The sequence below is a fragment of the Barbus barbus genome, assembly GCF_936440315.1.
Source record: "Barbus barbus genome assembly, chromosome: 19".
Lineage (NCBI taxonomy): Eukaryota > Metazoa > Chordata > Actinopteri > Cypriniformes > Cyprinidae > Barbus > Barbus barbus.
This window is the reverse complement of record NC_136747.1, coordinates 4,380,971-4,525,149: the sequence shown is the minus strand read 5'-3', so window position 1 is coordinate 4,525,149 and position 144,179 is coordinate 4,380,971. Positions and strand designations below refer to the sequence as shown.

The following is a 144,179-nucleotide window of genomic DNA, read 5'->3' as shown; positions in this document are numbered from 1 at the left end:
ACGGACAAGATAGGATATTATATGACCAGGAAGTTGAGAACGAAAGTAAGAAGCACTGTGAAGATAAGACATTGGCATAAAAAAGAGGTAGAAATTTACGAAGAAAATAGTTTCATTGAGGAACCAGATGGAAATGAAACTGCTAAATATTTTATAGGGTCAACCTATAGGACTAGTATGAAGGAGGAGATCGGCGGTTGTTGGATATTTCGATCTAGAGAAAATTTTAACCCGTGGAAAGTCGGTCAGTGCAAGGATAGAGGTGTAGTAAAAAGGAGTAAAAGAAGTAAAGAGGAAATGAAAACAGCATCAGCGGAAAAGATAAAAAAGAATATAGAGGACTGGATTAAGACTAGTAAAATATTAAATCCGGAAGGTGAGTTTATTTTACTAGCTACAGCGAAAGATAGAGTAGTCGGTTCTAGAAGAACGGGATATGCAGAAATGGAGGCTAGATCAGAAACATGGATCGATTTGAAATTAAATAACTCACATCCGTGGATATGGAAGAGAAAAATGGCATTGCCTAGAGTCAAATTTAATTTTAAAATAGGCTATTGGGAGATAGACGATGTAAAGTGGGAAACAGATGTGTATCTGATTAAAATGGAATTAAATAAGGCACTCAGAACAGAAAGAGATATCATAGTGTATTATGAGAGAAGTGTAAGGTCTATGGATAAATGTGTACGAGAAGAGCTTAGCGCTAGGAGGCATGGTAAGAAATATTTTTATACAAGAATAGATCATATTGATGCCTCTTTTGCTAATTTTTTCGACAAAAATAAAGAATTGTTGGATTGTGGTGATTTCCTTAACGGAACTGATCCTTTTACAGGAAATCGTACATCAGAAGTATTGAGCATTAAAAGAAAATTGAAAATGAGAAAGGTAAATGTGTATAGGAGGAAAGATGAAACAGGGGTTCTGAGGCAGAACATAGTTTTCTTAGAGAGGGCCGTGTATGGAATTGCAGGGCAAGAATGCGGTGAAGTTTTGAGAGCGTGTGCTAGAGGACACGACGCTATAACAGTTAATCAAATGGCAGCCGTTTTGTGTTATATGGAACACGGGATCATGCCATTGCCGTGGACTTTTAAACGGACTAAGACCACTAATAAGTATGAGGCAAATTATGGTGCTGGAGGAGTGGTTAGGATAATAGATAAAAATCTAAGTTGGAAAATAATGCATGGGCCAGCCCAGATTGCCGTAAATAGCATGATTCGGTACAGGGTACCAAAAGGAGGAAAAAATGTACCATTAACGAGACTAGATGCTATTGCGATTGATGATTTATCTCACACGATTGAGAGGAAAGATTGGAAGGAGAAATGGTGTAATGGAAAAGATGACAATTATTATCTAGGTTTAGGCTGGATGAAAAGAAGTCTTTGTAATACAAGCATAGAAATTATGGGAGAAAAGGTCAAAGGTGGGCCTAGATGGTATGAATCACCTGGAGAATTTGTGAGGGAAGGAATTCAAGGAGTAAAGAAAGCTGCAAGTGCAGTTTTTAATTTCGTATCTAAAGATATGTGGACAGGATTAATAGGATTTTTGGTTAATACAGGTTGGTATGTGTTATATGGAGGGTTAGCTGTATTAGGACTAATCTTATTATTCATTGTCGTGAAATGTTCATGTATGGCTTTAGGCACGCGAGTGTGCGCAAAAGCAGTCGATAAAACTGATGAGTTAGCAGTGTTGGAAAAACTGATTGACATTCAAGATAAGAAACAAAAACGTTTTAGAAAACGGCAGAAAAGTGTTTCAGAGCATCCGTTATTATAAAAGAGACGGTTAAGATGGAAAAACACCTGTAGAGACAAGCTAGCAGGGAGGAAATAGGAGGAGTTAGACATAAAGATGATATAGAGTAGGAGTAGCAGATGCGCGAACCACTCGCAAACGGACGAAACCGTAGTTTTGATCTTCAAAGAGCGACATCTTTGGACATAACCAAAAAATTATTTTGATTTTGAAAAAAAAAAAAAACAATTGTTTAGGGTTAGACCACCAGAGATCTATCATTCAAATTCATAAAAAATCAAGAAATGGCATCCAACCAAATTGACAATCAAATTGGCAATGGAACTATGGAAGAGAACGGAGCAGTTCTTCAAGCGGTTCCAGATACCTTAATTCAGGTTGGTGAATGTGTGATTTATATAATGTGGATGCTAATACAAGGCGTGACCTTAAATCTCTGTTGGCACCTAATTTTGGGTTTATTACAAATAATTAGAATTTTATTAATGAAGAGAATTAGTAAAATAATTTTGGTTTGTAATGTGATTGTAGCTTCTGATGGATGGAGCAAAATGATTGGTGTTCAAGGAATGATAACGATGATTGTAACAGGCATATACAAATTATGTATTGATATTAGTATCAAGATGTTGGAAAGAGATGATTTTGTAATATGGTGCGAAATGACCATAATTGTAATTGATGCTATATTCCTAATGGGGATATTAATTGTTAGATATGGGAAAGAAGCAAGTTTATGGATAATTATTGGATCCATAACCTTGAGTGCTTTCCTGATAGGAGGTTATTTACAAAATGTTGAAATTGTTGTTAGGAATATTGATTATGCTAAATAGATGGGATAAGATGCATAAGAAACTTCAGCAATGTATAGGATGCTGCAAACGAGTGGCAAATGCAAGTTCAGCACATCCCTTTCTTACCTAACTTTCAGGAGCTGGTGGGGAACGTAGCCCTAAATCAGATGATTTGGGAGGCGACCAGACGAACTGAAAGGAAAAGGGGAAAGTCTAGCGTGACGCAGAGATGTGGTGGATGTAGGAGCTCAGTTCGAAGAATATGTTTTGAATTGATTAACTATCAACGATATTGTACTAAATGCATGAAAAAAGAAAATGTGAATATAATTGATGGATTGGGAAGAGAAGTTCCAATTTGGAGTCAAGTGCACGCAATGGCCATTAATGGTGAAGTGAACTGGAGGTGGCAGTTGTACTTGCACAAATTTGTGGTAGTAGAATTAACAAAGGATGATAAAGGTATCTTACATATACCAATATGGGCCAAATTATGTGTAATGGGGAGACAATTTGGACGACTTAGAGAGGAGTCAGGGCGTACATGCATAGTGTTTCAACTATTTGAATATTTAGGGCAAGTTGAAAAAGAAACAAAGAGTGACAAGACGGATGAAAAAGAAACAATGTTGATAAGTACGGGGACGTATGGTTTATCATTCATCGATGGCTCAAATTTCTTTTACAGAGCCCTATAGTGCTGATCCGAGGGGAAGACGGCCAGTGGGCTAGAAGGACTCTCGGATGGTTCCAGTATACGGTTCTAAACCGCCCGCGAACCATAGAGAGGGTCTGCTTCTCCTGGGCTGCATTGAGGAGTTTTGTGAGGAAAGAAAGAGACATAGATGAATGTTTATTACATCGAAACCCCAGAAAATCATATCCATTTGCCCATAAAGAAGTTAAAAAATTTCAAGAGGTGTCATTTTATAAACAAAATGATGATGTTTTTATTGTTTATGTTGAGAAAAAGTTTATGAGTAAAAGAATTGGTATAGCTGTTATGAAATGTAGGGAAACCAGGATACCTATAGATGGACATTTTACCAGATAATGTGATCATGAAATGCCAAGAGAGGGTGTAGTACAATGTGGCTTATTAAATATGACATTTCCTGATCAACCCTCTGCTGGAACCAACAAGAAGCACCTGGACAACATAAAAATTGATTTGAATGATCTTTTAGTACAGGGAGCTCGGCGACGCCAGGATAAGGAGGCCAAGAAACAGGAACGGAAGGAGCGTCGCAAGGGGGCCAAGAAGGGAGATACAAGGCCAGAAGATTCTCTTCAAGATGAAGGAAATTCTCAAGTTGATGAGGAAACAAGAAGTGTTGAATAAAAGAATAATGAAATTAATGAGCGGAATGATTAAACTATGTGATTTCTCAGATGAATTGCAAGTGTTAACAAATGAGTTAGAGGTGATGGAGCTTCAGACTCCAGCTATAGGACTATAAAGGTCAGGTGTTATGTTAAAAGTATGTGCTATATAGTGTGAGAGCACAGGTATCACTTGTTTGAGGTTTTTAATGTTTCGTGCTAAGAAATGTTTGCTTTGCAAAAACAAGGTTGCAGATCAGGAGATGCATCTTGCATGTGCTTGCAGGATGGACCTTCTATCCATAACCAAAGCGTAAGTGTTAGTTACACCGTAGGAGGTGTGAAACAGTGGTTTAGTCATATATGTGTAAGGTATGTAAGGTGTTATGATCTTATTCTATGTATTAAAATAGCAATAGGCACGCTTCGCAGTTAAAGGGATTAACCCTTTCTTTTGAACTTTTGCCCCCGTCTGCGGAGTGCTCTGTACTAGAAGTTGTACATCTGTTCTGAGCACGAGTGGAGAAAAGAAGGGGGGCTGAAGGGAAAATGACAGAAGGTTATTGTTATGAGACTGAAGGTGACGAATGAGGAGCTATAAAAGGTTGATGCATTCTTCATACGTCGCCGTCATTCCGTGGTGAAGACTTCTCGTTGTTATTTTGTATTTTGCTCATGAGTTACTGTTTTTAATAAAACGAAACCAAGGTGTTGGTGATTCGTTAAATTTTTATATACAGACTCTGAGTATTTTTTATTACATCATAACCAGTTATCAGAACTTGAATAAAAATCCTATCATCGAGCTACAACAGGCCCGGACCTGACTGAGCCGGTTCGGAAACCGGGTTGTAAAGGTTGCTGATCATCGTTGAACATCTCTCAGGATACCAGGTAAATATGGAGACGTCTATTATGATACCTTTGGGAACTGAGATAATGATGCGATATCAGATGTGCAGTCTTTAAATCGGTATAGAAATACAACAGAACCAATATCTGAAATTTCAGAGAAATTATCATCATCTCCCATTTCAGAATCAGTACAAATTTCAACATTATTAAATACTTCAGAATCGTCAGTTTGAACCATTTCAACATTATTTTTTTCTTTGGTGACATCATCAGTCATCACACTACTTCCCCCCCCCATCTTAGATGCATCATTTTGTCCAATAGAAATCTTGTTTTCCTCAACAACATCTTTCTGTTCATTACTGTCAATAAAATCAGCATTAACAACGTTCCTTTCCTCTGTAAGCTGAGCTGGTACGCTCTCATCATTTGCTTCATCAGTATTAATCTGGACATCCTCATTTTGTTCCTGAACATCCTCAGCAGCAGCAGCACTATGCTTAGCTACCTCTTCCTGCCTGTCCTGGACCTGGGCCTTATGTGGGCACGCCATCCGCTTATGCCCGATATCCCCACACTCGAAGCACTTCATACTACCGGTATTAGCATACACCACATACGTTTTTCCCTCGTGGCCAACTCTAAATGACACATCCAGCTCTGGCTGATTCAAAAACATAAACACTTGCCTCCTGAAAGACATGACGTGCTTCAAAACTTCGTTTCTGCATCTCAGTGGAATAGTTCTAATCCCACTTGCAAACTTTCCATATCTCGCTAACGCTCTTTCAATTTCATCATTCTGAATGAAAGGGGGAACGTTAGACACCGTTATACGGGTCGTTGGCGTTACCAGCGGTGAAATAGTAAGAAAATCTCCACCTACCACAATTCCTTCGCTTATCAACCGATTTGCTAGTTCTTCCTCTTTTACAAACACCACTACCGCCTTGTTCATCCTCGACGCCGAAGAAATGTTTTCATATCCGATTAGTTCCCCAACCACCAGTAACACATCCTCCACACAGGCACACACCTGACGCCGTGACGGAGCGACACAGGTGGCACCACTACCTCCGCGGCCGCGGGGTAAGATGCCATCTCGGTGCCGCCACAAAAGTTTCCAACTAAACAAAGTCTTTGCTTCCTTGGTCAAAAAGTATTCCTCTTCTAATACCTTTTTATTTATGTGCAATAGAAAATAGAAATACGAAAAAAAACTCCCGCACTCCCCGTGAAACCCTCACGCCCACCCCAAACGCTCCCAGCGTGCACCGGAAGAGAGTGAGTGAGAGAGAGAGCAAGCGAGCACACACACATACACATGGGAAACATAACCACACCCAAAGGGTGGGAAAACACACCAACAATGCATTTTAAAACAGCATACATCCTAGGGATATACAGTCAGGTCCATAAATATTGGGACATCGACACAATTCAGACTTTTTTGGCTCTATACACCACCACAATGGATTTCAAATGAAACTAACAATATGTGCTTTAACTGCAGACTGTCAGCTTTAATTTGAGGGTATTTACATCCAAATCAGGTGAACGGTGTAGGAATTACAACAGTTTGCATATTTGCCTCCCACTTGTTAAGGGACCAAAAGTAATGGGACAATTGGATTCTCAGCTGCTCCATGGCCAGGTGTGTGTTATTCCCGCATTATCCCAATTACAATGAGCAGATAAAAGGTCCAGAGTTCATTTAAAGTGTGCTATTTGCATTTGGAATCTGTTGCTGTCAACTGTCAAGATGAGATACAAAGAGCTGTCACTATTAGTGAAGCAAGCCATCATTAGGCTGAAAAAACAAAACAAACCCATCAGAGAGATATACAGTTGTGGTCAGAATTATTGGAACCCTTGGTAAATATGATCAAAGAAGACTGTGAAAATTAACCTGCTTTGTTAATCCTTTTGATCTTTTATTTAAAAAAATTCACAAAAAGCTAACCTTTCATTGGATAATAAGAATTTAAAATGGGGGGAAATATCATTATGAAATAAATGTTTTTCTCAAACACACGTTGGACACAATTATTGGCACCCCTAGAAATTCTTAAGAGTAAAATATCTCTGAAGTATACTCCCATTCATATTCACAATTTTGAGCACTCTAGGGTGATTATGAACATGAAATTATCCAGCCATGGCTTCCTGTTTCACAGAAATATAAGGAGGGAAAACAAAGCCCAAATTCCCTTAATCATCCATCACAATGAGAAAAAACAAAGAATATATTTCTGATGTGCAGCAAAAGATAATTGAGCTTCACAAATTAGTGAAGTGGCTTTAAGAAAAGAGCTAGAGCAGTGAAAATCCCCATTTCCACCATCAGGGCAATAATTAAGAATTTCCAATCAACAGAAAATGTAATGAAACTGCCTGGAAGAGGACGTGTGTCTATATCGTCCTAATGCACGGTGAGAAGGAGAGTTTGAGTGGCTAAAGACTCTTCAAGGATCACAGCTGGAGAATTGCTGCTATATTTCTGCTGGAGGTCCTGGTCATCTTGTTCAGACACATGGCATCATGGATTCTATCAAATACCAACAGATAAAAAATCAATAAGTTAAAAAATCAATAAGTGACTGATTCTATTAGAAATCTTATAATGGGCCATGTTTGGATCTTCCAACCGTACAATAATCCAAACACAAACCTCAAAAACAACACAAAAATGGGTCACTGAGCACAAAACCAAGCTTCTGCTGGTCATTCCAGTCCTCTGACCTGAACCCTGTAGAAAATGAGTGAGGTGAACTGAAGAGAAGAAGCACCGTCATGGAGCTGTGAATCTAAAGGATCTGGAGTGATTCTGGATGAAGGAATGGTCTCTGATCTCTTGTCAGGTGTTCTCTAACCTCATCAGGCATTATAGGAGAAGATTTAGAGCTGTTAACCCTTGTATTATGTTCGATTTTCGGGTACGATTTTGATGGAGCGGGTCAAATTGACCCTAATTGAATTCAATGCAATTCCCTAAATATCACATTATGAAAAACAAGGAGGAATCCGGTATGAACAGAACTATTTTAATATGAGCATTTGCCAGACATTGCAAACAATTAATAACAAAAAGTATGATTTTCAAAAATGTGTTTAACCACAATTTTTTAAACATGTTTGTTTTAACAAATGTTGAAAATAAACTACTGTAACTTTTAACATTTTAAATTTTTTATTCAACATTTTCTTTTTTTCCACATTTATGTTCAAAACATCCTAAATAAACAATTTAATATTGCTGTGAAATTAAATTATTTATTTTTTTCCATAAACTGGCTTCCCTATACGGGCTCTTTCGTTCTTTAGGATCACGGAACAATATAATAAAGTCACTCTTGACAGGATGTGCACAAAGCAAGCATGTGCTTTCTGGAGATGAACTTCTTGCATTTTACACACATGGTGCTGGTTTTGGTGTCATGTTCTGCCCAGCTCAGCATGTTCCGACCAGCTCTGCCCAGCGTCTTCCTTGCCAATGTACGGTCTCTGATGAACAAGATGGACGAACTAAAAATCTGGACCCTCACACAGAAATGGCTTATGGACTGTAATGTTATGTTCTTCACTGAAACATGGCTCTGCAACGATGTCCCAAACAGCGTGGTGCATATGGACGGACGCTCTCTCTTCAGGGCTGACAGAGTAGCAGCAACCTCTGGTAAAAACAAGGGCGGTGGAGTATGCATTTATGTAAATAAATCATGGTGTAAAGACTCTGTCATTGTTGATACCTACTGCTCTGCTGAGCTGGAGTTCCTGATTATCAAGTGCAGGCCATTCTATCTACCACGTGAGTTCACTTGCATTGTTGCTGCTGCAGTTTATGTACCTCCGGACGCTAATGCTAACGTGGCTATGAAAGAACTTTGTGCTGCTATTAGCAAACTACAAACCCTGCACCCGGATGGAGCCTTTATTGTTGCTGGGGACTTCAATCACTGCACTTTTAGATCTGTTCTACCTAAATTTCATCAAAATGTCTCCTGCACTACAAGGGGACATAAAACATTGGACCACGTTTACACTAATGTGAGTGATGCCTACAAAGTCACACCCCTCCCCCACCTGGGTCAGTCTGATCACCTCTCTTTGTTCCTGCTCCCCAAGTATACCCCAGTCATCAAACGTGTGAAACCTACAATAAGGACTGTTAAAATCTGGCTGGAAGGTGCTGACTCCACTCTTCAACATCAATTCCAGCACACAGACTGGAATGAGTTTGCTGTCCAGGCCACCACAAACTCTCAGATTAACATTGACATTTATACCAACTCTGTCATGGAGCACATCAACAGCTGTGTGAGCAGAGTGACCACACACAAAAAAATAAAAATTTTCCCCAATCAGAAGCCCTGGATGAACAGAGAGGTCCGCCTCCTGCTCAAAGCAAGAGATGCAGCCTTCAGGTCTGGAGACCAGGAGGCTTACAGCTCAGCCAGAGCCAACCTGAGGAAGGGTATTTGCCAGGCCAAACTCACACACAAACAGAAGATTGAAGATCACTTCAATTCTTCAGACCCCCGGCGTATGTGGCAAGGCATACAATCTATCACGGATTACAAACCACCTAACTCTGTGCCCCCCTCCAGCTCTGCCTCCCTCCCAGACGAGCTCAACCACTTTTATGCTCGTTTTGATCAAAATAATAAGGAGATCTCACTCAAAGCTGAGCATCAACCCAGTGAACTGCCTCTCACTCTCTCCACATCAGATGTCTACTCCACTCTGCGTAAGGTGAATGCACGGAAGGCAGCTGGCCCTGACGGAATACCTGGTCGTGTGCTTAAAGCCTGTGCGGAGCAGCTAGCTGAGGTCTTCACGGACATTTTCAATCTGTCCCTGGCCCAAACATCTGTCCCCACTATCTTCAAAACCTCCACCATCGTACCAGTACCGAAACACTCCACTGCCTCGGTCCCTAACGACTTCCGTCCTGTTGCACTCACCCCCATCATTGCCAAGTGTTTTGAGAAACTGGTTGCATCCCACTTAAAATCCTGTCTACCTGCTACACTAGACCCATTCCAATTTGCCTATCGCCACAATAGGTCAACAGAGGACGCCATCTCAACAGCACTTCACTCTGCCCTCACCCACCTGGACAGTCAAAACACACATGTGAGAATGCTGTTCATAGACTTCAGTTCTGCATTTAATACAGTAATCCCCTCCAAGCTGATCTCCAAGCTCAGCCAGCTTGGAATCAGCACACCCATCTGCAATTGGATTCTAGATTTTCTGACTAACAGACCTCAGTCCGTTAAGTTAGATAACCTCTCCTCCTCCATCATCACCCTGAACACCGGCGTGCCACAGGGCTGCGTACTGAGCCCTCTCCTGTACTCCCTCTTCACCCATGACTGTGTTCCTGTTTATGGCTCCAACACCATAATCAAATTTGCAGATGACACCACGGTGGTAGGTCTGATCAAGGATGACGATGAATCAGCCTACAGGGATGAGGTGCAGCACCTGGCTCTGTGGTGTGCCACCAACAATCTACAGCTAAACACCCAGAAGACAAAGGAGATCATTGTGGACTTCAGGCGGACTAGGAGTCATGCACACACACCCATCTACATCAACGGAGCTGTAGTGGAGCGTGTGTCGAGTTTCAAGTTCCTTGGCATCCACATCTCTGATGACCTCACCTGGTCCCATAACACCTCCACTCTGGTCAAAAAGGCACAGCAGCGCCTTTACTTCTTAAGGAGCCTTAAGAAAGTTCACCTGAATCCCAGGATCCTTGTGGAATTCTACCGTTGTACCATTGAGAGCATACTCACGAACTGCATCTCAGTATGGTACAGCAATTGCTCCGCATCTGACCGCAAAGCACTCCAGCGGGTGGTGAAAACTGCTCAACGGATCACCGGCACCCAGTTAACTTCCATTGAGAACATTTATCATAAGCGCTGTCTGGGCAGGGCAAGAAACATCATCAAGGATGCCTCTCACCCTAACCATGGACTTTTCACCCTCCTTCCATCCGGCAGGCGTTACAGGTGCCTACGCTCTCGCACTAGTAGGCTCAGGAAGAGCTTCTTCCCCGAGGCTGTGACACTTCTGAACGCCACACCACTAATCTAACCTGCATCTGCTTATTACTGCACTGGTCACAGTACTTTACTTTACACACATGCATTTGCACTATTCATATTTTGCACAGACTGCACATTGTCAAAGTCATTACAATATAAACTGTCTAAAGTTGTTACTGTACAAAGCACAGTAAACTATTTCTATAATATTGCACTACTGTTATTTTGCATAGAATACATTGTTCTATCAATACTTGCACACACTCATCCAGCTGTATTTATTTATTTATTACCACTGTTCTCATGTCTCTGCTGTTCATAATATGTATATATAATCCCACATTGCTGTTCATAATGTACATACAATCCCTACATTGCATTCCTATTTATATTCTGTATATACTCTGCTCAATACTGTATATAGCAATTCCACTGTACATTCTGTAAATCATATCTTCATTTACTCTGCACTTATATGTATATAAAACACTATATTCTTGCACTTCTGGTTAGATGCTAACTGCATTTCATTAGCTCTGTACTTGTACTCTGCATAAATGACAATAAAGTTGAATCTAATCTAATCTAATCTAATGTTTGGTGGGGCACACCTCGCATCTTTAGTCAGCTTTCGCTTGAGTAGCTCTTCACCAAGTTTGTAGGATGTAAAGAAGTTGTCACAGGTTATGCAGTGACCTTGCAGCCAACTCATTTGAAGAACAACCCGCATCCCCTGGTTTCTCTCAGGTGTTTCACCTAGTGGCTTGCCTGTGTAAATTTGCATGTTGTATGCATAGATTTGGCATCGCAGGCTGCCCAAATTTTAATGCCATATTTTGCAGGCTTTTTGAGCATGTACTGGCGAAAAGGACAGTGTCCTCTGAATGGAACAAGGCGTTCATCCACTGTGACGTGTGGTCCAGGATTGTACATTAGAGGCAGGATATCAATCCATTTATCCCATACATCTCTAACTGCAGCTAATTTCAGACTCTATAATCTCTGAAATTACTTCTTTGACTGTTAATCTTTTTGAGATAATTTTTCCTGCTGTCTCTGTCAAAAGTCTGCTGCAACACTGAGCAAAAGTGTGGGAATACTTTCACAGGGGAGTGAGAAACAGACATAACAAAACATACATCAAAAGAAATGTTTTTATTTTGTGTCTGTGCAGCTGCCTTTGAACAAATGCAAGTGTGTCATTCTAACCTATATAAAAGACTGGATTATAAAACTAATTAAAATAGTTTTTCATGTAACTTGAGAGAAAGTAGAAACGGGACCTTAGTTTTACAAAGTTTTTTCAGATACATAATAGCTCATTTTTACCATTTGTGTCAGAAAATCTTTTTTCATTACTGAAAATAGTGAGGAAAAGTTCGGGGTGGTATAAAAACTCCACCATAACAACACATATCCAAGAAATATATTTAATTTGGGTCTGTAGTTCCTTTGGAACAAAAAAAAAAAAAAAGTGGGTCAAATTGACCCGCGAACATCAAAATCGTTAGAAAATGATTTGTGTACACTTCAAAACACATCAGTGTATCCTCACTTTGTATGCATGTTCATGGCCCTAAATGAGAAAAAGTCACAACATTTCTTGAAGAAAAAGATAAGTTAGGTAGCATTTCATATCTGTTGAAAATAGAAATGATAGTTCACTTTTACCATCTTTGTCTGAGAAAGTCCTTTTCAGTACTGAATATAGTGAGGAAAAGCTAATTTTTCCCTTTCCAGGGTAGGAAAAACACCAACATAACAATATATACCCAATAAATATATTTAATTTGGGTCTGTACAGTTGCCTTGGAACAAAAAAAAAAAGTGGGTCAAATTGACCCGCGAACATTAAAATCGTTAGAAAATTATTTGTGTAAACTTCAAAACACATCAGTGTATCCTCACTTTGCATGCATGTTCATGGCCCTAAATGAGAAGAAGTCACAAAATATCAAGAATAACATCACAGGTTAACTGGTATTTCCGACAGCTCAAAAATCTAAATGGGTCAAATTGACCCGGAACATAATACAAGGGTTAAACTGACAAATGGAGGTTTCAAAAAGTATTGAATAAAAAGGTGCCAATAATTGTGTCCAACGTGTGTTTGAGAAAAACATTTATTTCATAATAATATTTCCCCCTATTTTAAATTCTTATTATCCAATGAAAGGTTAGCTTTTTGTGATTTTTTTAAATAAAAGATCAAAAGCATTAACAAAGCAGGTTAATTTTCACAGTCTTCTTTGATCATATTTACCAAGGGTTCCAATAATTCTGACCACAACTGTATGGCTGCCAGTGGAACTGGTTCTCTTGTATTTATTGATGATGTGACTGCTGACAAAAGCAGCAGGGTGAATTCTGAAGTGTTTCGGGCAATATTATCTGCTCATATTCAGCCAAATGCTTCAGAACTCACTGGACGGCGCTTCACAGTGCAGATGGACAATGACCCAAAGCATACCGCAAAAGCAACTAAAGAGTTTTTGAAGGGAAAGAAGTGGACTGTTATGCAATGGCCAAGTCAATCACCTGACCTGAATCCGATTGAGCATGCATTTCACTTGCTGAAGACAAAACTGAAGGGGAAATGCCCCAAGAACAAGCAGGAACTGAAGACGGTTGCAGTAGAGGCCTGGCAGAGCATCACCAGGGATGAAACCCAGCGTCTGGTGATGTCTATGCGTTCCAGACTTCAGGCTGTAATTGACTGCAAAGGATTTGCAACCAAGTATTAAAAAGTGAAAGTTTGATTTATGATTATTATTCTGTCCCATTACTTTTGGTCCCTTAACAAGTGGGAGGCAAATATGCAAACTGTTGTAATTCCTACACCGTTCACCTGATTTGGATGTAAATACCCTCAAATTAAAGCTGACAGTCTGCAGTTAAAGCACATCTTGTTTGTTTCATTTGAAATCCTTTGTCATGGTGTATAGAGCCAAAAATGTTAGAATTGTGTCGATGTCCCAATATTTATGGGCTGGCTGTAACAACAGGAATTGCAAAATAGCCTAATATGATTAAGGATTAAGGCCCGTTCAGACCAAGAGCGATAACTTTAAAGATAACTATGTTAATCTGTTTATTCTAAGCACACTCGTCTTCTTTTTAGAACTATATCTGTATCGTTATCTTTATCGTTTTGTCAATTTTGTCATTTATCCACCCACATGTTGTTCCAAACCTGTATCAGTGTTGTTGTTTTTTTGTTTCTTACAAAAGATGATATGTTGAAGAATGTTGCTAACCCAACGCTGACGGAAACCATTGACTTCCATTGTACAGGGAAAAAATACTATGATAATACAATTTTACAGCCTCTTCTCCTGGCATTTGCTTTATAAATTCAGAATGAACTGTTGCATGTAATTAAGTCACTTTGTCATTCATTTGATCATATTCTATCTCCTCCTAGAACTTTAACTCTACAGACTCCAAACTCAGCCCAGATCTTCAGACTGATCTCGCCGGGTGTGCTATATCTTTTCTAACTGATCGGACTTATGGTTTTCATAAAACTGAAGATTAAAAATCATAAAAATCCCATAGACTTACATTGACGGAATGTTCAGATGAGCCAAGACTATTCAAACTCCAACTGTCAAAATTCAAATCTAAACTCCCAGAATCCTTTGAGGCTCAGTCAGACTTCCCTTCTATGTACTATTTCTAACCCATTCAAACTCATTCAGACTCCTCTAATATTTCTAATCTATCTATCTATCTATCTATCTATCTATCTATCTATCTATCTATCTATCTATCTATCTATCTATCTATCTATCTATCTATCTATCTATCTATCTATCTATCTATCATCTGACTATTTCTATCTATCTGTCTGTCTGTCTGTCTGTCTGTCTGTCTATCTGTCTATCAAACTTTAAGCTTTTCAAACTATGTTAATCTTCAAACTATTTCAGACTGAAAAGCGTCAAACTAAAAACTTTTCAAACTTAAACTTTTTAAACTTCTTTAACTTTTTTAAACTTTTCAAACTCTTTTAAACTTTCTGGTCCGGCTTTCTCAAGCCAACTTAAAGTTTGTCTCGACAAACTTTTTTATCAAATTGTATTTTAAGCTCTATCTCCCAGTTTCACAAGGCTAGTCTCAGACTAAAATGCATGTTTGAGCTGTCTTAACTGAAAATAAATCAAATTATATCTCTGGGAAAATGTATGTTAAATGACTACAACAGCACAAAACCGTGCAGCACCAAAAGTGGCAATAATGGTAATCAGTAAATTCACTTATATTTATGTATGATATATACACCGTTTACTATTTGGTGAAACCCTCATAGTTCCTGAAGCCCAAGTGCCACCTACCGGCCTATTGTGTGAAGTGTAGGCTGGAGAAATGGTGACATGAAAGGACTTTATTGTACGGAGTGTCTATTTATACTAAGAGCAAATAGCCCGCCTTGTTGGCAAAGGCTATTTACATATTTATTAAAACTATAATTTACACTCAGTATGTTATTATCGCGTACTGTTTTATAATGTACTACAATACTGAGGTGCAGATAATTGCCACTATTTGCAATAAGTAGCCTAGTATAAACAGCAGAAAATCTTGCTATTTTATCATGGTGTAAATACAATCCATTGCTATTTGCATTTAGTGTAAATAGCCGCTGCCTTTATTATATTACCATTTTTGATAATTATGCAGCATTATGAAAGTGTCTGATGCTCATCAAGCCTGCATTTATTTGATCGAAAATATAGAAAAAACTGTAGCCTAATATTGTGAAATATTATTACAATTTAAAATAATGTTTTTATATTTTAGTATACATTTATACTATTTTAATAAAATATCATTTATTTCTGTGATTCAAAGCTGAATTTTCAGCATCATTACTCCATTCTTCAATGCATGGTCCTTCAGAAATCATTCTAATATGCTGATTTATTACCAAAGTTGGAAACAGTTGTGCTGCTTATTTTTTTAATTTTTTTTATTTATTGGAACCTGTGATACTTTTTTGGGGATCATTGATAAATAAAAAGTTTAAAAGAAGAGCTTTTATTTAAAATAGAGATGTTTTCTAACAATATCAATATTTACTATCACTGTTTCTATCAATTTAACAAATCCTTGCAGAATAAAAACTAATTTCTTAAAAAAATAAAATAAAATACTAACCTCAAGCTTTTGAACGAACGGTAGTGTATATTGTTACAAAAGTTATATTTTAAATAAATGCTGTTCTTATTTAATCAAAGACTCCTGAAAAAAGTCACAGGTTTTCAACATGTTTAATAATTCAACATTGCATAAAATGCAAAGTAAATAAAGTAAATTAATAAAGCATATTTGTGGCAGGGTGGAAGGAGCACAGGACAACGAGAGTTCACAATTAAAGCCCCGGAGGGTGGTTTATTTACAAACAGTGCGGGTGAAGAAGTGAAGATCGGTGCAATCGTGCTCGGCGTGCGTTCAGGTGCTTCTTCGAGGTGTGGTAGACCGGCGTGGGGCTCATAGGCTGGCTGGGTCGCCTACACACTTGTCTCTGCAATAAAAGAGGGATAAAGCAGTTGTTAGCACGCTGTCTTCGGGAGACGAAGCTCTCCTGCCTCACTGGCTCACACGGCTTATCTGGCCGTGGCCTAATGGGGAACAGGTGCGGCCACTTCGGCCGTAATGAGCGGGCGCAGGTGTTCCTCTTGTGTTTCCAGGGCAATGCTGATGATTGCTCGGGACGCTCGTCACACTCCCCCTCCCTAAGCGTTGTACTGGTCCTGGAGGAAAGAAAGGGTAACAACAAGGGGGGAGACTGGGGGTGGGCGGGGCGTGACCCCTGACAGACCTGCGAAAGCTGACCACATTTGTGACAGGCCATCCGCGTTGGCGTTTAGGGCCTCGGCCCGATGGCGCATTTCAAAGCAGAAGTCCTGGAGTGCGAGGAACCACCGCGTCACGCTGGCGTTAGTATCTTTTGCTCTAGCCATCCACTGTAGGGGCGCGTGGTCGGTGTACAGGGTAAACTTACGGTCGAGCAGGTAGTATCGCAGCTCCAGGACGGCCCACTTTATGGCCAGGGCCTCCTTCTCGACTGCCGCGTAATTCCGTTCGGCCGGGGTCAGCTTCCTGCTAATAAACAAGACGGGGTGTTCCTCACCTTCCTGCACCTGGGACAGGACGGCTCCCAACCCCGTCTCGGAGGCGTCCGTCTGCAGCAGGAAGGGGCAGCTGAAGTCAGGGGCCCGTAAGACCGGTTTCTCGGTGAGCGCTCTCTGGATTTGCCGGAACGCCTTCTCCTCCTCCGGGCCCCAACGGACGGTGTCTGGCTGTCCCTTTCTGGTCAGGTCTTTCAGAGGGGCGGCTAGAGAGGAGAAGTTAGGGATGAAGCAACGGTAGTACCCCGCCAACCTTAAGAATGCTCGTATCTGAGTTTTGGTGCGGGGTCTCGGTGCGTTACGGCCGGCCTCCACCTTCTTGTCCTGTGGTCTTATGAGGCCCCGTCCCACTTGATACCCCAGGTACTTGGTTTCATAGTGTAACCCAGTAGAACAACATTCTACGGGTATTACGTTTATTTCTAGCAATTTGTTTTGTTTTTGCTCTAATCCAGAACTAAAATGTGAGTGAATTATAAGTCATTATATGGATGTAAGATAATTGTGTATATGCCCCTTTAAGAGCGCGCTCTTATGTCAGGTTTGATTGCTATACACATGGGGAAAATGTGGTTTTAACGAACAAGTTAGGTTGATCTTTATTTTCATTGGTTTGTATGTGGTAAGTCCCGCCCTCCTGGGAAAGAAATGAGATTTGAGTGGTGAATAAAGAGAGACGAGAGACGTGCAGCTGAGGAGAGAGCTGATCCAAACTACAGGTCCTTCTCAAAAAATTAGCATATTGTGATAAAGTTCATTATTTTCTGTAATGTACTGATAAACATTAGACTTTCATATATTTTAGATTCATTACAACACAACTGAAGTAGTTCAAGCCTTTTATTGTTTTAATATTGATGATTTTGGCATACAGCTCATGAAAACCCAAAATTCCTATCTCAAAAAATTAGCATATCATGAAAAGGTTCTCTAAACGAGCTATTAACCTAATCATCTGAATCAACTAATTAACTCTAAACACCTGCAAAAGATTCCTGAGGCTTTTAAAAACTCCCAGCCTGGTTCATTACTCAAAACCGCAATCATGGGTAAGACTGCCGACCTGACTGCTGTCCAGAAGTCCATCATTGACACTCTCAAGCAAGAGGGTAAGACACAGAAAGAAATTTCTGAACGAATAGGCTGTTCCCAGAGTGCTGTATCAAGGCACCTCAGTGGGAAGTCTGTGGGAAGGAAAAAGTGTGGCAGAAAACACAGCACAACGAGAAGAGGTGACCGGACCCTGAGGAAGATTGTGGAGAAGGACCGATTCCAGACCTTGGGGAACCTGCGGAAGCATTGGACTGAGTCTGGAGTAGAAACATCCAGAGCCACCGTGTACAGGCATGTGCAGGAAATGGGCTACAGGTGCCGCATTCCCCAGGTCAAGCCACTTTTGAACCAGAAACAGCGGCAGAAGCGCCTGACCTGGGCTACAGAGAAGCAGCACTGGATTGTTGCTCAGTGGTCCAAAGTACTTTTTTCGGATGAAAGCAAATTTTGCATGTCATTCGGAAATCAAGGTGCCAGAGTCTGGAGGAAGACTGGGGAGAGGTAAATGCCAAAATGCCTGAAGTCCAGTGTCAAGTACCCACAGTCAGTGATGGTCTGGGGTGCCATGTCAGTTGCTGGTGTTGGTCCACTGTGTTTTATCAAGGGCAGGGTCAATGCAGCTAGCTATCTGGAGATTTTGGAGCACTTCATGCTTCCATCTGCTGAAAAGCTTTATGGAGATGAAGATTTCATTTTTCAGCACGACCTGGCACCTGCTCACAGTGCCAAAACCACTGGTAAATGGTTTACTGACCATGGTATTACTGTGCTCAATTGGCCTGCCAACTCTCCTGACCTGAACCCCATAGAGAATCTGTGGGATATTGTGAAGAGAAAGTTGAGAGACGCAAGACCCAACACTCTGGATGAGCTTAAGGCCGCTATCGAAGCATCCTGGGCCTCCATAACACCTCAGCAGTGCCACAGGCTGATTGCCTCCATGCCACGCCGCATTGAAGCAGTCATTTCTGCAAAAGGATTCCCGACCAAGTATTGAGTGCATAAATGAACATAATGGCCATTCTTTTATTGGTCGGATGAAATATGCTAATTTTTTGAGATAGGAATTTTGGGTTTTCATGAGCTGTATGCCAAAATCATCAATATTAAAACAATAAAAGGCTTGAACTACTTCAGTTGTGTTGTAATGAATCTAAAATATATGAAAGTCTAATGTTTATCAGTACATTACAGAAAATAATGAACTATCACAATATGCTATTTTTTTCAGAAGGACCTGTATTGAGCGGGCAGATTGCAGAAAATACAGTAAATTAATCGATAGATCATCGTATTAATACTTTTGAAGTGTACATAAGTGGTTCAGTTCATTCTGTTATTAATATTTGAATTCGGAGTGTACGTTTTTTTTTTTCGTTACTGCGGTTAACGTCATTAGCCCGTAAATAGCGCTGAGACAGACTGTATGTAAAACTATCATCAAATATAACTTTCATAAAAGGACAACCGGACTGAAATCTTCGGGAATTCATCCTGTAATTGACCCAAGGGAGACCAGATAGCGCCCCAGATCTCCGTGAGGTCTGGGGTTCCTCTGGCTGCATTGGAGTGTGACCTACATCGGCCGCCAGGGACAGCGCAGGACGAGGATCTGCAGGAGGAGGCCTTCAACGGTGCTTCGCGATCATTTCATATTTCCTAAAGTAATTCAGGTACCCTTGTTTGCCTTTTTGTTTGCGCTCAGGAGAGTGAAGAGGCCAGTTTCAGTTTCCACGGCCACTACGCACTCAAGCCACGATTCAGGCCTGCTCCGGGGTGGGTTGTGTGGGTGTGCGTGTGTTATCTGTGTGTGTGTGTGGGCCCACAGTGTTTAATATCAGTTCATATAGTGTTATTCAGCGCGCTTAAGAAATGTGAGTGTTCAGAGTAGTATTTGAAACAAAGTGAATTATTCTGTACATGTAGTTTCAAGGGGGTTAATTTGCTCAATTAACTCGAAGTGTATTTGACACAGAGGTCAATTCAGTATATCTGTCACGTGATATTCCCCTTTTTGGGGTTATATTATACAAAACTTGAGATTAACTTGATTGAGTAACATTTTGCAAATTTGAATTCAAGCTATTTCTTACTCTATAATTCTACTCTTAATTAAATTCTGTATATTTTTCTACTTCAAGTGTTTTCTTTATTCTACAGAGTTTATTCTTAACCAGTGAACTTGTGTGAGCATAGATTTATTCTGAGTAGCTTTCCAAAAGAAAAGTATTTATTTCAGTGACATCAGAGGGGCCTTTTAATACAACATCTCTTAGGCACTAGTTTATTGAACCTGGTGCTGCCCCCTTACTGAACCGTTAAAAAAGGCGGTAGGAGGCGCTACAATAGTATGCTAGGTGGCACTTAGCTGGGTTGGCGGTGAGCCTAGCCCGTCAGAGCTCCACCAACACCCTCTGCAGACGGTCTAGGTGGTCCTCCCAACGCTCCGAGTGGATTACTACATCGTCCAGGTAGGCGGCGGCGTAGTGCTGGTGAGGCCTAAGGAGGATGTCCATAAGACGCTGGAAGGTGGCAGGTGCCCCGTGAAGCCTGAAGGGTAGGGTCCGATACTGCCAGTGGCCACTTGGGGCCACTTTCTTTGGCAGTATCGGTGAGGGGTACTTGCCAATATCCCAGGGTGCATATATATCGTGCTCTCCCCAAACGTTCCAATAGCTCGTCCACTCCGCCATCCGGTTTGGGTACGAGGAAAATGGGGCTCGACCACGGGCTGTGAGACGGCTCTATCACCCCTAACCTCAGCATATGCTGGACCTAATCCTCAATAGCCTGCCGACGAGCCTCAGGGATGCGGTAGGGCCGTTGTTTCACCACCACTTCAGGGGATGTTCTGATATCGTGCTGTAGGACGTGGGTGCGGCCTGCCACCGGGGAGAACACATCGGAGAATTGACCGACCAGGTGCTGGAGTTCCGCCTTCTGCACAGCCGAGAGTTATGGGTTGATATCGACCAGGACGGGTTCCACTGTAGTGAGGGCGACAGTCTGCTCCCTGGTCCCCACCCACTTCTTTAGCAGGTTAACATGATAAATTTGTTCAGGGCTGCATCTTCCCGGCTGGCGGACCCGATAGGTGATGGGGCCTACTCGTTCGACCATGGTATAGGGCCCTTGCCAAGTGGCCAGGAATTTGCAAGCGGAGGTGGGGACCAATAGCATTACCCGGTCACCCGGCTGGAACTCTCGGGGCTGCGCTGGCCTGTTGTAATGGCGTTGTTGCGCTTGTTGAGCCTTGGCCATATGTTCCCGCACTAATGGGGTGACTCGGCCGCATCTCGTTGACATGCTCTATAAGGGACCTGTGCGGGGTGGGCTGCTGGTTTTCCCACGCCTCTTTGGCCACGTCTAACATGCCCATTTTGACGTCCAAAAAGCAGCTCAAAGGGGTGAAGCCGGTGGACGCCTGTGGCACCTCCCGTATACCGAACAGTACGTAGGAAAGCATCTGGTCCCAGTCTCTCCTGTCTTCGTCCGCCACTCGCCGTAACATCTACTTTAATGTTTGATTAAATCGCTCCACCAAGCCATCTGTCTGGGGGTGGTATAAGGAGGTGCGCAGCTGCTTCATCCGGAGTAGGCGGCAGAGGTCGGCCATTATGTGGGACATGAAGGGGGTTCCCTGGTCGGTCAAGATCTCAGCTGGGATCCCCACCCGGCTAAACAGGAAGAACAGTTTGTGCGCGATGTTCTTGGCTGTGGCTTTTCTCAGGGGCACGGCTTCGGGATAGCGGGTGGCGTAGTCGACGATGACCAATATGTGTTCATGCCCCCGGGCCAACTTTGGCAACGGCCCTACCAGATCCATCCCGATGCGCTCGAAGGGCACCTCTATGATGGGAAGGGGAATGAGTGGAGAGGGGGGGGGGCGGCGATTTCGGGGACGTTATCTGACAGGTCGGGCAGGCTTGGCAGAACTGCCTAACTTCGGCCTCCAGACCGGGCCAATGGAAGCGGTCCCTGATCCTTTGCGTCGTGTTCTGCACCCCTAGGTGTCCCACCGCTGGATGGGCGTGGGCCAGCTGTATCACTGCCTGCGTCTTTGAGCGGGGCACCACGAGTAAGCGTTTTTCTCGTGGTGCCTCGAGTAATCCTCGGCCAGCTTGTTTACCTCAACCAGCTCCAGCGTGTTGGACGGATTCCGCATCGCGACGGCCTGACGAAATGCGCGGGGAAGAGCGCGTAGGAGGCGATCGACGACTACTCGTTCCATTACCTGGGCGGCTGTTGGGGCTCCCTCCAGAAGCCAGTGTTGAGTGAGGCGCGTGAGATCTGTTGCTTGCGCCCGTGCCGATTTTTGCGGCTGGTACACCCAATCGTGGAACTGCTGTGCCGCGCAAATAGGGGAGAGAATTTCCCGCTTCACCTCATTATAATTCGATGCGATGTCGGCCGGCAGGCTAAAGTACGCCCTTTGTGCTTCGCCGGTTAACAGTGGTGCCAACGCGCTCGCCCAATCCTCTGGGTCCCAACCCTCCGTGACGGCGGTGGTTTCAAATAGTTGTAGAAAAGCCTCTACATCGTCGTGCACGGACATCTTTTGCAGTAACTGGGCTGCCTGCCGCCGGGGATCAGGTAATGGAACATTCTGGTGGGCAGCCGTCCGGATTTCGGCGATCTCCAGGTCAGTCTGGCTCTGTCGAGTGGCCAAATGTTCCACGAGCTGGTGTTGCCGCAGACTGACCTCCGTGAGTTGCCGAAGGAGCTCTTCCATATCCTAGGGGGCGAGGAGGGTAGGAGGTTTCGCCTGGTCCACACACTAGGAAAAAAAAAAAGGCTTGTGAGAAATATTGGAGGTCGGTGGTCGAGGAGCACAGGACAACGAGAGTTCACAATCAAAGCCCTGGAGGGTGGTTTATTTACAAACAGTGCGGGTAAAGAAGTGAAGATCGGTGCAATCGTGCTCGGCGTGCATTCAGGTGCTTCTTCGAGGTGTGGTAGCTCTTAGGCTGGCTGGGTCGCCTACACACTCGTCTCTGCAATAAAGATGGATAAAGCAGTTGTTAGCACGCTGTCTTCGGGAGACGAAGCTCTCCTGCCTCACTGGCTCACACGGCTTATCTGGCCGTGGCCTAATGGGAACAGGTGCGGCCACTTCGGCCGTAATGAGCGGGCGCAGGTGTTCCTCTTGTGTTTCCAGGGCAACGCTGATGATTGCTCGGGACGCTCGTCACAATTAAAATTTGATTTGATCAAATAAATGCAGGCTTGGTGACTATAAGTGACTTCTTGCAAAAATGTTAAATAGTAATGTATCCAATCTTTTGACCTATAATTTTGTTCCCCTCATATTGCCCCTTTTTTACATTTGAGCCCCTGCCCCTGGGGAACTCTCTGCACGGGGCCCTGACAAGCACCCATGAAGATGGAGAAAACACCGAAACTAAGCCAAAACACGGAAGCCAATCTTTCCTCCTCATTCCAGTTTCTTATTAAACTCTAAAAAGTGAGCAATGATTGGTTGAGAGACGCATCGCGGGACTAACGGACCAATCAGACGGCGCTACAGAATAATCGCTGAAGTAACAAGCCAATCAGATGACAGCCTGGTAACTGCGCCGATGGGTTTGGGTTTGGAGAGACAGCTTTATAACTTTGCATGCGTCTTGACTGATATCAAAGTCCCTAGTCTTTGCTTATATCCACAGCTCAGTTTACGGTATTGCGTTGCATTCCTATTTATGTTCTTGATAAAGCGATTTATGAGTCAGTAAGAGTCTCTGGCCTTTGATCCGCTCTAGATGGCTTCATTCATTCATTCGTATGACATTTACACAAATTTATATCTGATATCACGGTGCAATACTAAATGAAATATTCAGATGTATACAGTAGGCCTACTTGTCAAAATGAAGGTATTTGATTTTTAAATGTTTTAATCAATAATACTCAACAAGGCTGTATTTATGAGCTCAAAACAAAACAGTAATATTGTGAAATATTATTAGAATTTAAAACAACTGTTTTCTATTTAAATATATTGTAAAATGCAATTTATTCCTGTGATCAAAGCTGAATTTTCAGCATCATTACTCCAGACATGTGACAGTTCAGGTTTGCTTTACGGGAATAAATTGCATTTAATAATATATATTCACAAATAAAAAATAGTTATTTCAAATTGCCATAAAATTTCAAAATATTACTGTTTTTACATACTGCACATTTATATTGAATAATTCAGCAGAATAACTGAACAATGACAGGCAAATCAAACAGCATCCCAGGGACATATTTACAAGGTAAGCATATCCTCTGAATTATTTATTTATTTATTTATTTATTTAAGAGATCACTTAAACTATAGTTATGAACAATGAAATGTAGGCGAATTGATGAAAAAAACCCACTGAATTACAATAACTCATAAATTAAATAATAAAAACACCATTAGCAACAAGCAAATGGCCTTCTGCCCAAATTCTGAGGCGGCATCTTTCCCCAACGGTTTCACTTCAACTTATATAACAAAATATACAACAAAATATAAAGTCATAAATACTGATGTTCAGAATAAATGTCAACCCAGATTCACATCAGTCAGTCATATGTAATTTCCACATGTATTCTCATTCCACCTTTACACTACAGTTAACAGATGCATCTGATTATTATGAATCTAATAATATCTAATAAAATCATGCAAACATGTAATATGGATGTAAAATAAACTGCATATGTCAGTATACTGGACATTGAATGTTTACTCAAAATTGTTACATTAAAATCTACAAAGTTTACACAATAAGTTGTTTTCTCAAATATTATAACAGTAAGACAAAAATATTCAGGTAAAACATGGAATAATATAATCTTACTTTTCAGACAGTTTCAGAGATGAGGAAACTATATCAGTTTCACTGATGATTGACCACAAACATAAAACCCAGGATAGAGCGTCTGAGTGAATGTGGTCTGGACTGAGTGGATGAGGTTCATTGTGTCAGAGACGCTGTAGAAGGACAGAGTTCCTGCACTGAGATCCACATACACTCCTATTCTCCTGCAGCTGGAGCCAACAGGGAGTTCAGTCTCTTTATTATTGTGACGGAATGAGAAACTGGAGGGAAAGCAGTACAAACTCCAGGACTGATCATTATATCCAAACAAACACTCATAACCAGGTCCCTTCCTGCTGATGCTCTTATATGACACTGATATAGACACACCACTCCCACTCCACTCAATCTCCCAGTAACAGCGTCCACTCACACTCTCTCTACACAACACCTGATAACTATTAAATCTGTCTGGATGATCAGGATACGGCTGAGGTGTGTCAGTGTAAGTCACCACTCTGTTCTCTTCAGACAGACGGAGGAGTTTATATGCAGTGTTTGGATCCAGAGTGAACTGATGGGAATCTGATGAAGATAAACACAAAAAACTAACTGTAATCAGTGGTTGTTAAAGTTAAACTGTTAAAAAACTCTTTGCTCAGACTGAAAAAGTGATTTTTTTTGGAAAATAGATTAATTTTATTTGGTTATGCTTTTCTTTTCTTGTACATGAACACAAATGCTCACACATTCACATGCAGGTCTACAATTCACACACAAGCACAGAAAGCTGCAGATATCTGGACAGAACAGACAAACAAGTCAAGCTGCATTTTCAGAAAAGTACTGGATTTGTTGTATTGTTGCTATGATGATCAGTCAGTATTAAAGTATGAATGAACTATTGGGCAGCACGGGGCACAAAGTAACACAGGGTCAGCCTCAGAAGTCACTCCCACGGAAACTTTTCTGGAAACACTTCAGGAATGTCGAAGGCTGTATCCGAAATCGCCCCCTATACCCTCATTCACTATTCCCTACATTAGTCCACTCATATAGTTCACTTGAAGGAGTGAATGAAAACGAGTGAGTGAATTCGGAAGGACTGCCGTTTTTGCAAATTATGTATATTACATTATTATGCATATTATGTATAAACCCTAATAATCAATTTACAACTAATTTTTTTATTACAGCCGAAGTCGTCATATGACTGGTTGAATTAAACCGGATTTCCGGGAGACGCGAGTGTCACGTTTATTTTCGGTCCGGTGGCGCCAAACTCATTCACGAAAGAAGAAAGCTGGCTACGCGAGACTAGGAATTCAAAACTGAAAAGTCTTTTGAAGATATCGCTGAACATTTATTTTAGTAACATGATTTTCTGGCTTAAGAAAATTTCTCATCTCAGTTTTTATTAATTTAAAATGAGACAAATCAGCTATTATTTTAATCTCAAATCTGTTATTTATCAGTTTAGATGCTTGGATAACTAGCAGAAGACACTAACCGGTTTTAAACTCCAGCTGTTCAGATACAATCTGTCCTGCCGTGCTATTCTGTGACATTAGCGATGTAAGATTACTTTAATACATTCTAATGAGAAACAGGTCAATAAAGACTGACAATCAATGTTTAATGTTCAGAAATTATTATTTCAGGACATGTAAAGCACTTTGGCTCGTTTATATGGGCCGTCCCAGGCATGGCTGCAATATGTTCAGTCAAACTCAAAACTCAGATTACTTTTCATTCTTAAAAACACCATTATTTTATTTAAAATAAATAATGATTTTATTTTATTGACTAAATATTTTAGTTGGTCTTGTATATTTTTTTCATAAGATCAGAACACTTTAAGCTGTCAAACGTGCCCCTCAGATGTTACAATGTACCCCACCTACGGGGCATGTTGTCACATTTCACTTACAATTTTTGAAGGTAAAAATAAAGAAAAACGTCTACACTGTAATTATGAAACAAAGCGTCATATTTGTACTAGACAAGTGTGAGATTACTGTGAATAATTAAATATACTCTGAACCCCATGTGAATTTACACAGTTTGAGAAAGTTAAAAAGTGTTACTCTGTGCCCCGCTCTCCTCTATTGGACATCAATTTATTATCACGTTATTTATTTGTATGTTGGTTTGTACTGATTTTAAGAAAGTAACTTAAAATTAAATGAGTGTTAATCAGTATTGCAGTACTTTATGAAACAGTAAGCAATAATAACGTACTGAGTGTAAATTATAAATTATAATCACATCAAAAATGTCCCGTGATTTACCACCAATGCCACGTGAGCTGTTGTCAGGAGATCATGTTTTGTAATGTTGTCCAGCTCAACCAAACGTTGGCTGGCGGAGTTACTGTAAATAGCCTCCAAGAAGGCAGAGTAAGCTGTAAGTAAGTTGATTAGAACCTTAGGGAAGTAATTAGTAAACTGCAATATTCTGTAATAAATTTGCCTAAACTGCACATGATTAATAAAAACACTGATAATGTTTTCTGTCACTTTAAACTAAACTTACTAGATGAAGTATCTCAGTGTGTGTTATTGTGTTTGTTAGTGACTTACATTGTAGGAAGTCCTCTCTGGTCCTGGGAACAATGTTACTGTGAGTGACTGAGAAAATAACAGATATAAACACAGAGAGAAAACGATGCCTGTATCCATTCCTCAGACATTTCTAACATTTTCATGATAATATTAGATGCTGTTTGTCTCATTACAGACAGCAGATGAATCTCTAATATTTTACCAGATATCTTTTTCATCTCCTCTTTGCAGAAATCCTCCAGTTTGTGTCTCAGCTGACGGACAGATTCTCTCACAGCATCAAAAGAAGAGAGGAAACTGACAGAGATGTTTTCTGTAGATTCAGGAGGAGCTGAGAGAGACTGAAGACTCTACAGGAATAACAATCAATAAACCAGAAAAACATCTGATTATTAAAACAAAGAAATTATAAAATAATAGTGAGTGCAAAGAAATAGTAAATAGAGTGAGAGACATTTCTGGTAAAAGTTCACAAGTCTCTTGTTCCAGCTTCCAAACATGACTGCCTAGAAAAACACCTGCTTTCTTTCAATTAATTCCTCAATAATGTAATGTTTAGCTGCCCACTTAAAACACTGCATTAAATAATATGTGAATAAATATTTACTGTGTCATGATGCATCATTGAGAGAAGTTTAACCCTCTGGTCATCCTCACATTATTTTTTATTTTTTATTATTATTTTATTGAAATGAATGTATTATATTTTAGTTAGATTTTTTAGTTTGTTTTGTTTTTAATATTTTGTATTTTCAGGTTTGGTTAAAGTTTATAAATTATATTTATGCAGTAATTATAATTAATTTATTACCTCTTAACCACTGTTTGAGCAAAGACCTGAAAATTACATTTCTATCTGAAACTAAAGACACTTGGCTTTTAATTTTAACTTTTTAATTTTTTTATTTTTTGGTGTGTGTTCATGTAGCAAGAGCCAAAACCTTTACCAAGCTTCGTCCCATTCCAATAAAGTACAATAATAATAATAAACAAACAAAATATAAACATTATTGGACAAAATGATCTAAGAGTACCAGAGGGTTAAACATGCTTAAGACTATGATTTTAATGCTTAATTGGGCAAATAAAAGAGTCATATAATGCGTATTGGTCTCTATTATTAGCATGTTTCATCAGGTCACCTCACTGCTGCAGAGTACCTGACTGAAACCAGTTTTACAGTAAAAACAACATCACGAGACAATATTCCTGACTACATTCCCAGCAGCAGAATGATTCTTATTCAATCAGTCAATCAGTGTGCTTCAGATAATAAATGTCAGTTAATTAAAGTAAATCTAGTCGCTGTAACAGCAGATCTTGCTAAAGTCTACTCAGTTTTTTTTCTAGATCTCTGTTACCTGCAGGAAATGGATGTGATGGTCTGTGTGTGAAAGCTGCTCCAGCTCAGTGTTTCTCTTCTTCAGATCATCAATCTCCTGCTCCAGTCGCTCCATTTGTCCTTCAGCTCGACTCACTGCAGTCTTTTCCTGATCTCTGATCCGCTGTGTCACCTCAGAGCGGCTTCTCTCAATGGAGCGGATGAGCTCAGTAAAGATCCTCTCACTGTCCTCCACTGCTGTCTGTGCAGAGCGCTGTTAGACACACATCACAATCAGCTCTTACTGCTTCCTCACAGCCTGAGAGCCACAGCGGCTTCAGTGGGACTGAAAGAGGAGAGTCAAACTGAGTCTCAAACTTCTCTTCTTCTCCAAACTCACCTTATGAGACTCCACAGCCGCTCTCAGCTGCTCAAGATCTTTCTGTCTCTGCTGGATTCTCTGCTGGATTTCACTCTGTGTCTCCTTCAAGTGTTTCTGGAGGAGAAATTAAAAGCAAACCCAAGACTAATTACATAAAACTATCACAAATTCATCATGTAAAAAGGTGCCTGTTTTCTTCATTACAGCGTTTCTCAAGAGTTGTAAAATCATTATATGAATTTAGGTTAGACATGAAGTCCTTTCACATGAAGGGGACATATATGATTATTCCTGAGCAGAGAACTTGAGCAATGTTACAAAAATGATCAAAGTTCAACTCCTGCTCAAATGCACAGAGCTGTCGTGTAGTAACACCCAATGGGAGAGTAGATCACATGATGCACCCATGATACAGCTGGATACTGCAGTGAGGAGAAACACTTGAAGTGTCAGCATTCATTTCAGTTCATACCTCTTTCTCTTTTCTCTCTGCTGCAGTTGATACAGTCTCATGGTTTTTATGTTCATCTGTCATACAAAGTACACAAACACATTGCTGGTCAGTACGACAGAAAACCTCCAGAAGCTTATCATGTTGATGGCAGATCATCTGCTGCAGTCGTCCGGTGGCATCAGTCACTTTGTGTCTCTTTCCTGAGCGAAACTCCTCATGACGCTCAAAATGAGTTTGACAGTAAGACTCCAGACACACCAGACAGGACTTGACAGCTTTGTGTTTTCTTCCAGTACAGATGTCACACTCCACGTCTCCAGGTCCAGCAGGAACAGCAGCTGCTAGTTTGGTCTTCTTCAGTTTCTCCACCACTTCAGCCAGCATGGTGTTTTTTCCTAAAGCAGGTCTTGGACTGAAGGTCTGTCTGCACTGAGGGCAGCTGTAGACTCTCTTCTGATCCTCTTGATCCCAGCAGTCTGTAATGCAGCTCATACAGTAACTGTGTCCACAGGGAATGGCCACTGGATCCTTCAGGAGATCCAGACACACTGGACACAAGAACTGCTCCACTGAAAAAACACCGGCTTCAGCCATTTCACCGTCTACAGCAAAACAGACACACAAACAACAGCTCAACAGCAGATCAGTTTCAGTTTCTTTTAACTGAGTTTCCTGGTTCTGTGTTTGAGAGACGTGTGCAAAACAAGTTTGTCTGTAAGTCTGTAAACTCTCATACTGAAATGTCCACTAGATGTCAGTCTCACACTGAAACTCAGAGTTAGTGAGAACACAAAGTTAGATAAACACCTTTACAAAATAAAAATACTAATACTGCATCCAGATTACTCAGGATTATTAGAAAGCTAAAGGCAGGAGAGTTTGATCAGGTTTGGAGCTAAACTCTGCGTGACAGTGGCTCTCTAAGACCAGAGCTGCTCTGACATTCAGAAAAGCCTCATGTTAAATAATTAGTAACACTTTAAAACACTGGTCCATTGTTAAAGAATAACTACACAGGAACAAATGAGTAACACACTAACGAACAGGAAACTCATGATGAATGAATTAGTGAGTAGTTCACAAGGTGGCTCTGACTGTTGTGATATTAGCAGTGCTGGGGAGTAACGAAATACATGTAAAGTCGTTACGTATTTAAAATATAAAATACCAGTAACTGTATTCCGTTATAGTTACATTTTAAATTTGTGGTAATCAAATTACAGAATGTGTGTGTGTGTTATTTACGAGCATGTTTAGCGCCATTATCGTGTTAGATTTAATATTAGAGAAGATGTATTACGCACTTCTAGCTTTCCACTTAACTTCAGAGATTCCTTTACATCTACACACAATACTGTTGACAAACTTTGGAATAAACACTAGCACTAATGTGTAATGTTTCAGTAAAGAGAGAGTTTTGTGACAAACTGAGTTTTATTCTATTTTCAGGAGGAACAGAAAAAGCATCAACACAGATTCTCTTCTGATTCCTGATCTACACACTCTCCTGGCAAGACTGTATCAATAATGTCAATTTTAAAAGATCAATATTTTTGTCACTCATTTCAGAAAGTGAAACCCATATATTATCTAGATTCATTACACATAGTGAAATATTTCTTGAAATGTTGATGATTATGGCTCACAGATAATGAAGCGCCAGCCCCTGCAGGATAAACACAGTAACACACCAGCACTGGATACAGTGTGAAATAATGACAAACAGCCCATGGTGAAGAGTTTCCCGTTTATTTTAGTATAGCTAACCTTTCACAATGTCATGCCATAATACACATTCATAATGACTTATACAGCATTTTCAATTTTAAGTACCTACACAGTATTACTTGCAAAATATCCGTTTTAGTTGTATTAAATGTGTGTTTGCCAATAATATAATTTCAAGCAAGTACTGAAACAAAATGTAAGAAGTGAGAGAAGTGTTTAGATTATAATGGGTAGTTAAAGGTTGGTTAGTTAGTAGCGCGCGGCTGCAGCATCATCTGAACAAACTGATCAAAACACATCAACATCAGCAGATCATATTCATTATGATTTCTGATTTCATCCCTCTTTTAAAGGTGCATTAATAACCCATCACGGTTTCCTTGCATAAAACAATTAATTTACAAATAATCAAATACATTAGAAAATATCTTTAATATTTTACCATGTTATTAATAATATAAAAATATTATAGGTTTTATTAAGCGATTGCCTTCTCAATCTTCTAATTTCAAGCAATTACTAAAAACATAGTAAGATGTGTATAAAGGTTAGTTAGTACAGTAAGACAGAAGTATTACCTGATCTCACCAACGCCTTGAAGAAACCGAGACGAGCACGAATAATCCCCCTGTGGAGGCTTTACACTGCTGTAACATATTCAACACAAACAAACAAACAGAGAGACAGATGACAAAGTTTCTTCTTTTGTTTATTAGCAAACCAGCTTTTAGGTGCATTATTATTTTGTATATATTATGTCTTTGTTGCACGTTGAAATGACGTCTCCTGAGGAGCCAGAATGAAAGTTTATATGACGTCTTCTGAGCGTCCAATATTGATGTCAGGACGCCTCTAGAAGGTTCAAATTTAGTTCAGATGTGCTCATTGTGGACTTATTTTCAACGTCTTATAAGATCAACTGCAGTCTCATTAGACATCATTTATACTGTTTCTGGACAAAATAAACGGCTGCCTTCAATTGCAAATGAACTCAGACACAGTGTTTGTATGAAAATGGCTCATTATGGCTTCTGTGATGAACATATGATCAGAAAATACTGCCAGACTGCCTTTAGTGAATCGTTTCAAAGAGTGTTTTCTAAATTATTTTTCATTTTTAAAAGAAAAAAAAATCACAAAGTTTCAAACTATATTGAGAAATGTCCAAAATTTTGGCAACACTAATGCAAAACAATTGTGAACCAGATATAAATAAATGTCCTGTCTTGCTCACTTTCCTGCGAACAGCCGCACATTAATCGTGGGACTAATGAAATTCAATAATAACAGCAATCACATTTAACACATTTAAAAACCTGACAGATTAATCACAAGATGTAGGCAAAACCTTTGTGTTTTTATCTCATATTTGACATATTTTACTGTGAGACACAGACATCTTTGAAGGTGATGGTGAATAGTGCTGAAGGTGAAACCTGTGCAAATAAAACATATGGAAAATAGAGAATACATAGAAAATATAGCAATTTCCATCACATTCTCCCCCTTCTCTGATCACATCAGTTGAGTTGTATTCATAACATGCCATCACTCTCATAGAGCAAGAAAGCTTTGAGCTGTGAGACACAGACATCTCTAACACATGTAGCAAGCTCAGCGGAAGTTAAATCTTCTACTCAAAATACATTTTATATCTTTCAGAATCATCATCCATTGAATTTTCATCATATTTAGACTGTAGGACCATGTCTTTGTTGGATACATATCTGGATAATCATCATTATCTTTCACTGTAACCCATTTATGTCATTTGATCAGTAGTTTCAGTGTTGTTTCATAACTACTGGCCAAATTCAAAAACAAAACTAAAGAAGGGATGAGTGCAGATATAATAATCAGATAGTATCAAGCTGCAGAGAGAAACATCTGACTCAGGACAGAAAATAGTGTAATACTGTATATAGGGATTTTTACATTTTGCTTGAATCTATATTTTCCTTCTTTAGAAATGGACCAAACTCTACATTTCATTCTTCTTCTCATTGGTTAGTGTGTTTATGGTTTATGGTTTCATTAGGATTGACCCTGTTATGATCAAACCCTCTCTTTCACAGCTCTCTTCTCCGTATCTGAATGTGTTCAGCGTCAGTATCACTTTATAAATGAGATGAAGACCTGGCCTGAAGCTCAGAGATACTGCAGAGAGAATTACACAGATCTGGCTACCGCTGACAACATGAACGACGTGAACGAGCTGAAGAAGAGTGTGAAAGATGGTGGTGTTCAGCATGTCTGGATTGGGCTGCAGAAGACGGGTCGTGATGAATGGCAGTGGTCTTCAGGTGAACCTGCGCTCTATCTGAACTGGGCTTCTGGACAACCCGAAGGCAAAGATGATTGTGCAATGATGTTGAATGGAAAATGGGAGGATTTGCCATGTAGTGATAATCGTCATTTCATCTGCAACAACAGTGAGTGCAGCTATTTAACATTACAACCATTCATTGATAGATTTTCCATTTACTAAATTTGATAATAAGCACTATTTTTAATTTGATATTGTATATAGAAAAGACTGGATATTTATCATACTTTCAATGTTCATAGACAATATTTTCTAGAAAAAAAAATGTCTAGTCCATGTAGGAATGAAAGTGCATTAAAAACTATTAAACACTGTGTGCGACTATAATGGTTTAAAATGACAAATATACAGTCCAGTAAAATGTTTCTGTGGACTAGTTAATTAACATTTAGCTGCAGTGTAACATCTTCCTCTGTTTGACGTTTCTTTCGTCTGGTTCTTTGTGTCTGAATCACGTATTCCTGAGAGGAAATATAATGCACAAATACACAGCACTTCAAAATCATCATGATGTTCACTAATGTTAAATCATTAAAATGATCCTGAAGATATGGTGAATATTCAATATATCAGCAGCTTTAGAAAAAAACAGTTTTGAATGACATGTTTCTGATGTCTCCACCACTGTTCCTGTTCACATTTAATCCATAAAGCAGCATAAGAATAATGAACAAACTGATTCATATATGTGTTTCCATTTGTTTTTCTTACAGTGAACACAGGACTCGTTTTTGTCAATCAGATGAAGAATTGGAGAGATGCTCAGATATACTGCAGACAGACTCACACTGATCTGGTCAGTGTAAGAAACGAGAATGAGAATCAACAGGTTCAGAATATCATTAGTGATAATCATTCATCTGGATCACATGTCTGGATCGGTCTGTTCAGAGACTCATGGCAGTGGTCAGATCAGAGTAACTCCTCATTCACATACTGGAAGTCTGCTGAACCAAATGGTAGAAGTGATAATAATAATAATAATAATAATTCATTACATTTATATAGCACTTTTCTAAGCACTCAAAGCGCTCTACATTGTGAGGGGTGGTGTCTCCTCGTCCACCAGTGTGCAGCATCCACCTGGATGATGCGACGGCAGCCATAGTGCGCCAGAACGCCCACCACACACCAGTTTACTGGTGGAGAGGAGACAGAGTGATGAAGCCAATCAGTGTAAGGGGATGATTAGGAGGCCATGATGGTCAGAGACCAATGGGGAAATTTGGCCAGGATGCCAAGGTCACACCTCTACTCTTTTCGAAAGACATCCTGGGATTTTTAATGACCACAGAGAGTCAGGACCTCGGTTTAACGTCTTATCCGAAAGACGGTGCTTTTTGACAGTATAGTGTCCCCGTCACTATACCAGGGCGTTTGGACCCACACAGACTGCAGGGTGAGCACCCCCTTCTAACACCTCTTCCAACAGCAACCTAGTTTTCCCAGGAGGTCTCCCATTCAGGTACTGACCAGGCTCAACCCTGCTTAGCTTCAGTGGGCAACCGGTCTAGGGCTGCAGGGTGATATGGCTGTGGCGTAGAAGTGATGAGAAGTGTACAGTGACAGAACCAAACTCTCAGGGAGAATGGTTAGACATGACTTGCACCAAGACATATCCTTTTGTGTGTCATGAAGGTGAGCAGATCCTCACAAAACACACACAATTCATCATCACCTCCAGTTATCTTCAAGTTTACGCTACATATCTGACATGATCAATTCCACAGTGTTTGTTCTGCATGTTTTGTTTTGTGGATCATTCTCTCTCTAGTTTCTGCTTGTGCTTGGTTTGGTTTCCAGATAAACTGATTGTGATCAGAGAGAATCTGACGTGGTCTGAAGCTCTGAGATACTGCAGACAGAAACATGTGGATCTGGTCTCGGTTCATTCAGAAGAGATTCAGCATGAGGTGATGAACGTGGTTAAACGGGCGTCTACTGCGGCGATGTGGTTGGGTTTACGTCACTCCTGCACTGTGGGCATCTGGTTCTGGGTGAGTGGAGAGACGGTGTGCTATCAGAACTGGGCTCCAGGGAACGGCACATCAGAGGAAGACTGTGAACACACAGTGAGATCTGGAGCAGTTCAGTCTGCAGGAGATCAGCGCTGGATCAGCCGTCCTGAAACTGATGAACTCAACTTCATCTGCAGCAGATATTAAGCTTGAATGGATGCACTTTCATGTAAGATCGTGTTCACTTTATCTTCATTTCCAAGTATCACTTGATTTGGAAATTATAATATATAATCATTTCAACATCAGTAGGCAGTTGTACCTGATGGTTGTGATGGCTGCTTGCGAAACACTACACTGCAAAGCTTCAAAACTTTTGCAAACCATATGTTTTGAACCAGTTATTAGAAGCACATCTCAAATTGTCAAAGTCCCGTGATTTCAGTAAACAAAGTTTCAATACATTGTATTTGTTTCAAAATGGATACAGTTTCAGTGGCTTTCCGCTTTGAGAATATGAACCAGTGTCTATATGATTTTTACCTGATTTCGGATCAGATTTAAAATTTGTAGACATTTTTAATGACACTGTATAATCACTGCCTAATGGTTAAAAAAGTAGAAATCTTCTGTTCAGCTGTTTGTTTACTTCAAGCTGTGAATTGTGCTAATTGTTCTTCGGAGGGTGTATTCTCCTCCAGATGGATGATTTTTTGTTGATTCATCAGTGATTCCTGTGACTCATTTGTTCAACAGCTTAAGAGCGTTTTTGGCCAGAATTGCTGTTAATGCATCATTACATTTACATTTACATTTATGCATTTAGCAGACGCTTTTATCCAAAGCGACTTACATTGAATTCAAGTTACAGTTTTTACATTTTTATCAGCTCTTGCTTTCCCTGGGAATCAAACCCATGACCTTGGCATTGCTAGCGCCATGCTCTACTATTTGAGCTACAGGAAAGCATCATGTTTTTCTTTTACGAACTCGTTCAACTTGTCATTTACTACGTTACTTACATGCTATTCTTTCTTTGTGTGGTTTACTTCAACATGACTAATTCTGTGAGGGGTCAAAAGGCACCACATATGTAGTTAAACTGTTTTTATCATGACATAATTAATGTAACTGAAGAATGCTGTATGTATATTGTATTTTAAGGACCTCTGCATGTGTTTTTGTGCTACTTCTCTCTCTCTCTTACATTAAGTTTGTTGTAATAATCATGTCTTTATATTAGAAATGACATCACAGGTGACGAATGGATACTTTCAAAGACAATGGTGTGTTGTACTTCTGTGAATGCTGATGATTTATATTGAAATGTCAATATTGTATTCTAACATAATTAGCTAACCATATATTCGAGTTTTTCTCAATCGATTTGACCCATTTCTCCAAACTGAGGTCACTGTTCTCAAAACACTGTGATCTGAACACTTTGTAATTGTCCTAAACAGAGTTTCCATTCATTTCATACAAATCATGCAAATCATTTTCTCAAAACAATGTGAACAAAACTAATGTTTTCTCAATAGTTAATACAACCAAGTTTTCCTAAAAATAAAATGGCATGAATAGACATCAAAAAGGCAAAAACAATGTGATTTCTTTTAGGTTTCAGGATTTTGTTCTTCTAAACTTTGTTTAAGGATGATTCTCAACTATAAAATATATAACCAAATGATTTGATTTTGTTTTATGCAATATGTGTGTAAAAATGTCCATAAACTGGTTTTCCCATTAAACACAGTGTATCTATACTGTATCTAATTTGCATATTAATGGGTTGCTGTTGGGACAGCATGTTGAAAAAAGAATTGTCATAACGGGAGTAATAATTGGCCAGATTTTCATAATAATATCTAATATTTCATAACAAAATAGATATACAATTTATTTTCCTATTCAATTGTTATGTCTCCCAAAATGCATAATAAACATGATTTTAGTCCAGGTGTCCTCTACAGTGGACATGTATGAAATGAAGTCATATCTGAATTTGAAAACCCATAACATTTTCCTGAGATGTCGCTTTATGACCAACAATTTGAAAATTATTCAGTTTTAAATGACAATTACAAAATATAATCATATTTCCATAAGGATGTAAAATTTGTCACTAAATTAAATTTAGCCATCTTTAAAGATCTATGAGAGGCAGTGGTCCTGGTGAAACATCATTTAGTATCTCTATAAAGCCCTGAATGTGCTCTGTACAGGACATCCAGACTTACAACCGTGACATGTGAGGTCTCAGAGAAATACACTGAAATAGAAAGTCCACTACAGAGGCACAAACTCCAGAGCTGGGTCTCAGGAGGATATGTGACTGAGCTCTGGACTTGATCTCTGTGAGTAACATTGCATCTCCACTCTCTGTTGTCTTCTTCATTCAGGAGCAGGGCTTGAAAACGGTTCCTGCGTTCCTCTGTATTAGTACCGGTCCGAAATCGGTTCGAGTAGAAAGAATAAACAGTAAGGTTAATACTGTTATTTTTTTAAATTGTCTTTGCCTGTAATAATAATAAAAATAATAATAATAAAGTACAGTGTTTTCTTTACACAAAAAGAAAGAAAAAAAATACAGAAAGAGATGGTATCTTAACCCGGTGCGCTTCACAGCCAATACAGCATCATCTTTTCTAGATTTTTACATTTTATTAGGCTATTATTCAGAAATGATGAAGGCTAAAATGCTGGTAAATCAAAAATGTTTCCAAACATTATAAACACAGTTATTAGTTTCTCTCCACAACAAATCCTCTAAACTTAAGGATAGCCAAGGCTATAAAAACGTCATTCCAAAAACAAATTAAAGGTGAAACTGATGCCTACCTCTGTCACTCGGCACGAATCCAAATGCTTCCATATTCTCGATGCATAGCCTATTAAAATATTATTTACTGGCTTTTACTTTCATCGACGTAAAACATCATCCTTCACATCCGCTATATATCACGCTGAACGCAACAGATTGGACAACGGAGCTCTGTAACTTTTTACTCGTTTCTTTAACTGTATTTTATTTTGATAATGAACTGGCTGCAATGTCGCAAAAATGCGTGTCTTTGTGCGCGTGAGGTGCCGGCGCGATATGGTTGATTATACAGATACAAGACATCATTCAAAACTGTCAAGCTATTGCAAAACTAATAAAACTGTAAAGGTTTTGCAAAATAAAGAAAACTACTTTCTGTGTCTCCTTTTCCTTTCTGAGAACGTTGGAATGCGTCAAAATGAACCGTATAGGCCTTTTTTTGTTTCTTTTGTCAATCTGTCAATGATTTACGTGAAATATATTTAGTGTATAGAATATTCTTTTTTATGTAATATAGTTTTATTGTGTTTTCTCCGTTCAAAGAAGCGATGTTGAATGCATTTACTGCTGTCGGATCAACTCTAACGCCGGTGTTCTGATGATTTGTGCTACCCTGTCAGATTTTGCTACCTCCCATTAAAACAGATGGTAGCAGAATTCATTGCCATTGCGACTAGAGTTCACAGCTGAGCGCGAGCGGGCATTTCACTCGCTGGATGCGTCAGCATCACATCTGCATAGTCTGTACTACTTGAATTCCTGATTGGTTGACAGCAAATTTCAAATATTAAATAGAACGATAAAATAGCGTTATTAACCGGTTAATGGCCATTTCAAATGTTCGATTCTGTTCGGAACTATAACATTTGATTTCGTTTCTGTTTCCGGTACTGTTCCAGTCAAAATTTAGTTTGTTTCCGGTTTTCGTTTTCGTTCCTTGAACCGGTTCAGAGCCCTGTTCGGGAGTGTTGTAGTCAGAGTGATGATACAGTGATCTGATGAGAATATATCTGATATCTGGAGTCTGATATCTTTTAACACCAGCCTGATTCACCCAGAACAGCTCAATTCCCTCAGAACAGATCCAATCATCACAAGAGACTTCAGCAAGAGAATACAACTGACAGAAGAGAGTCACAGAGCGGCCTGCACTGATCTCAGTCTGTGAGGATGAGGATGATGAAGAGACTGAAACACAAAATAACACACACATCACACACTCTACAATCATCATCAGAGTTTAAATGAAGAACTTGCCCTTTTTACATTGACTACATAATCATAAACGTACCATGAAGAACATGCAGATAAAAACACGAGCATCAGTTCTGTGTTGTTTTTGTTGTCCTTTCAGACCCATCCATTGTTGGCAGATGTAAGACCCACAATCTTCTTTTGTGATGTTCTTGATGTTCAGAGAGCAGTCATACATTCAGTGGCAGCTGATGAAATACTTGTAGGTGGGGCTGTGGCACAGCAAACAATTTCAAAATAACAATTCTTCACAATAAATCAAAGCAATATGATCTATTGCAATGCAGACAAAGTTAACGAACATCTGGTTACCTGTTTATTCATTAAATCATCTCCGATCAGTTATTTTACCAGTTTCAGTTAAATTTTGGATACTTCCATGACTGATACAAATCTGAGGATAACCATGTACAAGAAAATCAATGTGGTGAAAAAAACCTGCATGTTTTTTTTTACTTATTTGTACAGGAATTTTGCTCTTCTCTCCTTCTGATTGACAAACTTCTCAACTACTTTCTTATTGAAGTCAGGAATGTCTTTGACCAGTTTCTTCTCAATAGAAAGCATTGCCAGAGCATTAAGGCGATCCTGGGTCATTGTATTTCTTTCATTGTAAGTAGAAAAGCACCTCTCTGACTCTGCTGTTGTCATAGGCGTGGAGATTATGATCTTGAGAAGACTGACAGTCTCTGTGAAAGTACTTTGAAGATTGTTCTCAATGAGAAACTGGTACAGAGGAACTGCACCACTGCCAACCCTAAACTCAGGCTTCTCATAGATGAGGGACAGTTCTGTTTTGAGCTTGGCCTTGTTCAGCACGGGGTATGCCTCCACGGTTGTTTCAAGTGCTGATTCAGGAAACTTCACACTGTGTTGTGGAAACAAATCTCCATGCAGCAATGTTGCACTAACAAGGTGCTGGGTGAAGGAAAACCGCTCCTTGGAATGAATCAGGATGGGATCACATACCTGTAAAACATTTTTATCAAAGTGATTCTGAGTGAACACAACATGCACATTATATTATTACTAATGTCTACACTCCAGTATTCCTCATTGCACTTTACTTCTCCTGATCTTGAACTTGCTATTGGTTTCCTAAACAAAACAAGGTCTACAGTAGCATTTCAATAAATAAACCACATATTTTCTGCTGCATGTAAGGATATTATGTACTCAATTATTTTCCCATTTGTATGGATGACAGAAACGTCATCATGCTACTTGTGACTGATCAGCACTTTTTTGGTACTGTACATGCCATGGCCCATCTGTTTTATAACTGTGATCTATATGTTTTATATACTGAGGCCAGCTACATAGCTTTCTTAGATTAGTCTTAAAAGTTAGCGATGCAATTCTTTTCTACCAGTACCGAGCCTGCTTTCAGTTCTTACCTTTATCAGTTTAATGTGAGGGGTATACGAGAACAGATTAAGAGGAAAGCTGTTTTTTTGTTTTGTAAATCTTTCAAGGCAGATTTTTATTTTTTATAAGAAACACATGCTTTAGCCTCAGATTTTAGTTTCTGGAAAAATCAGTGGGGAGACAATATATGGATGTCTTATGGAAACAGTAAATCAGCGGGTGTTGCTATATTAAAGAGCTCCTTTCAGGGGAAAAGCCTAAAAAATGTAGTTCATGACTCAGGAAGATGGATCATTTTAGTTGTTGAATTTATGGAGGATATTTTTATTTTAGGTAATATACATATGGCCATAATAACAGCCAAAGAAACACACTTCTTTTTGCTGAATTTGAAGAAAAAAGAAATGCCTTGTTAAATTATTTTATTAATGCTAAACTTATATTTGGGGGCGACTGGAACTGCATAAATGATCCTATTAAAGACTGTCATCCTCAAAGATCCTTAAGAGGCACTTATGGAGAATTTAATCATCTCTGTTTGCACTTAAACTGTTGTGATGTGTGGAGACTAAAAAATCCAGTTCACTTGGAACAACAAAGATTTATCTAAGAGATCCAGGATTGATTTTTGGCTTATTTCCAGTGAATTATTAGATGATGTGGAAGAAACAAAAATAGAACCCTCGGTTTTTTCTGATCATAATATGATCACTTTAGCAATATGCATACGGAACAGATCAATTAAATTTAAACCAAATTATTGGAAATTAAATAATACACTTTTGAGTGATAAATTATACAAAGAAAAAGCCATAAAAATTATAAATGAAAATTTGTCAAAAGCCAAAAAAGATCAGATATATGGCAAACATTGGGACTATAGAACATTTCAGATCCGTAATATGGCAATTAAAAGGGGAAAATAATTATCCAAGGAAAAAATAATGAGGCAAGACAGAGTACTTAAGGAAATTATTCTTATTTATGAAAAGGATGAGCAAACACAAGCTGATATTAATATGTTAATTGAATTACAATCTGAATTGGATAATATCGATCAAACTTTGGCACGGGAGGCCTTCATTCGTTCTAGACGGAAATGTTCTATAAAAAATTATATTCTGAACAAAGTAGCCATATTTCAAATTTTCTTTCTCATATTAAAAATGTTGCACAAGGTATTGACGAAACTCAGATAGAAGTTTGTGATCAAGATATATCCTTAGAAGAATTAAAAAAGAATATTAGTAAGTGAAAAGACAATAAATCCCCGGGGAATGATGGCTTAACAGGTGAATTTTATAAAGTATTCCAAGATCTCTGAAGTTTTGTTATTGGTTTTTAAGGAAGCTATAGAAGCCCGTAAGCTCCCCCCATCTATGTGTCGAGGCCTAATTACATTGTTACCTAAACCTAATAAGGATTGTTTGCTTCTTGACAATTGGAGGCCTATAACATTAATTAATAATGATACAAAATTGTTTCCCCACATTTTTGCTCAAAGAATAAAGTTATGTTTAGATACAATCATAGATGATAGTCAGTCAGGCTTTATGCAAGGACGACATATTAGCAATAATATTAGATTAATCTTAGATTTAATTGATTATAAGGATTATATAAATGATGACAGCTACATTTTATTTATAGATATATATAAAGCCTTTGATACTGTAAAACATAATTTTAGCATAAACAAGCCTCACTATTTAAATAAAACTAATTGATGTCATTTGTATAATCAAGGAGGTCTGAATGTGATTGATTTTGTTACATCTAATACAATTTTCAAGTTGAACTGGATTAAACATTATATTAAACATAAAGATGAGATATGGTATATAATTCCAAATCTTATCTTTGAAAAAGTTGGTGGCATAGAGTTTCTTTTGAGTGTGATTTTGAGGGCAACAAACTCCCCTTTAAGTTCTCATTTTCATAGACAGACTCTTTTATATTGGATTCTTATATACAAACATAACTTTTCTCCTCATAGGCAGATCATTTGGAATAATAAATATATTAAATATAAGAACAAATCAATTTTCTATACTAATTGGGTTAAAAATGATATTTTAATGGTCTCACAGTTGATAAATGATGAAGGATATTTACTTACATATACTGCATTTCTTGAGAAATGTGATATTCCAATACCTCCACGTGAATATTGTTTTGTAATCGATGCAATTCCAGCAGGATTTCTACGGCTTTTAAAGGGCTTCAGTGAATCTAAACCATCAACATTTAAAAAAGAGTCTTATTAAACGCTATTGATATCAAAGATAGATATTAAGATGTAATAATACATTTTTTAGATGTTTGATTCATTGCCCTGCAACATTTCGAAGTAAGTACTTCTGGAATAATCACTTTGAAAATATCAACTGGAAATTGATTTGGACTTATAACAACAAATTCTGTGTCACAAATAACGTTAATGAAGTTTACTTTACAATGATACACATAATTTATCCAACTAACCATTTTCTCAAGAGATATAGAGCTGATCTTTCTGAATGTTGTGTTTTTTGACTGTTTTGCATCTTTTTTTTTAATGTATGTATGTTCAATTTTTCTGGATTGATGTTGAATATGTATTTACTAGGTTGAGTGGATCTACAATTAATATAAGAAAAAGAGATATTTTATTTTGATAAAGATATGGATAAGAGTCACATCTTTATGTTAAATCTTCTAATATTATTAGGTAGGTTTTATATACACAAATGTAAATGGTCAGAAAGGAAGCCCAATATCTCCCACTTCAAAGTTGATCTAAGGATTTATTTAGAAACTCTTCAAGGCCTTTCAAACCGGAAAGAAACCTGAACTATGAACATATTCAAAGAACTAAACTCCTCTTTTTTATTGTGATTATTGATGTATACCCTCCTTATGTTTTGTTTTTGTTTTTTTGTTGTTGTTTTTTCCAGGAAATATGAATACCATGTTTGTAACAGTTTATTATATTCTTGAATGTAAATTGTTCATTATATACAATGACAAAAAATGAGGCATTTAGTATATCTATGGTTGTTCCCTCCATAGACATATATATATATATCTGGTGGCCCCAACATACACTCAAAAAAAAAAAGTTGTTGAATGAACTTAAAAAAATTATGGTAAACTTTTCCACAAAATTTAATTACATTTTTCCAACAAAATCTAATTTGTTTGAAATTATTTGCTGTAATCTCGTTGTATAAACTTAAATTCCTTCAGTGAAAATTCAATGGCCAACTCAATACGATCACATGTAGGTTAAATGAAAGTGATACATTGATGAAGTTTAACTATAATCAGGTAGAGATCCTTATACACAAATAAATTATTGCTGAATTCATTTAATTTTCGGCATTATCCAACTTACTAGGCATAGCAAAACATTGTATTGGTACAGCTGTGGTATGCCCATAGTTGTTTACTAACAATTTAAACAACTTTACTTCAGGTAAGAATTGGCAGGTCCTCAATCCAAGCACATGCTCTACACTTTACCACAATGGTAACCCCCGAAAAACACTAACATACCAGAAACTCTTTTAAATACAAACATAAAAGAGCATTAAACATTAACAAGTCTCACAATGTTATCATCTTAATAAAAATGCCTGAAATAACATTTTATTTCAAGATTTACTCTCCTTATCCAGCCGTGCAAAGCATGATGGGAAGGGGAAATCCACTTCCTAGTTACAAAAGTAAAATAATTTATGTTCCTTCAAATTGAAAATATTGAGTTGAGTCAAAACGCAACTGTTTCAAGTCAGTTTAGCACAATGCAATTGTATAAATGGGAAACCTAACATAATTGTGTTAAATGAAAATATTTTTTTTAAATAAACTGAACAGTGTTGGAAAATAATTTTTTTGAGTGTATTATCACACTCCCACGAGTTAATATGTTGTGGCCAGGACAAAACTAGCCTAAGTGAACCGAACATATCCCCTCCCGGTCGCAGTGAAGCTTCGGTCGACTTTTCGTAGATCATCTACTCTTCCCTGTGGATGACCTCTGACCTACTTTCTGTACGATCTGAATTTCTGGCTTTGAATTTTAAATATTGAATTTAATGCTCCGAATTTCTTCTTCATCTTGAAAACTTGAAGCTGTATTTTTTAAAACTGGATATTTTCATTCAAAGAATTCAGAACAAAAAATCCGCTGTTTGAAAATACGTCTATTAAAAAACTGCTATAAAAAAATCAGTTGTTTAATTTCAAATGTTCATTATTCAAGTTTAAAAAAATTCAAATTCAGAACTATGTTAAATGCCACATTATATTCAGTTTTGTTCAATTATAAGCTCCATACTTGATAAAGCGATTTATGAGTCAGTAAGAGTCTCTGGCCTTTGATCCGCTCTAGATGGCTTCATTCATTCATTCGTATGACATTTACTCAAATTTATATCTGATATCACGGTGCAATACTACATCAAATATTCAGATGTATACAGTAGGCCTACTTGTAAAAACGAAGGTATTTGATTTTTAAATGTTTTAATCAATAATACTCACCAAGGCTTTATTTATGAGCTCAAAACAAAACAGTAATATATGAATATATAAGTCATATAAATGTCAACCCAGATTCACATCAGTCAGTCATATGTAATTTCCACATGTATTCTTATTCCACCTTTACACTACAGTTAACAGATGCATCTGATTATTATGAATCTAATAATATCTGAAACTGATAAAATCATGCAAACATGTAATATGGATGTAAAATAAACTGCATATGTCAGTATACTGGACATTTAATATTTACTCAAAATTGTTACATTAAAATCTACAAAGTTTACACAATAAGTTGTTTTCTCAAATATTATAACAGTAAGACAAAAATATTCAGGTAAAACATGGCATAATAAAATCTTACTTTTCAGACAGTTTGAGAGATGAGGAAACTATATCAGTTTCACTGATGATTGACTCCAAACATAAAACCCAGGATAGAGCGTCTGAGTGAATGTGGTCTGGACTGAGTGGATGAGGTTCATTGTGTCAGAGACGCTGTAGAAGGACAGAGTTCCTGCTCTGAGATCCACATACACTCCTATTCTCCTGCAGCTGGAGCCAACAGGGAGTTTAGTCTCTTTATTATTGTGACAGAATGAGAAACTGGAGGAAGAGCAGGACAATCTCCAGGACTGATCATTATATCCAAACACACACTCATACATAGATCCCTTCCTGCTGATGCTCTTATATGACACTGATATAGACACATTACTCCCACTCCACTCAATCTCCCAGTAACAGCGTCCACTCACACTCTCTCTACACAACACCTGAAGATAATCAAATCTGTCTGGATGATCAGGATACGGCTGAGGTGTGTTAGTGTAAGTCACCACTCTGTTCTCTTCAGACAGACGGAGGTGTTTCTGTGCAGTGTTTGGATCCAGAGTGAACTGATGGGAATCTGATGAAGAAAAACACAAAAAACTAACTGTAATCAGTGGTTGTTAAAGTTAAACTGTAAAAAACTCTTTGCTCAGACTGAAAAAGTGATTTTTTTGAAAATGGATTCATTTTATTTGGTTATGCTTTTCTTTTCTTGTACATGAACACAAATGCTCACACATTCACATGCAGGTCTACAATTCACACACAAGCACAGAAAGCTGCAGATATCTGGACAGAACAGACAAACAAGTCAAGCTGCATTTTCAGAAAAGTACTGGATTTGTTGTATTGTTGCTATGATGATCAGTCAGTATTAAAGTATGAATGAACTATTGGGCAGCACGGGGCACAAAGTAACACAGGGTCAGCCTCAGAAGTCACTCCCACGGAAACTTTTCTGGAAACACTTCAGGAATGTCGAAGACGTCATCTGACTGGTTGAATTAAACCGGATTTCCGGGAGACGCGAGTGTCGCGTTTATTTTCGGTCCGCCGGGAAACAAAGATGGCGTGGCGCCAAACTCGCTCAAGAAAGAAGAAAGCTGTCGTGTTTACAAATGAGACGACGAGCGCTTATCAGGGTCAACTAAACGCTGGATTTTCAAAAGTATGTGAAATATTTAAAGTTCGCGGCATAGAATCGTTTAAATACATCGAGAGTTTCACACACCGGTCTGTTATTGTGGCGACATTTCCACGCCCCGAAACGAAACGAACTGTGATTGGTTGTTTGACATGTCGGTCAAACGGCCTCATGGGCGGGGCTTGCCAATGAAGGTCTGGCGACGAGAGACTAGGGGCGCGTTCAGACTCACACCGGGGCCCGACGTTTTGCTCCGGTTTCCGGGTTGAACGACATGTTTCCTGGAAACGGTTGCTATTGTATTGTGGAGTGACACTTTCATAAACTTTTCTATGCTCCTCTGATTATATAATGGTAAATATTACAATATCATAGCACAACAACAGTGATCAGCAATAATGATAAGCCTAATACTCACAATAAAACTAAGAAGGTCATATAGATCATAACACAGTCTCGGAGGTAAGAAGAGTAAAAGTGTGCCAGTGTAGATGAAGTATCTCAGTGTGTGTTATTGTGTTTGTTAGTGACTTACATTGTAGGAAGTCCTCTCTGGTCCTGGGAACAATGTTACTGTGAGTGACTGAGAAAATAACAGATATAAACACAGAGAGAAAACCATGCCTGTATCCATTCCTCAGACATTTCTAACATTTTCATGATCATATTAGATGCTGTTTGTCTCATTACAGACAGCAGATGAATCTCTAATATTTTACCAGATATCTTTTTCATCTCCTCTTTGCAGAAATCCTCCAGTTTGTGTCTCAGCTGACGGACAGATTCTCTCACAGCATCAAAAGAAGAGAGGAAACTGACAGAGATGTTTTCTGTAGATTCAGGAGGAGCTGAGAGAGACTGAAGACTCTACAGGAACAACAATCAATAAACCAGAAAAACATCTGATTATTAAAAAAAAGAAATTATAAAATAATAGTGAGTGCAAAGAAATAGTAAATAGAGTGAGAGACATTTCTGGTAAAAGTTCACAAGTCTCTTGTTCCAGCTTCCAAACATGACTGCCTAGAAAAACACCTGCTTTCTTTCAATTAATTCCTCAATAATGTAATGTTTAGCTGCCCACTTAAAACACTGCATTAAATAATATGTGAATAAATATTTACTGTGTCATGACGCATCATTGAGAGAAGTTTAACCCTCTGGTCATCCTCACATTATTATTATTTTTTTATTTAATTGAAATGAATGTATTATATTTTAGTTAGATTTTTTAGTTTGTTTTGTTTTTAATATTTTGTATTTTCAGGTTAGGTTAAAGTTTATAAATTATATTTATGCAGTAATTATAATTAATTTATTACCTCTTAACCGCTGTTTGAGCAAAGACCTGAAAATTACATTTCTATCTGAAACTAAAGACACTTGGCAGATTCTTTCAGAAGTAGAAACAAGTAAAATAGAAAAAAAACAAATCTATAGAAGTTTATTGTTATGCACAAAAATATTATTTTAAAATTTGATATGAATTTTTTTTATTTTTTGGTGTGTGTTCATGTAGCAAGAGCCAAAACCTTTACCAAGCTTCGTCCCATTCCAATAAAGTAAAATAATAAGAATAAACAAACAAAATATAAACATTATTGGACAAAATGATCTAAGAGTACCAGAGGGTTAAACATGCTTAAGACTATGATTTTAATGCTTAATTGGGCAAATAAAAGAGTCATATAATGCGTATTGGTCTCTATTATTAGCATGTTTCATCAGGTCACCTCACTGCTGCAGAGTACCTGACTGAAACCAGTTTTACAGTAAAAACAACATCACGACACAATATTCCTGACTACATTCCCAGCAGCAGAATGATTCTTATTCAATCAGTGTGCTTCAGATAATAAATGTCAGTTAATTAAAGACTCACAGATCTTGCTAAAGTCTACTCTGTTTTTTTTCTAGATCTCTGTTACCTGCAGGAAATGGATGTGATGGTCTGTGTGTGAAAGCTGCTCCAGCTCAGTGTTTCTCTTCTTCAGATCATCAATCTCCTGCTCCAGTCGCTCCATTTGTCCTTCAGCTCGACTCACTGCAGTCTTTTCCTGATCTCTGATCCGCTGTGTCACCTCAGAGCGGCTTCTCTCAATGGAGCGGATGAGCTCAGTAAAGATCCTCTCACTGTCCTCCACTGCTGTCTGTGCAGAGCGCTGTTAGACACACATCACAATCAGCTCTTACTTCAGTGGGACTGAAAGAGGAGAGTCAAACTGAGTCTCAAACTTCTCTTCTTCTCCAAACTCACCTTATGAGACTCCACAGCCGCTCTCAGCTGCTCAAGATCTTTCTGTCTCTGCTGGATTCTCTGCTGGATTTCACTCTGTGTCTCCTTCAAGTGTTTCTGGAGGAGAGATTAAAAACAACAAACCTGAGAAAAATTACATAACACTATCACAAAGGTATGATGTAAAATGTTCTTCTTTTACAGCATTTATAGAGAGTTTTGAGATTATTATTTGCATTTAGGTTAGACATGAAGTCTTCACACATGAAGGGTGTATATACGATTATTAATGTCTTCATTATTCTACAACTATAGCTTAATGTTAATCAGAAATGAACTGAAAGCAATTTGCACCAAAAAAGAAATTTGTGTTTAGTTAGAGTAGGGAAATTGAGCAATATGTGAAAGATGAGTAAAGTTCAACTCCTGCTCAAATGCACAGAGCTGTCGTGTAGTAACACCCAATGGGAGAGTAGATCACATGATGCACCCATGATACAGCTGGATACTGCAGTGAGGAGAAACACTTGAAGTGTCAGCATTCATTTCACTTCATACCTCTTTCTCTTTTCTCTCTGCTGCAGTTGATACAGTCTCATGGTTTTGATGTTCATCCATTGCACACAGCATGCAAACACATTGCTGGTCAGTACGACAGAAAACCTCCAGAAGCTTATCATGTTGATGGCAGATCATCTGCTGCAGTCGTCCAGTGGCATCAGTCACTTTGTGTCTCTTTCCTGAGTGAAACTCCTCATGACGCTCAAAATGAGTTTGACAGTAAGACTCCAGACACACCAGACAGGACTTGACAGCTTTGTGTTTTCTTCCAGTACAGATGTCACACTCCACGTCTCCAGGTCCAGCAGGAACAGCAGCTGTTAGTTTGGTCTTCTTCAGTTTCTCCACCACTTCAGCCAGCATGGTGTTTCTAGCTAAAGCAGGTCTTGGACTGAAGGTCTGTCTGCACTGAGGGCAGCTGTAGACTCTCTTCTGATCCTCTTGATCCCAGCAGTCTGTAATGCAGCTCATACAGTAACTGTGTCCACAGGGAATGGCCACTGGATCCTTCAGGAGATCCAGACACACTGGACACAAGAACTGCTCCACTGAAAAAACACCGGCTTCAGCCATTTCACCGTCTACAGCAAAACAGACACACAAACAACAGCTCAACAGCAGATCAGTTTCAGTTTCTTTTAACTGAGTTTCCTGGTTCTGTGTTTGAGAGACGTGTGCAAAACAAGTTTGTCTGTAAGTCTGTAAACTCTCATACTGAAATGTCCACTAGATGTCAGTCTCACACTGAAATGCAGAGTGTTATTTTTATAAGTTACCCTTACAAAAAAGATTTTTATTTAAATATGCTATTAGTATACTTATATTAAAGTAAGAGGGTACACTTTAAGTCTACCTCATATTTGCTATTCAAACATATATTTAAAATGAAAGTTAAGTAATCTTTTGTCATACCAGCAAGTATACAGACAAGCATAAGTATGGGCCTGTTATAATACCCACACTTGTGGTCTTGGCCACTTGAGAGTATCTGCACGTGACAGTAAGTAAGTGTCCCAGGTCTAAAAAATTGTCAAAGCTCATGGCTATTAATGCACACTAAATCCACATTTCAGAACGGTATTTGAGACTTAAGTGCATCTCATCATACATGTTCAGGACTTACATGCACCTAAAACACAAGATGTTGAGAATAACTTTGCAGTGTAAGTTAATTCATTTAGATATCAATTAGATATCATAACTTGTATAAAATATAAAGTGTTGCACATTTTATTGATACTACAGTTGGGCAAAAAAGTATTTAGTCAGCCACCAATTGTGCAAGTTCTCCCACTTAAAAAGATGAGAGAGGCCTGTAATTTTCATCATAGGTACACTTCAACTATGAGAGACAGAATGGAGGGAAAGAATCCAGGAAATCACATTGTAGGATTTTTAAAGAATTTGCAAATTATGGTGGAAAATACTGTAAGTATTTGGTCAATAACAAAAGTTAATCTCAGTACTTTGTTATATACCCTTTGTTGGCAATGACAGAGGTCAAACGTTTTCTGTAAGTCTTCACAAGGTTTTCACACACTGTTGCTGGTAGTTTGGCCCATTCCTTCATGCAGATCTCCTCTAGAGCAGTGATGTTTTGGGGCTGTCGCTGGGCAACACGGACTTTCAACTCCCTCCAAAGATTTTCTATGGGGTTGAGATCTGGAGACTGGCTAGGCCACTCCAGGACCTTGAAATGCTTCTTAAGAAACCACTCATTCGTTGCCCGGGCGGTGTGTTTGGGATCATTGTCATGCTGAAAGACCCAGCCACGTTTCATCTTCAATGCCCTTGGAAGGAGGTTTTCACTCAAAAGGAGGTTTTCACTTTCCCCCCATTCTGTCTCTCATAGTTGAAGTGTACCTATGATGAAAATTACAGGCCTCTCTCATCGTTTTAAGTGGGAGAACTTGCACAATTGGCGGCTGACTAAATACTTTTTTGCCCAACTGTATATGAGTATGTACATTTTATAAAACTTTTTTTTTTTTTTTTTTACATAATTGTAAGCACAATTAAATTGTGTCATACAGCGGACCAATAAAGTGCAAAGTATTAAATGTATAAACGAAAGACATCATGTAAGTAGACAAGTGCAAAGCTGACAGGTGTGGGTATTGGGACAGGCCCAATATTTGACATATACTTAATCTTTTGATTAAGATGTACTTAATAAAAAGTATAATTACGGATTCTAAATATACTTGGTTTAGTTCTGATTACAGCTTTTTAATAGAGTAGAATATTAAAATGTTCATGTTTATAGTAACAAGTCAGCTTTACATAAATTCAAGTATATTGTCCAAGTATACTCTGCAGTAAGCACACTAACATCAATGCACTAGTATAGTATTAAATTGGCCCACTTTTTAGTTGATACAATTATATTTTTAACATTGCAGTAGAAAACATGGAGAATACAACTAGTTTGCATCTTTTTTTCTTTTCTATTTCAGTTATTTTACTAATAAACCTATGCAATACTAACTATCTTTCCAGTACAGTACATCCATGGCCCAAAGTAATGACATCAATTTTGATCAGGTTTCTTTGAATAAATTCTCCTAATGAACCGATCCTCTTTCATCTCTTTTGTGTTAAGACTCTGACAGTAACGCTTCCTTTTGAATAAAGTGTTGTATAAATGCGTGTCCTGTCATTATAAACCTCTCCTTTCACTCTGGAACTGTGAAGTGGAGCAGGGCATTGTCCCACCAGTCCTTGTTTCGGAGTCTCATCCACAGACGACTGGTTTTGGGCGTGAGGAGGGGCATTTTACTGCATGATAAACACATAGTTCAGGCATGAAACTCTTACTAATCGCTAATTGGTTCATTCAACAACATGGCCCCAGCCAATCAGGAGTACTTCCTAATCCACGCAAGCATACACTCCTCTCCAAAAGTATTGGGACAGTGAGGCCAATTCCTTTATTTTTGCTGTAGACTGAAAACATTTGGGTTTGACATCAAAAGATGAATATCAGACAAGAGATTTACACGCTGGCTTTTATTTCCAGGTATTTATATCTGGATCTGACACACAACCTAAAAATACCTAAAAGTATACTTTATATACTAGAAAGTGGGCCAATTTAGTCCCAAGGAGTATTGAAATAGTACACTTACAAGTATACTACTAGTACACTGATATTTCTATACTTACTACATAAAGTTTACTTTAAAAATACTTTACTTAAGTATACATAATAAAATAAACTTGAAGTATACTACTTTTTTGGTAAGGGACTCTATGATCGGCGGAAGTAATCAAACGAATCAAAAGTAATCAGTAATCAAATCCTGAGATTTGACCGGAAATAATAAACCTGTTCTAACAGATCTTCTTCTTCCTCTTGTTTTACAGCAGATAATTCTAACAGATCTGTTTTGCCTGATTAAATTAGCAAAACCTGAAGATTAATGTCCTTTTCTTGTTCCTGTATTTCCTATGTCAGCACTTGGTCCTTCACCATTTGTGACTGTATCTGTTCCTCATTTTTATCGTCTTGTCTGCTCCTCATTTATTTTCTCATTCTGAGGTACTGAGTTACATCGCTTAAACGAATAACGAGCAGCTCTTCATCATCTTCATCAGCACCACTAGCTGTTTAGCAAAACATCTGCCAAACAAGAAACTGTCAAAACAAAAAAGATAAAGAAAAGATAGAAAAACTCACTCGTACCGTACTACAGAGAGAGAGAGAGAGAGAGAGAGAGAGAGATGAACGAGATGCTGAAACACACAGAGCAAAGCTTCAAACTGGCCATGCTAAAACTGTTCAATGATGTTCTGTGTGTCGGGTTCTTCCCTGAGATCTGGAACAAGGGCCTCATCAGCCACATTCACAAGAACGGAGATAAACTAGACCCCAACAACCACCGAGGCATCTGTGTGAACAGTAACCTGGGGAAGGTGTTCTGTAGCATCTTAAACACCAGACTGTTACACTTCCTTAAGAAGCACAATGCCTTGAGTAAATGCCAAACTGGCTTTCTTCCAAAATGTTGCATATCCGATCACATTTTTACATTACAAACACTAATTGACAAATATGTACATCAAAACAAAGGAAACATTTTTGCTTGTTTCGTTGATTTCAAGAAAGCATTCGATTCAATCTGACTATACCTAAAACATACCGACAGTGGAATAGGGGGAAAATTCTATGATTTGATCAAATCAATGTACACAGCCAGCCATTGTGCGGTTAAAATTGGAAACCAAAGAACCAAATTCTTCCCCCAGGGGCGTGGACTGAGACAGGGATGCAGTTTAAGCCCCACCCTCTTCAACATTTACATCAACCAATTGGCCAACATATTAGAACACGCTCCCTTTCAAGGTCTCGCTCTACACGACACAGAGATAACGTGTCTTCTCTACACAGATGACCTGGTCCTCCTGTCACCCACTGAAGAGGGGCTTCAGGACAGCCTGAATCTGCTGGAGTATTACTGTCAGACCTGGGCCCTGACGGTCAACCTCCTAAAAACTAGAGTAATGATGTTCCAGAAACGCTCCAGACCTCAGGGACCAACACACACATTCACACTATCACACAGAACCATTGAAACCACAAAAACATACACTTACCTCGGCCTGAAAATAACTCCAACCGGTATCTTTACTTTGGCTGTGAATGAACTCAAAGAGAAAGCTCAAAGGGCTTTCTATGCCATAAAAAGATCCATTCAAATCCAAATCTGGCTCAAACTTTTCAAATCTATAACTGAACCAATTGTTTTATATGGCAGTGAAGTATGGGGTCCTTCTATAAAATTTGACTTCTTAAATTGGGAAAAACACCCGATCTAAACTCTACATTTAGATTTCTGTAAAAGAATACTCAAAGTCCAAAGAAAAACTCCAAACAACGGATTTAGAGAGAGATGCATCTTTATTGATTATGATCAAGATTATAATAAAAGAGTTTTTGTTTTCGATTTTTTTATTTCGTTAAGTGATAATGTAAATATTTCTATAGATATATTTATCATGTCTGTGAGGCATGTATTCGCTCAGTTTCGGTTCATTTTTGTGAAGCGCTCCTGTTAAAGACGCAGAAAGCACATCATGTTTGTTTTCTTTGTTTTATAAAAGAACTACCTTTTGTTGGTATTGTGAGTGCACACAAATACAAGTAGACCCTTTACAGGCCCGAATGATGTATTATTCTTACCTTTATCAAACAAACAAACAAACAAAAAATGACGGCGTAGGCTATTTTAATTTGTTTCCACTGAAAGCAATGCAAGTGTTTGCTGGTGCCTCCATGTCCTGCAGAGCGCGCTTTAGCTTCCACTCTCCGCACAAACTTATATATAGGCTAGCGCACATTATTATTATAGCAGGTTTAACGTTTAAACATTGTTATATAGTTGAACTGTTTTAGTAGCCTATATCTATAGATTTTATTTTAGGCAAGTCGTGATGATTGATCAAACATAGGCTGATCAGCTCATGCCGCTGGCCGCTTGGTCGTTACTTTAAAAAAAAAATAATTTTGCCATTACACACAAAACTGAACTATTTTAATAGCCGAAACAGTAGTATAAACTGTTTTAGGAGAAGGGGGGAAAAAAGGGCTCGGGTCTGAAATTCTGATAAGCTGTCGGACGTGGGCCGGGCTGGGGCCTGAGCGTCTCGGGCCAGGGCCGGGCCTAAATTTGAGGCCCGTGCAGGGCTTTATTGAGTGTATGCTCTTTATTTTTTTCTGTTTAAAGTAATAAATAGCAATATTGGTCATACAGTTTTTACAAAACATATTAAGAACGATAGCGGAGACACTAAAAAAAATGATGCATACGTGCACAAATACTTACACCCTATGTCAACATCTTGCCAGGCAGCAGGTCCACCGTTGCCAGTTTGCCTGGTCTGTGAATTGACTTATGAAGTAAAAAAAAAAAACATTTCTAAGTTAAAAAATGAATGCTTGAGACATTTATTTTCCATGCCATAGAACTAATTGAAATTCTGAAGACAATGTGCAAGATCATTCAGGTGTTCTGTGAATGCCTACAATATGCCACATAGCGTCATACAATTAAGATGTCTCACCATGTTGAGTGACCAGATGGTTGCCTGGAGATTCAGACTGAGGCCTGGTAGTATTTCCTTTAAAGAATATAGCACAACAGCCACTTAAAACATAGTCCACACATTGTATTTGTTTAAACCAGCACACAGGGGTTTTCTTGTACAAGTAACCGACTAGCAACCTATAATGCATACATGACCTCTCTAACACTTCCCTGAGCCTTAATGCAAATGTGTCACAGAGCCATACTGGCACTGCTAGAACATACTAATTGAAATTCTGAAGACAATGTGCAAGAACATTCAGGTGTTCTGTGAATGCCTACGATATGCTACTAGGGATGTGCGCTACGACTAATTTGACTGTCGTTTAAACGGAAGTTTTGTATCCGACTATTCGACTAGTCTAAAAGCTAGAAACCCCCAAAAAATGGCAAAAAAAACAAAAAAAGTGTGTGTGTCTATATAACAGCCTACACTTGAAATACTTCAATCTTTGAATCACACTGTCAAATCCCTCAATTAATTCTGCTAAAAATAGGTCACGATTATGCCTTATGCTTGCCTCGCGTTATCATCATTTAATATTAGGCGGTCGTTAAGTAAAGCTACTAAAAATGTGTGATTGACGATAGACATTGTCAATCTTTTTGTATATCTTCATATCAGTGAATTCACAGGCCCAGGAGACTACCTATGACAACTGTGAAAGTCCTGCTGCCTGGCGAGATGTTGGCATAGACTCTTTTCGGTGTAAGAGAGATGACACAGTGACAATTTAACATATAGAAAATTCAATGTCTCAACCATTTCTACTTTGTGTGACCAGCATATGTGCATGTATTTCAACTCGCAGCACCAAATCCAAGGCAAGAATTAGATTGGACAGACCATCAAGGGCAAACTTTCAGTGAACGTAAGTGTATTTTAGATATTCTATGCATTTGGCCATTAGATGAACTTAATTGTCCCAGAAGGGAAATGTGTCTTGGGCATACAGTGCTACATACAGCTGCTTATCCTACAAAACACACACCAGTTCAACACCACATACCACATAAAGGACAGCAGGAATAAAATCAAAGTAAGCACAGCAGATATAGGAATCAGCACCTCAATCTCTGAGCAGAGAAACACAGAGTCTGAATAAATTATCAGCAATAAAAACCACCACTTGTTAAAAAAAATTGTACAAAATTTACAACATTATAAGATACATCACAAAGCCTGAAAAAATTATCAGCAGCAAAAACCATTAATTGTGAAAAGTTATTGCACAAGAAATATGATAGCAGCACAAAGAAATACACAATGCTTATACCTTCCCCCAATACGTTGACCACAGTAGACTATAGACAATACTCGTGGTGCACCTAATCAACCATCTTATGTCTAATCAGGCTTTCCAGCACTGCATTGTGTAATTTATTTATTTATTTTTCAAGTCACAATAGTCCGGTGGAGGTCTGAGGAAATGGAGGCAGGTCGCTCTGCTGAAGGATTGCGCTCTTCTGGAGGCAAGCTATTCAACAGATGTTTGTGTGTAGGGGACGTAATTTCAGTGTTCTTTTAAAAATATATAACAATAGAAAGTTCAACTATAAAACTGTATTATGGCTGCATTGTTTTCTATTGGGTAACAAAAGCAGCCATGTAACACTACAGTCTACACCTGTATTTTCTAGTGCCAAGATCCCGTCTCTCCACTAGCTGCCAGCTAGTCCCAGCTACCTGCTCAGGTACATTTGGCCATATCTCTCTGTTGACGTCAGTAAACGCCTGTGTTTGGGATATTCCAGTGCAAATCAATCCAAAGTGCTGTCAGTTGAGGTCACCGAGTGCTGTTGGTTAAATAAAAAGTTTAGTCCAACATGGACTGAATAGCAAAACGGCAGCTAGCGCGGGGGTATAGAAACTGAGTTAGTGTTAGCTGCTGGTTTGCAATTTGGTCTATGTTGTACCATATTGTCTTATTATTTTACCTCAGACAACACTTTGAACATCAAGGCTATGGGTTGATTTACCTCAGAACATCTCTTCAAGGATTTTATGTTACACCCAATGTGGCAGGACCTCTATGATTTGTTAACATGAAGGAATTTTCACTGTATTTCCAACAGAGGTTGAAAGACTACTGCTTGAACAGCTGGGAGAGCTTCATCTGAAGGTAGATCACTTGACGACCCTCATTCAGTCCCAAAGCGTAAATCGAGGTGAAGACCAACAAAGAAGTGACTACGAAGAAAAACTTCCAATTGCCACACTGGAAGACCTGGATAATTTTGATGAGATGCTGCGCCAAGACCCCAGTTTTAAGAAACAAGTGGTATGTCCTTTAATATCAGACTTGGAACACTATGTCATTACCAGGGTTCCCACGGGTCCTTGAAATCCTTAAAAGTTTGTGAATTTAAAAAAATTATTTCAAGGCCCTGGAAAGTTTTTGTAAATAGACAAAAATGTACATAGGTCATTTAAAATGCTTCAATATGAGCATATTTGGAATATGAGACACTAGAATTTTCAAAATGTCTTTGGGGAGTAACCCCGAACCCCCCTTAACCCCACGGTCACACTGACTTTGAGTGTATGTATACAACGTACGTCACGCCTTTTCACTCGGATTTGCTGTAGCCTAAAAATCACCTGTTGTCGCCTGACATTTGCATAAAATAGGCCGCAAGTCTATTTTCGCACCGCCCACTTCCCTTCACTTGCCTCCTGTCGCCCACTGTCATTGAAAATTAATAGTAGTATGTCGCCACGCCTCTGTATTTTGTCGCCCAGTGTGACCACGGGGTGAGTCATCATTCATCAATAAAATAACACTTAAGCAAGATTGGCAATGTATCTTGAGTCATCTGCTTGGACATCAGCAAAAGCTAACTACAGTAACACCAACTGAATTAATGCCTTGTTGATATAATTGACCTGATTTGTGTCTTACAAGATTTTGTAGGGTTCCTTGAATTTGAGGGACAAGGACCTGAAAAGTCCTTGAATTTGACATTGAGTAAAGAGTGGGAAACCCTGCATTGCACAAAGAAGGGACAATGAAATTTGCTCTGCACATCCTTAAAAACAATGTTGGCACACGCACACACCCCCATCACACATAAGCACATATTTCATGTGACAGGACGTGGAACATACACATGAACACACACACATGCACCACTGTTTTCACACTCACAATAAAATACAAAAGCAGCAAGCCCTGTGTGAATAAAGAATAATTTGATTGTTGTATTTCATTACAGATTGCAAAGCTATCCATAACTGGAGGCAGTTCTGTCAAAAAAAACAGTTGAATTGGTGTGGTAGGGGATCTAAAACTGGTATTCAGTCTCGACCAATTCGACAGATTCTACTTGGTATGTGACATGGGTATTTCGTTGAAAGAATGATCTTTTTTGTCATGGTTATGGTTATGGGATTTGGCAGACGCTTTTGTCCAAAGTGACATACAAATATAAAAATAATGCTTAAATGTAACAGGGAACAATTTAAAATGTTGGTCAGACTACATTAAGGAGAATAGCAATAATAAACAACAATGTCATAATACTGTGTACTGCAAAATTCAATTGGACCTCCTTAGTAGAGCCCGTAGCCTAAGTTCAGCCAAAGGTTTTGACCTAGTCTTGTTGCTTATTGTCTCTTGTAGCCGCAGTGCTTCGAAATGACGTAACCGAGGCGGAAGTGGAGGGAGCTATCAAAAATTGGCTGAGGTTGAGCAAGGACCGGATGGAAGGCCGTCGCCGGAATCATAATCAGTAAGAATTCACACAGGTAAACTGGAGCATGCTAGTGTTGATGGCACTTATCTATCATCAGTCCCTTCCTATCTGAAGCCAAATGAAAGCGCACAAACTACGGTGGTGATGATTTTTGTAGGAAAAGTTCAAATCAATTGTATTCGGCAAGAGTTTGCATGTATAGGGAGCGCCATCTGCCAACAGGTCCATTTCTTTCATGTGGGACCGCACAGGAGAAGACGACCGGCAGAAAATACAATTTAAGATTATGGTGGTTTTGTTTTTTATCAAAAAACGTATCGTGTCATTTAATGTAGGCAAAGTAAATAAACATTCAATTCGTTGGTATTTTTTACCAGCTTAAATGTTCATGGAAGTATGGTGACTTAACATGGAACGGCGCACAGCTGATGTCCGGTACTGGGTTTGGCTATAGCTAAAAGGCTAACAGATGACTTGGATGACTAACAGAAACAGGAGAACTTATAGCTATATGGTTTGCCCTGTTATGGGTAGAAAGCAGTGGGTGCAACAGACAAGTAGTTATAGCACGTAACAGATGTAAACACGTAAACGCAATCACGTTGAAAAGGTCACGCTTGATGTAGGCGGAAGTACCGAGTCAGTGTTTACAAATGTGCGGAAGGAGGACCATATACACATATTAAAATGTCTTTGTGTCAGTTTATCGTTTAAAATGCCCATTTCGTGTGCGTATCCTGGGTGTTTTAATATTAAAAAGCCTAAAAGAAAATTTTGGATTTTACGTCAAGCGTGACCTTTTCAACGTGATTGCGTTTACGTGACGTCACGAACGCGCATCACGGAACAGAGCAAGGCGAGCATTTGTGCTTATAAAACTGAAACTTTTTTATTTATTTTTTAAATGACCGATCGTTTCGCTAGATAAGACCCTTATTCATCATCTGGTATCGTTTAAAGCCCTTTGAAGCTGCACTGAAACTGTCATTTGGACCTTGAACCGTTTGGGTCCCATTGGAGTCCATTATATGGAGAAATGTTTTCATCAAAAACCTTAATTTCTTTTCGACTGAAGAAAGAAAGACATGGACATCTTGGATGACATGGGGGTGAGTAAATTATCAGCAAAAGTTTTTTTAAAAGTGAACTAATCCTTTAATTGTTGTTTTTGTCTCTTGCAGGAGAACAACCGGATTTTTGGGGGATTTTTTGGGGAGCTGTTTTTTCTAACAGCATTTTTTCATCATTCACTTTTTTGAAACATTCAATAAAATGAAATGGAAATATACTTCTGGTGTCTTTCTTGTCTCTTTATAGATTATAGATCTAATTCATTTATAGCCTAGCCTATAGTGTAAAATGTGCAATCTCAAGATCCGACCTAAATAAATAAAGGTCGCATAAACCTCCGCGGGTGGAGGTGGGCATAGCTTTGATGAGTCGTTGAAACATTGGCTCATTGTCGTTTTCGATGATTTGCCGACATCCCGGCGATGTCTTGCCAATGAGCAAACGCTCCCTATGCGATGTCTTCTAGACAATAACGGCATTCATCGGCCCGACATCGGGTAGATTAATGTGTGCTGTCATTTCTAGCTTAGTCAGTATTTGATTTGATCAAAATTAGTGTCGAAAGATAGCATTATTTTATAATATTTACAGCTTGCTCTTATTTTCTGTGTTATTGTACCATTCTGGGATACTTAATATGTTTTCTAACAAAATAAAAAATGTTAAAATAAAATGTATAATATAATAAAATGATTATTTGTACCATATGTTAGTACTATGTAGGTCTACTGTACGTATTACTGTATTAATTATTATTATTTCATACTAATATTACTACTATATATACTATTAGTAGTAGTAGTAGTAAGAAAAATAATATTGCACGTTCTTTTTATTGTACTTTACAAATCTCAAGTGCTACCACAGACAATAATAGTAACACAATAACAGTGTAACAATTAGAAATAAGTTCTGTAATAATTACAAATAAGATCTTTGGAATAAAATGCGGCCTTGAGTTTATTTTCATCAAAATATTAAGTAATCTGCGTAGAATTGACAATATGAGCTCTGTTGGGTTGACTAACTAATTTGCGTGTGACTTTTTTTCCCAGATGGTTTATTTGTACAGGCCATCATTCATGGCCTTTGCGAGCTGCAGGGCTTGTCTTGGCAGGAGGCTGAAGAGGTGTTCCTCCAGGGCCCCATTTATTACTCCAGGTATGTTTTAAATTTTTGTTTGTACAAAAACTGTTGGATTTTTGTGTTACACAATATTTCTGACAACAGCATTTATCTTTTCTTTTAGTGAAGTTGAGGAATTTGACAGAAGAATTGCTCGACAAATGAAAAATCTCCCCAACGAGAATGTAAAGCATTTATTTTATTTGATGTTGTGTATTTTTATTTTAACCTGTGCTGATCAGCTGGCCCCCCATCTTCACACAGATCTTCAACAGATCACTGGAGCTGTGTGAAGTCCCCTCATGCTTGAAACGCTCAACCATCATCCCCGTCCCAAAGAAACCCAAAATTACTGGACTTAATGACTACAGACCTCTGGCTCTAACGTCTGTGGTCATGAAATCATTTGAAAGACTGGGTTTGGCTTATCTGAAGGACATCACTGGACCCTACTGGACCCCCTGCAGTTTGCCTACAGAGCAAACTTCATCCTGCAGCATCTGGACAGACCAGGGACTTATGTGAGGATCCTGTTCGTGGACTTCAGCTCTGCTTTTAAAACCATCATCACAGACACCCTTCAGACTAAACTAACTCAGCTCTCCGTCCCCACCTCCGTCTGCCAGTGGATCAACAGCTTCCTGACAGACAGACAGCAGTTAGTAAAGCTTGGCAAATTCACATCCAGCACCCATACGATCAGCACTGGACCTCCTCAGGGCTACGTTCTCTCCCCACTGCTCTTCTCCCTCTACACCAACGACTGCACATCTAAAGATCCCTCTGTCAAGCTCCTGAAGTTTGCAGACGACACCACACTGATTGGCCTCATCCAGGACGGTGACGAGTCTGCTTACAGACAGGAGGTTAATGAGCTGTCTGTCTGGTGCAGTCTCAACAACCTGGAGCTTAACACGCTCAAAACTGTGGAGATGATCGTGGACTTCAGGAGAAACCCCCCTGCTCTCCCCCCACTCACCATCATGAACAGCACTGTGACTGCAGTGGAGTCATTCAGATTTCTGGGCACCACCATCTCCCAGGACCTGAAGTGGGAAAATCACATTGAGTCCATTGTGAAAAGGGCCCAGCAGAGGTTGTACTTTTTTCGCCAGCTGAGGAAGTTCAACCTGCCACAGGAGCTGCTGAAACTGTTCTACTTCTCCATCATTGAATCCATCCTCTGCACTTCAATAACTGTCTGGTTCAGCTCAGCTACCAAATCTGACCTCAGAAGACTACGGAGGGTAGTCCGGACTGCTGAGCGAATCATTGGTACAACCCTCCCCACTCTCCAAGAACTGTACTCATCCAGAGTGAGCAAAAAGGCTGGTAAAATTACTCTGGACCCCTCACATCCAGCACACAACCTCTTTGAACTGTTACCATCTGGTCGACGCTACAGAGCTCTGTGCACCAGAACGACCAGACACAGGAACAGTTTCTTCCCTCAGGCAATCCATCTCATGAACACTTGACAATAAACGTGGAACACACAACTCTATTATTTATTCACCACACTTGCTTACTTTTTTATTTATCTATTTTTTTTCATTTTAAATTTGCACATATCAGACCTGCACACACATAATTGACTATATTATATATTGTGTTTTTGCTGCTTTGTACATTGCCTATTTGGTCATTTGTATATTATTCTTTTATTATCTGTGTCCTGTCCTGTTGCTGTCTTTCTGTTGCACTGTGGAGCATCTGTCACTACAACAAATTCCTTGTATGTGTAAACAAACTTGGCCAATAAAGCTCATTCTGATTCTGATTCTAATGTTATTTAATATGTAATATATGCATTATTAACCCAATTATTTTTTTCACCATTTTTCTCTGCATTGTTTACAGGTCGATGACTTGTAGGACCTCATGAAAAAGAATACAAAAATAAAGTTTGGTGTCAGAAAATGACTCAGAGCACTATAATTTATTGTATGTAAATATAGAATTAATGTTCATCCCATAACTCAATACTAAAGAATGTGATAAATCCTTAATAATTAGGAAAATAATAAATGACTATGAAAATATTTAAGTAACTGAACAATTTCTATTTACTAATACAATTAATAATAAACCAGACTTAATGCATTAAATCATAACCTAGTATGTGTAATATTTTATATAATAATGCATTCAGTCATAGCGTAATATTTTATAGTTGAAAAATAGTGTAAGTTGCAATCTATCAGCAATTGAATTCAGGTTAGGTAATCTTATCTAATCAGGTTAGATAATCATCCAAACAGCAGGTGGCACTGTCTGAAAAAACGATAGGTCTGGGAGTGCAGGTCTGAGCGTGCAGCTGGGCCTCCAGTATAGAAAAGATTTATACCTGATAACAAATAATCTCCAATTCCAAAAGCTTATGTAATCAGGGCGTTTTTTTTCAGCCTCGTTTGTGATGTTTAGCTGTAACTTATTTACTTGGGAAAACGTTAAATGTCATTATGAAATATCCACAAGTAGGCTAACGTTAAATGGAAAAGTTAGCCAGCGTGAACATCATAAGTGACATTAAACTTTCCTTTTATTAATATCCGTCGTCACAATATTTCAAATATTCGAAAGAGATCGATTATTGTTGGATACGTAACTTATAATTCTGTCGTCTATTCAGAATTAATTTACGTTATGCTTCGTGTTAAATCTGTACGGGACGCTATTTACTAATTATTTTAACATGTTTGACGGTCAAATAAATTGAGCAGAACACATCAGCATTGGTTGTAAAGTTATTTAGTGTGATATTAATTGGAAATTGTAAAAGTTTTGGTAGGGGACCATGTAAAAAGTCCAGACATTTTGTTAAAACGAACATTTCGTTCATCTTCTGTCATGAAAACAATTAAAATATTTCACATGCAAACTACATTTAAGTTAATTCCTAATGACGTCCATTTGAAGTAATAAATGATGATTCGTATCATATTTCAGATCATGTTTTACAGAAATATCCTATTATTTTCTATAACTGTGTAATAAAGTGCAAATGCTATCATCATAATAATTAGGCTATTATTAGTAGCAGTGATACACATTAACATTTTAAATAAAATGTTTGTAATAACTGTTATTTCAAATAAAGTAATTGTTTTTAAGAAATACAATGGAATATAAATATGGAATAGATATTTACTGCCAATAGTTTAGCAGCTCCTCAGGATAACAATAAATAGTGTAAACTTTAAAGTTTTCCTGGCTATTCTAGTCCTTTTCTATTGCATTTAGGTTTAAGAGAGCCAGGGTCCCGCTATTGCTCAAGTAGGTCACTAAATAAGTGACACTTTAGTTTATAGAAGCTGTTTCTTTTATTTCTGTTCTTTACTACTGCATACAAATTTCCTGTATATTGTGGTTATATTCTAATAAAGAGACTGAGAAATAATTATATATGGTCATTAAACCACTGTAAAACAAAAAACAACGTCAGTACTTAAAACTTGGTACTGTATTATGTTTGGCCACAGACATCTTTATCAAATTGTAGTACATAAATAAACCTTTTTGGTAACAGAAGTTTGTTCATCATCATACACCAGTCGATTACATGTGTCCATGTGGGCATTCTTTTAGGATGAATGCATCTGTTATACTACATAACTCACATGTGTCATTCTCAGTAGGTATTTGTTAAGAACTCTACTGTACTGTAGCATTATACAGCTACAGTTTTCTTTAAAAGCTTTGCAAGTTAGGTCAGTGTGGTGACAATATTTTAGGAGGCTGTGACTCTCGTCAACATAGACAAAATATTTCTTATCCCCTTAACACAGCATGTAGTACTCTAATTATCGTTTATGTTTCTTTTTTCAGATGCCTACTCTAAAGGACTGCTACATATGCAGGAAAAAAATTGGGAGTAGCAAGCAAACCGTGTCTACACTGCAGTGCCAAGCAGCCATATAAGCAAACGCTTGAGGAAAAAAAGAAACTGCTTTCCCAAGAATGGAAAGAAAAAAACAGCAGTGTGAACAAAGTGTATGATGCAACCAATCTACTGGTATGTTTATCTTTCAGACCTTCATTGTAAAATATTAAGTAAACAGTCCCTGTTTTTTACTTTTATATATGCATTTCTATATTCGTGATTAATGGCATCCAAAATAAAAGTTTTTGTTTACATAATATATGTGTGTATACTGTGTATATTAATTATGTACATATAAGTACACACACATGCATGTATATATTTAAGAAAAATATGTTATGTTTATATATTAAATATGTTAATGTATAATATATGTATAATATAAATGTATATACATGTAAATATTTTCAATATACTTGCATGTGTGTGTATTTATATATACATAATAAATATACACAGTTCACACACACATATATTATGCAAACAAAACTTTTATTTTGGATGCCATTAATCATGATTAATCATTTGACTGCACTAATTTATACATTTCAACAACTCATTCTTCAGCGTGTACATTGACTGAAGCATTACATCGGTGTATTTTCCACTGACTGTGCTCAGGTCTGATAAAGAACTGCTTGTTGTTGTGCTTATCATTAGAAAGTAAAATAAAAATCATATAGAACAGGGGTGTCCAAACTCGGTCCTGGAGGGCCACTGTCCTGCAGAGTTTAGCTCCAACTTACCTCAACCTTAGTATGTGTGTGTGTGTGTGTGTGTGTGTGTGTACATACTGTATACATCAGTGAAAATCAGTATGTTTGGTAGATGTAAATGTAATAACTCCACTGTTTACCTTCAGTTTATACAAAAAAAAAAGTTCAGCGGCTGCACATCGGTTCAAAATATGAGCCAAATGCGTTTCGAGCCTTTAGTTAAGAAAATTAGAAAATTAGATTTAAACTTAATGAAGCTATCGACAAATTCATATTACACCATAAATTTACATAAATCCTAATTAAACATACTAATCATTGACGTCATTGTGATGTCACAAATACTGATGTTCAGAATAAATGTCAACCCAGATTCACATCAGTCAGTCATATATAATTTCCACATGTATTCTTATTCCACCTTTACACTACAGTTAACAGATGCATCTGATTATTATGAATCTAATAATATCTGAAACTGATAAAATCATGCAAACATGTAATATGGATGTAAAATAAACTGCATATGTCAGTATACTGGACATCGAATTTTTACTCAAAATTGTTACATTAAAATCTACAAAGTTTACACAATAAGTTGTTTTCTCAAATATTATAACCGTAAGACAAAAATATTCAGGTAAAACATGGCATAATAAAATCTTACTTTTCAGACAGTTTGAGAGATGAGGAAACTATATCAGTTTCACTGATGATTGACCACAAACAGTAAACCCAGGATAGAGCGTCTGAGTGAATGTGGTCTGGACTGAGTGGATGAGGTTCATTGTGTCAGAGACGCTGTAGAAGGACAGAGTTCCTGCTCTGAGATCCACATACACTCCTATTCTCCTGCAGCTGGAGGGAACAGGGAGTTTAGTCTCTTTATTATTGTGCCAGAATGAGAAACTGGAGGAAGAGCAGAACAAACTCCAGGACTGATCATTACGTCCAAACAAACACTCATACACAGATCCCTTCCTGCTGATGCTCTTATATGACACTGATATAAACACATAACTCCCACTCCACTCAATCTCCCAGTAACAGCGTCCACTCACACTCTCTCTACACAACACCTGATAACTATTAAATCTGTCTGGATGATCAGGATACGGCTGAGGTGTGTCAGTGTCAGTCACCACTCTGTTCTCTTCAGACAGACGGAGGTGTTTATGTGCAGTGTTTGGATCCAGAGTGAACTGATGGGAATCTGATGAAGATAAACACATAAAACTAACTGTAATCAGTGGTTGTTAAAGTTAAACTGTTAAAAAACTCTTTGCTCAGACTGAAAAAGTGATTTTTTTGAAAATGGATTCATTTTATTTGGTTATGCTTTTCTTTTCTTGTACATGAACACAAATGCTCACACATTCACATGCAGGTCTACAATTCACACACAAGCACAGAAAGCTGCAGATATCTGGACAGAACAGACAAACAAGTCAAGCTGCATTTTCAGAAAAGTACTGGATTTGTTGTATTGTTGCTATGATGATCAGTCAGTATTAAAGTATGAATTAACTATTGGGCAGCACGGGGCACAAAGTAACACAGGGTCAGCCTCAGAAGTCACTCCCACGGAAACTTTTCTGGAAACACTTCAGGAATGTCGAAGGTTGTATCCGAAATCGCCCCCTATACCCTCATTCACTATTCCCTACATTAGTCCACTCATATAGTTCACTTGAAGGAGTGAATGAAAACGAGTGAGTGAATTCGGACACTGAGTGCACCGGAAGGACTGCCGTTTTTGCATATTATGTATATTACATTATTATGCACATTATGTATAAACCCTAATAGTCAATTTACAACTAATTGTTTTATTACGCCGTGGACGAGCGCTTCTAAAATCAATGAATGGATGATTCAGCTGCGGGCGCCATCTTCTGGCGAGACGCGGGAATTCATTCGGCGCGCGACTCTCGCAGTGCATTCTGGGGATTCTCTAGCCGTTGAGTGTACATCGTTTGAACACTCGTTTTTGCGGTGCATTGTGGGATTGAATGAGTGCACTCGAGAACATCCACTATGGTTTCGAACACCACTTAAAATGTCTGTCTATATAGGGGGCGATTTCGGATACAGCCGAAGTCGTCATATGACTGGTTGAATTAAACCGGATTTCCGGGAGACGCGAGTGTCACATTTATTTTCGGTCCGGTGGCGCCAAACTCATTCACGAAAGAAGAAAGCTGGCTACGCGAGACTAGGGCTGTATCCGAAATCGCCCCCTATAGTCTTTTGAAGATATCGCTGAACATTTATTTTAGTAACATGATATTTCTGGCTTAAGAAAATTTCTCATCTCAGTTTTTATTAATTTAAAATGAGACAAATCAGCTATTATTTTAATCTCAAATCTGTTATTTATCAGTTTAATGCTTGGATAACTAGCAGAAGACACTAACCGGTTTTAAACTCCAGCTGTTCAGATACAATCTGCCCTGCCGTGCTATTCTGTGACATTAGCGATGTAAGATTACTAATGAGAAACAGGTCAATAAAGACTGACAATCAATGTTTAATGTTCAGAAATTGTTATTTCAAGACATGTAAAGCACTTTGGCTCGTTTATATGGGCCGTCCCAGGCATGGCTGCAATATGTTCAGTCAAACTCAAAAATCAGATTACTTTTCATTCTTAAAAACACCGTTATTTTATTTTAAATAAATAATGATTTTATTTTATTGACAAAATATTTTAGTTGGTGTTGTATATTTTTTTCATAAGATCAGAACATATTAAGCTGTCAAACGTACCCCTCAGATGTTACAATGTACCCCACCTACGGGGCATGTTGTCACATTTCACTGCTGGTTGTATTCTGTATAATTGTGTATGTGACCAATAAAAAAAAATCTTGAATCTTGATTTCACTTCCTATTTTTGATGTTAAAAATAAAGAAAAACGTCTACACTGTAAATATGAAACAAAGCGTCATATTTGTACTAGACAAGTGTGAGATTACTGTGAATAATTAAATATACTCTGAACCCCATGTGAATTTACACAGTTTGAGAAAGTTAAAAAGTGTTACTCTGTGCCCCGCTCTCCTCTATTGGACATCAATTTATTATCACGTTATTTATTTGTATGTTAGTTTGTAGTGATTTTAAGAAAGTAACTTAAAATTAAATGAGTGTTAATCAGTATTGCAGTACTTTATGAAACAGTAAGCAATAATAACGTACTGAGTGTAAATTATAAATTATAATCACATCAAAAATGGCCCGTGATTTACCACCAATGCCACGTGAGCTGTTGTCAGAAGATCATGTTTTGTAATGTTGTCCAGCTCAACCAAACGTTGGCTGGCGGAGTTACTGTAAATAGCCTCCAAGAAGGCAGAGTAAGCTGTAAGTAAGTTGATTAGAACCTTAGGGAAGTAATTAGTAAACTGCAATATTCTGTAATAAATTTGCCTAAACTGCACGATTAATAAAAACACTGATAATGTTTTCTGTCACTTTAAACTAAACGTACTAGATGAAGTATCTCAGTGTGTGTTATTGTGTTTGTTAGTGACTTACATTGTAGGAAGTCCTCTCTGGTCCTGGGAACAATGTTACTGTGAGTGACTGAGAAAATAACAGATATAAACACAGAGAGAAAACCATGCCTGTATCCATTCCTCAGACATTTCTAACATTTTCATGATAATATTAGATGCTGTTTGTCTCATTACAGACAGCAGATGAATCTCTAATATTTTACCAGATATCTTTTTCATCTCCTCTTTGCAGAAATCCTCCAGTTTGTGTCTCAGCTGACGGACAGATTCTCTCACAGCATCAAAAGAAGAGAGGAAACTGACAGAGATGTTTTCTGTAGATTCAGGAGGAGCTGAGAGAGACTGAAGACTCTACAGGAATAACAATCAATAAACCAGAAAAACATCTGATTATTAAAACAAAGAAATTATAAAATAATAGTGAGTGCAAAGAAATAGTAAATAGAGTGAGAGACATTTCTGGTAAAAGTTCACAAGTCTCTTGTTCCAGCTTCCAAACATGACTGCCTAGAAAAACACCTGCTTTCTTTCAATTAATTCCTCAATAATGTAATGTTTAGCTGCCCACTTAAAACACTACATTAAATAATATGTGAATAAATATTTACTGTGTCATGATGCATCGAGAGAAGTTTAACCCTCTGGTCATCCTCACATTTATTTATTTTTTTTAATTTCATTGAAATGAATGTATTATATTTTAGTTAGATTTTTTAGTTTGTTTTGTTTTTAATATTTTGTATTTTCAGGTTAGGTTAAAGTTTATAAATGATATTTATGCAGTAATTATAATTAATTTATTACCTCTTAACCACTGTTTGAGCAAAGACCTGAAAATTACATTTCTATCTGAAACTAAAGACACTTGGCAGATTCTTTCAGAAGTAGAAACAAGTAAAATAGAAAAATCTATAGAAGTTTATTGTTATGAACAATGCACAAAAATATTATTTAAAAATTTGATATGAAATTTTTTATTTTTTTATTTTTTGGTGTGTGTTCATGTAGCAAGAGCCAAAACCTTTACCAAGCTTCGTCCCATTCCAATAAAGTAAAATAATAAGAATAAACAAACAAAATATAAACATTATTGGACAAAATGATCTGAGAGTACCAGAGGGTTAAACATGCTTAAGACTATGATTTTAATGCTTAATTGGGCAAATAAAAGAGTCATATAATGCGTATTGGTCTCTATTATTAGCATGTTTCATCAGGTCACCTCACTGCTGCAGAGTACCTGACTGAAACCAGTTTTACAGTAAAAACAACATCACGAGACAATATTCCTGACTACATTCCCAGCAGCAGAATGATTCTTATTCAATCAGTGTGCTTCAGATAATAAATGTCAGTTAATTAAAGACTCTTGCTAAGAGATCTTGCTAAAGTCTACTCTGCTTTTTTTCTAGATCTCTGTTACCTGCAGGAAATGGATGTGATCGTCTGTGTGTGAAAGCTGCTCCAGCTCAGTGTTTCTCTTCTTCAGATCATCAATCTCCTGCTCCAGTCGCTCCATTTGTCCTTCAGCTCGACTCACTGCAGTCTTTTCCTGATCTCTGATCCGCTGTGTCACCTCAGAGCGGCTTCTCTCAATGGAGCGGATGAGCTCAGTAAAGATCCTCTCACTGTCCTCCACTGCTGTCTGTGCAGAGCGCTGTTAGACACACATCACAATCAGCTCTTACTGCTTCCTCACAGCCTGAGAGCCACAGCGGCTTCAGTGGGACTGAAAGAGGAGAGTCAAACTGAGTCTCAAACTTCTCTTCTTCTCCAAACTCACCTTATGAGACTCCACAGCCGCTCTCAGCTGCTCAAGATCTTTCTGTCTCTGCTGGATTCTCTGCTGGATTTCACTCTGTGTCTCCTTCAAGTGTTTCTGGAGGAGAAATTAAAAACAACAAACCTGAGAAAAATTACATAACACTATCACAAAGGTATGATGTAAAATGTTATTCTTTTACAGCATTTATAGAGAGTTTTGAGATTATTATTTGCATTTAGGTTAGACATGAAGTCTTCACACATGAAGGGTGTATATATGATTATTAATGTCTTCATTATTCTACAACTATAGCTTAATGTTAATCAGAAATGAACTGAAAGCAATTTGCACCAAAAAAGAAATTTGTGTTTAGTTAGAGTAGGGAAATTGAGCAATATGTGAAAGATGAGTAAAGTTCAACTCCTGCTCAAATGCACAGAGCTGTCGTGTAGTAACACCCAATGGGAGAGTAGATCACATGATGCACCCATGATACAGCTGGATACTGCAGTGAGGAGAAACACTTGAAGTGTCAGCATTCATTTCAGTTCATACCTCTTTCTCTTTTCTCTCTGCTGCAGTTGATACAGTCTCATGGTTTTGATGTTCATCCATTGCACACAGCATGCAAACACACTGCTGGTCAGTACGACAGAAAACCTCCAGAATCTTATCATGTTGATGGCAGATCATCTGCTGCAGTCGTCCAGTGGCATCAGTCACTTTGTGTCTCTTTCCTGAGTGAAACTCCTCATGACGCTCAAAATGAGTTTGACAGTAAGACTCCAGACACACCAGACAGGACTTGACAGCTTTGTGTTTTCTTCCAGTACAGATGTCACACTCCACGTCTCCAGATCCAGCAGGAACAGCAGCTGTTAGTTTGGTCTTCTTCAGTTTCTCCACCACTTCAGCCAGCATGGTGTTTTTAGCTAAAGCAGGTCTTGGACTGAAGGTCTGTCTGCACTGAGGGCAGCTGTAGACTCTCTTCTGATCCTCTTGATCCCAGCAGTCTGTAATGCAGCTCATACAGTAACTGTGTCCACAGGGAACGGTCACTGGATCCTTCAGGAGATCCAGACACACTGGACACAAGAACTGCTCCACTGAAAAAACACCAGCTTCAGCCATTTCACCGTCTACAGCAAAACAGACACACAAACAACAGCTCAACAGCAGATCAGTTTCAGTTTCTTTTAACTGAGTTTCCTGGTTCTGTGTTTGAGAGACGTGTGCAAAACAAGTTTGTCTGTAAGTCTGTAAACTCTCATACTGAAATGTCCACTAGATGTCAGTCTCACACTGAAATGCAGAGTGCTATTTTTATAAGTTACCCTTACAAAAAAGAAGTTTATTTAAATATGCTATTAGTATACTTATATTAAAGTAAGAGGGTACACTTTAAGTCTACCTCATATTTGCTATTCAAACATATATTTAAAATGAAAGTTAAGTAATCTTTTGTCATACCAGCAAGTATACAGACAAGCATAAGTATGGGCCTGTTATAATACCCACACTTGTGGTCTTGGCCACTTGAGAGTATCTGCACGTGACAGTAAGTAAGTGTCCCAGGTCTAAACAATTGTCAAAGCTCATGGCTATTAATGCACACTAAATCCACATTTCAGAACGGTATTTGAGACTTAAGTGTATCTCATCATACATGTTCAGGACTTACATGCACCTAAAACACAAGATGTTGAGAATAACTTTGCAGTGTAAGTTAATTCATTTAGATATCAATTAGATATCATAACTTGTATAAAATATAAAGTGTTGCACATTTTATTGATACTACAGTTGGGCAAAAAAGTATTTAGTCAGCCACCAATTGTGCAAGTTCTCCCACTTAAAAAGATGAGAGAGGCCTGTAATTTTCATCATAGGTACACTTCAACTATGAGAGACAGAATGGGGGGAAAGAATCCAGGAAATCACATTGTAGGATTTTTAAAGAATTTGCAAATTATGGTGGAAAATACTGTAAGTATTTGGTCAATAACAAAAGTTCATCTCAATACTTTGTTATATACCCTTTGTTGGCAATGACAGAGGTCAAACGTTTTCTGTAAGTCTTCACAAGGTTTTCACACACTGTTGCTGGTAGTTTGGCCCATTCCTTCATGCAGATCTCCTCTAGAGCAGTGATGTTTTGGGGCTGTCGCTGGGCAACACGGACTTTCAACTCCCTCCAAAGATTTTCTATGGGGTTGAGATCTGGAGACTGGCTAGGCCACTCCAGGACCTTGAAATGCTTCTTACGAAGCCACTCCTTCGCTGCCCGGGCGGTGTGTTTGGGATCATTGTCATGCTGAAAGACCCAGCCACGTTTCATCTTCAATGCCCTTGGAAGGAGGTTTTCACTCAAAAGGAGGTTTTCACTTTCCCCCCATTCTGTCTCTCATAGTTGAAGTGTACCTATGATGAAAATTACAGGCCTCTCTCATCGTTTTAAGTGGGAGAACTTGCACAATTGGCGGCTGACTAAATACTTTTTTGCCCAACTGTATATGAGTATGTACATTTTATAAAACTTTTTTTTTTTTTTTTTTACATAATTGTAAGCACAATTAAATTGTGTCATACAGCGGACCAATAAAGTGCAAAGTATTAAATGTATAAACGAAAGACATCATGTAAGTAGACAAGTGCAAAGCTGACAGGTGTGGGTATTGGGACAGGCCCAATATTTGACCTATACTTAATCTTTTGATTAAGATGTACTTAATAAAAAGTATAATTACGGATTCTAAATATACTTGGTTTAGTTCTGATTACAGCTTTTTAATAGAGTAGAATATTAAAATGTTCATGTTTATAGTAACAAGTCAGCTTTACATAAATTCAAGTATATTGTCCAAGTATACTCTGCAGTAAGCACACTAACATCAATGCACTAGTATAGTATTAAATTGGCCCACTTTTTAGTTGATACAATTATATTTTTAACATTGCAGTAGAAAACATGGAGAATACAACTAGTTTGCATCTTTTTTTCTTTACATTGCAGTTATTTTACTAATAAACCTATGCAATACTAACTATCTTTCCAGTACAGTACATCCATGGCCCAAAGTAATGACATCAATTTTGATCAGGTTTCTTTGAATAAATTCTCCTAATGAACCGAGCCTCTTTCATCTCTTTTGTTTTAAGACTCTGACAGTAACGCTTCCTTTTGAATAAAGTGTTGTATAAATGCGTGTCCTGTCATTATAAACCTCTCCTTTCACTCTGGAACTGTGAAGTGGAGCAGGGCATTGTCCCACCAGTCCTTGTTTCGGAGTCTCATCCACAGACGACTGGTTTTGGGCGTGAGGAGGGGCATTTTACTGCATGATAAACACATAGTTCAGGCATGAAACTCTTACTAATCGCTAATTGGTTCATTCAACAACATGGCCCCAGCCAATCAGGAGTACTTCCTAATCCACGCAAGCATACACTCTTCTCCAAAAGTATTGGGACAGTGAGGCCAATTCCTTTATTTTTGCTGTAGACTGAAAACATTTGGGTTTGACATCAAAAGATGAATATCAGACAAGAGATTTACACGCCGGCTTTTATTTCCAGGTATTTACATCTGGATCTGACACACAACTTAGAAAATATCACCTTTTGTTTGAACCCACCCATTTTTCACTTTTATACCTAAAAGTATACTTTATATACTAGAAAGTGGGCCAATTTAGTCCCAAGGAGTATTGAAATAGTACACTTACAAGTATACTACACTGATATTTCTATACTTACTACATAAAGTTTACTTTAAAAAATACTTTACTTAAGTATACTTAATAAAATAAACTTGAAGTATACTACTTTTTTGGTAAGGGACTCTATGATCGGCGGAAGTAATCAAACATCCTGAGATTTGACCGGAAATAATAAACCTGTTCTAACAGATCTTCTTCTTCCTCTTGTTTTACAGCAGATAATTCTAACAGATCTGTTTTGCCTGATTAAATTAGCAAAACCTGAAGATTAATGTCCTTTTCTTGTTCCTGTATTTCCTATGTCAGCACTTGGTCCTTCACCATTTGTGACTGTATCTGTTCCTCATTTTTATCGTCTTGTCTGCTCCTCATTTATTTTCTCATTCTGAGGTACTGAGTTACATCGCTTCAACGAATAACGAGCAGCTCTTCATCATCTTCATCAGCACCACTAGCTGTTTAGCAAAACATCTGCCAAACAAGAAACTGTCAAAACAAAAAAGATAAAGAAAAGATAGAAAAACTCACTCGTACCGTACTACAGAGAGAGAGAGAGAGAGAGATGAACGAGATGCTGAAACACACAGAGCAAAGCTTCAAACTGGCCATGCTAAAACTGTTCAATGATGTTCTGTGTGTCGGGTTCTTCCCTGAGATCTGGAACAAGGGCCTCATCAGCCCCATTCACAAGAACGGAGATAAACTAGACCCAACAACTACAGAGGCATCTGTGTGAACAGTAACCTGGGGAAGGTGTTCTGTAGCATCTTAAACACCAGACTGTTACACTTCCTTAAGAAGCACAATGCCTTGAGTAAATGCCAAACTGGCTTTCTTCCAAAATTGTCGCACATCCGATCACATTTTTACATTACAAACACTAATTGACAAATATGTACATCAAAACAAAGGAATCATTTTTGCTTGTTTCGTTGATTTCAAGAAAGCATTCGATTCAATCTGACTATACCTAAAACATACCGACAGTGGAATAGGGGGAAAATTCTATGATTTGATCAAATCAATGTACACAGCCAGCCATTGTGCGGTTAAAATTGGAAACCAAAGAACCAAATTCTTCCCCCAGGGGCGTGGACTGAGACAGGGATGCAGTTTAAGCCCCACCCTCTTCAACATTTACATCAACCAATTGGCCAACATATTAGAACACGCTCCCTTTCAAGGGCTCGCTCTACACGACACAGAGATAACGTGTCTTCTCTACGCAGATGACCTGGTCCTCCTGTCACCCACTGAAGAGGGGCTTCAGGACAGCCTGAATCTGCTGGAGGATTACTGTCACACCTGGGCCCTGACGGTCAACCTCCTAAAAACTAGAGTAATGATGTTCCAGAAACGCTCCAGATCTCAGGGACCAACACACACATTCACACTATCACACAGAACCATTGAAACCACAAAAACATACACTTACCTCGGCCTGAAAATAACTCCAACCAGTATCTTTACTTTGGCTGTGAATGAACTCAAAGAGAAAGCTCAAAGGGCTTTCTATGCCATAAAAAGATCCATTCAAATCCAAATCTGGCTCAAACTTTTCAAATCTATAACTGAACCAATTGTTTTATATGGCAGTGAAGTATGGGGTCCTTCTATAAAATTTGACTTCTTAAATTGGGAAAAACACCCGATCTAAACTCTACATTTAGATTTCTGTAAAAGAATACTCAAAGTCCAAAGAAAAACTCCAAACAACGGATTTAGAGAGAGATGCATCTTTATTGATTATGATCAAGATTATAATAAAAGAGTTTTTGTTTTCGATTTTTTTATTTCGTTAAGTGATAATGTAAATATTTCTATAGATATATTTATCATGTCTGTGAGGCATGTATTCGCTCAGTTTCGGTTCATTTTTGTGAAGCGCTCCTGTTAAAGACGCAGAAAGCACATCATGTTTGTTTTCTTTGTTTTATAAAAGAACTACCTTTTGTTGGTATTGTGAGTGCACACAAATACAAGTAGACCCTTTACAGGCCCGAATGATGTATTATTCTTACCTTTATCAAACAAACAAACAAAAAATGACGGTGTAGGCTATTTTAATTTGTTTCCACTGAAAGCAATGCAAGTGTTTGCTGGTGCCTCCATGTCCTGCAGAGCGCGCTTTAGCTTCCACTCTCCGCACAAACTTATATATAGGCTAGCGCACATTATTATTATAGCAGGTTTAACGTTTAAACATTGTTATATAGTTGAACTGTTTTAGTAGCCTATATCTATAGATTTTATTTTAGGCAAGTCGTGATGATTGATCAAACATAGGCTGATCAGCTCATGCCGCTGGCCGCTTGGTCGTTACTTTAAAAAAAAAAAAAAAGAAAAACGTATAGGCTATTAACGAACAAAAATGCTTTCTAAATTAACTTAAAAAAACAAAACGAAATAAAATAATTTTGCCATTACACACAAAACTGAACTATTTTAATAGCCGAAACAGTAGTATAAACTGTTTTAGGAGAAGGGGGAAAAAAGGGCTCGGGTCTGAAATTCTGATAAGCTGTCGGACGTGGGCCGGGCTGGGGCCTGAGCGTCTCGGGCCAGGGCCGGGCCTAAATTTGAGGCCCGTGCAGGGCTTTATTGAGTGTATGCTCTTTATTTTTTTCTGTTTAAAGTAATAAATAGCAATATTGGTCATACAGTTTTTACAAAACATATTAAGAACGATAGCGGAGACACTAAAAAAAATGATGCATACGTGCACAAATACTTACACCCTATGTCAACATCTTGCCAGGCAGCAGGTCCACCGTTGCCAGTTTGCCTGGTCTGTGAATTGACTTATGAAGTAAAAAAAAAAAACATTTCTAAGTTAAAAAATGAATGCTTGAGACATTTATTTTCCATGCCATAGAACTAATTGAAATTCTGAAGACAATGTGCAAGATCATTCAGGTGTTCTGTGAATGCCTACAATATGCCACATAGCGTCATACAATTAAGATGTCTCACCATGTTGAGTGACCAGATGGTTGCCTGGAGATTCAGACTGAGGCCTGGTAGTATTTCCTTTAAAGAATATAGCACAACAGCCACTTAAAACATAGTCCACACATTGTATTTGTTTAAACCAGCACACAGGGGTTTTCTTGTACAAGTAACCGACTAGCAACCTATAATGCATACATGACCTCTCTAACACTTCCCTGAGCCTTAATGCAAATGTGTCACAGAGCCATACTGGCACTGCTAGAACATACTAATTGAAATTCTGAAGACAATGTGCAAGAACATTCAGGTGTTCTGTGAATGCCTACGATATGCTACTAGGGATGTGCGCTACGACTAATTTGACTGTCGTTTAAACGGAAGTTTTGTATCCGACTATTCGACTAGTCTAAAAGCTAGAAACCCCCAAAAAATGGCAAAAAAAACAAAAAAAAAGTGTGTGTGTCTATATAACAGCCTACACTTGAAATACTTCAATCTTTGAATCACACTGTCAAATCCCTCAATTAATTCTGCTAAAAATAGGTCACGATTATGCCTTATGCTTGCCTCGCGTTATCATCATTTAATATTAGGCGGTCGTTAAGTAAAGCTACTAAAAATGTGTGATTGACGATAGACATTGTCAATCTTTTTGTATATCTTCATATCAGTGAATTCACAGGCCCAGGAGACTACCTATGACAACTGTGAAAGTCCTGCTGCCTGGCGAGATGTTGGCATAGACTCTTTTCGGTGTAAGAGAGATGACACAGTGACAATTTAACATATAGAAAATTCAATGTCTCAACCATTTCTACTTTGATGTCCAATCCATCTCATGAACATTTGACACTAAACGTGGAACACACAACTCTATTATTTATTCACCACACTTGCTTACTTTTTTATTTATCTATTTTTTTTTCATTTTAAATTTGCACATATCAGACCTGCACACACATAATTGACTATATTATATATTGTGTTTTTGCTGCTTTGTACATTGCCTATTTGGTCATTTGTATATTATTCTTTTATTATCTGTGTCCTGTCCTGTTGCTGTCTTTCTGTTGCACTGTGGAGCATCTGTCACTACAACAAATTCCTTGTATGTGTAAACAAACTTGGCCAATAAAGCTCATTCTGATTCTGATTCTAATGTTATTTAATATGTAATATATGCATTATTAACCCAATTATTTTTTTCACCATTTTTCTCTGCATTGTTTACAGGTCGATGACTTGTAGGACCTCATGAAAAAGAATACAAAAATAAAGTTTGGTGTCAGAAAATGACTCCGAGCACTATAATTTATTGTATGTAAATATAGAATTAATGTTCATCCCATAACTCAATACTAAAGAATGTGATAAATCCTTAATAATTAGGAAAATAATAAATGACTATGAAAATATTTAAGTAACTGAACAATTTCTATTTACTAATACAATTAATAATAAACCAGACTTAATGCATTAAATCATAACCTAGTATGTGTAATATTTTATATAATAATGCATTCAGTCATAGCGTAATATTTTATAGTTGAAAAATAGTGTAAGTTGCAATCTATCAGCAATTGAATTCAGGTTAGGTAATCTTATCTAATCAGGTTAGATAATCATCCAAACAGCAGGTGGCACTGTCTGAAAAAACGATAGGTCTGGGAGTGCAGGTCTGAGCGTGCAGCTGGGCCTCCAGTATAGAAAAGATTTATACCTGATAACAAATAATCTCCAATTCCAAAAGCTTATGTAATCAGGGCGTTTTTTTTCAGCCTCGTTTGTGATGTTTAGCTGTAACTTATTTACTTGGGAAAACGTTAAATGTCATTATGAAATATCCACAAGTAGGCTAACGTTAAATGGAAAAGTTAGCCAGCGTGAACATCATAAGTGACATTAAACTTTCCTTTTATTAATATCCATCGTCACAATATTTCAGATATTCGAAAGAGATCGATTATTGTTGGATACGTAACTTATTGCCTATAATTCTGTCGTCTATTCAGAATTAATTTACGTTATGCTTCGTGTTAAATCTGTACGGGACGCTAATTTACTAATTATTTTAACATGTTTGACGGTCAAATAAATTGAGCAGAACACATCAGCATTGGTTGTAAAGTTATTTAGTGTGATATTAATTGGAAATTGTAAAAGTTTTGGTAGGGGACCATGTAAAAAGTCCAGACATTTTGTTAAAACGAACATTTCGTTCATCTTCTGTCATGAAAACAATTAAAATATTTCACATGCAAACTACATTTAAGTTAATTCCTAATGACGTCCATTTGAAGTAATAAATGATGATTCGTATCATATTTCAGATCATGTTTTACAGAAATATCCTATTATTTTCTATAACTGTGTAATAAAGTGCAAATGCTATCATCATAATAATTAGGCTATTATTAGTAGCAGTGATACACATTAACATTTTAAATAAAATGTTTGTAATAACTGTTATTTCAAATAAAGTAATTGTTTTTAAGAAATACAATGGAATATAAATATGGAATAGATATTTACTGCCAATAGTTTAGCAGCTCCTCAGGATAACAATAAATAGTGTAAACTTTAAAGTTTTCCTGGCTATTCTAGTCCTTTTCTATTGCATTTAGGTTTAAGAGAGCCAGGGTCCCGCTATTGCTCAAGTAGGTCACTAAATAAGTGACACTTTAGTTTATAGAAGCTGTTTCTTTTATTTCTGTTCTTTACTACTGCATACAAATTTCCTGTATATTGTGGTTATATTCTAATAAAGAGACTGAGAAATAATTATATATGGTCATTAAACCACTGTAAAACAAAAAACAACGTCAGTACTTAAAACTTGGTACTGTATTATGTTTGGCCACAGACATCTTTATCAAATTGTAGTACATAAATAAACCTTTTTGGTAACAGAAGTTTGTTCATCATCATACACCAGTCGATTACATGTGTCCATGTGGGCATTCTTTTAGGATGAATGCATCTGTTATACTACATAACTCACATGTGTCATTCTCAGTAGGTATTTGTTAAGAACTCTACTGTACTGTAGCATTATACAGCTACAGTTTTCTTTAAAAGCTTTGCAAGTTAGGTCAGTGTGGTGACAATATTTTAGGAGGCTGTGACTCTCGTCAACATAGACAAAATATTTCTTATCCCCTTAACACAGCATGTAGTACTCTAATTATCGTTTATGTTTCTTTTTTCAGATGCCTACTCTAAAGGACTGCTACATATGCAGGAAAAAAATTGGGAGTAGCAAGCAAACCGTGTCTACACTGCAGTGCCAAGCAGCCATATAAGCAAACGCTTGAGGAAAAAAAGAAACTGCTTTCCCAAGAATGGAAAGAAAAAAACAGCAGTGTGAACAAAGTGTATGATGCAACCAATCTACTGGTATGTTTATCTTTCAGACCTTCATTGTAAAATATTAAGTAAACAGTCCTTGTTTTTTACTTTTATATATGCATTTCTATATTCGTGATTAATGGCATCCAAAATAAACGTTTTTGTTTACATAATATGTGTGTATACTGTGTATATTAATTATGTACATATAAGTACACACACATGCATGTATATATTTAAGAAAAATATGTTATGTTTATATATTAAATGTTAATGTATAATATATGTATAATATAAATGTATATACATGTAAATATTTTCAATATACTTGCATGTGTGTGTATTTATATATACATAATAAATATACACAGTTCACACACACATATATTATGCAAACAAAACTTTTATTTTGGATGCCATTAATCATGATTAATCATTTGACTGCACTAATTTATACATTTCAACAACTCATTCTTCAGCGTGTACATTGACTGAAGCATTACATCGGTGTATTTTCCACTGACTGTGCTCAGGTCTGATAAAGAACTGCTTGTTGTTGTGCTTATCATTAGAAAGTAAAATAAAAATCATATAGAACAGGGGTGTCCAAACTCGGTCCTGGAGGGCCACTGTCCTGCAGAGTTTAGCTCCAACTTACCTCAACCTTAGTATGCCCGTGTGTGTGTGTGTGTGTGTGTGTGTACATACTGTATACATCAGTGAAAATCAGTATGTTTGGTAGATGTAAATGTAATAACTCCACTGTTTACCTTCAGTTTATACAAAAGAAAAAGTTCAGCGGCTGCACATCGGTTCAAAATATGAGCCAAATGCGTTTCGAGCCTTTAGTTAAGAAAATTAGAAAATTAGATTTAAACTTAATGAAGCTATCGACAAATTCATATTACACCATAAATTTACATAAATCCTAATTAAACATACTAATCATTGACGTCATTGTGATGTCACAAATACTGATGTTCAGAATAAATGTCAACCCAGATTCACATCAGTCAGTCATATGTAATTTCCACATGTATTCTTATTCCACCTTTACACTACAGTTAACAGATGCATCTGATTATTATGAATCTAATAATATCTGAAACTGATCAAATCATGCAAACATGTAATATGGATGTAAAATAAACTGCATATGTCAGTATACTGGACATCGAATGTTTACTCAAAATTGTTACATTAAAATCTACAAAGTTTACACAATAAGTTGTTTTCTCAAATATTATAACAGTAAGACAAAAATATTCAGGTAAAACATGGCATAATAAAATCTTACTTTTCAGACAGTGTGAGAGATGAGGAAACTATATCAGTTTCACTGATGATTGACTCCAAACAGTAAACCCAGGATAGAGCGTCTGAGTGAATGTGGTCTGGACTGAGTGGATGAGGTTCATTGTGTCAGAGACGCTGTAGAAGGACAGAGTTCCTGCTCTGAGATCCACATACACTCCTATTCTCCTGCAGCTGGAGCCAACAGGGAGTTCAGTCTCTTTATTATTGTGCCAGAATGAGAAACTGGAGGAAGAGCAGAACAAACTCCAGGACTGATCATTATATCCAAACACACACTCATACACAGATGCCTTCCTGCTGATGCTCTTATATGACACTGATATATACACATAACTCCCACTCCACTCAATCTCCCAGTAACAGCGTCCACTCACACTCTCTCTACACAACACCTGACGATAACTATCAAATCTGTCTGGATGATCAGGATACGGCTGAGGTGTGTCAGTGTCAGTCACCACTCTGTTCTCTTCAGACAGACGGAGGCGTTTCTGTGCAGTGTTTGGATCCAGAGTGAACTGATGGGAATCTGATGAAGAAAAACACAAAAAACTAACTGTAATCAGTGGTTGTTAAAGTTAAACTGTTAAAAAACTCTTTGCTCAGACTGAAAAAGTGATTTTTTTGAAAATGGATTCATTTTATTTGGTTATGCTTTTCTTTTCTTGTACATGAACACAAATGCTCACACATTCACATGCAGGTCTACAATTCACACACAAGCACAGAAAGCTGCAGATATCTGGACAGAACAGACAAACAAGTCAAGCTGCATTTTCAGAAAAGTACTGGATTTGTTGTATTGTTGCTATGATGATCAGTCAGTATTAAAGTATGAATGAACTATTGGGCAGCACGGGGCACAAAGTAACACAGGGTCAGCCTCAGAAGTCACTCCCACGGAAACTTTTCTGGAAACACTTCAGGAATGTCGAAGGTTGTATCCGAAATCGCCCCCTATACCCTCATTCACTATTCCCTACATTAGTCCACTCATATAGTTCACTTGAAGGAGTGAATGAAAACGAGTGAGTGAATTCGGACACTGAGTGCACCGGAAGGACTGCCGTTTTTGCATATTATGTATATTACATTATTATGTACATTATGTATAAACCCTAATAGTCAATTTACAACTAATTGTTTTATTACGCCGTGGACGAGCGCTTCTAAAATCAATGAATGGATGATTCAGCTGCGGGCGCCATCTTCTGGTGAGACGCGGGAATTCATTCGGCGCGCGACTCTCGCAGTGCATTCTGGGGATTCTCTAGCCGTTGAGTGTACATCGTTTGAACACTCGTTTTTGCGGTGCATTGTGGGATTGAATGAGTGCACTCGAGAACATCCACTATGGTTTCGAACACCACTTAAAATGTCTGTCTATATAGGGGGCGATTTCGGATACAGCCGAAGTCGACATATGACTGGTTGAATTAAACCGGATTTCCGGGAGACGCGAGTGTCACATTTATTTTCGGTCCGGTGGCGTCAAACTCATTCACGAAAGAAGAAAGCTGGCTACGCGAGACTAGGGCTGTATCCGAAATCGCCCCCTATAGTCTTTTGAAGATATCGCTGAACATTTATTTTAGTAACATGATATTTCTGGCTTAAGAAAATTTCTCATCTCAGTTTTTATTAATTTAAAATGAGACAAATCAGCTATTATTTTAATCTCAAATCTGTTATTTATCAGTTTAGATGCTTGGATAACTAGCAGAAGACACTAACCGGTTTTAAACTCCAGCTGTTCAGATACAATCTGCCCTGCCGTGCTATTCTGTGACATTAGCGATGTAAGATTACTAATGAGAAACAGGTCAATAAAGACTGACAATCAATGTTTAACGTTCAGAAATTGTTATTTCAAGACATGTAAAGCACTTTGGCTCGTTTATATGGGCCGTCCCAGGCATGGCTGCAATATGTTCAGTCAAACTCAAAAATCAGATTACTTTTCATTCTTAAAAACACCATTATTTTATTTAAAATAAATAATGATTTTATTTTATTGACAAAATATTTTAGTTGGTGTTGTATATTTTTTTCATAAGATCAGAACATTTTAAGCTGTCATACGTGCCCCTCAGATGTTACAACGTACCCCACCTACGGGGCATGTTGTCACATTTCACTGCTGGTTATATTCTGTATAATTGTGTATGTGACCAATAAAAAAAAATCTTGAATCTTGATTTCACTTCCTATTTTTGAAGTTAAAAATAAAGAAAAACGTCTACACTGTAATTATGAAACAAAGCGTCATATTTGTACTAGACAAGTGTGAGATTACTGTGGATAATTAAATATACTCTGAACCCCATGTGAATTTACACAGTTTGAGAAAGTTAAAAAGTGTTACTCTGTGCCCCGCTCTCCTCTATTGGACATCAATTTATTATCACGTTATTTATTTGTATGTTGGTTTGTAGTGATTTTAAGAAAGTAACTTCAAATTAAATGAGTGTTAATCAGTATTGCAGTACTTTATGAAACAGTAAGCAATAATAACGTACTGAGTGTAAATTATAAATTATAATCACATCAAAAATGGCCCGTGATTTACCACCAATGCCACGTGAGCTGCTGTCAGAAGATCATGTTTTGTAATGTTGTCCAGCTCAACCAAACGTTGGCTGGCGGAGTTACTGTAAATAGCCTCCAAGAAGGCAGAGTAAGCTGTAAGTAAGTTGATTAGAACCTTAGGGAAGTAATTAGTAAACTGCAATATTCTGTAATAAATTTGCCTAAACTGCACATGATTAATAAAAACACTGATAATGTTTTCTGTCACTTTAAACTAAACGTACTAGATGAAGTATCTCAGTGTGTGTTATTGTGTTTGTTAGTGACTTACATTGTAGGAAGTCCTCTCTGGTCCTGGGAACAATGTTACTGTGAGTGACTGAGAAAATAACAGATATAAACACAGAGAGAAAACCATGCCTGTATCCATTCCTCAGACATTTCTAACATTTTCATGATAATATTAGATGCTGTTTGTCTCATTACAGACAGCAGATGAATCTCTAATATTTTACCAGATATCTTTTTCATCTCCTCTTTGCAGAAATCCTCCAGTTTGTGTCTCAGCTGACGGACAGATTCTCTCACAGCATCAAAAGAAGAGAGGAAACTGACAGAGATGTTTTCTGTGGATTCAGGAGGAGCTGAGAGAGACTGAAGACTCTACAGGAATAACAATCAATAAACCAGAAAAACATCTGATTATTAAAAAAAAGAAATTATAAAATAATAGTGAGTGCAAAGAAATAGTAAATAGAGTGAGAGACATTTCTGGTAAAAGTTCACAAGTCTCTTGTTCCAGCTTCCAAACATGACTGCCTAGAAAAACACCTGCTTTCTTTCAATTAATTCCTCAATAATGTAATGTTTAGCTGCCCACTTAAAACACTACATTAAATAATATGTGAATAAATATTTACTGTGTCATGACGCATCATTGAGAGAAGTTTAACCCTCTGGTCATCCTCACATTATTATGTTTTAAATTTCAGGTTGATATAGATGAAGACCTGGCCTGAAGCTCAGAGATACTGCAGAGAGAATTACACAGATCTGGCTACCGCTGACAACATGAACGACGTGAACGAGCTGAAGAAGAGTGTGAAAGATGGTGGTGTTCAGCATGTCTGGATTGGGCTGCAGAAGACGGGTCGTGATGAATGGCAGTGGTCTTCAGGTGAACCTGCGCTCTATCTGAACTGGGCTTCTGGACAACCCGAAGGCAAAGATGATTGTGCAATGATGTTGAATGGAAAATGGGAGGATTTGCCATGTAGTGATAATCGTCATTTCATCTGCAACAACAGTGAGTGCAGCTATTTAACATTACAACCATTCATTGATAGATTTTCCATTTACTAAATTTGATAATAAGCACTATTTTTAATTTGATATTGTATATAGAAAAGACTGGATATTTATCATACTTTCAATGTTGATAGACAATATTTTCCAAAAAAAAAAATGTCTAGTCCATGTAGGAATGAAAGTGCATTAAAAACTATTAAACACTGTGTGCGACTATAATGGTTTAAAATGACAAATATACAGTCCAGTAAAATGTTTCTGTGGACTAGTTAATTAACATTTAGCTGCAGTGTAACATCTTCCTCTGTTTGACGTTTCTTTCGTCTGGTTCTTTGTGTCTGAATCACGTATTCCTGAGAGGAAATATAATGCACAAATACACAGCACTTCAAAATCATCATGATGTTCACTAATGTTAAATCATTAAAATGATCCTGAAGATATGGTGAATATTCAATATATCAGCAGCTTTAGAAAGAAAAGGTTTTGAATGACATGTTTCTGATGTCTCCACCACTGTTCCTGTTCACATTTAATCCATAAAGCAGCATAAGAATAATGAACAAACTGATTCATATATGTGTTTCCATTTGTTTTTCTTACAGCGAACACAGGACTCGTTTTTGTCAAGCAGATGAAGAATTGGAGAGATGCTCAGATATACTGCAGACAGAATCACACTGATCTGGTCAGTGTAAGAAACGAGAATGAGAATCAACAGGTTCAGAATATCATTAGTGATAATCATTCATCTGGATCGGTCTGTTCAGAGACTCATGGCAGTGGTCAGATCAGAGTAACTCCTCATTCACATACTGGAAGTCTGCTGAACCAAATGGTAGAAGTGATGAGAAGTGTACAGTGACAGAACCAAACTCTCAGGGAGAATGGTTAGACATGACTTGCACCAAGACATATCCTTTTGTGTGTCATGAAGGTGAGCAGATCCTCACAAAACACACACAATTCATCATCACCTCCAGTTATCTTCAAGTTTACGCTACATATCTGACATGATCAATTCCACAGTGTTTGTTCTGCATGTTTTGTTTTGTGGATCATTGTCTCTCTAGTTTCTGCTTGTGCTTTGTTTGGTTTCCAGATAAACTGATTGTGATCAGAGAGAATCTGACGTGGTCTGAAGCTCTGAGATACTGCAGACAGAAACATGTGGATCTGGTCTCGGTTCATTCAGAAGAGATTCAGCATGAGGTGATGAACGTGGTTAAACGGGCGTCTACTGCGGCGATGTGGTTGGGTTTACGTCACTCCTGCACTGTGGGCATCTGGTTCTGGGTGAGTGGAGAGACGGTGTGCTATCAGAACTGGGCTCCAGGGAACGGCACATCAGAGGAAGACTGTGAACACACAATGAGATCTGGAGCAGTTCAGTCTGCAGGAGATCAGCGCTGGATCAGCCGTCCTGAAACTGATGAACTCAACTTCATCTGCAGCAGATATTAAGCGTGAATGGATGCACTTTCATGTAAGATCGTGTTCACTTTATCTTCATTTCCAAGTATCACTTGATTTGGAAATTATAATATATAATCATTTCAACATCAGTAGGCAGTTGTACCTGATGGTTGTGATGGCTGCTTGCGAAACACTACACTGCAAAGCTTCAAAACTTTTGCAAACCATATGTTTTGAACCAGTTATTAGAAGCACATCTCAAATTGTCAAAGTCCCGTGATTTCAGTAAACAAAGTTTCAATACATTGTATTTGTTTCAAAATGGATACAGTTTCAGTGGCTTTCCGCTTTGAGAATATGAACCAGTGTCTATATGATTTTTACCTGATTTCGGATCAGATTTAAAACTTTGTAGACATTTTTAATGACACTGTATAATCACTGCCTAATGGTTAAAAAAGTAGAAATCTTCTGTTCAGCTGTTTGTTTACTTCAAGCTGTGAATTGTGCTAATTGTTCTTCGGAGGGTGTATTCTCCTCCAGATGGATGATTTTTTGTTGATTCATCAGTGATTCCTGTGACTCATTTGTTCAACAGCTTAAGAGCGTTTTTGGCCAGAATTGCTGTTAATGCATCATGTTTTTCTTTTACGAACTCGTTCAACTTGTCATTTACTACGTTACTTACATGCTATTCTTTCTTTGTGTGGTTTACTTCAACATGACTAATTCTGTGAGGGGTCAAAAGGCACCACATATGTAGTTAAACTGTTTTTATCATGACATAATTAATGTAACTGAAGAATGCTGTATGTATATTGTATTTTAAGGACCTCTGCATGTGTTTTTGTGCTACTTCTCTCTCTCTCTTACATTAAGTTTGTTGTAATAATCATGTCTTTATATTAGAAATGACATCACAGGTGACGAATGGATACTTTCAAAGACAATGGTGTGTTGTACTTCTGTGAATGCTGATGATTTATATTGAAATGTCAATATTGTATTCTAACATAATTAGCTAACCATATATTCGAGTTTTTCTCAATCGATTTGACCCATTTCTCCAAACTGAGGTCACTGTTCTCAAAACACTGATCTGAACACTTTGTAATTGTCCTAAACAGAGTGAGCGTTTCCATTCATTTCATACAAATCATGCAAATCATTTTCTCAAAACAATGTGCACAAAACTAATGTTTTCTCAATAGTTAATACAACCAAGTTTTTCTAAAAATAAAATGGCATGAATAGACATCAAAAAGGCAAAAACAATGTGATTTCTTTTAGGTTTCAGGATTTTTTTCTTCTAAACTTTGTTTAAGGATGATTCTCAACTATAAAATATATAAAATTATTTGATATACCATTTTGTTTTATGCAATATGTGTGTAAAAATGTCCATAAACTGGTTTTCCCATTAAACACAGTGTATCTTTACACTATCTAATTTGCATATTAATGGGTAGCTGTTGGGACAGCATGTTGAAAAAAGAATTGTCATAACGGGAGTAATAATTGGCCAGATTTTCATAATAATATCTAATATTTCATAACAAAATAGATATACAATTTATTTTCCTATTCAATTGTTATGTCTCCCAAAATGCATAATAAACATGATTTTAGTCCAGGTGTCCTCTACAGTGGACATGTATGAAATTAAGTCATATCTGAATTTGAAAACCCATAACATTTTCCTGAGATGTTGCTTTATGACAAACAATTTGAAAATTATTCAGTTTTAAATGACAATTACAAAATATAATCATATTTCCATAAGGATGTCAAATTTGTCACTAAATTAAATTTAGCCATAATTAAAGACCTATGATTCAAGATTCAAGAGTTTTTATTCGTCACATACACAATTATACAGAGTATAACCAGTGCAATGTAGGTCAGGTCCGCTCCAAGGACAGTGCAATTATATAGAATACAAATATTAAGAAGAAGAAAAGTAGAAAAAAGAAAAGAAAAGTATAAAAGAAAAGAAAAGTATAAAAGAAAAGAAAAGAAAAGATAAAAAAATATAAATATAAATGTGCAGGTCAGTATGTTGTTGACTTAAATAGTAATAAGAGGAATGTGCAAAAAAGTTGTACAGGGTATTCAAATAGCAGCAATATAAGGTAGAAAAAAAATTATGAATAGCTTATTGATATAGTGATATTTACATGGAGAAAAATTATGAATAGCTTATTGATATGGTGATATTTACATGGAGTCAAGTGATGTTATGACACAGAGTTAGAGTTTAGGAGCCTGATGGCCTGGGGGAAGAAGCTCCTCCTAAGTCTCTCAGTTTTTGCCATCAGGCTACGGAAGCGCTTACCAGATTGAAGCAAAGTGAATAGTCGGTTACCAGGGTGATTAGAGTCCTTGATTATTTTAACAGCTCTATTTTTGCAGCGTTTGAGGTAGATGTCCTGCAGAGAGGGGAGCGCAGACCCTGAGATGCGCTCAGCTAAGCGCACAACTCTCTGTAGTGCTTTGCAGTCCTGATTGGAGCTGTTTCCATACCACACTGAGATGCACTGAGTCAGTACACTTTCTATGGTCCCTGAATAGAAAGTTTTCAGGATTGCTGGTGAGACCCTGAATTTCCTCAGCTGTCGCAGATGGTACAGTCTTTGCCTGGCTTTCTTAACCTGTGTTTGGATGTGTGTAGTCCAAGTCAGGTTCTCGGAGATGTTTACACCGAGGTACTTGAAGCTACTCACCCTCTCCACAGGGGTCCCACTGATCATAAGAGGAGTGTAGGGCTGCTGCTGTCTCTTCCTAAAGTCCACGATCAGCTCTTTAGTTTTGCTCAAATTCAGAGAGAGACAGTTGTCCTGGGACCATGATGTGAGACTCTCTACCTCGTCCAAGTATGCGGTCTCATTGTTGTTGGAGAGCCCCAGAACCACAGTATCATCAGCGAATTTGACAATAGATGTGGAGCTGTGAGAGGACATGCAGTCATGCGTGTACAGAGAGTAGAGCAGGGGACTCAGGACACAGCCCTGTGGGGCTCCTACGTTCAGAGTGATGGAGTTTGAGGTGAACTGGCCAGCTTTCACCACTTGAGGTCTGCCGGTGAGGAAGTCTTGAATCCAGTCACAGAGTGAGGAGTTTAGGCCGAGGTCTGTGAGTTTAGATGCCAGCTTGATGGAGTGGTCCTGGTGAAACTTCCAATCATTTAGTATCTCTATAAAGCCCTGAATGTGCTCTGTACAGGACATCCAGACTTACAACCATGACATGTGAGGTCTCAGAGAAATACACTGAAATAGAAAGTCCACTACAGAGGCACAAACTCCAGAGCTGGGTCTCAGGAGGATATGTGACTGAGCTCTGGACTTGATCTCTGTGAGTAACATTGCATCTCCACTCTCTGTTGTCTTCTTCATTCAGGAGCAGGGCTTGAAATCGGTTCCTGCGTTCCTCTGTATTAGTACCGGTCCGAAATCGGTTCGAGTAGAAAGAATAAACAGTAAGGTTAATACTGTTATTTTTAAAATTGTCTTTGCCTGTAATAATAATAAAAATAATAATAATAAAGTACAGTGTTTTCTTTACACAAAAAGAAAGAAAAAAAAAATACAGAAAGAGATGGTATCTTAACCCGGTGCGCTTCACAGCCAATACAGCATCATCTTTTCTAGATTTTTACATTTTATTAGGCTATTATTCAGAAATGATGAAGGCTAAAATGCTGGTAAATCAAAAATGTTTCCAAACATTATAAACACAGTTATTAGTTTCTCTCCACAACAAATCCTCTAAACTTAAGGATAGCCAAGGCTATAAAAACGTCATTCCAAAAACAAATTAAAGGTGAAACTGATGCCTACCTCTGTCACTCGGCACGAATCCAAATGCTTCCATATTCTCGACGCATAGCCTATTAAAATATTATTTACTGGCTTTTACTTTCATCGACGTAAAACATCATCCTTCACATCCGCTATATATCACGCTGAACGCAACAGATTGGACAACGGAGCTCTGTAACTTTTTACTCGTTTCTTTAACTGTATTTTATTTTGATAATGAACTGGCTGCAATGTCGCAAAAATGCGTGTCTTTGTGCGCGTGAGGTGCCGGCGCGATATGGTTGATTATACAGATACAAGACATCATTCAAAACTGTCAAGCTATTGCAAAACTAATAAAACTGTAAAGGTTTTGCAAAATAAAGAAAACTACTTTCTGTGTCTCCTTTTCCTTTCTGAGAACGTTGGAATGCGTCAAAATGAACCGTATAGGCCTTTTTTTGTTTCTTTTGTCAATCTGTCAATGATTTACGTGAAATATATTTAGTGTATAGAATATTCTTTTTTATGTAATATAGTTTTATTGTGTTTTCTCCGTTCAAAGAAGCGATGTTGAATGCATTTACTGCTGTCGGATAAACTCTAACGCCGGTGTTCTGATGATTTGTGCTACCCTGTCAGATTTTGCTACCTCCCATTAAAACAGATGGTAGCAGAATTCATTGCCATTGCGACTAGAGTTCACAGCTGAGCGCGAGCGGGCATTTCACTCGCTGGATGCGTCAGCATCACATCTGCATAGTCTGTACTACTTGAATTCCTGATTGGTTGACAGCAAATTTCAAATATTAAATAGAACGATAAAATAGCGTTATTAACCGGTTAATGGCCATTTCAAATGTTCGATTCTGTTCGGAACTATAACATTTGATTTCGTTTCTGTTTCCGGTACTGTTCCAGTCAAAATTTAGTTCGTTTCGGGTTTTCGTTTTCGTTCCATGAACCGGTTCAGAGCCCTGTTCGGGAGTGTTGTAGTCAGAGTGATGATACAGTGATCTGATGAGAATATATCTGATATCTGGAGTCTGATATCTTCAGTTTAACACCAGCCTGATTCACCCAGAACAGCTCAATTCCCTCAGAACGGATCCAATCATCACAAGAGACTTCAGCAAGAGAATACAACTGACAGAAGAGAGTCACAGAGCGGCCTGCACTGATCTCAGTCTGTGAGGATGAGGATGATGAAGAGACTGAAACACAAAATAACACACACATCACACACTCTACAATCATCATCAGAGTTTAAATGAAGAACTTGCCCGTTTTACATTGACTACATAATCATAAACGTACCATGAAGAACATGCAGATATAAACACGAGCATCAGTTCTGTGTTGTTTTTGTTGTCCTTTCAGACCCATCCATTGTTGGCAGATGTAAGACCCACAATCTTCTTTTGTGATGTTCTTGATGTTCAGAGAGCAGTCATACATTCAGTGGCAGCTGATGAAATACTTGTAGGTGGGGCTGTGGCACAGCAAACAATTTCAAAATAACAATTCTTCACAATAAATCAAAGCAATATGATCTATTGCAATGCAGACAAAGTTAACGAACATCTGGTTACCTGTTTATTCATTAAATCATCTCCGATCAGTTATTTTACCAGTCTCAGTTAAATTTGGGATACTTCCATGACTGATACAAATCTGAGGATAACCATGTACAAGAAAATCAATGTGGTGAAAAAAACCTGCATGATTTTTATTTTTTTTTTACTTATTTGTACAGGAATTTTGCTCTTCTCTCCTTCTGATTGACAAACTTCTCAACTACTTTCTTATTGAAGTCAGGAATGTCTTTGACCAGTTTCTTCTCAATAGAAAGCATTGCCAGAGCATTAAGGCGATCCTGGGTCATTGTATTTCTTTCATTGTAAGTAGAAAAGCACCTCTCTGACTCTGCTGTTGTCATAGGCGTGGAGATTATGATCTTGAGAAGACTGACAGTCTCTGTGAAAGTACTTTGAAGATTGTTCTCAATGAGAAACTGGTACAGAGGAACTGCACCACTGCCAACCCTAAACTCAGGCTTCTCATAGATGAGGGACAGTTCTGTTTTGAGCTTGGCCTTGTTCAGCACGGGGTATGCCTCCACGGTTGTTTCAAGTGCTGATTCAGGAAACGTCACACTGTGTTGTGGAAACAAATCTCCATGCAGCAATGTTGCACTAACAAGGTGCTGGGTGAAGGAAAACCGCTCCTTGGAATGAATCAGGATGGGATCACATACCTGTAAAACATTATCAAAGTGATTCTGAGTGAACACAACATGCACATTATATTATTACTAATGTTTAAACTCCAGTATTCCTCATTTCACTTTACTTCTCCTGATCTTGAACTTGCTATTGGTTTCCTAAACAAAACAAGGTCTACAGTAGCATTTCAATAAATAAACCACCTATTTTCTGCTACATGTAAGGATATTATGTACTCAATTATTTTCCCATTTGTATGGATGACAGAAACGTCATCATGCTACTTGTGACTGATCAGCACTTTTTTGGTACTGTACATGCCATGGCCCATCTGTTTTATAACTGTGATCTATATGTTTTATATACTGAGGCCAGCTACATAGCTTTCTTAGATTAGTCTTAAAAGTTAGCGATGCAATTCTTTTCTACCAGTACTGAGCCTGCTTTCAGTTCTTACCTTTATCAGTTTAATGTGAGGGGTATACGAGAACAGATTAAGAGGAAAGCTGTTTTTTGGTTTTGTAAATCTTTCAAGGCAGATTTTTATTTTTTATAAGAAACACATGCTTTAGCCTCAGATTTTAATTTCTGGAAAAATCAGTGGGGAGACAATATATGGATGTGTTATGGAAACAGTAAATCAGCGGGTGTTGCTATATTAAAGAGCTCCTTTCAGGGGAAAAGCCTAAAAAATGTAGTTCATGACTCAGGAAGATGGATCATTTTAGTTGTTGAATTTATGGAGGATATTTTTATTTTAGGTAATATATATGGCCATAATAGCAGCCAAAGAAACACACTTCTTTTTGCTGAATTTGAAGAAAAAATAAATGCCTTGTTAAATTCTTTTATTAATGCTAAACTTATATTTGGGGACGACTGGAACTGCATAAATGATCCTATTAAAGACTGTCATCCTCAAAGATCCTTAAGAGGCACTTATGGAGAATTTAATCATCTCTGTTTGCACTTAAACTGTTGTGATGTGTGGAGACTAAAAAATCCAGTTCACTTGGAACAACAAAGATTTATCTAAGAGATCTGTAACGGGGCTGACGAGACGTGAGGATCCATATGCAAAGCTTTATTACCAAACATGGTCAGTAAACAGGCAGGGTCAGACATCGGCAAACAGGTATGGCAAGGGCAAGACAAAGCAATCCGTGGAACAAGCGTGGGTCGATGATCGGCGAACAGTATCCAAAGGGGCAAGGCAGAGAGATAATCCAGAGACGAGAGCAATAATCCAAACGGGGAGCGAACAGAGTCCAAACGGCAGAGGCAAAGGGTAAATCCAGGAAACAAGAGCAGGGTCAAACACGGCAGGAAAACAAGGCAAGACTAAGGCTACGACAATGGCTCTGTAAAGTGCTATCACTAGGAGAGAGATAACTGCAAATAATACTCGGCCCTGATGCTGAGGAAGTCCATGGCTTAAGTAGTGTGTGTGATTGTGAAATGAGCATCAGGTGTGTGTGATGAGTGAATGGTGACAGCTGTGATCTGTGCAATGCATAGTGGGAAATGGAGTCCAGTGTGTTGTGTAGTGTGAGAGTCAATGTGGTGAACGGGTGACCTCTGGTGGTGGTAAACCAGGAGAGCATGGACCAGATTCGTGACAAGATCCAGGATTGATTTTTGGCTTATTTCCAGTGAATTATTAGATGATGTGGAAGAAACAAAAATAGAACCCTCGGTTTTTTCTGATCATAATATGATCACTTTAGCAATATGCATAAGGAATAGATCAATTAAATTTAAACCAAATTATTGGAAATTAAATAATACACTTTTGAGTGATAAATTATTCAAAGAAAAAGCCATAAAAATGATAAATGAAAATTTGTCAAAAGCCAAAAAAGATCAGATATATGGCAAACATTGGGACTATACAACATTTCAGATCCGTAATATGGCAATTAAAAGGGCAAAAGAATTATCCAAGGAAAAAAGAATGAGGCAAGACAGAGTACTTAAGGAAATTATTCTTATTTATGAAACGGATGAGCAAACACAAGCTGATATTAATATGTTAATTGAATTACAATCTGAATTGGATAATATCGATCAAACTTTGGCACGGGGGGGCCTTCATTCGTTCTAGACGGAAATGGATAGAACATGGTGAAAGGAATACCAAATATTTTCATAATTTAGACAAAATAAATATTAGTGTTAATAATATATATAAACTTGAGCAGATATCCGAAGATCCTCAAACAATTTCTGATTTTGTGGAAGATTTCTATAAAAAATTATATTCTGAACAAAGTAGCCATATTTCAAATTTTCTTTCTCATATTAAAAATGTTGCACAAGGTATTGACGAAACTCAGAAAGAAGTTTGTGATCGAGATATATCCTTAGAAGAATATAACATTAATTAATAATGATACAAAATTGTTGTCCCACATTTTTGCTCAAAGAATAAAGTTATGTTTAGATACAATCATAGATGATAGTCAGTCAGGCTTTATGCAAGGACGACATATTAGCAATAATATTAGATTAATCTTAGATTTAATTGATTATAAGGATTATATAAATGATGACAGCTACATTTTATTTATAGATATATATAAAGCCTTTGATACTGTAAAACATAATTTTAGCATAAACAAGCCTCACTATTTAAATAAAACTAATTGATGTCATTTGTATAATCAAGGAGGTCTGAATGTGATTGATTTTGTTACATCTAATACAATTTTCAAGTTGAACTGGATTAAACATTATATTAAACATAAAGATGAGATATGGTATATAATTCCAAATCTTATCTTTGAAAAAGTTGGTGGCATAGAGTTTCTTTTGAGTGTGATTTTGAGGGCAACAAACTCCCCTTTAAGTTCTCATTTTCATAGACAGACTCTTTTATATTGGATTCTTATATACAAACATAACTTTTCTCCTCATAGGCAGATCATTTGGAATAATAAATATATTAAATATAAGAACAAATCAATTTTCTATACTAATTGGGTTAAAAATGATATTTTAATGGTCTCACAGTTGATAAATGATGAAGGATATTTACTTACATATACTGCATTTCTTGAGAAATGTGATATTCCAATACCTCCACGTGAATATTGTTTTGTAATCGATGCAATTCCAGCAGGATTTCTAAGGCTTTTAAAGGGCTTCAGTGAATCTAAACCATCAACATTTAAAAAAGAGTCTTATTAAACGCTATTGATATCAAAGATAGATATTAAGATGTAATAATACATTTTTTAGATGTTTGATTCATTGCCCTGCAACATTTCGAAGTAAGTACTTCTGGAATAATCACTTTGAAAATATCAACTGGAAATTGATTTGGACTTATAACAACAAATTCTGTGTCACAAATAACGTTAATGAAGTTTACTTTACAATTATACACATAATTTATCCAACTAACCATTTTCTCAAGAGATATAGAGCTGATCTTTCTGAATGTTGTGTTTTTTGACTGTTTTGCATCTTTTTTTTTTAATGTATGTATGTTCAATTTTTCTGGATTGATGTTGAATATGTATTTACTAGGTTGAGTGGATCTACAATTAATATAAGAAAAAGAGATATTTTATTTTGATAAAGATATGGATAAGAGTCACATCTTTATGTTAAATCTTCTAATATTATTAGGTATGTTTTATATACACAAATGTAAATGGTCAGAAAGGAAGCCCAATATCTCCCACTTCAAAGTTGATCTAAGGATTTATTTAGAAACTCTTCAAGGCCTTTCAAATCGGAAAGAAACCTGAACTATGAACATATTCAAAGAACTAAACTCCTCTTTTTTATTGTGATAATTGATGTATAGCCTCCTTATGTTTTGTTTGTTTTGTTTTTTTTGTTGTTGTTTTTTTTCAGGAAATATGAATACCATGTTTGTAACAGTTTATTATATTCTTGAATGTAAATTGTTCATTATATACAATAAAAAAATGAGGCATTTAGTATATCTATGGTTGTTCCCTCCATAGACACATATATATATATATATATATATATATATATATATATCTGGTGGCCCCGACATATTATCACACTCCCACGAGTTAATATGTTGTGGCCAGGACAAAACTAGCCTAAGTGAACCGAACATATCCCCTCCCGGTCGCAGTGAAGGCTTCGTTCGACTTTTCGTAGATCATCTACTCTTCCCTGTGGATGACCTGATGCTCTTATATGACACTGATATAGACACATAACTCCCACTCCACTCAATCTCCCAGTAACAGCGTCCACTCACACTCTCTCTACACAACACCTGATAATCATCATCAAATCTGTCTGGATGATCAGGATACGGCTGAGGTGTGTCAGACTCAGACTGATTAATAAAAACACTGATAATGTTTTCTGTCACTTTAAACTAAACGTACTAGATGAAGTATCTCAGTGTGTGTTATTGTGTTTGTTAGTGACTTACATTGTAGGAAGTCCTCTCTGGTCCTGGGAACAATGTTACTGTGAGTGACTGAGAAAATAACAGATATAAACACAGAGAGAAAACCATGCCTGTATCCATTCCTCAGACATTTCTAACATTTTCATGATAATATTAGATGGTGTTTGTCTCATTACAGACAACAGATGAATCTCTAATATTTTACCAGATATCTTTTTCATCTCCTCTTTGCAGAAATCCTCCAGTTTGTGTCTCAGCTGACGGACAGATTCTCTCACAGCATCAAAAGAAGAGAGGAAACTGACAGAGATGTTTTCTGTAGATTCAGGAGGAGCTGAGAGAGACTGAAGACTCTACAGGAATAACAATCAATAAACCAGAAAAACATCTGGTTATTAAAAATAATAATAATAATAGTGAGTGCAAAGAAATAGTAAATAGAGTGAGAGACATTTCTGGTAAAAGTTCACAAGTCTCTTGTTCCAGCTTCCAAACATGACTGCCTAGAAAAACACCTGCTTTCTTTCAATTAATTCCTCAATAATGTAATGTTTAGCTGCCCACTTAAAACACTGCATTAAATAATATGTGAATAAATATTTACTGTGTCATGACGCATCATTGAGAGAAGTTTAACCCTCTGGTGATCCTCACATTATTATTATTTTTTTTAATTTCATTGAAATGAATGTATTATATTTTAGTTAGATTTTTTAGTTTGTTTTGTTTTTAATATTTTGTATTTTCAGGTTTGGTTAAAGTTTATAAATTATATTTATGCAGTAATTATAATTAATTTATTACCTCTTAACCGCTGTTTGAGCAAAGACCTGAAAACTACATTTCTATCTGAAACTAAAGACACTTGGCAGATTCTTTAAGAAGTAGAAACAAGTAAAATAGAAAAAAAAAATCTATAGAAGTTTATTGTTATGAACAATGCACAAAAATATTATTTAAAAATTTGATATGAAATTTTCCAAAACATATTTTACTCTAAAGCCCTAAACACGCTGCATGATTTTCCCAGACGAAAGATTAGCATCGTGAAACAATCGTGGCCAATCAGAAATCGTGCAGTGTATCTCGGGCTTAAAACATGTTTTGTACAGTGGTTCTCAAACCTGTCCTGCACATTCTGTACATCTCCCTCATCTATCACACCTGATTCAACTCATCAGCTCATTAGTGCAAGACCTGAAGTGTGTGTCAGATATCGGGAGACATACAAAATGTGCCGTGCTGGGGGTACTTCATGGAGAGGTTTGAGAACCACTGGTCTAAAACTGAGAAAATCAAAGCCATACATCTTAAAAAGTTGTGTTTTAAATTTCATCTTGATATACAGCACAAGCTTTAAGTGAAATGTTTGGTTGCAGACCCAATTGTGTCCTCTAGATGAAATTAGTTTCCCATTTGTTTCCATTTACAAGATCATATTTTTGTCTGTGATGAGTACAAGTGTGACTGTTTTTTTCAGGACCATTTAACCTTTTCAAATCATGTCCATTAATTTATTTTTATTTTTTGGTGTGTGTTCATGTAGCAAGAGCCAAAACCTTTACCAAGCTTCGTCCCATTCCAATAAAGTAAAATAATAATAATAAACAAACAAAACATAAACATTACTGGACAAAATGATCTGAGAGTACCAGAGGGTTAAACATGCTTAAGACTATGATTTTAATGCTTAATTGGGCAAATAAAAGAGTCATATAATGCGTATTGGTCTCTATTATTAGCATGTTTCATCAGGTCACCTCACTGCTGCAGAGTACCTGACTGAAACCAGTTTTACAGTAAAAACAACATCACGAGACAATATTCCTGACTACATTCCCAGCAGCAGAATGATTCTTATGTAGATTCAGGAAGAGCTGAGAGAGACTGAAGACTCTGCAGAAAAACAATATAAATGACTCAAAGACCTCATTATCTCATACTGTCCTCAATAACCTGCACTACAGTTGGGCTACCTGCAGGAAATGGATGTGATCGTCTGTGTGTGAAAGCTGCTCCAGCTCAGTGTTTCTCTTCTTCAGATCATCAATCTCCTGCTCCAGTCGCTCCATTTGTCCTTCAGCTCGACTCACTGCAGTCTTTTCCTGATCTCTGATCCGCTGTGTCACCTCAGAGCGGCTTCTCTCAATGGAGCGGATGAGCTCAGTAAAGATCCTCTCACTGTCCTCCACTGCTGTCTGTGCAGAGCGCTGTTAGACACACATCACAATCAGCTCTTACTGCTTCCTCACAGCCTGAGAGCCACAGCGGCTTCAGTGGGACTGAAAGAGGAGAGTCAAACTGAGTCTCAAACTTCTCTTCTTCTCCAAACTCACCTTATGAGACTCCACAGCCGCTCTCAGCTGCTCAAGATCTTTCTGTCTCTGCTGGATTCTCTGCTGGATTTCACTCTGTCTCCTTCAAGTGTTTCTGGAGGAGAAATTAAAAACAGCAAACCCGAGACTTATTACATAAAACTATCACAAATTCATCATGTCATTCATTACAGCGTTTCTCAAGAGTTGTAAGATCATTATATGAATTTAGGTTAGACATGAAGTCCTTTCACATGAAGGGGACATATATGATTATTACTGAGCAGAGAACTTGAGCAATGTTACAAAAATGATCAAAGTTCAACTCCTGCTCAAATGCACAGAGCTGTCGTGTAGTAACACCCAATGGGAGAGTAGATCACATGATGCACCCATGATACAGCTGGATACTGCAGTGAGGAGAAACACTTGAAGTGTCAGCATTCATTTCAGTTCATACCTCTTTCTCTTTTCTCTCTGCTGCAGTTGATACAGTCTCATGGTTTTGATGTTCATCCATTGCACACAGCATGCAAACACATTGCTGGTCAGTACGACAGAAAACCTCCAGAAGCTTATCATGTTGATGGCAGATCATCTGCTGCAGTCGTCCAGTGGCATCAGTCACTTTGTGTCTCTTTCCTGAGCGAAACTCCTCATGACGCTCAAAATGAGTTTGACAGTAAGACTCCAGACACACCAGACAGGACTTGACAGCTTTGTGTTTTCTTCCAGTACAGATGTCACACTCCACGTCTCCAGGTCCAGCAGGAACAGCAGCTGTTAGTTTGGTCTTCTTCAGTTTCTCCACCACTTCAGCCAGCATGGTGTTTCTAGCTAAAGCAGGTCTTGGACTGAAGGTCTGTCTGCACTGAGGGCAGCTGTAGACTCTCTTCTGATCCTCTTGATCCCAGCAGTCTGTAATGCAGCTCATACAGTAACTGTGTCCACAGGGAATGGCCACTGGATCCTTCAGGAGATCCAGACACACTGGACACAAGAACTGCTCCACTGAAAAAACACCGGCTTCAGCCATTTCACCGTCTACAGCAAAACAGACACACAAACAACAGCTCAACAGCAGATCAGCTTCAGTTTCTTTTAACTGAGTTTCCTGGTTCTGTGTTTGAGAGACGTGTGCAAAACAAGTTTGTCTGTAAGTCTGTAAACTCTCATACTGAAATGTCCACTAGATGTCAGTCTCACACAGAAACTCAGAGTTAGTGAGAACACAAAGTTGGATAAACAACTTTACAAAATAAAAATACTAATAATACTGCTTCCAGATTTCTCAGGATTATTAGAAAGCTAAAGGCAGGTGAGTTTGATCAGGTTTGGAGCTAAACTCTGCGTGACAGTGGCTCTCTAAGACCAGAGCTGCTCTGACATTCAGAAAAGCCTCATGTTAAATAATTAGTAACACTTTAAAACACTGTTCCATTGTTAAAGAATAACTACACAGGAACAAATGAGTAACACACTAACTAACAGGAAACTCATGATGAATGAATTAGTGAGTAGTTCACAAGGTGGCTCTGACTGTTGTGATATTAGCAGGGCTGGGGAGTAACGAAATACATGTAAAGTCGTTACGTATTTAAAATATAAAATACCAGTAACTGTATTTCGTTACAGTTACATTTTAAATTTGTGGTAATCAAATTACAGAATGTGTGTGTGTGTGTTATTTACGAGCATGTTTAGCGCCATTATCGTGTTAGATTTAATATTAGAGAAGATGTATTACGCACTTCTAGCTTTCCACTTAACTTCAGAGATTCCTTTACATCTACACACAATACTGTTGACAAACTTTGGAATAAACACTAGCACTAATGTGTAATGTTTCAGTAAAGAGAGAGTTTTGTGACAAACTGAGTTTTATTCTATTTTCAGGAGGAACAGAAAAAGCATCAACACAGATCCTCTTCTGATTCCTGATCTACACACTCTCCTGGCAAGACTGTATCAATAATGTCAATTTTAAAAGATCAATATTTTTGTCACTCATTTCAGAAAGTGAAACCCATATATTATCTAGATTCATTACACATAGTGAAATATTTCTTGAAATGTTGATGATTATGGCTCACAGATAATGAAGCGCCAGCCCCTGCAGGATAAACACAGTAACACACCAGCACTGGATACAGTGTGAAATAATGACAAACAGCCCATGGTGAAGAGTTTCCCGTTTATTTTAGTATAGCTAACCTTTCACAATGTCATGCCATAATACACATTCATAATGACTTATACAGCATTTTCAATTTTAAGTACCTACACAGTATTACTTGCAAAATATCCGTTTTAGTTGTATTAAATGTGTGTTTGCCAATATTATAATTTCAAGCAAGTACTGAAACAAAATGTAAGAAGTGAGAGAAGTGTTTAGATTATAATGGGTAGTTAAAGGTTGGTTAGTTAGTAGCGCGCGGCTGCAGCATCATCTGAACAAACTGATCAAAACACATCAACATCAGCAGATCATATTCATTATGATTTCTGATTTCATCCCTCTTTTAAACGTGCATTAATAACCCATCACGGTTTCCTTGCATAAAACAATTAATTTACAAATAATCAAATACATTAGAAAATATCTTTAATATTTTACCATGTTATTAATAATATAAAAATATTATAGGTTTTATTAAGCGATTGCCTTCTCAATCTTCTAATTTCAAGCAATTACTAAAAACATAGTGATGTGTATAAAGTCTGGTTAGTACAGTAAGAAGTATTACCTGATCTCACCAACGCCTTGAAGAAACCGAGACGAGCACGAATAATCCCCCTGTGGAGGCTTTACACTGCTGTAACATATTCAACACAAACAAACAAACAGAGAGACAGATGACAAAGTTTCTTCTTTTGTTTATTAGCAAACCAGCTTTTAGGTGCATTATTATTTTGTATATATTATGTCTTTATGCACGTTGAAATGACGTCTCCTGAGGAGCCAGAATGAAAGTTTATATGACGTCTTCTGAGCGTCCAATATTGATGTCAGGACGCCTCTAGAAGGTTCAAATTTAGTTCAGATGTGCTCATTGTGGACTTATTTTCAACGTCTTATAAGATCAACTGCAGTCTCATTAGACATCATTTATACTGTTTCTGGACAAAATAAACGGCTGCCTTCAGTTGCAAATGAACTCACAGACACAGTGTTTGTATGAAAATGGCTCATTATGGCTTCTGTGATGAACATATGATCAGAAAATACTGCCAGACTGCCTTTAGTGAATCGTTTCAAAGAGTGTTTTCTAAATTATTTTTCATTTTTAAAAGAAAAAAAAATCACAAAGTTTCAAACTATATTGAGAAATGTCCAAAATTTTGGCAACACTAATGCAAAACAATTGTGAACCAGATATAAATAAATGTCCTGTCTTGCTCACTTTCCTGCGAACAGCCGCACATTAATCGTGGGACTAATGAAATTCAATAATAACAGCAATCACATTTAACACATTTAAAAACCTGACAGATTAATCACAAGATGTAGGCAAAACCTTTGTGTTTTTATCTCATATTTGACATATTTTACTGTGAGACACAGACATCTTTGAAGGTGATGGTGAATAGTGCTGAAGGTGAAACTTGTGCAAATAAAACATATGGAAAATAGAGAATACATAGAAAATATAGCAATTTCCATCACATTCTCCCCCTTCTCTGATCACATCAGTTGAGTTGTATTCATAACATGCCATCACTCTCATAGAGCAAGAAAGCTTTGAGCTGTGAGACACAGACATCTCTAACACATGTAGCAAGCTCAGCGGAAGTTAAATCTTCTACTCAAAATACATTTTATATCTTTCAGAATCATCATCCATTGAATTTTCATCATATTTAGACTGTAGGACCATGTCTTTGTTGGATACATATCTGGATAATCATCATTATCTTTCACTGTAACCGATTTATGTCATTTGATCAGTAGTTTCAGTGTTGTTTCATAACTACTGGCCAAATTCAAAAACGAAACTAAAATTAAAACATCTTTGAGAGCAGTGGCCCCTGGTGTTTCGGGGGCCGTACGCAGCTTGTGTATTCTGCTCAAAGGGAGGATCGGCTCTGTGTATTTTTTTCATTAGTGTATTTGTGTGTCTACAGCTGGATGTTTTATAATTAATAGAGAACAAACCTATAGAAGTGATGTTGATATTTACTTTTTTTTTTTTTTTAAATGCATTACTAGAAAAAAATGCAGTGCTACAATCTTCTGAGAGTTGTGATGATAGAAATACAATTTTGTACAGACGCTCAGTCCACTCTCTAGCGTACTCAAATGAACACACTTCCAAAGAATTACAGCAATAATGAACAGCATAGAGAAAAGATGTGGACACACATGCAAATTAGGAAGAAAGGGGCGTTTATATTTTTAGACAGAAATAAACAAATGATGTATTGTGCTGAAGAAGGGATGAGTGCAGATATAATAATCAGATAGTATCAAGCTGCAGACAGAAACATCTGACTCAGGACAGAAAATAGTGTAATACTGTATATAGGGATTTTTACATTTTGCTTGAATCTATATTTTCCTTCTTTAGAAATGGACCAAACTCTACATTTCATTCTTCTTCTCATTGGTTAGTGTGTTTATGGTTTATGGTTTCATTAGGATTGACCCTGTTATGATCAAACCCTCTCTTTCACAGCTCTCTTCTCCGTATCTGAATGTGTTCAGCGTCAGTATCACTTTATAAATGAGATGAAGACCTGGCCTGAAGCTCAGAGAGAATTACACAGATCTGGCTACCGCTGACAACATGAACGACGTGAACGAGCTGAAGAAGAGTGTGAAAGATGGTGGTGTTCAGCATGTCTGGATTGGGCTGCAGAAGACGGGTCGTGATGAATGGCAGTGGTCTTCAGGTGAACCTGCGCTCTATCTGAACTGGGCTTCTGGACAACCCGAAGGCAAAGATGATTGTGCAATGATGTTGAATGGAAAATGGGAGGATTTGCCATGTAGTGATAATCGTCATTTCATCTGCAACAACAGTGAGTGCAGCTATTTAATAGGGGTGGCACGGTTCGCGGAAAAAAATATATTTATATTTATAAATATAATATTTATTACGCCGTGGACGAGCGCTTCTAAAATCAATGAATGGATGATTCAGCTGCGGGCGCCATCTTCTGGCGAGACGCGGGAATTCATTCGGCGCGCGACTCTCGCAGTGCATTCTGGCGATTCTCTAGCCGTTGAGTGTACATCGTTTGAACACTCGTTTTTGCGGTGCATTGTGGGATTGAATGAGTGCACTCGAGAACATCCACTATGGTTTCGAACACCACTTAAAATGTCTGTCTATATAGGGGGCGATTTCGGATACAGCCGAAGTCGTCATATGACTGGTTGAATTAAACCGGATTTCCGGGAGACGCGAGTGTCACATTTATTTTCGGTCCGGTGGCGCCAAACTCATTCACGAAAGAAGAAAGCTGGCTACGCGAGACTAGGGCTGTATCCGAAATCGCCCCCTATAGTCTTTTGAAGATATCGCTGAACATTTATTTTAGTAACATGATATTTCTGGCTTAAGAAAATTTCTCATCTCAGTTTTTATTAATTTAAAATGAGACAAATCAGCTATTATTTTAATCTCAAATCTGTTATTTATCAGTTTAATGCTTGGATAACTAGCAGAAGACACTAACCGGTTTTAAACTCCAGCTGTTCAGATACAATCTGTCCTGCCGTGCTATTCTGTGACATTAGCGATGTAAGATTACTTTAATACATTCTAATGAGAAACAGGTCAATAAAGACTGACAATCAATGTTTAATGTTCAGAAATGATTATTTCAAGACATGTAAAGCACTTTGGCTCGTTTATATGGGCCGTCCCAGGCATGGCTGCAATATGTTCAGTCAAACTCAAAAATCAGATTACTTTTCATTCTTAAAAACACCATTATTTTATTTTAAATAAATAATGATTTTATTTTATTGACTAAATATTTTAGTTGGTCTTGTATATTTTTTTTTAATAAGATCAGAACATTTTAAGCTGTCGAATGGTCATGTTACAACGTGCCCCTCAGATGTTACAATGTACCCCACCGACGGGGCATGTTGTCACATTTCACTTCCAATTTTTGACGGTAAAAATAAAGAAAAACGTATACACTTTTTTTGTGTGATTTACCACCAATGCCACGTGAGCTGTTGTCAGAAGATCATGTTTTGTAATGTTGTCCAGCTCAACCAAACGTTGGCTGGCGGAGTTACTGTAAATAGCCTCCAAGAAGGCAGAGTAAGCTGTAAGTAAGTTGATTAGAACCTTAGGGAAGTAATTAGTAAACTGCAATATTCTGTAATAAATTTGCCTAAACTGCACATGATTAATAAAAACACTGATAATGTTTTCTGTCACTTTAAACTAAACGTACTAGATGAAGTATCTCAGTGTGTGTTATTGTGTTTGTTAGTGACTTACATTGTAGGAAGTCCTCTCTGGTCCTGGGAACAATGTTACTGTGAGTGACTGAGAAAATAACAGATATAAACACAGAGAGAAAACCATGCCTGTATCCATTCCTCAGACATTTCTAACATTTTCATGATAATATTAGATGCTGTTTGTCTCATTACAGACAGCAGATGAATCTCTAATATTTTACCAGATATCTTTTTCATCTCCTCTTTGCAGAAATCCTCCAGTTTGTGTCTCAGCTGACGGACAGATTCTCTCACAGCATCAAAAGAAGAGAGGAAACTGACAGAGATGTTTTCTGTAGATTCAGGAGGAGCTGAGAGAGACTGAAGACTCTACAGGAACAACAATCAATAAACCAGAAAAACATCTGATTATTAAAAAAAAGAAATTATAAAATAATAGTGAGTGCAAAGAAATAGTAAATAGAGTGAGAGACATTTCTGGTAAAAGTTCACAAGTCTCTTGTTCCAGCTTCCAAACATGACTGCCTAGAAAAACACCTGCTTTCTTTCAATTAATTCCTCAATAATGTAATGTTTAGCTGCCCACTTAAAACACTACATTAAATAATATGTGAATAAATATTTACTGTGTCATGACGCATCATTGAGAGAAGTTTAACCCTCTGGTCATCCTCACATTTATTATGTTTTAAATTTCAGGTTGATATAGATGAAGACCTGGCCTGAAGCTCAGAGATACTGCAGAGAGAATTACACAGATCTGGCTACCGCTGACAACATGAACGACGTGAACGAGCTGAAGAAGAGTGTGAAAGATGGTGGTGTTCAGCATGTCTGGATTGGGCTGCAGAAGACGGGTCGTGATGAATGGCAGTGGTCTTCAGGTGAACCTGCGCTCTATCTGAACTGGGCTTCTGGACAACCCGAAGGCAAAGATGATTGTGCAATGATGTTGAATGGAAAATGGGAGGATTTGCCATGTAGTGATAATCGTCATTTCATCTGCAACAACAGTGAGTGCAGCTATTTAACATTACAACCATTCATTGATAGATTTTCCATTTACTAAATTTGATAATAAGCACTATTTTTAATTTGATATTGTATATAGAAAAGACTGGATATTTATCATACTTTCAATGTTGATAGACAATATTTTCCAAAAAAAAAAATGTCTAGTCCATGTAGGAATGAAAGTGCATTAAAAACTATTAAACACTGTGTGCGACTATAATGGTTTAAAATGACAAATATACAGTCCAGTAAAATGTTTCTGTGGACTAGTTAATTAACATTTAGCTGCAGTGTAACATCTTCCTCTGTTTGACGTTTCTTTCGTCTGGTTCTTTGTGTCTGAATCACGTATTCCTGAGAGGAAATATAATGCACAAATACACAGCACTTCAAAATCATCATGATGTTCACTAATGTTAAATCATTAAAATGATCCTGAAGATATGGTGAATATTCAATATATCAGCAGCTTTAGAAAAGAAGAAGTTTTGAATGACATGTTTCTGATGTCTCCACCACTGTTCCTGTTCACATTTAATCCATAAAGCAGCATAAGAATAATGAACAAACTGATTCATATATGTGTTTCCATTTGTTTTTCTTACAGCGAACACAGGACTCGTTTTTGTCAATCAGATGAAGAATTGGAGAGATGCTCAGATATACTGCAGACAGAATCACACTGATCTGGTCAGTGTAAGAAACGAGAATGAGAATCAACAGGTTCAGAATATCATTAGTGATAATCATTCATCTGGATCGGTCTGTTCAGAGACTCATGGCAGTGGTCAGATCAGAGTAACTCCTCATTCACATACTGGAAGTCTGCTGAACCAAATGGTAGAAGTGATAATAATAATAATAATAATAATTCATTACATTTATATAGCACTTTTCTAAGCACTCAAAGCGCTCTACATTGTGAGGGGTGGTGTCTCCTCGTCCACCAGTGTACAGCATCCACCTGGATGATGCGACGGCAGCCATAGTGCGCCAGAACGCCCACCACACACCAGCTTGCTGGTGGAGAGGAGACAGAGTGATGAAGCCAATCAGTGTAAGGGGATGATTAGGAGGCCATGATGGTCAGAGACCAATGGGGAAATTTGGCCAGGATGCCAAGGTCACACCTCTACTCTTTTCGAAAGACATCCTGGGATTTTTAATGACCACAGAGAGTCAGGACCTCGGTTTAACGTCTTATCCGAAAGACGGTGCTTTTTGACAGTATAGTGTCCCCGTCACTATACCAGGGCGTTTGGACCCACACAGACTGCAGGGTGAGCACCCCCTTCTAACACCTCTTCCAACAGCAACCTAGTTTTCCCAGGAGGTCTCCCATTCAGGTACTGACCAGGCTCAACCCTGCTTAGCTTCAGTGGGCAACCGGTCTAGGGCTGCAGGGTGATATGGCTGTGGCGTAGAAGTGATGAGAAGTGTACAGTGACAGAACCAAACTCTCAGGGAGAATGGTTAGACATGACTTGCACCAAGACATATCCTTTTGTGTGTCATGAAGGTGAGCAGATCCTCACAAAACACACACAATTCATCATCACCTCCAGTTATCTTCAAGTTTACGCTACATATCTGACATGATCAATTCCACAGTGTTTGTTCTGCATGTTTTGTTTTGTGGACCATTCTCTCTCTAGTTTCTGCTTGTGCTTTGTTTGGTTTCCAGATAAACTGATTGTGATCAGAGAGAATCTGACGTGGTCTGAAGCTCTGAGATACTGCAGACAGAAACATGTGGATCTGGTCTCGGTTCATTCAGAAGAGATTCAGCATGAGGTGATGAACGTGGTTAAACGGGCGTCTACTGCGGCGATGTGGTTGGGTTTACGTCACTCCTGCACTGTGGGCATCTGGTTCTGGGTGAGTGGAGAGACGGTGTGCTATCAGAACTGGGCTCCAGGGAACGGCACATCAGAGGAAGACTGTGAACACACAGTGAGATCTGGAGCAGTTCAGTCTGCAGGAGATCAGCGCTGGATCAGCCGTCCTGAAACTGATGAACTCAACTTCATCTGCAGCAGATATTAAGCGTGAATGGATGCACTTTCATGTAAGATCGTGTTCACTTTATCTTCATTTCCAAGTATCACTTGATTTGGAAATTATAATATATAATCATTTCAACATCAGTAGGCAGTTGTACCTGATGGTTGTGATGGCTGCTTGCGAAACACTACACTGCAAAGCTTCAAAACTTTTGCAAACCATATGTTTTGAACCAGTTATTAGAAGCACATCTCAAATTGTCAAAGTCCCGTGATTTCAGTAAACAAAGTTTCAATACATTGTATTTGTTTCAAAATGGATACAGTTTCAGTGGCTTTCCGCTTTGAGAATATGAACCAGTGTCTATATGATTTTTACCTGATTTCGGATCAGATTTAAAACTTTGAAGACATTTTTAATGACACTGTATAATCACTGCCTAATGGTTAAAAAAGTAGAAATTTGTTTACTTCAAGCTGTGAATTGTGCTAATTGTTCTTCGGAGGGTGTATTCTCCTCCAGATGGATGATTTTTTGTTGATTCATCAGTGATTCCTGCGACTCATTTTTTCAACAGCTTAAGAGCGTTTTTGGCCAGAATTGCTGTTAATGCATCATGTTTTTCTTTTACGAACTCGTTCAACTTGTCATTTACTACGTTACTTACATGCTATTCTTTCTTTGTGTGGTTTACTTCAACATGACTAATTCTGTGAGGGGTCAAAAGGCACCACATATGTAGTTAAACTGTTTTTATCATGACATAATTAATGTAACTGAAGAATGCTGTATGTATATTGTATTTTAAGGACCTCTGCATGTGTTTTTGTGCTACTTCTCTCTCTCTCTTACATTAAGTTTGTTGTAATAATCATGTCTTTATATTAGAAATGACATCACAGGTGACGAATGGATACTTTCAAAGACAATGGTGTGTTGTACTTCTGTGAATGCTGATGATTTATATTGAAATGTCAATATTGTATTCTAACATAATTAGTTTTTCTCAATCGATTTGACCCATTTCTCCAAACTGAGGTCACTGTTCTCAAAACACTGTGATCTGAACACTTTGTAATTGTCCTAAACAGAGTTTCCATTCATTTCATACAAATCATACAAATCATTTTCTCAAAACAATGTGAACAAAACTAATGTTTTCTCAATAGTTAATACAACCAAGTTTTTCTAAAAATAAAATGGCATGAATAGACATCAAAAAGGCAAAAACAATGTGATTTCTTTTAGGTTTCAGGATTTTGTTCTTCTAAACTTTGTTTAAGGATGATTCTCAACTATAAAATATATAACCAAATGATTTGATATACCATTTTGTTTTATGCAATATGTGTGTAAAAATGTCCATAAACTGGTTTTCCCATTAAACACAGTGTATCTATACTGTATCTAATTTGCATATTAATGGGTTGCTGTTGGGACAGCATGTTGAAAAAAGAATTGTCATAACGGGAGTAATAATTGGCCAGATTTTCATAATAATATCTAATATTTCATAACAAAATAGATATACAATTTATTTTCCTATTCAATTGTTATGCCTCCCAAAATGCATAATAAACATGATTTTAGTCCAGGTGTCCTCTACAGTGGACATGTATGAAATGAAGTCATATCTGAATTTGAAAACCCATAACATTTTCCTGAGATGTTGCTTTATGACCAACAATTTGAAAAGTATTCAGTTTTAAATGACAATTACAAAATATAATCATATTTCCATAAGGATGTAAAATTTGTCACTAAATTAAATTTAGCCATCTTTAAAGATCTATGAGAGGCAGTGGTCCTGGTGAAACATCATTTAGTATCTCTATAAAGCCCTGAATGTGCAGGACATCCAGACTTACAACCGTGACATGTGAGGTCTCAGAGAAATACACTGAAATAGAAAGTCCACTAGAGAGGCACAAACTCCAGAGCTGGGTCTCAGGAGGATATGTGACTGAGCTCTGGACTTGATCTCTGTGAGTAACATTGCATCTCCACTCTCTGTTGTCTTCTTCATTCAGGAGCAGGGCTTGAAAACGGTTCCTGCGTTCCTCTGTATTAGTACCGGTCCGAAATCGGTTCGAGTAGAAAGAATAAACAGTAAGGTTAATACTGTTATTTTTAAAATTGTCTTTGCCTGTAATAATAATAAAAATAATAATAATAAAGTACAGTGTTTTCTTTACACAAAAAGAAAGAAAAAAAAATACAGAAAGAGATGGTATCTTAACCCGGTGCGCTTCACAGCCAATACAGCATCATCTTTTCTAGATTTTTACATTTTATTAGGCTATTATTCAGAAATGATGAAGGCTAAAATGCTGGTAAATCAAAAATGTTTACAAACATTATAAACACAGTTATTAGTTTCTCTCCACAACAAATCCTCTAAACTTAAGGATAGCCAAGGCTATAAAAACGTCATTCCAAAAACAAATTAAAGGTGAAACTGATGCCTACCTCTGTCACTCGGCACGAATCCAAATGCTTCCATATTCTCGACGCATAGCCTATTAAAATATTATTTATTGGCTTTTACTTTCATCGACGTAAAACATCATCCTTCACATCCGCTATATATCACGCTGAACGCAACAGATTGGACAACGGAGCTCTGTAACTTTTTACTCGTTTCTTTAACTGTATTTTATTTTGATAATGAACTGGCTGCAATGTCGCAAAAATGCGTGTCTTTGTGCGCGTGAGGTGCCGGCGCGATATGGTTGATTATACAGATACAAGACATCATTCAAAACTGTCAAGCTATTGCAAAACTAATAAAACTGTAAAGGTTTTGCAAAATAAAGAAAACTACTTTCTGCGTCTCCTTTTCCTTTCTGAGAACGTTGGAATGCGTCAAAATGAACCGTATAGGCCTTTTTTTGTTTCTTTTGTCAATCTGTCAATGATTTACGTGAAATATATTTAGTGTATAGAATATTCTTTTTTATGTAATATAGTTTTATTGTGTTTTCTCCGTTCAAAGAAGCGATGTTGAATGCATTTACTGCTGTCGGATAAACTCTAACGCCGGTGTTCTGATGATTTGTGCTACCCTGTCAGATTTTGCTACCTCCCATTAAAACAGATGGTAGCAGAATTCATTGCCATTGCGACTAGAGTTCACAGCTGAGCGCGAGCGGGCATTTCACTCGCTGGATGCGTCAGCATCACATCTGCATAGTCTGTACTACTTGAATTCCTGATTGGTTGACAGCAAATTTCAAATATTAAATAGAACGATAAAATAGCGTTATTAACCGGTTAATGGCCATTTCAAATGTTCGATTCTGTTCGGAACTATAACATTTGATTTCGTTTCTGTTTCCGGTACTGTTCCAGTCAAAATTTAGTTCGTTTCGGGTTTTCGTTTTCGTTCCATGAACCGGTTCAGAGCCCTGTTCGGGAGTGTTGTAGTCAGAGTGATGATACAGTGATCTGATGAGAATATATCTGATATCTGGAGTCTGATATCTTCAGTTTAACACCAGCCTGATTCACCCAGAACAGCTCAATTCCCTCAGAACAGATCCAATCATCACAAGAGACTTCAGCAAGAGAATACAACTGACAGAAGAGAGTCACAGAGCGGCCTGCACTGATCTCAGTCTGTGAGGATGAGGATGATGAAGAGACTGAAACACAAAATAACACACACATCACACACTCTACAATCATCATCAGAGTTTAAATGAAGAACTTGCCCTTTTTACATTGACTACATAATCATAAACGTACCATGAAGAACATGCAGATAAAAACACGAGCATCAGTTCTGTGTTGTTTTTGTTGTCCTTTCAGACCCATCCATTGTTGGCAGATGTAAGACCCACAATCTTCTTTTGTGATGTTCTTGATGTTCAGAGAGCAGTCATACATTCAGTGGCAGCTGATGAAATACTTGTAGGTGGGGCTGTGGCACAGCAAACAATTTCAAAATAACAATTATTCACAATAAATCAAAGCAATATGATCTATTGCAATGCAGACAAAGTTAACGAACATCTGGTTACCTGTTTATTCATTAAATCATCTCCGATCAGTTATTTTACCAGTCTCAGTTAAATTTGGGATACTTCCATGACTGATACAAATCTGAGGATAACCATGTACAAGAAAATCAATGTGGTGAAAATAACCTGCATGTTTTTTTTTACTTATTTGTACAGGAATTTTGCTCTTCTCTCCTTCTGATTGACAAACTTCTCAACTACTTTCTTATTGAAGTCAGGAATGTCTTTGACCAGTTTCTTCTCAATAGAAAGCATTGCCAGAGCATTAAGGCGATCCTGGGTCATTGTATTTCTTTCATTGTAAGTAGAAAAGCACCTCTCTGACTCTGCTGTTGTCATAGGCGTGGAGATTATGATCTTGAGAAGACTGACAGTCTCTGTGAAAGTACTTTGAAGATTGTTCTCAATGAGAAACTGGTACAGAGGAACTGCACCACTGCCAACCCTAAACTCAGGCTTCTCATAGATGAGGGACAGTTCTGTTTTGAGCTTGGCCTTGTTCAGCACGGGGTATGCCTCCACGGTTGTTTCAAGTGCTGATTCAGGAAACGTCACACTGTGTTGTGGAAACAAATCTCCGTGCAGCAATGTTGCACTAACAAGGTGCTGGGTGAAGGAAAACCGCTCCTTGGAATGAATCAGGATGGTATCACATACCTGTAAAACATTTTTATCAAAGTGATTCTGAGTGAACACAACATGCACATTATATTATTACTAATGTTTAAACTCCAGTAGCTATTCCTCATTGCACTTTACTTCTCCTGATCTTGAACTTGCTATTGGTTTCCTAAACAAAACAAGGTCTACAGTAGCATTTCAATAAATAAACCACCTATTTTCTGCTACACTCTAAAAAATGCTGGGTTGTTTTTTCAACCCAAACGCTGGGTTGAGGCCGCTGGGTAGGACGTTGGGTTGTTTTAACCCAGTTTTGGATTGAAAATTGGTCTTGAACATAACCCAGCAGCGCTGGGTTGGGAACGCGGACGTGAAAGAGAGCACGCACGTCACGTTAACGTCGGACGACACCAGCGCGAGAAGCCGCCATTTTCTCCGCCTGAAAGAAGCGAGAAGCGAGTGAAAGACGTTATTAGTGGTGGAAATTTTCATTCTTTCCAGAGACTCGTTCATTTTTCGTTCGTTCACCAAAATGATTCGTTCAGATTCGTTCACTAACTCGTTCAGTGACCATTTTTCCATATTACACAAATACGTCAGCATGTGCGGCAAAATGTGTTGTTCAACTTTACTTGTTACAAAATAAAAACCGATTTGGCTTCATTAAAAAGTGTGCCCTTCTCATTAAATGAATAAAATAAGTCTAAATAAGTGATCAAAGTCATTACTCTTTTTATCTTTTAAATTACACTCTTTTCGGATGACCAATGCACAAGTGTTTTTTTATTTGTTTGCATACTAGGCTAGTTAACATTTAATTGTTTAGGCAGAGATTTACACGTTCAAATCTGAGATTATGTTAAACGAGGAGTTATTCTGTATGTAAAATATGAATATAAACAAGCGTGCACAGTACGGATACCTGTGCTTTGCATCCGCTTTCTGCTGATTGATGAACTAGATTGACAGAATGGCCGACCTACCCGGTCAACGAACTGGGTATAGCTACCAGTTCGTTCAATTCGTTCACGAACGGGAGATCTCTCTCTCGTTCAGACTCAAAACAGAGCCATCTCGGTCAATGATGCTATTATATTCGTTCGTTCGATCCAACCAATTACATGCCCCTTCTAAACCTGAGCTGAAATGCTATTTGCTGACGTGAGTCACGTGACGCAAATGAGATGGGATGACGTGACGCAAATAATCAATACTGCCATATTTTTTTATGTTTCACAGGCTGTATCCGAAATCGCCCCCTATACCCTCAAATAGTGCACTATTTGAGGGGACAGCCATTTTAAGTGGTGTTCGAAACCTTAGTGGATGTTCTCGAGTGCACTCATTCAATCCCACAATGCACCGCAAAAACGAGTGTACAAGCGATGTACACTCAACGGCTAGAGAATCCCCAGAATGCACTGCGAGAGTCGCGCGCCGAATGAATTCCCGCGTCTCACCAGAAGATGGCGCCCGCAGCTGAATCATCCATTCATTGATTTTAGAAGCGCTCGTCCACGGCGGAATACAGTGGAATACAACAAAGGTACACAATTAATTGTAAATTGACTATTAGGGTTTATACATAATTTCCGTGACAGAGTTCTAGATAAATCCTTCAATCTTACTATTGGAGCTGCCTGTATCAAATGATTATTTAACAGGAAGCAAACTATGCAAAAGCGGCAGTCCTTCCGGTGCACTTAGTGTCCGAATTCACTCACTCGTTTTCATTCACTCCTTCAAGTGAACTATATGAGTGGACTAATGTAGGGAATAGTGAATGAGGGTATAGGGGGCGATTTCGGATACAGCCACAGTTTTTAAACAAACAAAAGTGCATGACATGACTAACATAATGAAATATTTTTTTATTTAAAAGTATGTAACTGTTCAAACATAAAACAACAATAATATAAATAAATAAAACAAAATGATAAATAAAAAAAAATAAAACAATAATATAAAAAAATAAAACAAAGAACCAGTTGTTCGAACGACGAACGTAATAATGAGACGAGATGTATGTATGTAACAGTTCATTTGACTTTCAAACTCAAAGCAACTCAATGAAGGGCGTATTCGTTCACTAGATTCAACAAATCACATGCTCCGTCCTCGTATCATACTCGAAGGCTATTGGCTCGAGGTTTAGTCATTCTTTGACAGATGAAACGGTCCAGAGCTACGCATGCGCGCAATAGCGGCGCGCTGCGGTGGAGGGAGGAATTTCAGTGAACGAGAAATATGAGTCAATGGATTACGTGAACGAGAATGATTCGTTCACCTAAAAGATTCGTTCAAAAAGAACGATTCGTTCACGAACGTAACATCACTAGACGTTATGGTAAGTAAAGATTAAAAATGTAAAGTTTCATAGATTTAAAAAGATTCATAGTTTGTGTCCAGGAGCATTTTGAGGTTTCATGGAAGGCGGAAATAGTCCGAAAAGAGCTTATATTGAAAAATACGCGGCTGCGGTTTTCGCCTCAGAAACGGTCTTAACGGCCTTTTTTTTTACTGAACGGAAGAGATACTTTTAATATAACGTCCGTGAGTGTCTTATGTCATATTTACATAAGATTTTACATTATCTGCACCTTTCGATGTGTTAATAGACTGTTATTAACACATTTACATGTTAATTCGTTTTCTTATTTTTCGCGGTTAAACTGAATGTAGTTTCCTAAAGGAAACGGCGTTATGTAATAAAGACTATCTTAATTATTTTGAGGCTGATGAAGTGATAATTGTTATAAGTAATGTTTTTCATGTAATATTTCAGACTAGTTGAGCTTGTGTGTTAATGCCCGCGTCGGGAGTTAACGACACCGAGGCCTGCTCGTGTGAGGACGCCATATTCTCAGCTTCTTCAGAAGAGAGGGAAAGATAACTTCACAATCCTATGTTATCAACATTTTTGTTTTTGTTTTTTTAAACTAAGAGTAAAATAATGTTTGTTTGTTTTTTTGTAGATGTTGAAAGCCAGAGACATAGGAGAGCATCATTCTTTTGAGATTGATGTAAGTTATTTTTTAGAAAATAAATGTTTCTGTTGTCTCCTGCCTGTTTATTTCACATTTGGATGCAACAACAGTGTGTTTACGTGTTCATATTTTATGTAAACATTGATGTCTGTGTTTTTCATTGCAGAACTCAAACCAACTTTGGAGTTGTCTGATTTGGAGAGTCATCATTCTTGGTCTTCCTTTCTTAAAGGAATAGTTCACACAAAAAATAATTTACTTGCCCTCATGTCATTCCAAACCTATAAGACTGTCTGTCTTTACAACACAAATGAATATATTTTAAATTTTCTCATAATTTTTTGTTAATCCATTGAGAGTCTAGATAATCTGTATTTTCAAGATTCATAAATAGTTATTGTTGAAGTAATCCATTCCAATATTTATATATAAATAAACCTTAAATTATATGATAGCGAATGTCTGTTCAGAAGAAAATATTGGTCTCCCAGACTTGCAATGGAGGACAAAGCTTAAGAGAATATTAAATATATTTATTTGTGTTCCAAAAATTAGCAGAGTTTGTATGTGTCTGGAACAACATGGGGGAGAGTAAATTATGACCATTTTCATTTTTTGGTGAACTAACCCTTTAAAGAGCAGCCCTCCACGTACATGGAAGATTGTGAGGTATGTGAATGTCATGTCTGTTTTAATGTTTCAGTAAATAAGTAGCTTTCTGAAAGCAATATATTTAAACAATATTACATGCCCTCACACTAGTGCTGCCACTATAGCATTCGAGAGCGCTGTGGTAGACAGACATTAAACAACCACACAAAGCAGATTAAATTATAAAACAGACTATTTACCTATCCTTGCAGATGTGGATGCACTTCTATCTGAAAATGGATAGTTTAATTAAATGTTTTCTTTTTTCAAATGTTTTTCTCTTTTTAGGCCACTGATGGAGAACAGGCGGTGACTGGGATGAATGCTGGTCAAAGAGGAGAATGACATTTCCCCCAAACTGATGCAACAGTGGTATTAAAGGAGGACGCTGCCCTGGATGTTGTAAAAGATGTCACATGCTGTGCTGATGGGGCTTCTTCATGACTACATCAGTTATGCTAAAGAGATCATGAAAATTGACAGTGACGCATGATCTGAATTCATGGACTATGAAACAAACAATTTGAAAATGTTAAATGTGGTGTTTAGTAAAAGTGGAGTTTACACTCTGTCATTTATACACATGCTCCCATTCTTTCACACACATGCATCTGTTGAATGTTATAATATCAGTGTTAATGTTGTGGTTTATTTGTGTAATGTTGTACCAGAATAGTTTGTAAAGGACTTAACTATTAACTAATTGTACAATTATTGTATAATAGTGTTTTTGTATATTTTTATGTAATATATAAAATTTACCAAAAAAGTCCAATTTGATCAGAAGTTATATTCAACAAATGTTCAATGCTTCATTTATAAACTCTGTAGCTGTTAATGCCATACTTTTCTGCATTTCTTCTTACATGCATGTTACTTTTTGACTGTTTTCTCTTGTTTTTAATAAATATTTACCTTTTGAAAGTCATTCTTTGTGTGATTTTAAAATGAACAAGATTTGTAGGTTTAATTTGGGATAATTTTAGCCTAGCAATGTAGTAATTTTAAGCCATAAAAAAGCAACCCAGCATGCTGGGTTAAACATAATAACCCAACTTGCTGGGTTAAAATAACCCAGCGCTGGGTTGCCAAATAACCCAAATTGGGTTGTTTTTAACCCAGCAGTTTTTAGAGTGTACATGTAAGGATATTATGTACTCAATTATTTTCCCATTTGTATGGATGACAGAAACGTCATCATGCTACTTGTGACTGATCAGCACTTTTTTGGTACTGTACATGCCATGGCCCATCTGTTTTATAACTGTGATCTATATGTTTTATATACTGAGGCCAGCTACATAGCTTTCTTAGATTAGTCTTAAAAGTTAGCGATGCAATTCTTTTCTACCAGTACTGAGCCTGCTTTCAGTTCTTACCTTTATCAGTTTAATGTGAGGGGTATACGAGAACAGATTAAGAGGAAAGCTGTTTTTTTGTTTTGTAAATCTTTCAAGGCAGATTTTTATTTTTTATAAGAAACACATGCTTTAGCCTCAGATTTTAATTTCTGGAAAAATCAGTGGGGAGACAATATATGGATGTCTTATGGAAACAGTAAATCAGCGGGTGTTGCTATATTAAAGAGCTCCTTTCAGGGGAAAAGCCTAAAAAATGTAGTTCATGACTCAGGAAGATGGATCATTTTAGTTGTTGAATTTATGGAGGATATTTTTATTTTAGGTAATATATATGGCCATAATAACAGCCAAAGAAACACTTCTTTTTGCTGAATTTGAAGAAAAAATAAATGCCTTGTTAAATTATTTTATTAATGCTAAACTAATATTTGGGGGCGACTGGAACTGCATAAATGATCCTATTAAAGACTGTCATCCTCAAAGATCCTTAAGAGGCACTTATGGAGAATTTAATCATCTTTGTTTGCACTTAAACTGTTGTGATGTGTGGAGACTAAAAAATCCAGTTCACTTGGAACAACAAAGATTTATCTAAGAGATCCAGGATTGATTTTTGGCTTATTTCCAGTGAATTATTAGATGATGTGGAAGAAACAAAAATAGAACCCTCGGTTTTTTAATATGGCAATTAAAAGGGGAAAAGAATTATCCAAGGAAAAAATAATGAGACAAGACAGAGTACTTAAGGAAATTATTCTTATTTATGAAAAGGATGAGCAAACACAAGCTGATATTAATATGTTAATTGAATTACAATCTGAATTGGATAATATCGATCAAACTTTGGCACGGGGGGCCTTCATTCGTTCTAGACGGAAATGGATAGAACATGGTGAAAAGAATACCAAATATTTTCATAATTTAGACAAAATAAATATTAGTGTTAATAATATATATAAACTTAAAATTAATGAGCAGATATCCGAAGCAGATAAACAATTTCTGATTTTGTGGAAGATTTCTATAAAAAATTATATTCTGAACAAAGTAGCCATATTTCAAATTTTCTTTCTCATATTAAAAATGTTGCACAAGGTATTGACGAAACTCAGAAAGAAGTTTGTGATCGAGATATATCCTTAGAAGAATTAAAAAAGAATATTAGTAAGTGAAAAGACAATAAATCCCCGGGGAATGATGGCTTAACAGGTGAATTTTATAAAGTATTCCAAGATCTCTGAAGTTTTGTTATTGGTTTTTAAGGAAGCTATAGAAGCCCGTAAGCTCCCCCCATCTATGTGTCGAGGCCTAATTACATTGTTACCTAAACCTAATAAGGATTGTTTGCTTCTTGACAATTGGAGGCCTATAACATTAATTAATAATGATACAAAATTGTTGTCCCACATTTTTGCTCAAAGAATAAAGTTATGTTTAGATACAATCATAGATGATAGTCAGTCAGGCTTTATGCAAGGACGACATATTAGCAATAATATTAGATTAATCTTAGATTTAATTGATTATAAGGATTATATAAATGATGACAGCTACATTTTATTTATAGATATATATAAAGCCTTTGATACTGTAAAACATAATTTTAGCATAAACAAGCCTCACTATTTAAATAAAAATAATTGATGTCATTTGTATAATCAAGGAGGCCTGAATGTGATTGATTTTGTTACATCTAATACAATTTTCAAGTTGAACTGGATTAAACATTATATTAAACATAAAGATGAGATATGGTATATAATTCCAAATCTTATCTTTGAAAAAGTTGGTGGCATAGAGTTTCTTTTGAGTGTGATTTTGAGGTCAACAAACTCCCCTTTAAGTTCTCATTTTCATAGACAGACTCTTTTATATTGGATTCTTATATACAAACATAACTTTTCTCCTCATAGGCAGATCATTTGGAATAATAAATATATTAAATATAAGAACAAATCAATTTTCTATACTAATTGGGTTAAAAATGATATTTTAATGGTCTCACAGTTGATAAATGATGAAGGATATTTACTTACATATACTGCATTTCTTGAGAAATGTGATATTCCAATACCTCCACGTGAATATTGTTTTGTAATCGATGCAATTCCAGCAGGATTTCTACGGCTTTTAAAGGGCTTCAGTGAATCTAAACCATCAACATTTAAAAAAGAGTCTTATTAAACGCTATTGATATCAAAGATAGATATTAAGATGTAATAATACATTTTTTAGATGTTTGATTCATTGCCCTGCAACATTTCGAAGTAAGTACTTCTGGAATAATCACTTTGAAAATATCAACTGGAAATTGATTTGGACTTATAACAACAAATTCTGTGTCACAAATAACGTTAATGAAGTTTACTTTACAATTATACACATAATTTATCCAACTAACCATTTTCTCAAGAGATATAGAGCTGATCTTTCTGAATGTTGTGTTTTTTGACTGTTTTGCATCTTTTTTTTTAATGTATGTATGTTCAATTTTTCTGGATTGATGTTGAATATGTATTTACTAGGTTGAGTGGATCTAAAATTAATATAAGAAAAAGAGATATTTTATTTTGATAAAGATATGGATAAGAGTCACATCTTTATGTCAAATCTTCTAATATTATTAGGTAGGTTTTATATACACAAATGTAAATGGCCAGAAAGGAAGCCCAATATCTCCCACTTCAAAGTTGATCTAAGGATTTATTTAGAAACTCTTCAAGGCCTTTCAAATCGGAAAGAAACCTGAACTATGAACATATTCAAAGAACTAAACTCCTCTTTTTTATTGTGATTATTGATGTATACCCTCCTTATGTTTTGTTTGTTTTGTTTTTTTGTTGTTGTTTTTTTCCAGGAAATATGAATACCATGTTTGTAACAGTTTATTATATTCTTGAATGTAAATTGTTCATTATATACAATAAAAAAATGAGGCATTTAGTATATCTATGGTTGTTCCCTCCATAGACATATATATATATATATCTGGTGGCCCCAACATATTATCACACTCCCACGAGTTAATATGTTGTGGCCAGGACAAAACTAGCCTAAGTGAACCGAACATATCCCCTCCCGGTCGCAGTTGTTTAATTTCAAATATACATTATTCAAGTTTTAAAAAATTCAAATCCAGAACTATGTTAAATGCCACATTATATTCAGTTTTGTTCAATTATAAGCTCCATACTTGATAAAGCGATTTATGAGTCAGTAAGAGTCTCTGGCCTTTGATCCGCTCTAGATGGCTTCATTCATTCATTCGTATGACATTTACTCAAATTTATATCTGATATCACGGTGCAATACTACATCAAATATTCAGATGTATACAGTAGGCCTACTTGTCAAAACGAAGGTATTTTGATTTTTAAATGTTTTAATCAATAATACTCACCAAGGCTGTACAGAACAAACTCCAGGACTGATCATTATATCCAAACAAACACTCATCACCAGATCCCTTCCTGCTGATGCTCTTATATGACACTGATATATCCACATAACTCCCACTCCACTCAATCTCCCAGTAACAGCGTCCACTCACACTCTCTCTACACAACACCTGAAGATAACGATCAAATCTGTCTGGATGATCAGGATACGGCTGAGGTGTCTCAGTGTCAGTCACCACTCTGTTCCCTTCAGACAGACGGAGGAGTTTATGTGCAGTGTTTGGATCCAGAGTGAACTGATGGGAATCTGATGAAGATAAACACATAAAACTAACTGTAATCAGTGGTTGTTAAAGTTAAACTGTAAAAAACTCTTTGCTCAGACTGAAAAAGTGATTTTTTTGAAAATGGATTAATTTTATTTGGTTATGCTTTTCTTTTCTTGTACATGAACACAAATGCTCACACATTCACATGCAGGTCTACAATTCACACACAAGCACAGAAAGCTGCAGATATCTGGACAGAACAGACAAACAAGTCAAGCTGCATTTTCAGAAAAGTACTGGATTTGTTGTATTGTTGCTATGATGATCAGTCAGTATTAAAGTATGAATGAACTATTGGGCAGCACGGGGCACAAAGTAACACAGGGTCAGCCTCAGAAGTCACTCCCACGGAAACTTTTCTGGAAACACTTCAGGAATGTCGAAGACGTCATCTGACTGGTTGAATTAAACCGGATTTCCGGGAGACGCGAGTGTCGCGTTTATTTTCGGTCCGCCGGGAAACAAAGATGCCGTGGCGCCAAACTCGCTCAAGAAAGAAGAAAGCTGTCGTGTTTACAAATGAGACGACGAGCGCTTATCAGGTTCAACTAAACGCTGGATTTTCAAAAGTATGTGAAATATTTAAAGTTTGCGGCATAGAATCGTTTAAAATACATCGAGAGTTTCACACACCGGTCTGTTATTGTGGCGACATTTCCACGCCCCGAAACGAAACGAACTGTGATTGGTTGTTTGACATGTCGGTCAAACGGCCTCATGGGCGGGGCTTGGCCAATGAAGGTTTGTTAGTGACTTACATTGTAGGAAGTCCTCTCTGGTCCTGGGAACAATGTTACTGTGAGTGACTGAGAAAATAACAGATATAAACACAGAGAGAAAACCATGCCTGTATCCATTCCTCAGACATTTCTAACATTTTCATGATAATATTAGATGGTGTTTGTCTCATTACAGACAGCAGATGAATCTCTAATATTTTACCAGATATCTTTTTCATCTCCTCTTTGCAGAAATCCTCCAGTTTGTGTCTCAGCTGACGGACAGATTCTCTCACAGCATCAAAAGAAGAGAGGAAACTGACAGAGATGTTTTCTGTAGATTCAGGAGGAGCTGAGAGAGACTGAAGACTCTACAGGAATAACAATCAATAAACCAGAAAAACATCTGATTTTTAAAAAAAAGAAATTATAAAATAATAGTGAGTGCAAAGAAATAGTAAATAGAGTGAGAGACATTTCTGGTAAAAGTTCACAAGTCTCTTGTTCCAGCTTCCAAACATGACTGCCTAGAAAAACACCTGCTTTCTTTCAATTAATTCCTCAATAATGTAATGTTTAGCTGCCCACTTAAAACACTGCATTAAATAATATGTGAATAAATATTTACTGTGTCATGATGCATCATTGAGAGAAGTTTAACCCTCTGGTGATCCTCACATTATTTATTATTTTTTTTATTATTTTATTGAAATGAATGTATTATATTTTAGTTAGATTTTTTAGTTTGTTTTGTTTTTAATATTTTGTATTTTCAGGTTAGGTTAAAGTTTATAAATGATATTTATGCAGTAATTATAATTAATTTATTACCTCTTAACCGCTGTTTGAGCAAAGACCTGAAAACTACATTTCTATCTGAAACTAAAGACACTTGGCAGATTCTTTCAGAAGTAGAAAAAAGTCAAATAGAAAAAAAAAAAAATCTATAGAAGTTTATTGTTATGAACAATGCACAAAAATATTATTTAAAAATTTGATATGAAATTTTCCAAAACATATTTTACTCTAAAGCCCTAAACACGCTGCATGATTTTCCCAGACGAAAGATTAGCATCGTGAAACAATCGTGGCCAATCAGAAATCGTGCCGTGTATCTCGGGCTTAAAACATGTTTTGTACAGTGGTTCTCAAACCTGTCCTGCACATTCTGTACATCTCCCTCATCTATCACACCTGATTCAACTCATCAGCTCATTAGTGCAAGACCTGAAGTGTGTGTCAGATATCGGGAGACATACAAAATGTGCCGTGCTGGGGGTACTTCATGGAGAGGTTTGAGAACCACTGGTCTAAAACTGAGAAAATCAAAGCCATACATCTTAAAAAGTTGTGTTTTAAATTTCATCTTGATATACAGCACAAGCTTTAAGTGAAATGTTTGGTTGCAGACCCAATTGTGTCCTCTAGATGAAATTAGTTTCCCATTTGTTTCCATTTACAAGATCATATTTTTGTCTGTGATGAGTACAAGTGTGACTGTTTGTTTCAGGATCATTTAACCTTTTCAAATCATGTCCATTCATTTATTTTTATTTTTTGGTGTGTGTTCATGTAGCAAGAGCCAAAACCTTTACCAAGCTTTGTCCCATTCCAATAAAGTAAAATAATAAGAATAAACAAACAAAATATAAACATTATTGGACAAAATGATCTAAGAGTACCAGAGGGTTAAACATGCTTAAGACTATGATTTTAATGCTTAATTGGGCAAATAAAAGAGTCATATAATGCGTATTGGTCTCTATTATTAGCATGTTTCATCAGGTCACCTCACTGCTGCAGAGTACCTGACTGAAACCAGTTTTACAGTAAAAACAACATCACGACACAATATTCCTGACTACATTCCCAGCAGCAGAATGTTTCTTATTCAATCAGTCAATCAGTGTGCTTCAGATAATAAATGTCAGTTAATTAAAGACTCACAGATCTTGCTAAAGTCTACTCTGTTTTTTTTCTAGATCTCTGTTACCTGCAGGAAATGGATGTGATCGTCTGTGTGTGAAAGCTGCTCCAGCTCAGTGTTTCTCTTCTTCAGATCATCAATCTCCTGCTCCAGTCGCTCCATTTGTCCTTCAGCTCGACTCACTGCAGTCTTTTCCTGATCTCTGATCCGCTGTGTCACCTCAGAGCGGCTTCTCTCAATGGAGCGGATGAGCTCAGTAAAGATCCTCTCACTGTCCTCCACTGCTGTCTGTGCAGAGCGCTGTTAGACACACATCACAATCAGCTCTTACTGCTTCCTCACAGCCTGAGAGCCACAGCGGCTTCAGTGGGACTGAAAGAGGAGAGTCAAACTGAGTCTCAAACTTCTCTTCTTCTCCAAACTCACCTTATGAGACTCCACAGCCGCTCTCAGCTGCTCAAGATCTTTCTGTCTCTGCTGGATTCTCTGCTGGATTTCACTCTGTGTCTCCTTCAAGTGTTTCTGGAGGAGAAATTAAAAGCAAACCCGAGACTTATTACATAAAACTATCACAAATTCATCATGTAAAAAGGTGCCTGTTTGATTTTAAAAATTTATGGGAAAAATTTTTTCTCCCAATGGGAGAGTAGATCACATGATGCACCCATGATACAGCTGGATACTGCAGTGAGGAGAAACACGTGAAGTGTCCGCATTCATTTCACTTCATACCTCTTTCTCTTTTCTCTCTGCTGCAGTTGATACAGTCTCATGGTTTTGATGTTCATCCATTGCACACAGCATGCAAACACATTGCTGGTCAGTACGACAGAAAACCTCCAGAAGCTTATCATGTTGATGGCAGATCATCTGCTGCAGTCGTCCAGTGGCATCAGTCACTTTGTGTCTCTTTCCTGAGTGAAACTCCTCATGACGCTCAAAATGAGTTTGACAGTAAGACTCCAGACACACCAGACAGGACTTGACAGCTTTGTGTTTTCTTCCAGTACAGATGTCACACTCCACGTCTCCAGGTCCAGCAGGAACAGCAGCTGTTAGTTTGGTCTTCTTCAGTTTCTCCACCACTTCAGCTAGCATGGTGTTTCTAGCTAAAGCAGGTCTTGGACTGAAGGTCTGTCTGCACTGAGGGCAGCTGTAGACTCTCTTCTGATCCTCTTGATCCCAGCAGTCTGTAATGCAGCTCATACAGTAACTGTGTCCACAGGGAACGGTCACTGGATCCTTCAGGAGATCCAGACACACTGGACACAAGAACTGCTCCACTGAAAACACACCGGCTTCAGCCATTTCACCGTCTACAGCAAAACAGACACACAAACAACAGCTCAACAGCAGATCAGTTTCAGTTTCTTTTAACTGAGTTTCCTGGTTCTGTGTTTGAGAGACGTGTGCAAAACAAGTTTGTCTGTAAGTCTGTAAACTCTCATACTGAAATGTCCACTAGATGTCAGTCTCACACTGAAATGCAGAGTTATTTTTATAAGTTACCCTTACAAAAAATAAGTTTATTTAAATATGCTATTAGTATACTTTTATTAAAGTAAGAGAGTATACTTTAAGTCTACCTCATATTTGCTATTCAAACATATATTTAAAATGAAAGTTAAGTAATCTTTTGTCATACCAGCAAGTATACAGACAAGCATAAGTATGGGCCTGTTATAATACCCACACTTGTGGTCTCGGTCACTTGAGAGTATCTGCACGTGACAGTAAGTAAGTGTCCCAGGTCTAAAAAATGGTCAAAGCTCATGGCTATTAATGCACACTAAATCCACATTTCAGAACGGTATTTGAGACTTAAGTGTATCTCATCATACATGTTCAGGACTTACATGCACCTAAATCACAAGATGTTGAGAATAACTTTGCAGTGTAAGTTAATTCATTTAGATATCAATTAGATATCATAACTTGTGTAAAATGTAAAGTGTTGCACATTTTATTGATACTGTATATGAGTATGTACATTTTTTTTTTTTTTTTACATAATTAGAAGCACAATTAAATTGTGTCATACAGGGGACCAATAAAGTGCAAAGTATTAAATGTATAAACGAAAGACGTCATGTAAGTAGACAAGTGCAAAGCTGACAGGTGTGGGTATTGGGACAGGCCCAATATTTGACCTATACTTAATCTTTTGATTAAGATGTACTTAATAAAAAGTATAATTAAGGGTTCTAAATATAGTTTAGTTTAGTTCTGATTACAGCTTTTTAATAGAGCAGACTATTAAAATGTTCATGTTCATGTTTATACTAACAAGTCAGCTTTACATAAATTCAGGTATATTTTCCAAGTATACTTTGCAGTAAGCACACTAACATCAATGCACTAGTATAGTATTAAATTGGCCCACTTTTTAGTAGATACAATTATATTTTTAACATTACAGTAGTAAACATTGAGAATACAACTAGTTGGCATCTTTTTTTCTTTACAGTTTTTTTCTTTACATTGCAGTTATTTTACTAATAAACCTATGCAATACTAACTATCTTTCCAGTACAGTACATCCATGGCCCAAAGTAATGACATCAATTTTGATCAGGTTTCTTTGAATAAATTCTCCTAATGAACCGAGCCTCTTTCATCTCTTTTGTGTTAAGACTCTGACAGTAACGCTTCCTTTTGAATAAAGTGTTGTATAAATGCGTGTCCTGTCATTATAAAACTCTCCTTTCACTCTGGAACTGTGAAGTGGAGCAGGGCATTGTCCCACCAGTCCTTGTTTCGGAGTCTCATCCACAGACGACTGGTTTTGGGCGTGAGGAGGGGCATTTTACAGCGTGATAAAGACATAGTTCAGGCATGAAACTCTTACTAATTGCTAATTGGTTCATTCAACAACATGGCACCAGCCAATCAGGAGTACTTCCTAATCCACGCAAGCATACACTCCTCTCCAAAAGTATTGGGACAGTGAGGCCAATTCCTTTATTTTTGCTGTAGACTGAAAACATTTGGGTTTGACATCAAAAGATGAATATCAGACAAGAGATTTACACGCCGGCTTTTATTTCCAGGTATTTACACCTGGATCTGACACACAAGTTAGAAGATATCACCTTTTGTTTGAACCCACCCATTTTTCACTTTTATACTTAAAAGTTTACTTTATATATGTACATTCCGCGAGAACGCCGTTGTCGAAAGTTTAATGGCAGGTCCGGTATGGGTATTGAGGGATGGGTCGAGGAGGCTCAGGCTTGTATGCGTATGCGGAACATGACGACAGCTGAAAAGGCTTTCTTTCTGTTTGATCATCTCGAAGGAGAGGCGCGAGATGAAATAAAATATCGACCTAGCATGGATAAAAATGATCCAGAAAGAATTGTCTCAGCACTGCGCGAGCTATATGGTTGCGCCGAATCTTATGTTGCACTTCAAGAGGCTTTTTATTTGCGGCGTCAACTGGAGGGGGAAACATTACAAGAGTTCTCCCTGGCACTGTTGGGTCTGTTTGATAAACTTAAGCAACAGTCACCATATGTCATTTCAAATGCAGATGTAATGGTGAGGGATCAATTTATCGAATACGTATTAGATAATTCTTTACGCAGGGAGCTAAAGCAATTGGTACGACGTCAGCCTGCTGTAACACTATTAGAGGTGCGTGGGGAGGCTATCCGTTGGGAACGAGAGGGAATGCCGGGCAGTGCAAGGGGGCGGAGTCAATCTGCACCCCTGGTGCACGGGATTCAATGGGGGGTCCAAGGTAATACCGGACTAAGTCCCAGGCGTAGGGAGCATTCATCGGAATTCGGTGAATTACGGGAAATGCTGAATCGGCAGCAAAAGCTACTTGATCAGCTTACCCAAACTTTAGCCCGTAGTCAAAGCCCCCAGTTCGTCGGTCGTTCGCCCAGTTCTGCGTCTGTGATTTGCTGACGGTGTCAGCGGCCCGGTCATTTTGCACGGGAATGTAATTGGCAACCTCGTTCTCCTGGTCCTCCAGTCCACCCTCCGATTGCTTCGGCCTCTGGCAATGTCGGGCCGGTTAAGACTGGTTTCCCTGATCAGTTGGAAAACTAGTTCCCACCGGGCTACCGAGCCACAGTCCGGTTGGGGGTATGCATGGCTCCCGTGTTTTTCATAAGGGCATATCAGTGCCTCGTTTAGTCTCCTCATGTCCGCACCTCGTCGTTATTATAGGGGGTGTCCCAGTGCCCTGTTTGATCGATACTGGCTCCATGGTATCGACCATTACAGAGAGTTGTTTTAGGTCATGGTTTGAACCATGGGGCCAGGATCGTTTGCAGTCATGTCGTTGGTTGCAGCTCAGAGCAGCCAACGGATTGGAAATTCCCTATATTGGGTATATAGAACTAGAAATTGAACTGTGCGGTCGCATGGTGTCAGAGTGTGGAATATTGGTGGTCCGTGATCCTCCCGGGGGTAGCCCTAATACTCCTGGCATCCTTGGAATGAACGTTCTTAGTCGCTGTTACCGTGAGCTTTTCGGTCAGTACGGGTCCACCTTATTCGAGCTACCACTCGTGACGCAGGAGGCGGAATTGTCTCAGGCCTTTCAAACCTGTCAAAGGGTGGATGGTGTCCTTACATGCGGAGGTAATGTAAAAGTCCGTGGGCGTCGAGTGTGCCGTGTTCCAGGTGGCTCTTTGAAATTCGTGACCGCAACGTGTTCATCCATTTTTTGTGGTAAGACCGTATTATTCGAGCCCCTTGAGACGGGGTTACCTGTTGGCTTATTAGCCTCCCCGTCTCTAGTGCATGTGGGTAGTGGTACTGTCCGTGTGCCAATCGTTAATGTTGGTGTGCTCGACGCTGTCTTATACCCTGCAACGATCCTCGGGAAACTGCGGGAGGTGTTTCTGGTAGATTCACCTTCCGGACTGACCGAGGGTCCGGTCGTAAATACTCGAATGGCAGTCTGCGAGGGGATTGTTGCATCCGGGGTAGGGCACGTCGAAAGTGTAGAACTCGAAGGGTTGTCTGACGAGGAGCAGCGGCAGGTAAGGGCTCTCCTTAGGGAATTCCAGAGCGTGTTTTCTACTGGTGAGGGAGATCTGGGTTGCACTGACATTCTGTCTCATGAAATTCCCTTAATGGATGAGACTCCAGTTCGTCAGCGCTATAGACGTATCCCCCCATCTGAATATGAGTTAGTCAAGACTCACATTAGTCAGCTCTTAGATGCCCAGGTGATTCGGGAAAGTTGTAGCCCATACGCTTCCCCACTGGTATTGGTTAAGAAGAAGGATGGTAGCCTCCGCTTGTGCGTAGACTACCGTCAGCTTAACGCAAAGACCCGAAGAGATTCGTTCCCGTTGCCTCGCATTGAGGAGACATTGGATTCCCTAACAAGGGCCCGCTGGTTTACCACGTTAGATTTGGCCAGCGGGTACAATCAAGTCCCAGTAGCTGAGTCTGATCGTCATAGAACAGCTTTTTGTACCCCCTTTGGGCTATACGAGTGGAATCGTATGCCCTTCGGGCTGTGCAATGCACCAGGCACTTTCCAACGGCTGATGGAGCGGCTCTTCGGTGACCAGCGACACCAGTCTGTCCTGTTGTATCTGGACGACATTATCGTGTATTCCTCAACGGTGCAGCACCATCTACAGAGACTGAGAATGGTACTGGGTCGCCTACAAGCCGCTGGTCTCAAGGTGAAGTTAGAAAAATGTGCATTTTTTAGGGAGAAAGTGCAGTACCTGGGGCATGTAATATCTTCCCAGGGGGTGGCGACAGATCCGGGTAAGGTCGAGACTGTAGCCCAGTGGCCATGCCCTAAGACCGTGTCAGAGCTGCGGACTTTTCTGGGCTTCGTTAGCTACTACAGGCGTTTTGTCGAGGGGTTTGCCCAGATAGCAGCTCCCTTACATCAGTTAGTGACCAAGGCAGGTGGGGGAAAGGTGAACAGCCGGAGACAAGAATTGGCGGCGCTGTGGTCTGAACAGTGTGAACAAGCCTTTCAGGTTCTGAAGCAAAAACTGACTACGGCGCCTGTCCTTGCCTATGCTGACTTTAAGCTTCCATTTATCTTGGAAATTGATGCCAGCCACGTAGGGCTAGGGGCAGTGCTCTCTCAAGTGGTTGATGGCAAGGTGAGGCCAGTGGCTTACGCCAGCCGAGGTCTTCGGCCGGCAGAGCGTAATACTGCCACATACAGTTCAATGCGGCTTGAGTTTCTGGCCTTAAAGTGGGCCATGGCCGAAAAATTTCGTGAGTACCTGCTGGGGCATCGATGCATTGTGCGCACAGATAATAATCCACTGAATCATTTGGCTACAGCAAAATTGGGCGCCACAGAACAGCGGTGGGCGGCGGAATTGGCAGCCTTCGATTTCGAGGTTCAGTATCGGTCCGGTAGGTCTAACCAGAATGCGGATGCGTTGTCGCGCTTGCCGTCTGCGGGACCACCCAGGGAGGAGAATGGTCAGTATGGAACGGTTGTGCCTGAACTACTGAGGCGGGTGCCGGTGGGGGATCTGATGGAACCCACTACTGTGAGAGCAGTACAGGCCATGCCAAGTCGATCTGGGCCAGAACTGGTGGTGCTGCAGGAGGAAGATCCCATTATCGGTGCAGTCCTTAAATATTGGCGCCAAGGGCGAGGTCCAGGGCCTCAGGAGCGACAATTACTGCCCAAGCTCGGGTTGGTTTTGCTTCGGCAGTGGGACCGGCTGGAGGAACGGGAAGGGTTGCTATATCGAAGGGTCTGTCATCCCGATGGGGGCGAGGGGGTGTTACAGGTGGTGCTGCCTGCGGTTTTACAGCCTGAGGTGCTGACCCAATTGCATCAGTACCATGGGCATCAAGGCACTGAACGCACCCTGGAGTTGGTGCGACAACGGTGCTACTGGCCAGGGATGTCAGCCGATGTAGCCCATTGGGTACAGCAATGTGAGCGGTGCCAGCAGGCTAAGGGGGCTGCACCAGTTGCTCGAAGTTATATGGCTCATCTGCTGGCCTCTCGCCCGAATGAGATAGTGGCCATTGACTTTACAATCTTGGAGCCTTCTCATTCTGGGCAGGAAAATGTGCTGGTACTGACAGATGTCTTTAGAAAATTCACTGTGGCAATCCCTACTCGGGACCAACAGGCAGAAACGGTAGCCCGTGTCTTGGTAGAAGAGTGGTTCTTTAAGTTTGGGGTCCCTGGACGGATTCATTCCGACCAGGGCCGTAATTTCGAATCCCGTCTCATTCAGCAGTTGTGTAGCTTTTACCAGGTGGGTAAATCCCGCACCACTCCGTACCATCCAGCCGGTAATGGCCAGTGCGAGCGATTTAACCGGACCTTGCACAATTTGCTGCGGACATTGCCCACTGGGAGGAAGAGGGACTGGGCCTCTTGTTTGTCTCAGGTGTTATTTTGTTATAACACTACCCCTCATCAAGCTACCGGGGAAGCCCCTTATTACTTGATGTTTGGGCAAGAACCTAGGCTGCCAGTGGATTTCCTGCTTGGTCGGGTGCAGGAGCCAGTGGCTGGTAGAATCCATCACTGGATGGAAGAGCATCAAGCTCGGCTCCAAGTGGCTTTTGAGGGTGCCCGGGAGCGGCTGCAGGTAGCAGCCCAATATCGAAAGGCCAAACATGACCAACGGGTAAGGGAGAAGCCCCTGACTGAGGGCCAATTGGTCTACCTGCGAGAACATGGGTCTGTGGGACGGCATAAGATCCAAGACCTATGGAGCTCCACGGTATACCAGGTAGTTCGGGCTCCGCAAAATGGTGGGTCGGTGTACACTGTGGCACCAGTACATGACCTGGGGAAGGTCCGTCAAGTGCATCGGACATCCATAAAACCCCGTATTCAAGATAATACGGTACCAACGGAGTCTTATGGGAGTCAGGCTGAGCGGCCACCACCATTGGTGATGGAGGATGAGATTGAGGAAGGGGACTTGTGGTAGAGGGCCCCCAGGCCCAGCAAGGAGGTGCAGAGGGGAGTAGACCCCCTTCCGAGGTAAGGGCTAGTCCGGCTTCGGGATTTGTGGGGTCGGCCAGTAGGTTCTTAGCGAGAGGGAGTAGGGATGGTACGAGCTCACAGGCAGGGCCGGGATTAGTCGGTTTTGAATCACCCACTCGATCTGAAAGGGCCCCCAGGCGAACTGGACGGGTCGGGGCAGGTCAGCATTCCAACAGACATCACTTACCACGAACCATAGGTGGTGCGGCTAATCAAAATTCCGTGTCTATCGCAGGGCCCAACTCGGTGGTGCCCTGGTTTAGGCCTTGGGATCAGTAGAATGTCCATCGTCGGGACTACGATGATCAATGGGGGGGTGTGTTGTGGTGATGCGCTCCATCATGATAATGATTAGGGGCGGACCGTGTATGCGCGGCAGATATAAAAAAGGGACGGGAATGGCGCCTAAGCGAGCGCGTCATTCTCGTTCTGGAAGTGACGTCATCCTGGCACGCCAGTGTTTACGTTCGGGAGGTAAGGAATGTTGGTAGCTGCTTAATTCTGAACGTGCGTTAGAAAAGAATTTAAGACTCGTTCAATTCACAGTACGACTGAGGAAGACTGTAAACTCAGTGATAACGTATCCGTTACGGCAAGCCTGTAATTTGCACCTTATTGCGTGCACTGAGCGGTGTGATTCACCATTTACCGGTAAGTCATACTCATTTCAATATCAGGTTCACAAGACCATAAATTCGCAAATTATAAACGATGTGATATATTGTTTTTTTAGTGATCGATCCTATAATTCGCACCCTATTGAATGCACTGAGCGGTATGATTCACCATTTACCGGTAAGTCATACTCATGTCAATGTTAAGTTCAGGAGATCATAAATGTGTAAATTACAATTGTGTTATATATTTCTTTAGTAAGACAGGGGTGGTGTTACAGCAGGCTTGGTGGGAGTAGCTGGGCTTAGTGACGACCGATTGGATTGTGTCTCCCCCTTGCCAGAAACTCCTCGACCATTTCTTAAGACTATTACTGGAACCGCGTATTTGTTGTGATCATCTGACTAATACTTTCTCTTATCTCTCATCCGTCCTGAGACGGCCGGAACAATGGCGCATTTTCGGCCGTAGTGACGCATTTAGAATTTAGCAAATTCAATGCTGATCCTTGCGCTGAAGTACAGCGGCGAATAACTGGGTTGTCATTTCTACTCGCTCTGTTAGCAGAAACATTGTCACTTAAAGTATTTACGTTTATAAAATGGTTATTGTCTGTATTTTTAACGTTTTATATGTATTTCTAAATCTGACCTGAGTAGGGTATACTTTTGAAAATACTGTAATCATCCGGCGACGCAGTGTTGGAAAACTATTAATGAGCGTTGGCCAGTGAGTGGTTGCTTTTATCCTCTTTTGTGTGTAAACAACTGATTCCATCTGTCCATATGTAATAAGGATTCAACCAAAAGACTATTCCGTGGAAAGTGCGTTGTGTGTGCGTGTGTATGTGTAGGGTTGTTTATGTCTCAATTTGTCCTCTCTTCCCTTTATCCAGAGTTGGGGTGCCAGCTCAATGCCCACGTCCTCTGGTGTGGTGGTGGTGTGCTTATCCCTTGCAGTGTTCACAGAGGGTGATTGGGTGCTGTGCGGTGAGAGCACTAATAGTTGCAGTGTTTACTGAGCAGGCGAGTTGAATCCCCAATTCTGAAATGGATAAGTGCTATGGTTGACATATTCATTCTACTGTGTGTTTGTATTATGCTGCTTGGTATTTTTCCTATTTGTATTTAATAAACGATTCGAACGTTCCTTGTTGTCTGTTATCTGACCCAGCCACCGCGTATCTGTGTGCTTTGCACTTGATGTACAAGCGGGTCCCCGGCCCATTTTCTGGGGTGGCGTAGTCTATTTTGTGCCATAATTGGTATTGTATTGCGCCTAAGAGAGCAAACTGCCACATATACTAGAAAGTGGGCCAATTTAGTCCCAAGGAGTATTGAAATAGTACACTTACAAGTATACTACTAGTACACTGATATTTCTATACTTACTACATAAAGTTTACTTTAAAAAATACTTTACTTAAGTATACTTAATAAAATAAACTTGAAGTATACTACTTTTTGGTAAGGGACTCTATGATCGGCGGAAGTAATCAAACGAATCAAAAGTAATCAGTAATCAAATCCTGAGATTTGACCGGAAATAATAAACCTGTTCTAACAGATCTTCTTCTTCCTCTTGTTTTACAGCAGATAATTCTAACAGATCTGTTTTGCCTGATTAAATTAGCAAAACCTGAAGATTAATCTCCTTTTCTTGTTCCTGTATTTCCTATGTCAGCACTTGGTCCTTCACCATTTGTGACTGTATCTGTTCCTCATTTTTATCGTCTTGTCTGCTCCTCATTTATTTTCTCATTCTGAGGTACTGAGTTACATTGCTTCAACGAATCAGCAGATCTTCATCATCTTCATCAGCACCACTAGCTGTTTAGCAAAACATCTGCCAAACAAGAAACTGTCAAAACAAAAAAGATAAAGAAAAGATAGAAGAACTCACTCGTACCGTACTACAGAGAGAGAGAGAGAGAGAGAGAGAGAGAGAGATGAACGAGATGCTGAAACACACAGAGCAAAGCTTCAAACTGGCCATGCTAAAACTGTTCAATGATGTTCTGTGTGTCGGGGTCTTCCCTGAGATCTGGAACAAGGGCCTCATCAGCCACATTCACAAGAACGGAGATAAACTAGACCCAACAACTACAGAGGCATCTGTGTGAACAGTAACCTGGGGAAGGTGTTCTGTAGCATCTTAAACACCAGACTGTTACACTTCCTTAAGAAGCACAATGCCTTGAGTAAATGCCAAACTGGCTTTCTTCCAAAATTGTCGCACATCCGATTACATTTTTACATTACAAACACTAATTGACAAATATGTACATCAAAACAAAGGAAACATTTTAGCTTGTTTCATTGATTTCAAGAAAGCATTCGATTCAATCTGACTATACCTAAAACATACCGACAGTGGAATAGGGGGAAAATTCTATGATTTGATCAAATCAATGTACACAGCCAGCCATTGTGCGGTTAAAATTGGAAACCAAAGAACCAAATTCTTCCCCCAGGGGCGTGGACTGAGACAGGGATGCAGTTTAAGTCCCACCCTCTTCAACATTTACATCAACCAATTGGCCAACATATTAGAACACGCTCCCTTTCAAGGTCTCGCTCTACACGACACAGAGATAACGTGTCTTCTCTACACAGATGACCTGGTCCTCCTGTCGCCCACTGAAGAGGGGCTTCAGGACAGCCTGAATCTGCTGGAGGATTACTGTCACACCTGGGCCCTGATGGTCAACCTCCTAAAAACTAGAGTAATGATGTTCCAGAAACGCTCCAGATCTCAGGGACCAACACACACATTCACACTATCACACAGAACCATTGAAACCACAAAAACATACACTTACCTCGGCCTGAAAATAACCCCAACCGGTAATTTTGCTTTGGCTGTGAATGAACTCAAAGAGAAAGCTCAAAGGGCTTTCTATGCCATAAAAAGATCCATTCAAATCGACATCCCAATCCAAATCTGGCTCAAACTTTTCAAATCTATAATTGAACCAATTGTTTTATATGGCAGTGAAGTATGGGGTCCTTCTATAAAATTTGACTTCTTAAATTGGGAAAAACACCCGATCTAAACTCTACATTTAGATTTCTGTAAAAGAATACTCAAAGTCCAAAGAAAAACTCCAAACATCGGATGCAGAGCAGAATTAGGCCAATACCGTCTCCTTCTAAACATCCAAAAAAGAGCCCTGAAATTCTGGAAACACCTAAAAACAAGCGACCCCAACACATACCATTACAAAGCCCTAAACACCAAGAGCTGAGCGTAAGTAAGAGTCCCCTGTGCCAGCTGGTGCTGAGACTGACTGAGCTCACACACACACAGACATCAGCCATCCTCAGGACACACACACACTCACACACATTATAAACACAGAAAAAGACAAGTACTTCACCCATTGGACAAACACCATTAAAAACCAGCACACACTGGAATGTTATTCGGCCCTAAATCGAGAATACACTGTTGCGATCTACCTGAGCGCCGTGAGTGATGTGAGACTCAGGAAAACACTGACGATGTACAGACTCAGTGAACACAGTCTGGCCGTAGAGAGACCTGGCTCTCTTATGAGGACAGACTCTGCTCGCACTGCATCCTGGGAGTGACGGAGACGGAGCTGCACTTCCTCACAGAATGCACAAAATATAAAGATATTACCCCCAAATTAATAAAATATTCCCCCAATTTAACACCTGTAATCCAACCCAAAAACTCAGTTTCATTCTTGGCGAAGAAGTCAAATGTTCTAATATAGCTGCAAGATTTGTAGCATCTTATCATCTCCTGAGGGACAGCCAGAGAGAAACAAACAGCCAATAAACCAACACGTTCTCACTCCCAACTCGTCACATATTGAAGCTTGGTCAGGATCCCCATGGCCCCCCCATCCCCATGGATCCCCATGTTTTAACTTACTGGGTACCCCTTTGGCATCATGTTGTAACTTGCAGGGATTCCCATAGACTTCTGACCGGAGCCCAGCGTTGACATTTGACGTGCATACTAGATACATAGACTACGATAAATAGGAATAAAAAAGACAAGGCTACAATAAATAAGTTACGGCAGGGCGAGTCGATTGGCGGCCCCCAGGTCATATTTAACTGATTTTTTATTTTAAAAACCACTCGTTGCCTGATATCAAAGTATACGTTTTTATATTTGCATTTGCGTTTATAATTTGTTATTTTGTTTTCAGAATTTTGATTGTTTTGCACTTCATCGTAAAGGAGCTATCAAGAACATCTGCAACAGACACAGCAGCAGGTCATGGATCTAGGTTTTCTGTCATCGCTGCAGTCCTGGGCTGTTTCACCCTCGTCATCCTCCTCATCATCATAATGACAATCATTCGCATCAAGAAACCAAACTTCAACAGATCTTGTGGATTCCAGAAGAGGATGTTTCTATGCATCAGACCTGATGAAGACAACTCCACTCGTCCAGAAGATGTGATATAATAGCACTGACTCAGCAGTACCAAATCATTGAGCTTGATTTGATTTTCCATGTGTTGCTCATGAAAGACACTTATTTGAACTCCGCTAAACGGCACGCTCTACTTTCTGTTTTATCTCAAGCTACTGAATATATAACTCTGGTTGTTTCTGTTTTATATTGATTTCTGTGAAATAACAGTATATTATTGATCTGTTTGATCAGATTTGTATATGTGACTTTAATGAACTCTAGCATTTAAGAGGAAACTTTAAGAAGAAACAGGTTTTTGTTTTGAGGTAATGTCTACAGTGAATGTCAATTTTGTATTTTGTACAGTAAATGTTAATAAAGCTTAAGTTTAGAATTTTTCTAATGGTGTCCTTTTGTACAGTTGTTTATTTTTATTTTTTGAAAATGAACATTGAAATGAATAAAATACTTGTGATACTCTCTAAAGATGAATATCTGGATCTTTTGTTTATGGGTAAGTTATACCAGTTAAACTAGTAATGTAAGATGTAAGAGTACATCTGAATTCTTTATTTGTGTAGAACAGGAAATCTTTTTTAAAGAGATTTGGAGGCAGAACGATTTTAGTGTAAGCCTGCACGGTTTAAATCAATTAAAGATGAATTATATTTATTCAAAGCAATTTACATTTGCATTCAAGGTTTATATTTGATCAGTTCATGCACTCCATGGGAATCAAACCCATAACCTGTTTCTGACGCCGTTGTCTACTGCTTAAGATACAGGAGAGTAACTTACTGAGAAATAATAGCTGTTCCAGGAAAGAGAACGTCTCGGTTACGTACGTAACCCTGGTTCCCTGATGGAGGGAACGGAGACGTTATGTCGTGACGACATTAGGGGATTTACTTGGAAGCCCCGACTGCCTCTGATAAGAGAAAACGCCAATGAAATTTGGCTAGTGGATTTTGCATACCTGAGCCACTCCCCGTGCATACGGGTATAAAAGGGCGACAGGTGCATCCACTCATCAGGTTTTCCGCTGAGGAGCCGAGAACGTGTCCCTGGCAACCAGCGATGGTTCGAGATTGTGGCATGGGGACATAACGTCTCCGTTCCCTCCATCAGGGAACGAGGGTTACGTACGTAACCGAGACGTTCCCTATCTGTCGGTCACTACGAGTTATGTCGTGACGACATTAGGGGTCTATGGAAAGCGCCACAACCTGAACCCCGTCACGAACTTGTGGCATGCAGATGTTGACAAGCTAGCGCGTGACAGACAAATGCGATGCGAAGGTCGCAACCTTCCCGTCGCCCCAGCGCAAATTCGCTAACCTTGGTGCCCGCAGGGACCACTGAGTACATTGCTGCTGGAGATAGCCAAGCCGCTGTTCCTTTCCCCAGAAATCGGAAGGGATTTCGACCTTCTATGAAAGATTGCTTCAAGTCTTTCCTGTTTGTTGTTACAGCCCGGCAGTAACGACGGGGAAGCGAGCCTTCCGGAGAAGAGCGCTACGGAGGCCACACCCTGCCCGAAGGGAGGTAACGTGTGGAGACACTGGTATGGACTGGCCCAAGCCTGGGGCAGTGCTACATACGCCTGGACCCTGGGGCAGATCCTACCTAGGAGAAGGGAGGAAGGCTGCCAGCAGGGCCTGACAGAGCTCTGTCAAAGGGAAGACACGGGTTTACCATGAGGGAAACCGTACCGTGGATGAATACACGTGTGGGATCACCCGAAGGGAATCAGGCCGCACGGGCACCTAGCCGAGTACAGGGGCTGACCGGAGACCCGGGCAAGCTAACACCGGTACTGGGCCTGGCGTCAGACTGCTCCGCCCAGCCTGACTGCCGGGGGTGCTGGAGGAACTCCGCCAGGGTTCGCCGTTCGGGGAACTAACTGGAGGAGAGAATAGGCGCTCGTATCCCCGGGTAAGGGGGAATGGCGCAGCAAGCGTGACACCGGCCAACTCTTCCCGCCACTTACCTGTTACCCAACACACGGGAAGAGACTGGCTCAACGCGGAGACTGTAAAATCTCGCGAAGGTGTTCGGTGTCGCCCAGCCCGCAGCTCTACAGATGTCTGCCAAAGAGGCGCCGTGCGCCAGCGCATAGGAGGAGGCAACACTCCGTGTGGAGTGAGCCCTCACCCCGAGGGGGCACGGCTCGCCTTGGGATTGGTACATCAAGGCGATGGCATCCACTATCCAGTGGGCCAACCTCTGCTTGGAGACAGCCTTCCCTTTCTGCTGACCTCCGTGGCAGACAAAGAGCTGCTCAGAGCTTCTGAAGCTCCGGGTGCGGTCCACGTATATGCGCAGCGCTCTTACGGGACACAGCAACGCCAAGGCTGGGTCTGCCTCCTCCGAGGGCAGTGCTTGCAGGTTCACCACCTGATCGCGGAAGGGCGTGGTGGGAACCTTAGGCACGTATCCAGGCCGGGGTCTCAGGACAACGTGAGAGTAGGCCGGCCCAAACACAAGGCACTCTTCGCTTACCGAAAATGCTTGGAGGTCCCCGACCCTCTTGATGGAAGTGAGCGCGGTCAGGAGCGCTATCTTGGCCGACAGGAATTTCAGCTCGACTGAGTCCAGCGGCTCAAAGGGACCCCTCTGAAGTCCAGCCAGGACAATAGAGAGATCCCAGGAGGGCATCAGGGGTGGCCTAGGAGGATTTAACCTTCTGGCACCCCTCAGGAACCTCACGATGAGATCGTGCTTCCCCAGGGACCGGCCGTCCACTGCATCGTGATGGGCCGCAATAGCAGCCACGTACACTTTCAAGGTGGAGGGCGACAGCCTGCGCTCCAACCTCTCTTGCAGGAAAGAAAGCACCACTCCAATCGTGCATCTTCGGGGGTCCTCCCGACGAGAAGAACACCAGTCCGCGAACAGACTCCACTTCAGTGCATAGGCTTGCCTAGTTGAAGGGGCCCTAGCCTGAGTGATGGTGTCCACCACAGCCTGTGGCAGGCCACTCAAGTCTGCCATATGGTGCCATATGGTGCCGAGCCCCTGAGAAAGAAGGTCCTTCCTCAGAGGGATGCGCCAGGGAGGGGCTGTCGCGAGGAGGGTGAGTTCCGGAAACCAGGTCCGGGTGGGCCAATATGGCGCAACCAACAAGACCTGCTCCTCGTCCTCCCTGACCTTGCACAGCGTCTGTGCGATCAGGCTCACTGGGGGAAACGCATACTTGCGCAGAGCCCGAGGCCAGCTGTGTGCCAGTGCGTCCGTGCCGAGGGGGGCCTCGGTCAGGGAGAAATACAGCTGGCAGTGGGAGGACTCGCGGGAAGCAAACAGGTCTACCTGAGCTTCCCCGAATCGACTCCAAATCAGCCGGATCGTCTCGGGATGGAGTCGCCATTCTCCGGGGAACGTGAGCTGTCGTGAGAGCGCGTCGGCTGCACGATTGAGCTCCCCCGGAATGTGGACGGCGCACAGCGATTTGAGCTGTGACTGACTCCAGAGGAGGAGATGGCGGGCGAGCTGTGACATGCACGCCGATCGTAGACGCCCCTGCCGGTTGATGTACGAAACAGCCGCAGTGTTGTCCGTGCGGACCAACACGTGCTGGCCTAGAAGCAGTGGCCGGAACTGCTTTAAGGCCAGATGCACTGCCAACAGCTCTAGGCAGTTGATGTGCCAAAGCAGTCGAGGCCCCGTCCAGAGCCCCGAGGCTGCCTGCCCGTTGCATGTAGCGCCCCAGCCCATGCTGGAGGCATCTGTTGTGACAACAACATGCCGGGACACTTGTCCTAAGGGCACCCCGGCCCGTAGGAAAGCAAGGTCTGACCAGGGGCTGAAAGAGCGGCGACACGACTGTGTGATGGTCACACGACGTGTCCCGCGGCGCCATGCCCATCTCGGGACCCGTGAGTGTAACCAGTGCTGAAGTGGTCTCATATGAAGCAACCCGAGCGGCGTGACTGCGGCTACGGATGCCATATGCCCCAGGAGCTGCTGAAACTGTTTCAGCGGAACCACTGTCCTGCCTCTGAAGGAACTCAGGCAGTTCAGCACTGATTGGGCACGCTCGTCCGTGAGACGTGCCGTCATACTCACGGAGTCTAACTCCACACCGAGAAAAGAGATTCTCTGCACAGGGGAGAGCTTGCTCTTTTCCCAGTTGACCCGAAGCCCCAACTGGCTGAGGTGCCGGAGCACCAGGTCCCTGTGACCACACAACTGTTCTCGCGACCGGGCCAGAATGAGCCAATCGTCGAGATAGTTGAGGATCCTGACGCCCACTTCCCGTAACGGGGCAAGGGCGCCCTCCGCCACCTTCGTGAAGGCACGGGGAGACAGGGAGAGCCCGAAGGGGAGGACCCTGTACTGCCATGCCCGCCCCTCGAACGCAAACCGTAGGAACGGCCTGTGTCGAGGGAGAATCGAGACATGAAAGTAAGCGTCCTTCAGGTCGATCGCTGCAAACCAATCCGCGGACTGCACGCATTTGACGATGCGCTTCTGTGTCAACATCTTGAACGGGAGCTTGTGTAGGGCCCGATTCAAGACTCGCAGGTCCAGGATTGGCCGGAGGCCACCGCCTTTCTTGGGCACGATGAAGTAGGGGCTGTAAAACCCCTGCCTCATCTCGGCTGGAGGGACCGGCTCGATCGCACCCTTTGCCAGAAGGACAGCAATCTCCTCGTGCAGGACAGGTGCATCTCGGACTGCCACCGAAGTCTCGAGGATGCCGCTGAACCTGGGAGGCCGCCTGGCGAACTGAATCGCATAGCCGAGTCGAACTGTGCGAATGAGCCAG

The 144,179-nt window shown here is 38.8% G+C and overlaps 5 protein-coding genes and 4 pseudogenes across 11 annotated transcripts; 4 read left to right on the top strand and 5 right to left on the bottom strand.

Annotated features, from left to right (window-relative positions):
- Positions 1–23,880: 23,880 nt before the first annotated feature.
- On the bottom strand, positions 23,881–30,188 carry LOC306885333 (tripartite motif-containing protein 16-like). Of its 2 annotated transcripts, none has more exons than XM_079441786.1 (6): positions 29,531–30,188; positions 29,077–29,172; positions 28,717–28,950; positions 27,558–27,705; positions 27,374–27,421; positions 23,881–25,376 (listed from the first exon to the last, which is right to left on the bottom strand). In XM_079441786.1, the coding sequence occupies exons 1-6, from the start codon at positions 30,104–30,106 to the stop codon at positions 24,859–24,861; spliced, it is 1,620 nt and encodes a 539-aa protein (XP_079297912.1). In that variant the 5' UTR covers positions 30,107–30,188; the 3' UTR covers positions 23,881–24,858. The 2 variants fall into 2 exon arrangements, with proteins under 2 accessions (XP_079297912.1, XP_079297913.1); XM_079441787.1 differs by having other exon boundaries at positions 24,231–25,376; positions 28,717–28,938; positions 29,531–30,185.
- Positions 30,189–33,209: 3,021 nt separating this feature from the next.
- LOC306885341 (snaclec agkicetin-C subunit beta-like) lies at positions 33,210–35,731 on the top strand (the record flags this gene model as incomplete). The annotated part of the gene is made up of 3 exons (XM_079441794.1): positions 33,210–33,246; positions 33,316–33,543; positions 35,370–35,731. The coding sequence occupies 3 exons, from the start codon at positions 33,210–33,212 to the stop codon at positions 35,729–35,731; spliced, it is 627 nt and encodes a 208-aa protein (XP_079297920.1).
- Positions 35,732–38,798: 3,067 nt separating this feature from the next.
- LOC306885331 (tripartite motif-containing protein 16-like) lies at positions 38,799–50,429 on the bottom strand. Of its 2 annotated transcripts, XR_013785522.1 has the most exons (11): positions 49,772–50,429; positions 49,235–49,330; positions 48,906–49,139; positions 47,697–47,844; positions 47,513–47,560; positions 46,259–46,410; positions 45,865–46,055; positions 43,090–43,202; positions 39,915–40,571; positions 39,640–39,814; positions 38,799–39,536 (listed from the first exon to the last, which is right to left on the bottom strand). XR_013785522.1 is itself a non-coding variant. In XM_079441784.1 (6 exons), exons 1-6 carry the CDS (start codon positions 50,345–50,347, stop codon positions 45,893–45,895), a joined length of 1,620 nt encoding a protein of 539 aa, XP_079297910.1. In that variant the 5' UTR covers positions 50,348–50,429; the 3' UTR covers positions 45,433–45,892. The 2 variants fall into 2 exon arrangements, 1 of the variants encoding a protein (XP_079297910.1); XM_079441784.1 differs by lacking the exons at positions 38,799–39,536; positions 39,640–39,814; positions 39,915–40,571; positions 43,090–43,202 and having other exon boundaries at positions 45,433–46,410.
- A 16,617-nt stretch (positions 50,430–67,046) lies between these two features.
- Positions 67,047–72,769, bottom strand: LOC306885335 (tripartite motif-containing protein 16-like; the record flags this gene model as incomplete). Its single annotated transcript, XM_079441789.1, has 6 exons — positions 67,047–67,564; positions 69,893–69,940; positions 70,077–70,224; positions 71,297–71,530; positions 71,657–71,752; positions 72,194–72,769. The coding sequence occupies 6 exons, from the start codon at positions 72,767–72,769 to the stop codon at positions 67,047–67,049; spliced, it is 1,620 nt and encodes a 539-aa protein (XP_079297915.1).
- A 10,189-nt stretch (positions 72,770–82,958) lies between these two features.
- Positions 82,959–127,805, bottom strand: LOC306885334 (tripartite motif-containing protein 16-like). The gene is made up of 7 exons (XM_079441788.1): positions 127,165–127,805; positions 126,859–126,954; positions 126,499–126,732; positions 124,729–124,876; positions 124,545–124,592; positions 123,487–123,764; positions 82,959–83,225 (listed from the first exon to the last, which is right to left on the bottom strand). Exons 1-7 carry the CDS (start codon positions 127,738–127,740, stop codon positions 82,983–82,985), a joined length of 1,623 nt encoding a protein of 540 aa, XP_079297914.1. The 5' UTR covers positions 127,741–127,805; the 3' UTR covers positions 82,959–82,982.
- LOC306885258 (C-type mannose receptor 2-like) lies at positions 86,506–88,275 on the top strand (annotated as a pseudogene). The gene is made up of 3 exons: positions 86,506–86,809; positions 87,417–87,748; positions 87,914–88,275. The product of its transcript is annotated as a C-type mannose receptor 2-like (transcript).
- LOC306885256 (E3 ubiquitin/ISG15 ligase TRIM25-like) lies at positions 93,772–102,090 on the bottom strand (annotated as a pseudogene). Its single transcript has 7 exons — positions 101,433–102,090; positions 100,994–101,087; positions 100,634–100,867; positions 98,834–99,010; positions 98,679–98,726; positions 98,499–98,579; positions 93,772–94,284 (listed from the first exon to the last, which is right to left on the bottom strand). The product of its transcript is annotated as an E3 ubiquitin/ISG15 ligase TRIM25-like (transcript).
- Positions 105,543–110,459, top strand: LOC306885343 (snaclec agkicetin-C subunit beta-like; annotated as a pseudogene). The gene is made up of 3 exons: positions 105,543–105,579; positions 105,649–105,865; positions 110,098–110,459. The product of its transcript is annotated as a snaclec agkicetin-C subunit beta-like (transcript).
- Positions 108,109–110,012, top strand: LOC306884846 (macrophage mannose receptor 1-like; annotated as a pseudogene). The gene is made up of 3 exons: positions 108,109–108,412; positions 109,021–109,253; positions 109,933–110,012. The product of its transcript is annotated as a macrophage mannose receptor 1-like (transcript).
- Positions 127,806–144,179: the final 16,374 nt, after the last annotated feature.

Coding starts and splice junctions, on each gene's coding strand:
- LOC306885333 (XM_079441786.1), bottom strand. CDS start 30,106: ATGGCTGAAGCCGGTGTTTTTTCAGTGGAGCAGTTCTTGTGTCCAGTG. Junction 27,706..28,716: donor ATCACATCCATTTCCTGCAG/GTAACAGAGATC, acceptor TTATTCCTGTAG/AGTCTTCAGTCTCTCTCAGC. Junction 27,422..27,557: donor GGAGATGAAAAAGATATCTG/GTAAAATATTAG, acceptor TTATTTTCTCAG/TCACTCACAGTAACATTGTT.
- LOC306885331 (XM_079441784.1), bottom strand. CDS start 50,347: ATGGCTGAAGCCGGTGTTTTTTCAGTGGAGCAGTTCTTGTGTCCAGTG. Junction 49,331..49,771: donor CAGAGAGAAAAGAGAAAGAG/GTATGAAGTGAA, acceptor TCTCTCCTCCAG/AAACACTTGAAGGAGACACA. Junction 47,561..47,696: donor GGAGATGAAAAAGATATCTG/GTAAAATATTAG, acceptor TTATTTTCTCAG/TCACTCACAGTAACATTGTT.
- LOC306885334 (XM_079441788.1), bottom strand. CDS start 127,740: ATGGCTGAAGCCGGTGTGTTTTCAGTGGAGCAGTTCTTGTGTCCAGTG. Junction 126,955..127,164: donor CAGAGAGAAAAGAGAAAGAG/GTATGAAGTGAA, acceptor TTTCTCCTCCAG/AAACACTTGAAGGAGACACA. Junction 83,226..123,486: donor TGTTTGGATATAATGATCAG/TCCTGGAGTTTG, acceptor TATAATGATCAG/TCCTGGAGTTTGTTCTGCTC.